The sequence below is a fragment of the Ostrinia nubilalis genome, chromosome 2 (assembly GCF_963855985.1).
Source record: "Ostrinia nubilalis chromosome 2, ilOstNubi1.1, whole genome shotgun sequence".
Classification (NCBI taxonomy): Eukaryota; Metazoa; Arthropoda; class Insecta; order Lepidoptera; family Crambidae; genus Ostrinia; species Ostrinia nubilalis.
In genome coordinates, this window is record NC_087089.1 from 18700498 (window position 1) to 18844676 (window position 144179).

General features: G+C 40.3%; 4 protein-coding genes across 10 annotated transcripts; 2 read left to right on the top strand and 2 right to left on the bottom strand.

The window, feature by feature from the left end:
• Window positions 1-21033: 21033 nt before the first annotated feature.
• Window positions 21034-31096, bottom strand: LOC135085559 (transcription factor GATA-6-like). Of its 4 annotated transcripts, none has more exons than XM_063980342.1 (8): window positions 30750-31096; window positions 26386-27588; window positions 26125-26317; window positions 24950-25128; window positions 24448-24591; window positions 23857-23968; window positions 23665-23791; window positions 21034-21970 (listed from the first exon to the last, which is right to left on the bottom strand). In XM_063980342.1, exons 2-8 carry the CDS (start codon window positions 27580-27582, stop codon window positions 21925-21927), a joined length of 1998 nt encoding a protein of 665 aa, XP_063836412.1. In that variant the 5' UTR covers window positions 27583-27588; window positions 30750-31096; the 3' UTR covers window positions 21034-21924. The 4 variants fall into 4 exon arrangements, with proteins under 4 accessions (XP_063836412.1, XP_063836418.1, XP_063836407.1 ...); XM_063980348.1 differs by having other exon boundaries at window positions 24448-24579; window positions 30750-31095; XM_063980337.1 differs by having other exon boundaries at window positions 24448-24594; window positions 30750-31095.
• A 10187-nt stretch (window positions 31097-41283) lies between these two features.
• Window positions 41284-90731, bottom strand: LOC135085590 (transcription factor BCFI-like). Of its 4 annotated transcripts, none has more exons than XM_063980380.1 (9): window positions 90627-90731; window positions 66288-66639; window positions 51938-52056; window positions 51434-51660; window positions 51060-51123; window positions 44947-45161; window positions 43899-44063; window positions 43294-43396; window positions 41284-43146 (listed from the first exon to the last, which is right to left on the bottom strand). In XM_063980380.1, exons 1-9 carry the CDS (start codon window positions 90667-90669, stop codon window positions 42983-42985), a joined length of 1452 nt encoding a protein of 483 aa, XP_063836450.1. In that variant the 5' UTR covers window positions 90670-90731; the 3' UTR covers window positions 41284-42982. The 4 variants fall into 4 exon arrangements, with proteins under 4 accessions (XP_063836450.1, XP_063836457.1, XP_063836444.1 ...); XM_063980387.1 differs by lacking the exons at window positions 44947-45161; window positions 90627-90731 and adding exons at window positions 44678-44838; window positions 69789-69928; XM_063980374.1 differs by lacking the exon at window positions 90627-90731 and adding an exon at window positions 69789-69928 and having other exon boundaries at window positions 44995-45161.
• A 5636-nt stretch (window positions 90732-96367) lies between these two features.
• LOC135085640 (thialysine N-epsilon-acetyltransferase-like) lies at window positions 96368-105764 on the top strand. The gene is made up of 4 exons (XM_063980414.1): window positions 96368-96609; window positions 103790-103841; window positions 104253-104458; window positions 104959-105764. Exons 1-4 carry the CDS (start codon window positions 96508-96510, stop codon window positions 105127-105129), a joined length of 531 nt encoding a protein of 176 aa, XP_063836484.1. The 5' UTR covers window positions 96368-96507; the 3' UTR covers window positions 105130-105764.
• An 11152-nt stretch (window positions 105765-116916) lies between these two features.
• LOC135085741 (retinal guanylyl cyclase 1) lies at window positions 116917-124618 on the top strand. Its single transcript, XM_063980543.1, has 12 exons — window positions 116917-116983; window positions 117065-118368; window positions 119685-119805; window positions 120769-121062; window positions 121168-121350; window positions 121825-121996; window positions 122083-122223; window positions 122481-122938; window positions 123228-123405; window positions 123933-124063; window positions 124191-124284; window positions 124483-124618. The coding sequence occupies exons 2-12, from the start codon at window positions 117526-117528 to the stop codon at window positions 124616-124618; spliced, it is 2751 nt and encodes a 916-aa protein (XP_063836613.1). The 5' UTR covers window positions 116917-116983; window positions 117065-117525.
• The last annotated feature ends 19561 nt before the right edge of the window (window positions 124619-144179 follow it).

Below are 144179 nucleotides of genomic sequence, written 5' to 3' on the forward strand. Positions count from 1 at the left end.
GTGCCATCACTATCATCGGCTGCATCGAAAGTTCCGGCGCTAAGTGCGAAGTGCTCCAACCCTCGCGCCCACCTGACAAATGCCCGATGACGACACCAGGGGCGCGGGGCGCGGGGGGCGGACACACAAACAAACATCACGACCATGACCACGCATATTTGCGAAGGGGCGTAATAGATACGTTGTAGAGGATAGGGATAATTGAAATGTTATATGGGTTATTAGATGGCACCCTCCCTAAAAGGGCTCGTTAACGTTGTGGTTTTTTATATCGTATCGTTTACTCGTATTAAGTATTGTACGATGATTTATAATTCCTGGTTGTTTACTCGTAAATGCAAAAAATGACAAATTTCTGACCTGTCTCTAATAATCACTTCATCAGCTTTTTGTACAAGTTTTCCGGTAATTGTGTAATTAACTCACGCCACTTACCTACTCAAAATATACGGTAGATTACTAACTAAGCGAGTATAAAATTGTCCGTGTTATTTAAACATACCCAGTTTTAGCTTATTCGTTTCACATTTGACCCGTAAACAACGTAAACACTCGGACAAAGACGTAAAGCACGCGGCGCCTCCCGCAGGTACAGATCCGCACAAAAACGGCGCAGTTCCGGTGCGGCGCTGATCCTCGGCCGCTATAGGCCTAATACATGTAGATTGAGATTTGCGTTCCTTAACTTAAGGAACGGTTAATACAACTGTCGGGTTCCTTGGTTAATTGAATCAATCTCCTTTTTGGCACACTGTGGAATAATGATCGAATTATCAGACAGTTGAAAAATAAACATAACGAAGAGATTGTGTGTTAGCCTGGATACGTTTAAGTACATACGTAATTAAAACGCTTATTATGCTAATTGCGTACCTCGCTGCCTCATTTTACAGGCACTGAACATATGTCTGACGGGCGTGTATTTATTGCATCCGCTGCAATGTTGTATTTTGAAAAAGTTAATTAAAAACTGACGAAACATTTTTACAGGTTGATAAAGTTAAGTGATTTTGGAAAATTAGTTGTGGTAGGCAATTATTATAGTACGTTCGTTTCAGCCAAATGACGTTCACTGCTGAACAAAGACTTCCCTTAATAATTTCCACAACGAGGGTACGTTATAAATTGCATTGTACCGCTGCAGCTGCCGAAGCACATCATTAGCTGACTCGACAGCAGCTACTACTATTTCAAGCCAACGTTGAAGAAGGACAGTTTAAAACTGATCTACTTCATTGGTTCAAATATCTCTTTTTTATACGGGTAGTACCATATTGTGCAAAAACCTAACGGTCAGTTCCGGCACGCGGCCAGCCGATCGGCTCCTCGATAGCCTAATAGCTGTCGATAGAGGTCGGGCCGTCCATCACCGTGATGCACACTTTTTTGCGCGCCCTTCTAATGTGGGGGTGTTTTTGTTGGCCCAAATTAGCGCCAGTAAGTTTTAAGAAATAAATAGCAGCATAATTTACTTAAGATGAATTTGGACTACAATATTAGCAGGTAACTACCTAATATAATTGGTTTTGTTGTTCTAAATTTCATTTATTATGTTGCCAATACTTACAAATTTATGGAGAAATAACAGTTATTTACACTACAGGGATTGCAGCGATTGGTTGTTAGTTTTGCTATTAACTCCGCCACAAGCTCTAACGGCTTAAGCTAATAGCCGGGGCTCTATCAAACAACCACCATAATACTAACTCTTGCGCATTGATAGTCGTGGAACCTATAACGCTTTTGCAAATACACAGTTAATGTTAACTTAAAACGTCACTTTGTAAGTATGAATAAACATATAAAATACTTTATAATATCACAGTACTTATAGATTAGCGTTTACGATATACATATTTTAAGACTTACAGCACGAATACATTGCTTTGATGAAGGCATTAAATACGCTTTGGCTCAACAATGGCAAGTACATATAAATTGGGTACTTACTTACATTAAATCTGTTTTAGGTGCTATTCATTCTTTGCAATGAACTAACTACCTCCGATGTAGATAAAATCTGCTAGTGAGATTTCTAATCTACTAAAGTTTGTACAACCCAAATATTTTATAATTATACATTCTGAACGTTATTCTTGAATCTGTTAGATAATGCTCTTTCTAAGTGACGTAATCCCAATAACACTGCGCAAAAATAGCAGATTACCATCAGCAGATACGTAGTAAACGATAATAAATAAATACTGTTAAACCCCCAAAGACCCGGCGCGGAATGCAGCTCGCGACGGCCCGGCGCCGCGGCTGTACCTGACCAGTCACATGCTTTCTGCATTCGTCAACATCTAATTTTTATGACTAGTTAAATAATGCTTTGAAGGAACTAGAAAGAATTAAGAAAAAAGTGAAGTAACGAATTTAAACGTACGTTGTTATATCTTGGCCCTACTGACAATTATTCGGAGATCGGTTCCACCATCTGAACATTACAGGGTAGCAATATTTTCTAGCAAAATACTAAACTTTGAAAATAATCAACATCATTTGACTATTCATTGCCATTTTCTGTAATAAAAGAAATTGGCCTGTCCTCAATACATTACTTGCAGAGAAGAAAAACTTCCACTTTTTGTTTTATTTTATATCATTCGTTATTTCATACTTTTTTTATCTTAATTCACTCATTATGATTTTATCAAAATTGGTTTTGTATTTTTCTTTGACAGTCAAAATAGAGCTGGATAAATATGTTATCCAAGTAAACAAAATTGGCGAGTTTTGGTCAACAACGTTCAACAGTCCAAAGAAATAAGTTTTCTAATAATTGAAGTGGCAAAAACGTAATATCAGTGTCGCCATAATGTGGTTCCACGTCATGCAATTTATTATATTCTAGTAGTGTAGTACTAAGTGTATTCCGAAGGGCGGGCGCCGCCCTACGCGTTGCGGGCGCACTTTTTGCGTCGTGTTACGGTGCACTTAACTTTTTGCTCGCATGATCGAGTGATTTACGCGCTCGGCTGCCTGCCGCGTGAAACGTTTTAACCGTTTTGCTCATCGCATACTTACTTTAGTTTTTTTATTGCTCTGCAGTTTATTTCTTTTTTATTGCCGTAAATTTTCGTACAAGTCCAAGTATTCAATGTTTAATATTTTGGTTTCGGTGGGTCATTTTTATAAAAAAGAAAATAATTTTTATTTCGTTTTATGTTTGAAAACTATTTTATAATGAAAAATAATAATAATATATGATTATTTATTTATTTAAGCAACATTATTTTTAGTTATAAAAGGGCTTATCCTATGTTAGGAATTCAACGCATTTGTTTTAAATTTACATTTTTGCACAACTCTTGCGGAGGTAGTGCAGCAGTAATTAATATAACGTCGAATATAATTGTAATTAGTATAACGAATGGAAGTCGTTTTTCATGCAAGACAAGGCAGGAATTTGACCGCAATCGCTGGTGTTAAGTGAGATGCAGTCTATTCTAGATGAGTTTCTGGATTTTTTGTTTATTTATTTAAACTTTAATGCCATAATTTGAGCATAAGGCTATCTATCTTATCTTACTATTTCTTAGCTTGAAATAAAAATAGAATCGGTATTATGATAAAATCCCTTAAGAATAACTTTAAGATGTGATACCGTAAAGATCTAAGAACCTACCTACCTACTATAAACGCACTAAAATAAAAATAATGAAATACTATAATTAAACACGTATTAAAATATTCAGTTTATTGTTAAATAATTACTTGAGGATGGATAGGAGCTTTCGATATTAGAAATAGGCTGTACCTGCTGCCTATGCTATTGCAGTAAGAAGTGCATGCTCATAAATAGTTTGCTAACGCTAATCACTTACTTTCGTGGTAGGCTGCGATCCACTTCGAGAAATAGGGTGACAGGCTATCTCCGCCAAATAGTATCACTATGTCACAGTGCACGTGCCACTGATCCTTATCAGATAGTGTTATCGAATGATCGCGATATGCGTTATCGTGACGCGTGCGGCCGGTGCGGAGCGCGCGGAGGCACTGCGGCGGGCGGCGGCGGGCGGCCGGGCCGCGGCGCCCCGCCCCTGCAGCCATTGGCCGGCGAGGGCGGGGCCTCGCGCCGGGCCTGGGAAACCGCTCTGGCGCAGGAAAACCGCTTTCCCGCGAGAGCGAGAGAGCGGGCGGCGAATGTGGGCGGCTTATCGCGCGCTCCTTCGCTTAGATTTATTGAGGGTTAGTTTTCGGCCCTAATGGAATTAGCCGCGTTTTTGTTTATGGGCACGCGGGCGCAATCAATCGCCGCGACCGCGCATCGGGCCTCTCTAATTAATTGGTAGTAGACGAATTATTTTAAATCAATCTAGACGTTAATTGACACGGCTCGTAAATAACTGGCTTAAGCTAGGTACTTCTCATTCTCATTTGCCCGCTCCCACAAGCTATCCTGTCAGTAATATAACAGTAGTTGATCCGAGTATGAAAGAGTAATTTATAACTCGTCAAAATTTTGTGAGAGCGCTTAAGCGCTTATAATCATTTTTCATAATAATTATAAAAATATTAATAAAGTAAAAACATACCGTATCAGCATCAACTCAAACTATGTGAATTGTCATGTCGATCTATATCTTGTACCGTCTAAGCTTGCGTCGATATCTACACGTAATAATGCAATACTCTATTAAGTAGGTAGGTATAATAAAGAGGAAAAAGATTGTTTGTATTGAATAGGCTCCGAAACAATTGTTATGTACCAATTTGAAAAATTCATTCATCCTGAATCCATTTCGAAGTAACTTTAACGAAAGTTTTTCAAAATTTTGATGTATAGTAAATGTCAAGGAAATCACATTTCATGTACGATCAAATTTATAAAAGAAAATAAATTAAAAATAAATTGCATTAAATTGCAATAATTAGTTAAAGTTCATCAAAAATGTAGAGTTTTTGTTTCCTTGAATTTTCAAAAGTGCATTTCTTTCTGGGCCACCATGTACTATGACCCACTTTCTCAAGATTATTCTGAAAACCCCACGATAGGATTGTACGAGTATGATTCAACCGGGTCAACGCCATAGCTTTCCCACGCGCCATATCGGTTTGAACTTATTTCAATAAGTGCTTGCTAACTTGCCATTAATCTATGAAGAAATATGTTTCGTTTCAAGAAGCCGCCTTATCAGCGCTCTCCACAATGAGTGATATGAGGAACAAAGGGCACAAAGCCGTGTGTAGCCGCCAAAGTACAAAGGGATGACTTGCCCCGAGCGACAGATTAGCAACCGTGCGACCTGTTCGGATATAATGTGCATTGTGTGTTGAGGTTAACAGGATATATTACCGTGTTATTGTTTGTGGATATGTGTAAGGGGATTTTGTATTTTTTCTATGGTACAGGAGTTGAAAAAATCCTAGGACTTATTCTCACGGCCCTTGACTGATATTTGCAAACAAAACCTTTTTTAGAGGCTAAAGTATATTTTTATGAGTGGTAATAAATTTCAACTTGCAGAAAATTTTAATTGCCAACCCACTGTCACATGATTTTGGTCGTTTAAATAAATAACGTATTTGAATCGAAGACTTAGGTATTTGTGCATTGGCTTGTATGAATTTCCTAAAATAAAGCACCTTCTTACCTACATTGGTACCCACTATGGATACATCAAAAACATCTACTAATATTCAGTCAACATTTATCCTACGTGGTCGCTTACTATGGGCCTCATAAGAAGGCTCAAGGTCACCCAAAGAGCGATGGAGCGTGCTATGCTCGGAGTTTCCCTGCGTGATCGAATCAGAAATGAGGAGATCCGTAGGAGAACCAGAGTGACTGACATAGCCCGCAGAATCGCTAAAATCAAGTGGCAGTGGGCGGGGCACATAGCCCGAAGAGCTGATGGCCGCTGGGGCAGGAAAGTCCTTGAGGGGCGACCACGAGCTGGAAGACGTAGCGTGGGCAGGCCTCCCACTAGGTGGACCGACGATCTGGTGAAGGTCGCGGGAAGTACCTGGATGCAAGCGGCGCAGGACCGGTCTTTGTGGAAATCCTTGGGGGAGGCCTTTGTCCAGCAGTGGACGTCTTTCGGCTGAAACGAACGAACGAACGAACGATTTATCCTACAAAAGAGATGCTTGCGTATTATTTATAACATGTATTCTGATGAAACACTTAGAAGTGTATTTAAGGATAAAGGATACTTAACGCTAACGAATATCTATATCTGGGGGCACGGCAGTGCCCCCACCAAGTCGAGCAAAAAAGCGGCACGGCCGTACCATCCTTTTCTCGAAGCAATTCAGGCCATTTTCGACCGCCTGTAACTTCGTTGTGGATAAAACTAGAAGGCTGAATTTTCATTAGCTATGCAGGCATTGTAAAGACACGGTATATATAAAATTTCATTCAATTTGAACCAGTAGTTTAAGAATTATAACGGGTCAAAGTTACTTAATTTTATCACTCACTGACTCACTGACTCACTGACTCACAGACTCACCGATCATCAAAACTCTAAGGCACTTCTAGCAGACCTAGAAGCTTCAAATTTGGAATATAAGTAGTGTTTGGTGTATGAATCAAGGAAAAACTAAAATATTTGGGGGCACGGTAGTGCAACCGCCAAGTCGAATAAAATTTCTCAATTTCGGTCCAGTTTTCTAGATACATAACTGCTGTCTACAAAATACAAAAAGAAATGATATTTGGGGGCACGGTAGTGCAACCGCCAAGTCGAGTAAAATTTTTCAATTTCGGTCCAGTTTTCTAGATACATAACTGCTGTCTACAAAATACAAAAAGAAATGAGATCCCATCAAAAACAATACTTGTCAAAAAAACCAAGTCTCGCAACTCAGTTGTTCTACGGTAAAAAGTTGTGAGATCCATGTAATACCAAGTCCAGGCCAGGAAATCTTTAACGTTTTACATAAATATATTGACTTGGCCATCGCATGAAAACACGTGTAAATTAAACTATTTAGTGCGATGGCCAAGTCAATAATTTATGTAAAACGTTAAAGATTTCCTGGCCTGGACTTGGTATTACATGGATCTCACAACTTTTTACCGTAGAACAACTGAGTTGCGAGACTTGGTTTTTTTGACAAGTATTGTTTTTGATGGGATTCTAGAAATTACAGTTTTCATAAAACAGAATACCGAGTGGTTTCAATGTAAATCTTCCATTCGTTCTAACTTACGTAGTAAATATATAAATGATATTTGTATTCCTTCAGTTAATAGTTATATTTTCTCTAAAATTGTGCTATATACAGGTACTAAAATATTTAACCATCTACCTTCACATATTAAAGCATTGAAGCAACCTAAATTTAAATCTGAGCTTAAAAAATGGTTAACAATTAATGTTTTTTATAGTCTAAATGAATATTTTGGTACCAAAAATAATTAAACTCTAACTTTATTACTGTATTTTAACTATTGCATGCCCGATATGGGTAACACTGTTGTAACTATTTTTTTGCATTGTGACCAGCACAAATTGTACACAGTTTTGGCAATAAAGATTATTCTATTCTATTCTATTCTATTCATCATTTTTACTTTTTAAGACAAAAAACTGATAAAAAGATAGTGACAATTTAAAAAAAATACAAAAAATGTCCTGGATTTCTCTTCAAAAGACTAACACTGAAAAGGTTAAAATTTGAATTATTTATTACTATGTAGTCCCTTTTCTAGGCACTTTTAAACGTCTCAAATAAAGCATGAGCTGCCACCATTTCGGGATAATATATCTATTGGTGATGTACAGTGATGACTATGGCTCGGAAACGTGGCCTCTCACTATAGGCCTTATATAAAGCTCAATGTTGCACAGCGTGCTATGAAGAGGGCTATGCTCGGTGTTTCTTTACGAGATCGAATCAGAAATGAGGAGATCCGTAAACTACCTAAAGGCGCTGACATAGCCCGACGGATTAGCAAGCTGAAGTGGCAGTGGGCAGGGCACATAGTACGCAGAACTGACGGCCGATGGGGATGCAAGGTTCTGGAATGGAGGCCGCGTACCGGAAAACGCAGCGTGGGACGTCCACTTACAAGTTGGACCGACGACATCATAAAGGGAGCTGGGAAGCGCTGGACACAGGCCGCTACCAATCGATCAACATGAAAAGCATTGGGGGAGGCCTATGTTCAGCAGTGGACGTCCTATAGCTGAAATGATGATGCTGATGATACCTATTGGTGCTGAGAAGTGACGCGTCTTTGTGTCTTGGAGGCATTTTAAATTGACTTATGAATTTTATTACAACCTATGTTTCCTGAAACATAATCTTCACCTACCTTCGTAATTTTTAACCACAATATATTAAATTATCTGCTGCGTTAAAAGTAGTAAATGTCTCTTTCCGACTGTTTCCGCCAGCGAGTCATTCGGAAGTCGCGTCTACACGGCTGCTGCTCATGTCCCTCCACAAACGCGCCGCAATCCGTCGGCCAGCACATCTAAGAGATAAGATAGCGCCAGATCGCGCTGATAACGCGAATGCGATGTAAACCGAGTGAAGTTGAACATTATAATTTGTCCAAATACTAAATTAGAAATCTCATTTTGTTTATTTATTTGCGTATAATAGAAACCAATACACTATTCAAATAAGTAACAATCAAAGTTTAGAATAATATTTAAATATACACAATTTAACACAATATAGAATACTACATACTCGTAAATCAGTTATTTTTTTATTGTCTTTTACTTGTAGACTAAGAGCCTACGTTATTTTATAAAAAAGCTGAAAGTTTTTCAGCGCATGCTTCCAACATTAGGAAAGAACGTTGGTGCATAATGGTATGGTCATCGTGGCTTTGGCAGCTACCCTAAAATTACTACTGGCAAGGGGTTCGTTTGGTCTAAACTCTCTAGCTGATGAGAAAACAACTTCTAATTATTGCCCTAACTATAACTATTGTATTTAGACAGTAATTCTACTTACTAATTCATACCCCGACCTAACTTATATAGATATTATTTATAGAAACCAACAAAGATACATAGAGTTACAATAATATGCGACTGATGGTAGCCAATAACAATTCAAATTGTCGGTCGAGAAAAAGAAGTATAGTGTGTAGGGTCCTATCTTACTTTTTAAGTTGGACATTTGGAATGATTTGGTACTAATGTTACGTGTTAGCCAAATGTAATGTTGACAGCTGTTCCTATATTAACAAAATATTAAAACTGACTCCAAAATTGCATTGTATAATTTGTTGGCGCTTTGGATTCTTTGTAAGCCTTCAAGCAGCTTTCTAAACGAATAAATATATAAAAAACCTGCACTAAAAAGTAGAAAAATAATTACGTTTTTTATTTAGTAGGACTATACGATGATTTATATTCTCCAAGTCGATGTGTACTCAGAGGTGTACTCTATAAAAAATAAACTTTAAAAATCAGTCCACAATTGACGGAGTAATCGGTGAACAAGAACCGTATACATAGCAAAAAAATACACAGTCGAACATAAAAGCTCAAACTTTTTTGAAGACGGTTAAAAAGAATAAAAGTTTACCATCGAGTTGAATTTTATATTGCTGAATGGTTTAGTTAGGTAAAGAAGTATTTTTAAATGTAACCTAGATTTATTGGGTAGACATTGTCAGGTTTGATGCAAGCCTTACAGGGGCTTACGGGACTATTAGTAATTTGTGCAATACAAATTGCTAATAATCTTTAAAAAAATATGGTAATTAATGAATAAAAATTACTTAGTTAAGAATCTCCATCAAAGCATAGCGCGTACATAAACAATAATATTATTCTCGTTTATTGTTACAAGGCGACACGTGTAATTCATGTATAGGTGTATAGGTAATTAATGTATACTCATATGTAAAAGTACAAAGTTGAGTCTGATACCTACCTAAGGAGAAGCACAGAGACATCCCCGTGTCCCGTATGAGCGTATAAAATATCAAATGCATACTAGCTTTTGCCAGTGGCTTCGCCCGCGTGAAGCCTCATAACTTTAATCGCGCGTCCCAGTTTCAAAAACCGGGTTAAAACGAGATATTATTAAATGCACATCAAATGACTTATCGCACATCAATTTATTTGCATCAATTTAAATAACTTTTACATCAAACTATCCTATGTCCTTTCCCGGTACTCAAACTATCTTTATGCTACTTTTCATCAAAATCGGTTCAGTGGTTTAGGCGTGAAAGCGTGATAGACAGAGTTACGTTCGCATTAATAATATTAGTAGGGATTCAATATCTTATTGTCATTCGTTTATTTGTCTACTAAAGTCGCTGACATAGCCCGACGGATTAGCAAGCTGAAGTGGCAATGGGCAGGGCACATAGTGCGCAGAACTGACGGCCGATGGGGCAGCAAGGTTCTGGAATGGAGGCCGCGTACCGGAAGGCGCAGCGTGGGACGTCCACCTACAAGGTGGACCGACGACATCGTGAGGGTGGCAGGGAGGCGCTGGATGCAGGCCGCTACCAATCGATCAACGTGGAAAGCATTAGGGGAGGCCTATGTTCAGCAGTGGACGTCCTATGGCTGACATGATGATTCGTTTATTTAACTTCGAACTTAGTTTACAATATTTTCTACACAGCCATTTTTATAATACAATTTACAAATTATTAAAAAAAAAAGACATTATAAAAAATAAATATAAACTAGACTGTCCGTCGATAGTGGGGCAGGGCCTAAGCTACCGGTGGTTAGGGTCACAGGCTGAGGAACCTCCTGACAATGCGTGCCGTGCAGAGGATCACCGCCTTTTGTATCTGACCCTTGAGCCAACCGTCCAGTGAGAGCTTCTTTAGATGTTGGTTATTACACATGCTCAAGCAGTTAAACTTTTTATCTTCAAGAATGATCTCATGATCTGCCGATCGGTACATCAATACCTGCCTGAGAGCTCAACATAATCTGGCTGATTATTATTTTTATGATACCTAAGTAGTTGATAAACTTGTATTCAATAATAAAAGCTCGTGCATGCTGCAAATTAACTTTAAAATTTATCAAATTAATCAGTTTTTAAACTATTTATTACTACTAACATTTTAAAAGATTTAATTATCCTTGCTTGACATAAATAAACTCGTACATGCATATTAAATGTAATACTTTACATAAATTGTAGTTTATCGGTAGATTACTAAATATACATACATGTATGTATAATCATATAATCGTCTCTCATACTCACTGCATTGACAATGTAATAGGAGACGCTTTCTGCTTCAATAGATAGAAACGTTGGGATAGTTGCCTCAATAATACATTAACTATTGAGAACCAAGATTCGATGGTAGGTATACACGGTGTTACAGTGCATCTTGTTATATTTACCGGAGACTCTTTCTATTTTTAAATATCTAATGTTTTTAAAATTCTTTGTGACACTTTTGTAAAAAGCTGACGCCCACTGAACGTGCGAGACAAAATTGGTTTAAATTATTCCAAGTTGTACTGCTAAACCAAATTTAACTTAACACCGGTGCTAGGCTATGGTCTCTGGACTCTAGCCTAGCTACGGTGTTAGCCATCTGGTTTTTCTTCATACTTTTTCGACACGCTAGTTTTGTGTTACATTGCTTTAGTTTACGTGATCTAGAATGTAGTTTTGTTTATAGTTAAGCATTTCATTTCTGTAGCTAACATTCAGTGTGCTTTCTTTATTATCTAAATTAATAGTTATTGTTCGCTAATTTTATCTCTGTGAATATGACAAGGATGCAAAGTAATACCGTGTATAATCTTGCATGGTTATAATATTAGGTAAGTACTTTAGTGTTTCTTTATTTTATCTAAAGTTTTATGTGAGTTGCTGTTTGTACCGACTTTTGCATATTTTGTGTTGTTCTTCTTACTTCACCCAAATTAAACCCGCGTGCATCTCTATTCTTGATCCCTGAGCTTTCATTTGTCACCTAAAAGTGACTTAATGTTTTTATGAAATAATATGGTGGGACTTTCCAATATTAACCCATTAGCCTCGGCCACAACACGAGTCGACAACTGGCAACAATGCCTTATAAATCGTATTCCCGATAAGGGCGAATTGGTCGTGGATTCGGCCGCTTTGAGCTATCCTATTATTCGTGGTGATAAAAAAGGAATAAAGAGTCGGCTAAACGCAGGAATGTTGTAGAGTTCGTTTTAGGCGGCGCCGGCGCCGGCCGCATTAGCCCGCCGCGCCCGACAGCGGTTACACATTAGCCCCTCGCGGCCGCGCGCGCGCCGCCTCACGCCGCAACCGACCCTGATGCTGCAAACGAATTTAAACTTTTAACTTTCAAAATAAAGATAGTTTCCCTTTGAATCGAAATGTCACAGACGCTTTAAAATTATGACACTATATGTAAGGTGTCCGATGCAATCGGTCGTATCTCCAATATCGTTCACGGAGTACTCTACTCATGCGGGCACAGTCTAGAGACGACTGTCATGAAGCGGGGCGCGTGCACAAGTCAGATGCAGGTCCAGCGCGTTTCCCGCCCACTTATCGATCGGACAATTTAACCGATACGTGTATACATGTAATATATCAAGCCCTGGCGGGCGGCGAGGCGGCCTAATGAGCAGATTGCGCCCGTCGGCCGCGCGCGACGCCGCGTCACTCGGCGCGGAGTTACGAGTCTGTGACAAGCTTATCGCTCCTCTAATGGCTGCCTGGAATTTGGCATAGGATTATGGCCAATTAACTAAGCTCTAACTCAATGAGACAGCCGTAAGGACAAATGTCGTTATCATTCAATGAATAAGTTTCTATCTTAGTTAATTAACAATTTTCTTTAATCAAAACTTCTTTCGAATCCTATTCGTAAACAGGAGATCTGTAGGTAGTCTGTCTGTATATCTTGTATTGCATCATCCGATTAAAGAATAATTATACCGTATGATTGTAACTTCTTAGTCAAGAAACAAGTATAAAGATATTTTTGTTGGGAACGATCCTCCTTCCACCTATATACTCTTTCGGCCTGTAGATTTGTATTTTATTTTATATGGTATACCAACAACATTACATACAAAGTAATTACATGAAAATCTAAATTTGTAAAAAACAAATTATCTGTGTCATAGCATTCGTTTTATACATTTCGTAATACGATATTGGAATTCCACAAAATTCCTAAGAACTGTATACATTTCCTAGGATAAGTATGTGCGTATTAAATAATCTCTGAATCAATATTTTATAAATTTCCTAAATAGCTTAGGATTTGTATACATTTCCTAGGAGTTGTATACAATTCTTAGAATTCATACATTTCCTGTAACATCTACACTAAAAAAGAGTTTCTTTAGCGAGTACTGTTCAGATGCACCATGATGTATCATGAGTAAAGTCTTTTTAAAAGGGTTTCAATGATTACCTATACCTCCTACTAATTTAGTCAGTAGTGTGAATTTATATTAAAAAATGTAACATGTATATTTCAACGTTAAAAATGTTTATTTTATGTTTATCTCACAATAAAGTTGTAAGAAAATTGAATGAAGAATTCATTTTCGCACAAAAACTTGTAATTGTATTAAGAACCAGCGGCCGCCCGCGACTTCGTACGCGTGTGGATCCTGTTTTACCCCCTTCATCTATCTTACGCGGTTTAGATTTTTTCATACAAATGTTTTTTCCCGCTAACTCCCGTTCCCGTGGGAATTTTGCAATATCCTGTTGTAAATAAGCTTTAAGTTTACTAAGGTACCTGCATGCCAAATTTCAAGCGTCTAACTTAAGCAGTTTAGATTTTTCATACAAAAGGATTTTCCCGCTAATTCCCGTTCCCGTAGGAATTTCGAGAATTCCTTGTTGTAACTAAGCTTTAAGTTTATTAAGGTACCTACATGCCAAATTTCAAGCGTCTAACTTAAGCGGTTTAGATTTTTCATACAAAAGGATTTTCCCGCTTTAGTAGTAGTTTTTTTTTCTATAAGGAACATACAGACGGACAGACAGACAGACAGACAAAAATTTTACTGATTGCATTTTTGGCATCAGTATCGATCACTAATGACCCCCTGATAGTTATTTTGAAAATATATTTCATGTACCGAATTGATCTCTCTACAGATTTATTATAAGTAGGTATAGATAACAAAACCAAATTTTATAAAATACTTTGTGTAGATTGAGACTACATGTTTTTTTGAGATATCCGTAAAAATATTAATTTATTTAAAACATAAACGGCCGATAAATTTATGACGCAGTGTTTAATACTTAGACGAAAATGTTATTTCTAGTAAATCAAAAAGAAAATAATAATAGATTAGTTATTCAATTTATATAATTTTAAACTCATTAGCTGTGCTCGCAACTTCGTACGCGTGAAAATTGTTTTCGATCATGAGTCCTCACTTTTATATCTAAACTAGCTTTACGCCCCCGCGGCTTCGCCCGCGTGGAATTTTGTCTGTCACAGAAAAACAATATCGCGCGCGTATTTGCTCACCGTTTAGACCTACCCTGGACTACGACAAACATTTTAAAACCAATATCAGCTCAATCGGCCCAGCCGTTCTCGAGTTTTAATCAGACTAACTAACATCAATTCATTTTTATTTATACAGATAGATTATCGCATTGCAGCTCAATTTTCTTAACTTAAAAAAACCTGAAAAAGATGAATAAAATCAGTAAAGTTTCGTAATCACTCATTTGTATATTGGAATTTCCCTAACCGAACTCCTTCTAACCTTTCACATTTTCTCCTTTTACCCTAAAAACACGGTCAAGCACTATACGGCTATTTATGCATTGGCACTAGGGGTTGCAAGTCCCGGTACTAAGGAGTGTTACTGAATTCCCGGTACCAGGTCTAAGCCAGTACCGGGAAAACCGGGAAATTCGGGAAATTCGGTACCCACGTGAATGGTTATTATTTATTAAAACAAATTACCTAATTTGTACGTAATTTTAATAAAAATGTAAATAGGTTAACAAAAATATTAAACTTTTTCTGTTCAGTTCAATTGGTTTGTTACCTTAATAATAAATCAGTCCAAACAGTTACACAACACGACAAAACTAGAAAATGCCTATTAAAAATCATAACCGCCATATTCATAAAAAGCAACAATTGTTTAATCAACCTATTTTAGTTAAAATATGTTTTCTCACTTTCTATCAATGTCAAATACTGGCAGCGACAAGAGTTAGAGTAGGCGCGTTGGTTGTGCCCGATTTTAATTTGTATGAAGAATCGGCCAAATCGAATCGGCGTAGTGTGCGCACTCCCATACATGCCCATACTGATTAACTGCCCGACTAAACTATCGGCCAACGAAAAATCAACGGTGTGCGCCTACTCTTAGGGACAAAACATAAATTAACTAAATTAGGTTTATAAAAAAACACGCTGTTAAAAGAAATAATAAGTAGTATCTAAGTACAATCAGATAAAACAATCAGTCTTAAAAGGATAGTACCTAATGAATTAGGAACATTATTAATATTTTTTCATTATTGTTGATAGTGTGTAACGTAAAAAGATGATGGCATCTAGTCAAAAAATTGTTATTAAAAATAAATTATTGAAGTCCCGAAAGAACCGAAAGTCCCGGGAATTGCATCGTCAGTACCGGAACTAGATAAAGGATTAGATTACCGGGAATTCCCGGGAAAAATGAGTACCGGGATTTCCCGGGAGCAAACCCTAATTGGCACATTGCATTGTACATGACTTAAAAGTTAACATTTAAGGTACTATAAATACTTACAAGAAATTACATTAGGTACCTTACATTTTGTTTACTTATGTACCTATAAAAACCAGAGATAAAGTGTTATGTTTGTTATAATTACTACTGATTTCAATATGTCTATTTATCATATTATCTATCTATACGATACTAGTCTTATAAATGCGGAAGTAAAATTGACTGTCTGTCTGTTAACTATTTAAGATTAAACTATTAAAATAGAATAGTTTATATCCCCATTTTTGCTAGTGCGCGATAAAATTAATGTGATGAATCGAAATTTACGCGGTTCAACCCTTGGGCAAAAGCTAGTAATAATCAATAAATATTTAGCCATTAAAACATCTCAAGAGCGTAGAGCTAGTACAAGCTATAACCACCATGCTATATTCCTTATCTCTGCCCTTAATGATAATGACCTGCAGCATAGCACAGGAATTTGGCGTAAGCATCCAACCAATTAAACAATGCCTGAATGAGGTAATTTTAATATTCATCATCATCATCATCATATCAGCCATAGGACGTCCACTTCTGAACAACCTCCCCTAATGCTTTCCACCTTGATCGATTGGTAGCGGCGGATTTTAATATTATTTTCCGTCAAACATAGACTTTGTTTGTACCACATGAAGCAATAAAGATATTATGATTACGATAATTTTCTGGGAAACTGCATATTTACGAAACATAATTGTATAGTTAAGTTAGTTACAATATACGAGTATGGTCCTGTAAATTAGAAAAAATGTGATATGAAAATGTAAAATACTGATTGATTGGGCCTTGGCCTTGTAATGGTGGCCTTGGCACAGAGTCATACTGCAACTGTAAATTAATACTGTGTCAATAAAGTTTATGTATTAATCTACAATTTGGTTTCAAGTCTTAAAATCCAAAATCCAGGCTCTACCTACACGTCGGTCTAGCCTAGCTAGTAGGTATACATAGAATATAGATTATTTCTGTTTTGAAGATGCGGCGATTCTTTTGACAGGGTTGTAATTGAGGGCCCTAATATCAAAAGATTGGTTGAAATCAAATTCAAATCTTACAACAATACAGAAAAAAAGAATTGCATGTAAACAAAACAATTTTTAACATGAGCCCTGGGAAATCTGTGGTCTCGAATCGAGCAAGAGTGAGCCCACGAAGTGGGAGTTGGTCCAAGGATACAAGTGCGTTAATACCAGTCTTTTATTTTATTGTAATAGAATAAAAATTATTGACATTGAATCGAGTTTATACAATCTGTTCGGGAACCCACAGACTTTAAGGGCGTTTTCTATAAAATATACAGGGTGTTAATAAAAAAATATGTTGCCACACTGTGTCTATTCGAGAGTTTTTTAAGTCCATTATTTTATAATGTTTTACTCCAATCACTATACTAAAAATAAAAACATTGAAATGACTACCACTCCGATCCGAGAGGGTTGAGATTTTACCACAAATGTATTATTTCGATCAAATTAAATGTAATCTTAAAGTTTGTCGGATCGGGTCCCTAACAGATTGTATACATAAATCTAATGCACTGCCATCACGTGTCTAGATGTAGCGCACAACAGTCTTAAAAACGTGCGTATTTAGACAAATTAATATGAGTAGCGCCATCTTGCGTTCCGTTACAAACGTACGTACCTACTCTGGATAAAGATGACCTCATTTAGTACGCTTTTGCTGGTACCTGCACTTCGAGTGGCGCTAGTATACATTATTATCGTACCAGCGCCCTCTATAGCACAAACATTTAAGTTCGTCGAATTATGTAAAGAGGGCGCGCGTGTAGAGTCGGAGTCGTAAATCAATAAAACTGTCGAGCTGTGCAACTGCACATCTCGACAAATCAACTGATTAGTCGAAACAAATCTTTAAACCCGCCAGCTGGTTATTAATAAATTAAGCTAAATTACCTATTAAATTGGTTGTATAAAGTAATCATCCTACTATATTAATATTATAAATGCGAAAGTTTGTGTGTCTGAATGTTTGTTACTCTTTCACGTAAAGACTACTGAACGGATTTCGATGAAACTTTACAGTATTATTGTGTTCAACCCAGAATAACATTATAGGCTATAATAATTTATGACGATCTGTGACAAACTAAAGGATGATGGGCACAAATGTATGGAAAGTGGTACCCGCTCCAATAGTCATAACCAATATATATTTTAAAAGGCCTTTAGATGTAGGAAAATGTCTGCTATGGGGCCAGTTCTAATTCACGTTTTGAAAGCAGTAATTCCACTAAGTATTATAATAAAAGTATAACACAATCATCCATGTATACGAGTATGTATTATGACTACAATCTATTAATATAACTAAAAGAAGCATTGAAAAGGAAAGGATTATACCTACGATGAACTACCCAAGCTATTATCCCTTTATTCGCTTTCATCATCATCATCATGATCATTTTAGCCATAGGACGTCCAGTTGAACATAGGCCTCCCCCAATGATTTCCACAATGGCCGGTTGGTGGCGGCCTGCATCCAGCGCCTTCCCGCTACCTTTATGAGGTCGTCGGTCCATCTTGTGGGTGGACTTATTGGGTCTTGTGGGTTTATTCGCTTTAGCAACCCATAATAAAACCCTTAAGAAGTAATAAAACTTTAACTCCTTTATTAATAAAAGTTACACCCTAGTTGAACTCTGGCTTAAATTGTCATTTGGTATGGAAATGTCATTTTAATCCAAGGTTCTTCCTAGGTGTAACTTTTTATTAATTAGGGGGTAGTAGTTCTTCAAATAAAAATATTTATTTCACAATTATCCCCATCAATAATTATAGAGTTAAGGAAGGATGCTGGAGCAGTAAACCCTTCCTGCCTCGCATAACCTAAGTACCATACGATGGACACGTATGATACTTCTTCTTCTTCTTCCTCGTTCCCTCACTGATGAGGATCGCGACCACAGATAGTGTTCCTCCACAGACTGCGGTCATAAGCTGGGTGGACTGCACGATGCAAACTCCCGCCCACCATCTTCCTCACCGCGTCCGACCATCTCGTCGGTGCCCTGGCCCGAGCGCGTCTGCCTTCCATACTGTATGATACTTAGGTTACACAAAAAGTATGTTTATCTTCGAACGCAACCAGATCTGAGGCTGGTGGCCATAGTAAATGTTGTTCGTCTTGGTAAGACCTTTCAGATGACACTACAAACAGAACTATTGGAGCCGGGTACCATTCTGCAAAAAAGTATGTTTATCTTCGTACACAACCAGATCTGAGGCTGGCGGTCATAGTAAAAGTTGTTCATCTTGGTAAGACCTTTCAAACGACACTAGACACATATCTATTGGAGCCGGGTACCATTTTGCCCATTGTCTTTTCACGCGGGTGAAGCCGCGGGCAATAAAGTCAATTTCAGTAATAAGTTTTAATTGATTTTGGGAAAATAAAATTCATTAATTTTAACAGAAAAATTAAAACCGACTCCAAAAAACGTGCACTCATCATCATCATCATCATCATTTCAGTCATAGGACGTCCACTGCTGAACATAGGCCTCCCCTAATGCTTTCCACGTTGATCGATTGGTAGCGGCCTGCGTCCAGCGCCTCCCTGCTACCTTTACGTGCACTAAAAAGTAGAAAATAATTACATTTTTTATTTATTAGGACAAATGTATACCATGATTGATATTCTCGGAGTCGGTGCCAGTCTGCCCAGTGCCAAGCTCAAGAAATGTTCTAAATTTACCGGCACCGACTCCAAAAATATCAATCATGGTATACATTTGTCCTAATAAATTGTGGTTACCGTGTCAATAACATTTGTAATAAATTGCATTGTAAAGTTCAATGTCCAAATTGACACACGCACGGACACGTGACACCGAACTGTAATGTTTTAGTTAGGTATTATGAATAAATGAGTTGGAACTAGAATCTTGTGTTGATCACTTGGTTTCCCTGCCCTACGTAACACTTAACTACACACACGCACGAAGTACCCACAAAATAAATAATGTAATTTCTTTCTAATTTTTAGTGCAGGGTTTTTGGAGTCGGATTAAATTTTTTTGTTAAAATTAATTTATTTCATGCTTTTTAGTTGATTAGTCCTTGTTATTGTCACTGAAGATGGACAGTACCTAACAAAATGTTTAATGAGATTGAGACTATAGTTTTTCATTTAAGTGTAAATAATCTTCCCTACAAAATACAGGCTACCTACTTTAAATATCGGCAACTAAAAAGTATCATCTAACTCCTAACTTACGAAATTTGACCTTTCATCATCCGTTCACCTGAAAAACCTGAAATAATACAACTGTATGTACATACATACGTACCTAAAATATTTAAATAATTATTCTCCAACTCCTAACCGTTAAGGAGTTGTACCTTCCATCATCACCTCATCAACATTAGATTATGACTACCAGACGCATTATACTTGAATAACTTTAGAATAAATATGAAAAACGTAATACGTGCCTATGAGGTTTGCCCTCGATTTCCCTAGGATCCCATAATCAGATCCTGACTTGGTGGTAAATACATACAGCCGAAAATATAACGTCCTCCTTTTTTGAAGTCGGTTCAAAAGGAATTTTATTTTTTAGGCCTTTTCTGAAAGTGCCGGTCAACGAAAAAAATGGTACAGCTGTAGTACTCCTCACTCGGAGCAATAGCTAATATGGGGTCAAAATCTTAGTAATACTCTAAGGCAAGTCATACACGTTTGAAGATTTGATATTACGTAGTTGGCTAAACAGTTCGTTCACTGTATTAATACATAATCTACAAAAATGGCTTCTGTGGGTACGTTTGTGTCACAGCACAGTTATAATAATTAAGTCACGTGACACAAACTTTATGTTCTTCTTTTCCCAACGGGTCCATGAAATTGTAAAATATATTTTTAAATTTTCGCATATGAATTCCAATGGGACCACGAGTATTATCCAAAGTATTTTTTATAGGTATTATTCATCCATAAATCCAGCTTTTACTGTTGATTTTACCAAATGTTTTCATGGAACAGCGAAATGCTTTTTTAATTTTAATATCGTGGACCCGTTCAGAAATTTTAAGGTACATTTTTTCATTTTTTTAAAACAATAGAGCTAACACTTTTTTTTAGAGGGCCTATCTCATCAAGGGACAAAGGAGACATCAGTACCTCTAGTAGGAAAAACTTTCGAGTTCGTTTCGTTGCGTATTCAAAGTGTCATCGAAAAATTTTGTATGAAAAATTAAACAGCGCCCCCTAGGGCGGCTATAATATAGGGGGCGCTGTTTAATTTTTCATACAAAATTTTTCGATGACACTTTGAATACGCAACGAAACCAACTCGAAAGTTTTTCCTACTAGAGGTACAGGAGAAAGTAGAAAAAAACAACTGTGATAAAAATAGTAATTTTCTTTACTCCACATTACATCAGTGACTCTGTCAAATTATAAATAATACAGACCTATAGCAAACACTCGGAACTCTTTACATTTACACGCAGTTATGTCAACTCTTAAACAAGTAAATAGTAATTAATAAATTCGTTGCTAAATAACAGTTAAACTCGTCTGTAGGAAACGTAATGCGTTCTAGAAAAAGTTAATTAAATTATTTTAGACGGGTTAGAAGAATGTTTAAATTTTTTATCGGCACAAATGTGTTTTCATAATACCTCATTATTTATCCATACGTTGCTCCATGTACAATTAAAATACGTATTTCCCTTTCAATACAAAGTGTTGAAAGTAACTCCTTATTGCAGAGACGACAACATAAACTCTATATACGTATGTTGGATTTATTCATTTCTTTAACCTAACTCTGCGCAAACGCACAACTTTATAAAATAAGCGGTAATTCGAACGCTGTTACACTATTTGAGAATTAACTTAAGTAAACTATGCGTCAGTTGACGTTCAACAGTGAACACAACAGATAAAATTACTGTACAAAATTATTAGACTCGTATGTATTTTATATTTGGCTCAAAGCTGCTTTTGTTCTATTTTCTTAATTTACACAACAATTCACAATATTTACAAAGGCAGGCCCACACCCACATCTCTAGCATCGTCTTGCTGCAAAGTATCTATAACTAATGCTCATTGTCATAATTTACTTCTGGTGCGATACTTACTCGTACATATTCGTATCTTTTGACAAAATCTGCTCTTGATAATTTTCAATTGTATTTTCTCATTACGTGCTCATAGAATGCAAGAGAGTTGGGTCCACCTTGAATGTGAGAGTGGATTACAAACTAGTATGTACAGGATGCGCGGGCGGTCACGGCGGGCGGTAGTGCGGCGCGCCGCGCTCTAGCGCTGGTACCCTGCGGAACACATCAACACCAATGCTTTAGGAAACTGATATACTTCATAAAACCTATTGACATTATTTATCCATTTACATTAAACAAGCAATAAACTTATCGAATTGATTACACTCTCAATATACTATAGAGTGAAAAAATACGAAATACTTTTTGAATCAAACGAAATCGTTGATGTAACATATACTATTTAACACAATTGGAAATTAAGTTACATAATACACAATATTGAACATGTGATGTATTATATAATTTGTTTCTGGAGACATTTGACTCGACATTTTTAATGTCTAGCTATCGAACGCTTCACGGGGAACGCCGCGGATCTACGTCTTTTTCTCACCGGGGCAAAATATTATTGATGTGCGAGTCTGAGATGTGAAAAATCCAACTGGGCGTTTTCGTTTTGGCGTACCTAGTGAAAGCTGCGGGATGCCACTAGTAAATACGGACAGCACAGGACCGGTCGCTGTGGAAATTTATAATTGACGTCTTAGTCCAGCAGAGGACGTCTTTTGATTGAAAAGTATGGCAATCATTGAATAGATTCCAGTGTATTGACAGCCCTTGTAATGTTTACTGGCGTTTGAAAATATTGTATTAAAATCGCGCTTCTGGATTGCCCAACTAAATTCTTAATAATTCTATTTTGTATGTTGACTTAACGTTGCATTTTGTTTAAATAAAAACTTATGAGCTTAGCAGTAACTGAAGCAGTAGTAAAAAAGAATTGCCTATGACGAATGATTTTATTTTTATACATAAAATTGATGAAATCCACGGATATTGCGTGTCGGCGTCGGCACATGTCACAAGACTGATAAGATCCTAATCAGTTGCGAAATCGGTTCAGCTGTCTCGATCCGATCTAGTAGGTATTTCAATGGAAAAATACAAGGCAATGCCAATAAAAACAAAAAGAAAAATATATCGTAAACTATGAACAATTATGGCAATATCATAATTATCGTGGTGAACCTATTGAAATAAAACGCCAAGAATTAAAAATATAATCTTGTTCCAATGACAGAAATAAAATATGATTAGATAAGTAAGTACTACGCCTTGTTGGCAAATTAAATGTATTTTCTTTATAATGTAGGTAAGTATGAGTATTGGTACCTATTACAAAAATTTTAGCTTACTAATTTAATTATAAGCATGAAGCTAGCATAACATTATGATATTTCTGAAACTACGGTGCTCGAGACAGATTACAGTTTACTAACCAACACCAGCGTTCGGGTCTACTAAGTAGGTGAGCGCAGAGCACACATTGTAAAAATAGCTGAAAGTGAAACAACAGCCGAGTGTAAGCGCAACGCAAACCTTGAGATAACGAGCATAAGACACGCGCAAATACACTGCGACGCGTAAGACTGGCACATGAACGTTCGAGCACAGGTTCAGTAACACACAACCAAAACCAGACTAGTTCTAGTCGCAAGCCGATATGCAGTACCTTTGAGTGCGAGAGCAGAAGAGAGTTGAAGACAGGCGTCAGTTGTGCAAAGACGTGGTGCACGAAGCCCAATGTTATTTCAGTGCTTGGTGTTTTTAAAACAAGACGGTTAGTGCTGCTGTTTTCAAGATTGAACTCGAATCAGTGTGTTTTGATCAAAAACGAATACCGATCTTGAAACACAGGCATAAATTTCAGCGAACGGCAAGCACGTCTCGGAGTATGTACTCACATATCGGCTTGGTGGCGCGCAGAGGGCAGCAGCAGCAGCGCGCCCGCGGCCGCCGCGCCCGCGCCCGCGCCGCCCGCCTCCACCGCCGCGTACAGCGGAGGCAGCACCTTGTGCGGGGGTGCCTCCACTGCGACACACAAAGCATGAGCCGGGCACAGGACTAGAGCTACACGCACACGGGCCAGCACGTACCGGAGAGCGCGCCGCCGGGCCGCGCCACGCCGCCGTGCCCGCCGCCCATGCTCTTGGGCTTGCGCTTGCGCGTCTGGATGCCGTCCTTCTTCATGCTCAGCGGCCGGTTCACCTGCGGACACACACTCCTTAGCCGCGACTGGCAGACGGGGGAACTCCTCGTAATCTGCCGCCACGCGCTCCTATCATCCTTTAAACAAGCGTATCTACCCACGAGGAGATAATTGATAAAAGATTATTTATCTCATTATGAATATTCGTGGTCGCGCGATGATAATTCTCTATCAGTCGGTAGCCCCGCGTTTTATCTCGCGAGATTAGATGAGACCCTGTGTTTTGATTTTTTATACAGGTCTAATATTTGCCGAGGAGTTCCCTGATAACTGGTGCACCGGCGATTAGATACCTGCGGGCTGGCTCATCTAATCAGCATAACTCTGTAATCGATGCACAATCGCGCGATACTCCTAGCGCGATATGCTTCTATCTGATGTTTATAAATATACGGGTACGGAAGCTTTAAAACATCATTTTAAGTATCTATTGCTTGTTGGGGTGACAGAGGCACGGAAGCATGCATGGTGTGCTTACGTTGTGCAGCTTGTAGTAGAGGCCGCAGGCGTTGCAGACGGGCTCGCCGTTGTTGTTGCGGCGCCACAGCGTGGTGTTGGAGGTGCGGCAGTTGGCGCACGTGACGCCCACGCGCCGGTTGCCGTTCGTCGGCTGCCAAACATACTGCTGATTAGGGAGCACTCATGCATCATCACTTCTTCCGTCAATTACTTCGGGATTTTAATCAAGTTATGTAGAAAATCATGACTTTAAGTTAAAGAAAATAGGGATTTGTTTATAAGGAATAATTTCAATTTCATACTTAATTCCACTACTAAGTATGAGTTTTTTGACGATAAAATCCGATCACGTTATTTAATGATCCCAGATTTAACTATCCCGTGAGCTTAATATAATTATGCAAGTGTAGGTAACAAAAACCAGTTGATCAGTCAACCGATCGCTCTCCGAGTCCGATTCTTGATATCCGATCAATTTGTGGTTTGACCGATCAGTGCATAGGAAGGCTGTGCATAGTTACCAGCGCCTGCTGCGGCTTGGCCTTCTGCCCCTTGAGCGGCGGGCGGTTGACGCCGTTGATGCGCGTGTAGAGCCCGCAGGCGTTGCACAGGTAGTGGCCGGTGCCGTCGCGCCGCCACAGCGGCGTCGTGGCCGCGGCGCAGTTCACGCACTCCTTCACCTCGCCCATGCCGGCCATCGCTGCCAACACAACTTGTTTTAGGGTTTTACTTCGACGGCCAATACAACATGTTCGAATTTAATGCGAATGTTGTTGACTACGAGATTTTATTAGGGTTAGCCTACGCGCAGACCACCAACTTTTAGTTGGCCGGTAGTTGGACCCGATTTTTATTTGTCATCATCATCATCATCATGTCAGCCATAGGACGTCCACTGCTGAACATAGGCCTCCCCTAATGCTTTCCACATTGATCGATTGGTAGCGGCCTGCATCCAGCGCTTCCCTGCTACCTTCACGATGTCGTCGGTCCACCTTGTAGGTGGACGTCCCACGCTGCGCCTTCCGGTACGCGGCCTCCATTCCAGAACCTTGCTGCCCCATCGGCCGTCAGTTCTGCGCACTATGTGCCCTGCCCATTGCCACTTCAGCTTGCTAATCCGTCGGGCTATGTCAGCGACTTTAGTTCGTTTACGGATGAATTGTATGAAGATGATTTGTATGAAAATCAAATCGGTGTAATGTGCGCACTTCCATACATGTCCATACTGATTAACAGCCCGACCCAACTATCGGCCGACGAAAAATCTATGGTCTCCGCCTAGGCTTAAGCCCTTGGTCGAGGGTGAAGACAATATGCGTGTTGCGCATATAAGTTAACAATAATAGACCACATCAACTGAACTTTTATTGTTACCGGAGCTTCTAGCTAATTTCTCTCTCCAATATAAATACATTGTGTCTTTTTTAAACTTCCTAATTATTACTCAATTTAATTATTGCACCACAATTTCGTATTAGTACCTATACTTTGATGTGATTCATCATAATCAAGAATAGTAATGAAATGAACGGACAAAATAAAGTACCTAGTTGAATTTAATTGAATGTAATATTTATTACAAACCGTATAGTTACATTTATTAATATGCACATACATACAAAGTCTAACTACTTTAGTTGTATTATTTACGACCAGATATTTTGTAAAGTTTGCTTAAAAAGCCGATACTCACCGGGGTCGAACCCGTCGTCGATGGGCAGCAGGTTGTGCGCGGGCCAGGCCTGCGCCGGCGCCGGGTAGCTCTCCACCAGCAGCCCGCTCTCGTAGCCCGACACCGGCACGTACTCCACGCCGCCGCCCTGCCCCAGGTAGTGCTCGCCGCCCACCTTGTACTGCACCGTGTTGCCGTGCGTGTACAGCGTCACCTGAAGCGATACTCATTAGCCGCGGACTTGACGAGCGACGCCCTCTTTGTTTCGTCGTTCCACCTTACCTGCTGAGAATTGGGACTCGGGGGAGCTTCGTATACGGTCTGCGACTGCGGCACGACGGAGCCGTACACGACGTGCGCGCCCCGCGCGGTCAGCGAGGAGGACGACAGCGTGGGGTCGCTGCGGTACATGAGCTGGCCCGGCGGGGACTCGTCGCCGCGCGCCGCGCTCGGGCCCGGCGCGCCGCCGTACAGCGTGAGCAGCTCCTTGCCGCCGCCCGCGTAGGCGCCGTAGCCCGCGCCGCCGTACTGCGGGCTCTGACCGGCGTACGCGTAGCCGCCGTGCACCGACGTCACCGGCTGCAGGCTCGCGTACGTCGTGGGCCGCGGCTCGCCCTCTGCCCTCGTCTCGTACTTCACTTGCTGGTACGCCACTCCCACGGACTGTTGGTTGCTGAGCGACGTCGTCTGAATCATCTCCAAAGCGGTGGACGCAGCCGCCTGATCGCTCAATACGGCCGCGTACTGCCGCCCGTCTGCGGAGCCGTTGGCCCCCTCGCCACTCGTTGCGTAAACTTGCATTTGTTCTGTTTTATCTTTATGCGCTAAAAAGGCTTCATGCCCGTGCTCCTCCGCTTCACCTTCCTGAGCAACGATGACGTGGTGAGGCGCCCCGTAGCGCAGCGCCAGCCCGCGTCCGTAGGGGGGCCGCTGCGGGGCGCGAGCGTATTGCGGCTGCAGGCGCTTGTCCGCCGACGCTGGAGATGGTAGCGTTCTATAAGGCTCTTGCTTGAACGCTAGATATCGAGCCGTTTCAGCTTCCGCTAACCGTAACCTTTCCTCGTCGTAGTGTTGTTGTGGGGCTTCACGTCCGTCTGTTTCTTCTAACTTGGGCGCGTAATGCTGGAGTTGGTGCTGCTCGTGTTCCATTTGGGACGTTTCTGGCGGCTCATCTTTGACCCCGTCGTCGTTGCCGAGCTCCCCGGTCTCGGTGGTGATGTGCCCGGCGGCAGTGATGGTGCGCACTGCGCGTCGCGAGGTGATCACGGACTGCGAGTGTGGGTGTGGAGACGGGTCTCGGCTGGCGGCGTTGGAGTGCATTTCGACTGCCGGTTGCTCGCTCGCGCCGTTGGAGGCATCCACAGCTTGTTCCTGTTCTATTCTTTCCTCATTTTTGACTAGTTGTAACGCTTCCTGCGTCGGTTCCTCCTCTCTTTGCTCTTCACTGACTACGCGTCCCATCGACGTTACTGTCTCCATATTTACCTGCAAATAAAGATGCAGTTATTTTTTATCGACATTTTTAAAAAGTCTACTATAGCTGTTGATACCAGCAAGTTTTTTCACCTGCGGTGACGACAAATAAACTAAGGCGAAGGCTTCACGCGGCCGGAAGAGAGCTGGGCCGCGGAAGTACAAATAGGGAGAGCGGCGCCGGCGCCGGCTTCGACCCTCGCTCTAGTGTCATTGACACCGTCAGGAGGCTGATACTTGGCTTTAACTTTTAGTCGTAGTTAGGTTGTTTTATAGATATTTATTCCATCGATAATTGTTTTCTTAAAAATGAAATCTTCGACTCAAACTTCTTAACTCATAAACCAGCATAATAAATTGCTTCAATTATTTATATTCTGTATAAAATAAAATCATTACCTATCCGTAAAGTAATTCAGTTAACTATCAAGAAAACAGATGCCTCCATTGCCTTCGTTTTGGGTGTTCCGTGTACGACGTTACGAGTTGGCAAACATGTCCTTTAAATATTCATTCCTCCACCGTAATACTGTCAGTTTATAAAAATAAGCTACAATTTAGTATTCGTCTATTTTTGACCTTAGTTTGAGGTGGTAAGGTGTATTTTAGGCGTGCCTTGTGGTTTCCGCTGCAGCGTTTATGGCGCGCTGTTTGCTCGTTGATAACATCACTGCTGATAAGAGTTTCATCATATTAATAACCCCGATGAGCGGGACTCGGTGGGAAAAGTGACGATTAAGGGAACAACAGAACATATTTCGTATCAGCATAAATCTTAACTTACAACCTGCAATGTGCTGCAAACGCATAAATTATGTCAATTTTACGTATTCGTATTAGCTTCACAACACAAAATGTAGAATTTTTGAAAACTTTTTGGTCGGGTCAATGAAAACCAGGTGCTGTTGATCGAATAAAATTTTACACGAGTAGTATATCGTAGACCCGCTATTCGAACTTATTGTAGTTTGGTTTTGATATAGTATTTGTTTTTGCCTTGAAAACTCTTACAATTGGTACGAGTATATCAATATCATGTACCTAAGAGTAATTGTTCAAATTCACGAATAATAAATCTAAATCTATCTATTCATAAATGAATTATTTTCTTTAAATATACAACACTTATGAACCACGAGGATCATTTGCGCAAGCGCAAATCGTCATTTTCGTGCCCTTACCAGTGCTACTGTTCGCTACTACGGGCGCTAAACTTAAAGCTCGGGTCTTGCTACGAACGAGCGTTACGAAGCACAGTTGCTATTGTGATTATACTTACTTTCCGTTACTACATGGCGTTATTCCTCATTTAAATAAATGAATTGGCGATGATGACACTTGTTAAATCATAACTTATTTAGTATGAATAATGCTGTTCTATCCATATCCGATATCCTTACGGCTAAGGTGACTAGTAATCGCAATAAATAACTTCTTAAAGTATAATTACGTGGATTATTTATTAGTTAGTTTACTAGTAGGCTTTTAAAAATCACTTTTACACGTCCCAGTATAATCCTACCACTGCTTCTGAACAATAAATGGGCCCGTGTGTTGAGAAGAAGCGCAAGAAACTCAGTCACTATTGTCAGCCTCTTTTTTAAGGGTTTATAAAGACAAGTCTTTAAAATACAATAGTTAAAAATTTTGATTCGAGCTAGGCAAATATTCCAAACATTTTATTTTATGTAATACCGCTTCGTCACTCTATCTAAATATACTATAACTAAAAGGTGACTGACTGACTGACATAGTGATCTATCAACGCACAGCCCAAACCACTGGACGGATCGGGCTGAAATTTGGCTTGCAGGTAGATGTTATGATGTAGGCATCCGCTAAGAAAGGATTTTACGAAACTCCACCCCTAAGTGTGTAAAACGGGATCCATGCGTACGAAGTCGCGGGCGGCCGCTAGTAATAATTATAAGCCTAGGCGCAGACCACCGATTTTTAGTTGGCCGATAGTTGGCCCTGATTCTTATTTGTATAAAGAATCAGCCGATACCAAATCGGTGTAAAGTGTGCACTTTCATACATCTTGATAACAGTCCGACTCAACTATCGGCCAACAAAAAATCTGTGATCTGGGCCTATATAGGCTAAATCTTTTGTCTGCGACTTCGATCGCATGAATTGAATTTCGGCTGTCGCGCGCGCTTATATCCGTTTTAAGAATCGAAATAGAAACTTTTGTATATTTTTGCCTGTCTCAAACTATCTCTATTAAAATGTCATAAACATCAGATCATTAGTTTAGGCATGTTACTATTAGTAAGTTTGTTTGGAAGTATGGATACTATTGGTGTGTAATAGTACATTGTACTTATAAAAGCTTACGGTCCTGGCTGTTCTTTTTAAGTATGGTCAAGCCGGGACAGACCGAGACAACTTTTTATGTACTTGGAATGTATTTGGAATAGCCAAATAAATAGTCCTTTAAAAACTAAGTATAAATTATGAAAAAAAGATAGGTATTCGATACTTAAAGATATTGGTTGCTATACGCTTAATTGTCTATATTAATTATAATATTAAAGAGTAGGAAATAGTTGATTTAATTTATTGCAATATTTTAATAAGGATTTAAACTTACTACCTATAGTTTTAAAGCGAAATTGCGTCCTAATTCCTGCCTTATTGAATTGAAAATTTTCCTTACAAATTTTTACAAATGATACAAAAGAATTATCAATTCGTTTTGATCACTTTAAACTGATTGATAAGAACATCAGAAAAAAACACAAATAAAGTATTTAACTTCTGATATTTGATTGAACGATACATGCATAATATTTGATAAGTAATATGCCTTGATGTCATTTTATTTTATATTTTTAGTTAAAGAAAGACTTATCGTGGACAATTTCTTTGAAGTTTTCTTAAATTCGATTTCAGTACTAAGCCTTGAAGGATTATTTCCACAAATACTGTCTACATAATTTAAAATATATTATACTCGTACGTACCTAGTTTTTAGAAACTTGCTGTTATTAATAAACGAGATTGTTAGAATTTAGTTGTAATTACTTGTAGAGTCATATTATTTTCAGTACCTAATAATTCTATAAAGTAAATTCGGCCAACATGATTTTAAATACTAATAAATCAATGTACCGTTACTTTTGTTATTTCATAATAGAAGTCTTACAACGTATAAGTGCAGTGCTCACCTTCTCTACGCGTACCACTCGATGGCAATCACTCTATCTTTGGCGTTCTTTGGCACAATCACAGCATCGCGGGAAAAACGATCACTCCGCGTACGCGGCGGTTCTGCGCGGCATCGCGAGTGGGCGCGCACGCCGCCTCCGCCCCGCGGCGCGCTCCGCTTCACACCTTTGCGCCCCACACATGCGCACGCCAGCGTGTACAGCTCATACACAGACACTGACCACGCATGTGTGCACCCGTCCGCATCTGCGATTGGACAGGCTTCAGTTTTCAGTTTTCCCTGTCCGCACTGAGAGCTATTTTAAACGTAACAATTTTTCTTTACAGCATTCAATTGTTTAAACACATTATATTTCACGTACTATAACAGCTCCTATCGATAAAATTAAATCAATATAAACAATAATTGCCTACTTATGTATAAATTGTTGATCTAGGTAGGTACTTTAGTTTGCGTCTACGTGTAGGTCTAAGCATATTATGAACAAAGCTACACCTGATATCATTTTATATCGGCATTCTTTCCTTATAAACCTCGCGAACGATACCAAACCTACGTAACTAAGCATAAATATTCAAAATTTAATTCGTGTCCGGCAAGGCACTCGCGCAAGGCTAATAGATGACAATGCTTTGATGCTTACATACTCTACACATTATTTATGACGTGAAAAGAAGGTGCCTAGTCATTCTCTTTCTGAATTACAATTGCAAGCTACTTCTTTGTTTTTATCATCTCATAAGTTTCGTTTTAAAAGGCCCCTATTTGTAATATTGTTTGCACATCAACCACTGACTCTTGACCTCCTTCCCTTTTCTCAGTATCATGAAAAGTTATGTGGTTTTAATTAATATTATGTGGCATTAACAAACGTATGGAAGCTGGAAACATTGAATTTTCGGATAGATCCAGTTTATTCTGTAACCACACCGTTATTAATACCGTTTGATAGAGTTCATGAAGCACTTTTAGGATCAGTAAATAGTTTCTCGATATCTTGTATAGTTTAAAAATAATCGAGTGAGATCACTTATAGAATCTACATGAAAATAGTGGTAGTATGCGGTGGTTTCAATGCTTTGTGCCCGCTTTATTACACTATTTATTTATACTGTTCAAAATTATCGACTTTTCATTACTTTATGTTTATCGTCACACGAAAATGCAAAGAGATGGCTAGAAACTTCTCCATCTCTGCACGTATGCGCGTGGAGTCCGTAGTTCGTACGTAACAAATTGAGGTTTAGGCAGTCTGTAATCCGAATAAGAACATGCATTTATCGCCAACGTGTCAAGAATAGAAAACAATATAAAGGACTTTTGTGTAATCCCTTTTTATCCCTGAATTTATGCTCCGGCCGTAGGTACTTAGTAGCCATTATTTTTACGATACGTATCTGACAATAAAAGCACGATAAGGCCGCCTGGTAATGCGCTCAGCCCTTATCTAATCAATTAAACCGACTTGAGACATCGATCATCGGTCTAATTACACTCGATAAGTAAACCGTGTTCCTTACCTACCGTGCTTGCTCCCCATTACTAGGATAGAAACTCAATCATATCTCAGTGGACCTTACAAAATAATCATAATCATAGTAGGGTATCGCTCTCAAATTGCACGCAATCCCTGGAAAACTTTGTAATTAGCCTGATCATCATTTTCCATCAGGTGAGACGGCCTAGGCCAAGAGGTTCCACAATGGTGGATAAAAAAACGTTTGTACGGAACCCTCAGCGCGCGAGTCCGACTCGTAGTTTGCCGGTTTCAGTTTCAGTTGAAATCACAATTATTAAAATTCATAAGTCGATATGATAATTTTCCATCCTAGACAGCATCTCACCTAAACATCAGGTGCGATTGCGATCAAATACCTGCCTTGTTCTGAATAAAAAAAAATCCATCTGCATAGAATTTTTTTTTAAATTCTGAAAAATTACAAAATACTGACTAAAGTTATCGATAACTTGTGTTTTAATGATTATGTAAGCCTAGGCGCAGACCACCGGTTTTATTGTCAGCCGATAGTTTAGTCGGGCAGTTAATTAGTATGGGCATGTATAGAAGTGCGTAGGTACATTACACCGATTGATTCTTCATACAAATTAGGATCGGCCTCAACTATCGGCCGACTAAAAATCGGTGGTCTGCGTCTAGGCTAAAACTTGTTTAAAAAAATAATAAGGCAACGTGAAAGTGAAAATGTCTTTATTACGATTGGTCAAATATCTAAAGAAAAATAGCCTGGAGCCTTTACATGTCTCATAATCTTTTTGCGCTTCGAGACCAACATTTGGCTCCGTGCCCACCCCAGAATGGTCTATCGCCCACCCCAGGCGATACGACGACAACGATAATACTCACACGCAGCTATGAGACTATAAAATACATGATATTTGGGCATTAATTAGATGTTTCCTCATCTGCTAGACAGTTTCGATAATTTCAACCCCTTGCTCAGCAAGCATTTTAGGGTTATTACCAGAACCACTATGACTCAAACTTCATGATGGTTCAACACAGGGCTGGGAGCATGCGCTGACAAACTTTCAGCTTTTATAAAATAACGAAGGTCTGAAGTTCACGGGCTCTTAGTCCATTACGGATTTAGCTTTTCCGTTACTTTTCAGTGGCGTAAACTGTCAACCTTCATTGATAATATGATATTCATCTATGAAACTAGAATACCTAGCCCATTTATCCGAGGAAGGTATTAGGCTATAATTATAACATCACCCTAAAGCCAATAGGGGCGGATCAGTAAAGAAAAATGTTGCAAAGAGGGAAATATTATTCAAATAAATTATTTTCATGCGTACGAAGTCGCGGCGGACACAGCTAGTGAAATAATAAAACTGATTCCAAAAAAGTGCACAAAATCGTAGAAGAACAATTCCAAATTTCCTTATTACATATTACTGCCTCTTTAGACGTGTAGCCTATGGGTCTGCTTTACCCACCTAGTGCAGTTGGTACAACAATGCGTTCAGGGTGCTAATTGGACTGCCGCGGTTCTGCAGCTCGTCGACTACGTTTGCGAAAGCGCACGCACGTTCACCGACGGCTTCCACGCAATAATTCGGAAGCGGAGCGCATCGCTCCGACTTTCACTCAGGAAAATGGCCTGTCCATACATACCGCCGGGGGGCGGCAGGTTATGTGGAGCTCGAACCAACTAAAAACCTGGGGTGTTCCTTCTGCCGCATAGTGAGCGCATCGCTCCTAGAGCGTCTCATCGGCAGTACAAATGGTATCCTGATGGCATTGGCTGACAGGTGGGACTCGCCGCTGCTGGGGCGCTGGCTTAGCACGCCACCAGTGCTATGTAAGCAGCTCCCGATTTTATTTGTGACATATTGCTTCTACTATAGGTACTTTACTAACATAGGCTAAGTGAATATTTATTTATTAAAGACGCAAAACAGATTACAATTAAGATTTCACAAATTATATCAAATTAAAAATATTGTTACTAACACGACTAATATTAGGACAAAACGTATTCATTCATTCATGCAATTTAGTCTTACTAATATTATAAATGCGAAAGTTTGGATGTCTGGATGTTTGTTACTCTTTCACGCAAAAACTGCTGAACGGATTTTGATGAAACTTTACAGTATTATTGTTTATAACCCAGAATAACATAGGCTACAATTTATGACATTCTGTGACAGACTAAATTTCACGCGGGTGAAGCCGCGGGCAAAAGCTAGTGCTAAATAAAACATAAATACCAAAGTGATTTTGACTATACGACACTTTGGTTCAGTTGCACCACTTTATTTTAACTGTGACTATAACCATAACCGATGTTTTTTATATGGAGTTACAGACTTTTGAAGTTTCTTACAGTTTAAGTATGATGGTGCAGTGCAACCCAGCCTATATTGAGTCTTTTACTCGTGCGAACCCTCAAACTAATTTTACTCGTGCGAACCCGCGTGCTAAAGCTAATCGTAAATGTTCGGATTATACTTAAGCGAGTATAATTTGTAATGAAAATTTCTATATATCTAATGATATGAAATTCTAAATAAGATTATGCAGGCTTGTATGTATGTGTTAGAAGATCGAGTCGTTTGACGTTTGTTGTCCTTCGGATATTTGCACTTGCAAATAAGTACCTACTACGGCCAGTTCCGCTAAGACGTGACGTGTAGTGCTGACACACGTCAAGTGTAGTTAGGCTGAATCACCCACGCTTTGCTGGCATTCGCCGCGGCTAAGGCGCCGCGCCACTATCTAAACCGACATGGATGACCATAGATTTTTCGTTTTTCAAATTGGATAAACATTAAGCCTGTAATCATCTAGAATATGAACTTTTCAACTTTGATTTCACATAACAAGTAAATCTCTATTGAACTTATTACAAATACGAGTATGTAGCGTATGTAGGCTCTCAGTTGGTCCGAGGCCTGCTTAACGCTCCCTCCGTTGCATGGACACCGGCCATGTCCTCACCAAACTGGATACTCACATTGCACTCGAGATACTGTACAAAAATGTTTAGTATAGTTTCTCCAAAAAAAATTTTACTAGTAATTTTATTAACATACATATCTTTGTCTAATAATATGTATGTAAATTCCAATCGCCTGATCTGGCAATCATTGAAGGCCTATTTGCAGCAGGAGATGTCCTTCCTATGGCGATGATGAAAAAAAATAAATACGCTTTAATAGATCTTGTTTTTGCTTTGAACAGCAGAGTATAATATAAAGCAACAGTACATGTATAACATACATCAGTTACAAACTCAAATGTAAGTACCTATTTTAGGGAACTGTTTATATGTACATATTATAGTTTTAATTTTGCACTGAGTGTGCTTATAACCAAGCAAACATTCTTAGATGAGCTCAGTGCCTTATGTGTTATTTACTGTCATTTAATATCTGAAGCTAAGACCAAGTTCAATATCGGACTATAAAGTACACCTCGTACTGTAAATACCCTGTATGCTTACCTACATTGTGACTTCATCTTGCCCTATTAGATTAAGTCATGTACTATTCATAAATGAAAAGTGAGTATACGAACAACTCTGAATTCATACTGTGTCTACCTTATAATCGCTTTGTAACTTTAACAAAACAAAAGGTATTTTAAATTTTTAATAAGGCATCATGAAGTTTGGGTCATCGTAGCTTTGGCAGCTAACCTAAAAAAATGTCTAACAAGGAGTTGGAACTGTCAAAACTATCTGGTTGATGTGTAAACAAGTTCTAGTCATTGCCCAGGTCATGTCAGATGGCCCTCCAGCCTTTCATACATTTTCTCGGTGGGTGACATGCAATGTCCAAATCACATATTGATGCTATTTGGCTTATCCGTTGAAGGAGACGATCTTGCAGATATTATGGTAGATAAATAATATATTTTTTGAGACGTGAGGGGGTGCGGAGGGCAGGGGAGAGGTGGTTGCAAACAGCGCTTGTCTTATCAGCGCACTTGACGCGATAAATATTTCAGCCGTCGATATCTCGCCATGTACCACTTATAAATACATGATTCATTGTTTATTCTCTATATTTCGATCGGTTGTTTGTTTCAGAAAAGGCATCACATACGATCAAATTCTTAGAAATATGACAAAAGTAAAACCCTGCCCCTCCCTCATTACGGTCCATTTTCTAGAACAAGTTTAAATATAAATATAGTTACTCCATATTCATACAATTGATTTTTTAATGAAATTGTAATTTCAGGTGCGGTTACACTAATACTACGCTCGTTTTAAAATGTAAAAAAAGTTAATATTATAAACAAGATTTTAGGTTTTTTTTTATTTGTTTCGCTCTTGGCAGAGCGGTCGTGGTCACGTTGAGGCGTTGTTCACATCAGTTGTAGAGAAGGATACTTTCCGCACGATATCCCGCCATCTTTCTCTGTTGGCAGACTGTCTGATGCAGTCACATACGCCGTCTCCCACTGCCGATTACACTTAGTCATTCCAAGCTTTACTTAAATCCTCTAAAATTAACTTGACAACTAAAACAAGACCCAACTCGTTTCATTCATCATCATTTCGTCATCGTTGTTACATCAGGTCAATCGGTTAACCCAAATATATGTACATAACATTTCAAGCTTAATAAAATCTTGTAGGTAATCTCTTATTTAGATTGATTGTTTGACAGTTCAAACCCAATCTGGCTATGGAAGAGTGTCAGATTCTGGCATAAGTGATATTCACATAATATGATCTACATTTATCAACCCTCAAATTGTCAAATTATTTCATCAAAATATTTTTTTATATCGGTTCATATTTTGATGATGAAACGATTTCTTTTGGAAGAAAATCGTTTTCTTTATGGAAACGAAAGAATGAGGATATAATTTATGTTGTAATCAGGCTTTAAATACAGGATGATTTTGTTATCAGTATCCAAATTTTTTTAAAAAGCTTTTTAAAACAATTTAAAAATACAACTTTATCTTAATTTATTCTTAATCTCGGTATTTTTCACGATAAAAATATTGAAAATGTAATTCGCGGGTGCCCATATCTTAATTTTTAAAGGTTCTTAGGGCTTATTTTTGCGTACCATTATGTCTATTAAGCTTTGTAGTAAACTATGTGTATGTATTTTTCTATGAACGAAGCAAATTATTCACGTGAGCCAATTTTGAAACCGCGAGTAGCGGATCAAAATAATTAAATATGAAGAAAAAAAATGTTTTTTTATGTAAATCAAGTTACTGATTCTGCGTCGCTCCTAAAAATTTGGATACTGATAACAAAATCACCCTATATAAATCCGTAATCATTAGATGACCATAGTTAAATAACAATGTATTACTTTTTTTCTTACAAAGCAAACTAAATCTAGATATTAAGATAGCTTATACATCACGTTCAGTATCGTAGGTACCAATAAAGTGCCCTGTCATTTTTATCTTGAGATGACAGGTGTCGATAACGAAATTCCCATTGCTTCTCCGATCCTGCCTCTTGTAATCTAACCAAAGGTGACCTACTGGCTGATCAAACACTTACCGAAGACGGCATTTTGATATAATGGGACCGACGAGTTAACGTACCGATCTGAATCAACTAGCCCTCTGCGCTCATCTATTGTCTGATGAAGCTGAAAAAGCTGCTCACGGCTTTCAGCATTTCCCATCAGAAAGAAACTAGGTTAATTTAGTCTTAAAAAGCGAAAATATCCTGAGAGAGAACCGTGACAAAGTGTAGTTATTATTTTAATCTCTTCTTCTTCTGCCTCGCCTTATGCCGTTACGCGGAGGTCGGTTTTTCCAATCATGCGCCGCCATTTGATTTTATCTTGAACGTCTCGTTCGTGGAGTCTCAATACCTTTTGGATATCCGTTACCCGGAAGACTTTACCTCTTCCCCTCTTTTTATGTGGCGATGGAAAGCCACCTTTTAATCACGTGATCGTCTGGTCTTCTCATAACGTGTCCATACCAGCGTAGTCTAGCTTTATGGGTTATGGGGGTTATCTGGGTTATGTAGTTATTCTTTTAAGTTTTGCAAAATTAATATAAAGAAAATAAAATCGGTGTTCACATTCATATCATCTGATTTCCACACTGAACGTATTTAAGTAATTGAAATAGGTACTTTAAGGTGATTCAAATTGATAACATCTTTTATCAGCAGCCAATATTTTACGTGTGATAATTTTTATTTGATTTAAAATTATTCCATTTAAAATATTAAAGAAAGCAATTTGTCGATATAGTTCTGATAATATTTTATTCAGTTACTTAGTGAATTGTATGGCTATAAATCACATAGCATCACTAGCGCCTGATCGTCGTAAGCCTTCTCAGTTTCCCGTGGCTTCGTTATATTGTAAGCCTTCTCAGTTTCCCGTGGCTTCGTTATATTATAATATCAGAGGTTAGTTTACGTGGTCACAAAAATATTTGCAGCTTGACATAAAGTTACCCATTACATATTAAACTACCCTTTACCTAAACTACTTCGCGTATACGCATGGCGGAATGAAAAAATTATTACATAATTATGTCTACTAAAATATGAGAAAAAAAAGTCTACTAAAATATGAGAAAATAATTCCCTCCCAATCCCAACATATAAAACCCATAAATAGAAGATAGAGTAACCTGAAAATGGTCAAGAACCGACTTTGTCAGGCGACAGTGCTTGTTGTGTCAGCCCAAAAGGCGGATTACACCTATTGCTCAATGTGGCGCGTCGTGGCCCACTTGTGCGGAATGCGTGGCCGTTGCGACATCGCTGCGTGCTTGATGCTCCTAGGAACTGTGGCTTTTGGGAATGATTTGGGAATTCCTGAAACTGAAAATCACTAATCGGTCTTTGCGACTTCCTGAATATAATTTGTTATCTCTAATAAAATAAAATAAAACACCATCATGAAAACACCACTATTGGTACGTATACTAGTAGGTATATGTACCTATAGAGGTGTTTTCATGATTATGGTCCAATTGATTTTTCTACTCCTGTGTTTCGTGTTTCCTGATTGATGAACTTTGACCTTACAAAAGACTTCAACGCGCTATTCCGTAAGTTAATTTATTTCATAATCTACATAAAGCTAAAATGTTTGTTCTTAATCAGGACAAATACGAGACATATACGAGTCAAGACTCATCAAGCGTTTATATTATTGAGTGCAATGACCTCATAGATATAGCACTCGTGTATCGCGGTTTCCTTCAGATATGCAAATCTTTATCTCGTTTATCTTAACTAGGCGTTAATATGAGACCGGTTATCTTAACATTTTGATACCTAATCGTATCTAACAGATACAGTATCTCGCGGAACAGCTGTCACTATCTACTGCACATGCAGTTGCACTAACAGTGTGGTTCTGAAAGTAGGAGGTTCAGATCGATAGGTTAGTCATATTCCAGGTAATCTAATCAGTGTAATTGTTCCATGAGTATGTTCGTGCCGGCCGGGTAATAATATCGAGGCATGTTCCCCACGCAGGCCGGGCCGCTGCGGGGTGTGTTCGCGGCGATAACGGGCGCAAACACGGCGAGCGCTGCGCAAATATTGGTAGGGAGCGTCGTCCCGCCCGCGCCCCGCCCGGGACGCGGGACCGCCGTATCGGGGCCGCAACTATCGCGATACCATCCCCGATACCAGCTAATTATCAGATAGAAGGCCTACAGATTTGATTACGAGAGCGGTATCTGCGCGACAGCTCATTACAGTCGATGCGGCGCCCGCGCACCCACGCCCGAGATGAATGCGCCCAGTCACCTAGATCTTTGTTTTCCGACCGATTATTTTGCTTTCATTTGTTTTTGCTTCGAGTACCTTCGGCACTCCTGTGAAGTGTGTGTTGTGTAGTGAAGCAGTGGCCGCGTCACATAATCCTCGCTCCGAATCTGATACGAAACTTCGACGGATTATTGATGGGCGCCGCTCGACCTCATCGCGATCTTATCAGTTGTTTTTTGTCGAATATTTTCCGTGGAAAGCTAATAAAGCGCGGCGGGGGGCGCGGGCACGTGACGCGCGCGATAAGACGCCATATTGTTTCAGCGCCCCCTCCTGCCCGCGCCCGCCCCGCGCTCGAGTGTTTTCGATCACGTAGCTGTCTAATGTCACATCGTTCTTCAATAGCATTGAGTTGAGTTGCCCTCAACAACTATGATATAGTATGCCTCTAACGCCGATGAGCCATCATAATTATTATACTATACTACTGATATCTCTACTGTGTTCATACATATAGTCATTTTCTTGCTTACTAACTATACATAAAATATAAGTCTCAACAGTAATAGGTCAGTAAAACATTATCGAATTACATTTACGGTTTACCTGCACTTCGATAGGTATATTACCATACCACCACTGTAACATTCTTTCATTGTCAAATTTAGTATTGAGTATTCTAGTTGGTCATAAAGTTGTAAGAAAACAATTCACTAATAAATAATGATACAGTCCCGAAATATGGCCCTGTAAGGGCATTGCAATATTATAGGTAGTACCTAATTATTAATTAAGTAGTTATAGGTAACTATCAACTGCGTATTATAAGTGATCGATCGATGCTTGATAAAAACTCCAGAATCCACCTTTAAAATAATGTACCTAATAAGTATTATACTTTTTAGTGCACTAGATATTAAAACTAATTTTTAATATCGGAGTTCTGCATACAACATACAAAAACATACAGTCGAATTGATAACCTCTTCCTTTTTGAATTTAGTTAAAAGAGTCGTACGTATTTGTTGTCCATATCTCTACTATGGTAGGTAATGCTTATATTAAAAAGAGGAAAGCTTGTATTTTTGGTATGTTTGTATTAAATAGCCGCCGAAATTACTGAACCGATTTGAAAAATTCACCATTGGTGAAATTCACCACTATTTTTTCTGATTAACAAATATTGTTTTTATTTACAATTTTCTCTATCTATGTAAAATGTTTTTTTTTTACATAGTTACCTATCTGTAGTATAGGACCAGGATTTGAGGAGAAAGTACTAATAATATCTGCAAAAAATATTTAGATCTAGTTTAAGTAAAAAAAAACAGCTTTTTTAATTATAATTATTATCAATTTATTCAAAGTATACTCTTTAATATTTACAAAGAACTGTAAATTATGACTAACGCCAACGAGTCATTAGCGATAACACATAAATAAAATATAACATCACATAGTGTGTCTATGTTCACTAATATATTTGGCGAAACGCGCGCCCTCTCGCGCCGCCTGCTCCCGGGCTCCGGGAGGTGCGATATACTACAATAAACATTTAAACATGTAATTTATTAACAATTGAGATTTAATTCGGGTTCCTTGGATCAGAGATCGTTCAGATCTGCTTAGGTCATTCAACAGCGATAAGAACAGATCCTGGATCTGAAATTAACATCGTTAATCACTTGATACGCATACATGAATGATGTTATCGGTTTACTGATTTAATTAAATCAGTGAAAGTTCTTTACACGTTGATAGTTTATTACATCCTCAAATATACGAGTACGATACATGCTAGAACATTTTGCAACATATTCGCTGTTGACGCTTCCGATTTCAACACCAAAGACATTGCACTTGTATAGAAAATGTAATATACGAGTAATTTCGTCAATACAGAATCCACTTATTTATCTTAATCATAGGTTTGTGTTTTAACCGTGGAGAGAGAAAGTTGCCGACAGTTGATTTGCTATCTCCGAATACAATTGCGTACCTACATGGTTGCAACATAAAATGGTTATAGATGACACTGAGTTGTTGTGACGGATAGAATCCGTATGTAGCTCGAAGGAATTGTCAATCCTACCGCAACATATTTTTGGATGATAATAAGTTGTTTATATTATGTTAGGTCTAGCGGCAGGCTTCATCCATAGGTAAAAGTACATTTTATAAATTATCTTAACTAGTGTCGTCCTGTACCAAAGTAACTGCAACAACGCAACGTTGTAAAAGTATCTTAAGGAGAAACTTTTCTAAATAACTAACATGTCATCAATGAAAAGAGTGCTAAGTAGACAAGATTTTTGTTGTATGAAGTGACTGCCATCTTTTCATCGTGTATATAAAAGATTGAGCATGTATTGGCCTTGAGCTGGGTAGCCAACTGTAGTGATACACTGTCTGGCACATCCCTCACTCGCTGGGAGGATTGTGGTCTTTGTGAGCAATATCTTATACAACTACTCTACAGCTACTTATTTATTTTCAAATTCGTGGAATGCCTTTTCAAGTCATGGAGTTTAATAAAATCTACAATATATAACGACTCATACTACACATATTTTATAAAATAATTGTCAGCACATAATAACAATATAATATCAATTAAATTCAACGTCGATACGCCTCATACATCAACACGTACAGTACACATGCTAACGTCTCTATCTATGTAAATATTTACTTAGGAATGCAACTCGCTAGGAATGGTACAGGTTAGGTACAGTCTTATAGTTTTTATACAAAGATTATTTGGTAACACGTTAAATAATACACACGCGCGGGCGATCGGACGCGAGGTGCGTCGTGTCCAACAAAACTATACACGGGCGCGGGTGCGGCACGTGCGGCGGCGCCGTCCGCGATATTTGGTCAACTAGCGACTCCGCCGGCGGCGGTCCTACGCTACGCATTAATCTAACTTAAACGACTGAGATTCTACATTATTATTCGTCGACTCGGCGAGCCCACGGGCTTCGCGGGCTCCGCGGGGGTTATTATGACGTGAGTGCGGGCGGGCGGCTCAGCTGCCCATGGACACGACGCTGGGGCGGTCGTCGGGCGCGCGGCGGTAGTCGTCCAGCGCGTGCGCCGGCGGCGGCTCCTCCAGCTTGAAGGCGTGCTGCACGTAGTAGCTCACGGGCAGCGGCGAGCGCGCGCCCCCGCCCAGCGCCGGCGCCGGCTCCACTGCGGACAACGGGCCACGGTCACACATGCGACGCACACTGCCTAACCGAGCAGACACCTCTGCTTAGTTAAGGAGCTTGCGTCAAAATACTCAAAAATACCATTAGTCTGAACTTATTTGTCGAAATCCTCTACAAAGATACTTACGTATACTCTCCAACTTCACGCCACTTGACAGCGTTCGCTGTACTGCGGTCTTAATATTTCGTTCATTTTTATTAATTCCGTTCTTTGGTTTCCGTTTTCTCGTCTGTAATGAAAAATAAATCATTATATTATTAAAAGATTCTAAATTAATAATTCTAAAAGACTCTATTTTAGTTGAAATGGAACCCGAAAGTTTAAAATCTTATAATCTCTCTCTCTCTCTCAAGTATAAATCGTTATTGAAGTCCTAAACTGTCATTTTGGTACAAAACAAGTTTTTTAAAGCTGGCGTCTTACGCCCGTTTCCCATATTCAATCCTTGTCCAAATCCGGATTTCAACTGTCAAAGAATATGTTTTCGATCAAATATCCATATTTTTGATGCGGTTACACTTTAATATTGTTTAAATAGTCTTATAAACAATATGAAAATGTAAAAAACATCAAAATCCGTAGATATTTTGACCTTTGAAATTTGACAGTTGACGGACGGATTTGGATTAGGATTGAATATAGAAATCCAGTATTAGTTGTCATTGTTGATTTCTGGGTGGCATAAAATCAATAGTGCCAGTAGCACGCCGCGGCCGTCCGCGACGCCTCACCTGTATGGCGTCCTTCTTCATGGCCAGCGGGCGGTTGACGCTGTGCAGCTTGTAGTAGAGCCCGCAGGCGTTGCAGACGGTCTCGCCGTGCGCGTTGCGGCGCCACAGCGACGTCGTGGTCGTGTGGCAGTTGGTGCACGTCGTGCCCGGCCGCTTCGTGCCCGTCTGTGCCGGGAACACACGTTAGCTACGTCGTAGTGGCAACAGTATAGCGCGATACCACAAAATAAAGTCTTGATAAATTATTTCCGGAAGTTGAAATAAAACTTTTGAAATTTACAAATTAAAAACATGCATTATTTTCTGCTTGTAAAAATTTCATAAAAGTATTTATAAGTATTTTCACGTTTCTAATGAACAGTTTTGGAAAATTACAATTATTAATACTTATGTCTGTACTTTGTACTGACTCGAATTAAAATTAAATTCAGAATCATCATTAGTTTATTATTAGGAGTATAGTTCTGAAAAAAAATACTCTATAATAATGATGAATCTGACATTCAGAATCCTAAAACCAATGATGCATGCGGTTAATGTATACGAGTAGAACAGGGTTAGCACAGGAGAAGCGATGAGTGTTAGTGCGCGGGTGCAGGATCGGGCCGGGAGGGACGGAGGGTAAAGGGAGGGCGGCGAGTCTACTCCGTAAAATGTTTGGAATCTTTCTTTGGCTCTATCAGTTTCTCTCTCAATCCAGGAAAGTTAGAGAGACGGATAAATAAAGTGAAGTCAAAATCAAATTTGGGAGTAGAGCCTCAACGCGGGGCCCGACGTACCCCTTTCTTCTGTTTGTAGTCGGAGGGAGTGGAGGCGGCGTGCGGCGCACAGAGCGGCGCGGGCGCCGGCAGCGCGAGCGGGTGCGCGTACGGCGACCCGAGCCCGTTAATCAGGGAGCCCTTGTAGTAATCCGCGCCCGGCGGGGCCCCCTCCGCGGCCACTGCAAACACAAGTCACTGAGATCGGGAAGTGGGCGGCGGGAGACGGACGCTCGGCGGGCGCGGATTGCTCAAGGACGTGCGTTAGTCGAGCGGAGTGAGTTGCGTACGTCGTGGGCGGGCGCGGCGAGCGCGTGCGCGGCGGTGCGGTGACGTACCAGCCGCCGCGGCTGCTTGAGCGGGCGGTTCATGCCGTTCATCTTGTTGTAGAGCCCGCACGCGTTGCATAGGTAGTGGCCGGTGCAGTCGCGGCGCCACAGCGGCGTGTGCACCGTGCCACAGTTCACGCACTCGCGGCCCTCCGTGAAAAACTCCGCCATATCGACTGTGCGCAACAACCGCTAGTTAGCTTCTCCACGGCCGAGCGTCCGCTCATACAGTACAATCAATATCATCAACAAAATATCTTAAAGCTAAAATACTGCATTGGACTATGAATATAAGTAATACTTATTTGAACTTGATCAGAAATTTGACATTTGAACCTTTTTATCATTATCATGTAAATTAGACTAGCTAATTGGCCATATTGTTCAAATGTGAAATCACTGATTTTTTTTTATGTGACAGGAGGCAAACTGATGCCAAAAGTTTTAAATTGACATACAAAAGGGACTGCTACATAAACTGGCAATGACCCAAATACTAATAAATGGGACCAAAGTACGAGTATCATATTCATTCACTCTTTGTTCGACCAACTGTGATGTGCTTATACTTTTACGCGTATTGTTGTTCTGCCTCGGTCGTCGTGGCCGAGGGCACGGTCCGGTTAAGGAAGTGTAATGTAAACAGCGCGAAGAGAAGATTCATTGTCTGAGCAACCTTGGCAATGACTGATTCATGCGCGTGCTGAGCGCGCGGGACGGGCGCGCACGTGACGCGCGCGCCGCGAGGGCACGTCGCGGGGACCACGCATGAACCACACTTCGCATCATCCGCGTTTATGGACCAACTTTCACTAACGTTATATTCATGTGAAGATTAACATCGTATAATAAAATGTGTCCGGGCATGTAGTGATCAAACTTTAAGGGCGTGATCTATGGACAATTTTATCGATGAAAATATTTCAAATTTGGGGCTTGACCCATTTCTCAAAAAATTAAAAGGCTTTAAGTTTTTAATTTTAGAATTCACCTAATCTTTCAAAAATAAGTGATTGCGTGGGCACCTTAACACTAATGAGCAAATATTTTATGTCATGCGATAGCTGATAAAATTATCTATTTGTAAAGTAGAAAACAGACACAAGTTTTATACATTTTAAGGGAGTAAGAATGGATTTAAGTAGAAAAAAACATGACTTTTTCACTTCTTTTTCATTTATTTTCCAATAAAAGAAAAACCAGATCGTTAAAGTATGTTTTATTTGCATTGTATTATTAGTATTTGATCTATTCTACAAAACGAATGTAAATTTATTAGTCTACGTCTATTAGTTTCGACGTAATTGGTGAACAAATATACCCCTTCCCAGCCGATTCCATAACGCGGATTCCATAACCTCCTGAAAGAATCGCCCAACTAGTAGGAGTAAGTTGGGCGATTCTTTCAGGAGTGCACTTTCGCATGTAAATCCTTGTAATTTTGCGAGAAATGGGTCAAGCCCCAAATTTGAAGTATTTTCATCGATAAAATTGTCCATTTGATCACTACATGCCCGGACACACTGTATAAGGAAAGTTAATCATTGCATTCAATAAATAATAAAAACTTGATCTATTGTTATTACTAATAACAACAAATAACTTATTATTAATTCTTTTTAAGAGATGATTAACGGTGCACAGTTCTCGAGAATCCCCTTAATCTACTTAGCAAGTTAATATTAAACTTTGATAACATTAGGTATTTACATTTACTGTGTAGGCATGTTAACACTGTAAGTTACTGTCCAAAAATTAATTACCTAGGTACATTGTAGTTTCCAAAAAAGACGTAACCAAAACTAAAGCAGACGCTGTAGTACAAAATTGCAAAATCAGCATGTCCGGTGTTTACAAACACTACATTTGTTCATCGTAATTCGCCGACCTTCGTGACGCGGGCGCGGGTCGTGACCGCGGCTGTAACCCGAGCGGCGATTGTTCGTGCCTCAACGGCCGCGCGGACCGTTACTGCACACTTCCTCTTCTCACAGTTACTACTAGTCCTTCAGTGGGGCTTATTGTTTCCATTTCATCTCCAATAGCTTTAATGTTGCGTCGTGATGAGGTTAATCCTTAAGTGGCATTTCCTCTCACAGCGCACTTTAAGTACAATTTTATGTATTTACATCAGTTTTTATTGTATTTGTACAAAGTACCTACAGTTTATTGCAAGCACAGATATTAAGATCATCATCATAATTTCCGCCAATGCTTTTCATGTTGATCGATTGGTAGCGGCCTGCGTCCAGCGCTTCTCTGCTACCTTTATGATGTCTTCGGTCCACCTTGTGGGTGGATGTCCCACGCTGCGTTTTCCGGTACGCGGCTTCCATTCCAGAACCTTGCTGCCCAATCGGCCATCTGTTCTGCGTACTATGTGCCATGCCCATTGCCACTTCAGCTTGCTAATCCATGGACCAGTCACGGGCTCATACAGTATCCTAGTCGGTATAATACATAATATTATGTAGAATGAATTCTGCTCTTGCAATTGGGATGATGACTGGGTAATGAAATCGAAATTCTAGTTCGTCCGCCAGACAGACAATAAAAAAATATTGAACACGTATTTTTTCATAATAGAATAATTACAGTATTATATTGAGTTGAAATTCACGTGACGTCACTTTTGAGTAAAAAATCTACTCAAAAGTGTCTGACGGACAAATAATTGAAATTTTTGTAAATAAATTATTACAAAAACTTTTCATACGTGATGTAAGATATAAACTTGTAAAATTTTAGTTTGGTATATATTCATTTGAGCAATCGTTACTAGAGTGTATAACCAATGTGTGTTACCAGTGATAACTTATGGCTCGGAAACGTGGCCTCTCACTATAGGCCTTATACAGAAGCTCAAAGTTGCACAGCGTGCTATGGAGAGGGCTATGCTTGGTGTTTCTTTGCGAGATCGAATCAGAAATGAGGAGATCCGTAAACGAACCAAAGTCTCTGACATAGCCCGACGTATTAGCAAGCTGAAGTGGCAATGGGCAGGGCACATAGTACGCAGAACTGACGGCCGATGGGGCAGAAAGGTTCTGGAATGGAGGCCGCGTACCGGAAAACGCAGCGTGGGACGTCCACCTACAAGGTGGACCGACGACATCGTAAAGGTAGCAGGGAAGCGCTGGACGCAGGCCGCTACCAATCGATCAACATGGAAAGCATTGGGGGAGGCCTATGTTCAGCAGTGGACGTCCTGTGGCTGAAATGATGATGATGATGAATCGTTACTAAAGAATGAAGATAGTTCTGTGGCAGTTTCTGTACGCCACAATGAAAACTCCCACAGTCCAGTGGATTCAAGCATTATTCCGTGCTAATAATTATGTAAATATATTTCAATTTGGGTGGCAAACATTTATACCTCCCTTGGGGCGGATAGTGATAAAATTTTCCTGAAACCAACCATGCCCATGGTCATGTTACAGGTCGCGCGGATGTCACATGTCACTCATGGTATTGTCGCTCGTAGGTTGTGGGCGCGTAATGGAGAAGGCCATCTGTGCCGGCACATGCCTCGTCAATTATACTACGTCTGTGCCGATAACATTATTACGAAGTGCTCTGTGATTTAAAATCTTTTTTTCTGGAATCGTGATCCCGCTTTGGCCAATTTTATCTTTATCGCTTGAAATAGCGGCCATGTGTTAACTATTTGAAACTGATTTTTCGTTACTGTCGCGACTCGCGACATTTTTATAAACTGAATTTATAGTGAAATTTGATATGAGTAAGACACTTGTTTGGTTTTCAATTTCGGTTTATCGGTAATTTTAACTAGAAACCCATTAAATAATTTAAGCTTTCATGTATGGTCTATGACGTAATTTAGAAAACACGGATAATGGCGTCAGGGTGTTGATAACGACGTCGCATTAGTGTCGCGGCCGCGGCGCGGGCAAACATGCGGCGCGAGGCAAGCGCAGGGCTGATCGCGGCTCGAAGAACACAACCCTTCAGGTCGATAGATACTAACTTCATCAATCTATACGAATAATTATTTCTACAAAGTAGGCTTTTCTTCTTTTTCATAATTTTTGAATTTGTCGCTGAGATTGATTCCCAACATGCTCCTTTCCATTGCCCTTTGTGTACTAGCTAGTTTTTCTCTTGGTTGTCTGTTAGTTTCCAGTAAATAATATGTAAATAGATACATATTTATTTCAAAATAATATTTTTTAAATAATTAATTGATTCATTTTCAATATACCCGAAGGTTGTGGAAGACACGAGATCTGTGTTTTTACAAGCTTTATTTAGGTCCCAGATCTTTACTGTAATTTTAAGTACAGCTTGTTTTAATTGGCCAGCCCTGAGGCGGCCGGCGCAAGCGCAGCGTGTTTGAGCGGCACGTGCGCGCCGACGGCCGACACTTTTTGTGGCCGTGCAAACACGCCTTATGGTGCGCCCCGCAAACATTAGTGTAGACAAAAACATTCATGCGACTAAGTTTCGTGAAATCTAGAGCGTCTTGCTCTAGTAATTTAAGACAAGTGTAAAATTTAAACATCCATAAAGATCTTTAAAATAATCCTTGAAACGGTTGTCGGTAAAATGTCAATCATAAACTTATATTGACACTTGAGAGTCTTGAATATACACTAGTGTTTAGTGCCGAAACTAACATTTAAGTGTCTTTTAAAAATTATATCTGAACAAAATTTACAGTGGTTCAAAGAAAGGCAATTAATTATTTAATAGCTTTTAAAGCCGAAATAAAATCAGTTATTGCCGCTTTCGAAGATAGACGAAGGTTCAAGTGGATGTGAAAACCGAAAAAAACCGTTACAAAAACGTGTTCATTGTTCCAAGAGGGAACCGTGAATGTTACCCGGACTCCATTATCGATGTTTTTCAAAAATAGCTTATCGCAATAAAAATATATCTGTGAAGTTATTTAGAGATGGTTATTAGTTTTGACAGCGCGAGGCTATCGGCGTGACCCGCGCCACGCCGCCCCTGTCCGTAAAAAATCTCGTATTGACAAAAACTAAGCTGTTGCTATCGGTCGTGTTTACCGTCCGGACGCTATTGTTGTAAGAACGACTAATTATGACGGCGAGCTTGCGGGCTGCTGCTCGCCTCTTGTAATTTCAATAGCTCTTACAAGAACATTTTATGAGGTTATATTTACTTATTTAGTAAGGCCGAAAAGTAGATCTATGTTTCATTATTAAGGCCCGATTCGACCAAACTTTTATCTGATAATAACTTATGGTATAACTGGCACATTGACAGTTTCAGTTGAATAACTGACGATTTATTCTGAGATTAAAATTACTCTTGTTAATAATTACTCTCATCCACCCTAAATATAAATAGTAACTGTACAACTGTCATGTTAAGCAGCGTGTTACCAAGGAGTCATTGAATATTTCATAATGAAGTAATGATACATTTAGTTTTCGTATGTACTATGCATGTATGTATTTATCTATTGTAAATGTCAAGTGTACATTAACAAAAACAATAAATTAGTAATGATTTATTTACTGTCCATTAGAGTGTTGTTTAAATATTATTCACTATAATTTACCACCAAAATGGTAACGTGAGCCGATGATTCACTTGGAAAGTGGACTTGGTCTGGCGAATCACTCGTCGGCGAACAAAGAGCGGCCCTAATGCGCGTGAACGCAGGGACGGAATGCGCGTACAAAATGACCAACGGAAAATTTTGAAAGGTTTCTTTCTGTATTATCGGGCATTTAAATTCTTTAATAGGAATGTGAAAACCAGTCATTCAATATTTAAGTGATAGCGAATTCAATGTTTGATCATATTGTATTGGCGTAGATTCTAATAACTGTTTATTTCAAAATAACTGTGAAACAAATGTTACAAACATGTGAGTCATAATATTTTTAATTAAAGTATTCTCTAAGTGAATGGTATCCACATTCCTACCTTTTTCTGAATGTGAATAGAGACACACAGTTACGTATTTGTATACTACTCCTACACCTAAACTCCTATACTTTAAACACTTTGAAATATCAATCTATAATATTTAAAACAAGTCAATGGTGCTATCATATTTGTCATGATGTAGAGGTACTTACTGGCTGACAGACTGGCGGCGGCCGAGAGCTGCGGCCGGCGGCTGCCGTCCAGGCCCCACACGTCCTGGAAACAGCGGCACGAGCCTTCGTCAGCAAAGCGCACACATTTCAAACTATTTAACCTACTTCAAAACTAAGACGCAAGAAGAGATCAAGACTAAGTTTGTTTTTATTCACTTCAATATCTGGCTCTACCCAATATTAAAAAGAAAAAAATCTTCTTTAATATGAACATAATTATGAAGATACCATAATGTACACTCATGAAGTCATGAGTCATCAGATCAAAACGCTATAATAACGCAGCCAGAAACAATAATAGAATATCAATTCCCGGATCACGACAAAAAGAACAACCCATGTGAGTTACCGACCTGGTGCGTGTAAGCATTGGCGGTGAGGCCGGGGTTGCCGTACACGGTGGAGGCGCGCGAGGTGGCGCAGGCGAAGGCGCCGCCGAAGCGCGCGCTGAAGGCCGGCAGCGCGCCGCCCGCCGCCTCGCCGCCGCCCGCCTCGCCCGCGTACTCCTCGCCCAGCACCACGCCGCCGCCGCCGCCGCCGCCGCCGCCGCTCGACCCGCCGTACGTGGGAGAACCGCCGGCTGGAAACACTTTGGGTTTAGCTGTGCTGTATACCATTTGTAATTGATCAAGAATAAAGAAAATTTAAGACGTCTTCGACGTATTGGGAATTGAATATCGACGTAGATAGTCTGTTGAACGATAATGAATGCAGCCTGTTGATGATACAAGATAACCTGTAGCACGATGTACCTTACGACACTAGTATCGTGGCAAATCATTTGTATTCTTTTGAATGATATCCATGGCTGGATTCAGTGGTTGAGTTTATTTATGGCAGTGGAACGGGTGCGGTACCTGTGCTGGGGCTCCAGATCTGCTGCTGCACGGCGAGCTCGGCGGGCGCGCCGAAGTAGGGCGCGGGGCTGGGGTACGCGCAGCGCGAGTACACCGCGCCGCCGCCGCCGCCGCCGCCTCTGCGCCAGGAAGGACCGATTAGAACCGCGTGATATTCAGAAACACCCAGTTTGACAGATATGGCCATGACAATACTTTTCCTTTCTCCATTTCAAAGCGAAATATAATGTTCTGTCAACCTTTACCCATGCCCATGTGATATGCAATAAAATGATTTGAATTTGAATTAGGGCTGATTTTTCAATCGTCAGATATCTTTTATCTGAAGAATAAACTTGTCATTGTGACATATCTTCCATACTGAACTTCTATAAGTCAATGTGCCAAACTTATTCTTCAGTTAAAAGTTATCCGACGATTGAAAAAACAGACCTTAGTCATACTTTTATTATGAAATAATTTTAAGATGACTTGATAACTGATCTTGAAAGGAATCAGGAATTGAGGAATATATTGGTCAGTTAATGGAGTCTGGTCCGATAGAACCTAAGTATGTACTTTAATTTTAAAGTTTAGATTTATTTTTGATTTGGAAATTAAATACTGAAAATAATTTCATAACGGCAATACGCGAGTTGTAACAGCTGCGACCGATACGTGCCGAGCTCACGCGCAGCAGCGCTTATCTCGCTTACGACATCCATTGAGTAATGAGAATTCTTCATTTACGTGACATTTGCGCGGCGAACAGTTACGAGACTTATCGGAACTCATTGGGCAAGTTTAGCCGCCTTGCGAATGAACATGTCGTGGCACTCCGGACTGCCCTCATAAGTTATTAACCAGGACCTAACCATGATGCAACCCAAGGTAGTCCTAAAGTACTACAGATAGTCGTGCGTTAGTGAATTGTGATCCATCCTGCATCCACTGGGGTAGTTTGATTAGTCGTCTGTTGTAACTGGTGGCCAAGATTATACATAGAACGCCATCTAGCTAAACGTCTCCCTCAAAACTTTTCAGGACGGCAATTACAGCTTTGAATTCCGCCAGTTTAGTATGTATATTATTAAAATGATACATAATAATACACCACAATAAAATGGATTGGGCCCGGTTTCACCAAAGCGTAGAAGAGATATGTTTTTAAAAAAACTAATCAGAATTCCGAACTGAAGTTAAGCGGCGAGATGATGTGATCTGATCGACCTATCAAACACATCCCCTCTCCTCTCCGCTTTGGTGGAAACTGGGCCTTAGGCACATCGCGGACGACTTTGTTGAAATTAAATAGGTTTTCTCCGCAAAAGTACGTAAAAGAATTGTAGCGAAAGGAAGTTTGAACCCTAAATGCGGTGACATGGATGACGTGTGTTTGCTCAGGGTTCATCGACAGCGCCTAGGCATTACATTATTTGGAGCGCTGCGTGTTGTTAAGTGGAGTGCGAGTTGAGGCTAATGGCTCGGAACGTCTCGGAAGTAGGTGCGTTATCGGCGCGGGCGCACCCCTCCCGCCCCGCCCCGCGCCCCGCCGGCGCCCTCGACCCGCTTACATTCATTACGGCGACACTACTCCGCTACCGTTGCGCGTTGTGCTGATGGCACGACGAATTTGGAAAACTCGTCCGGAAGAGATAACGACTGTTACGAACGCATTAGACCCCATTATGGAGCTCTCACTCGTGGAGCGCTGTGCAAATGTATCGGGATAATGCGACGATAAGCCCCAAAGAAAATGCAAATCGTGGTGCTTACAATAACACTGTCCAAAGTCACCTAGTGTCCTTTTAGGTATTATTCTATTAAATGATTAGATGCTAATAAAAGCATCTTTACTTATCCCAAACAAAGTCAATGAATTCAAGCTTTCGACCACACCATTTAAATATGTCTATGCAAAGGTATTTCAATTGAAAACTAGTTAGCTGGCCAATACAACTGAAATGGATTGCTAAAGTTAGAAAACAACCTACACTTACAATCCATGTCCCGTTAGAACAACAATCAATAAGAGCAGGCGAACAGCCCGCATCGGCAGTACACGGAAACCAAGTTACGGTTCGTGCGCGTGAGTTACAGGCGCGGGCCGCCGCACGTGCGCCGCCGACACGGCCCGCGCGTTGCAACATCACGCCGGGAATTTACAAATGTCAATTTCACTCGACCAGAAACCCGGACATTCAACGATTCTCAAGAATTTTGGATATACTGAACCTTGTCAACCAGAATAAAGACAAAGATTGGCGATTATTGTGATTGCGAAAGAATATTGTGTATCAATGCCATGGAATTGACCTGTTGATATCATTTGAAGAATAAGCCGATGTTCAGCACTTTCAGTGTTTCTGTCACAAATTAACGTGGACAGAATAAATTAAAATTTTTTAAAAGAAAATTCATAAAATTCATTTATTTTTGCAAATAGGCTTTAAAAAAGCGCTTTTACACGTCCCAATATTAACCCTACCACTGCTTCGGGACAATAAATGGGCCAGTGCTGAGAAGAAGCAGCGCAAGAAACTCAGTCACTATTGTCAGCCTCCTTTTCAAGGTTTTACAGTCTTTAAAATATACAAATTATAGTCATAAGTATTAATGCGAGCTAGGTAGTTAAACATTCCAAACATTTTTATCCTTTATATAATCATCAACTTTATAGTAGCCCTTTTTCATTAAGGTGCTTTTGATATGTGCTTTAAATTTATGAATGGGCAATTCTACAACAGTTTGTGGTAATTTATTGAAAAGTTTAATACATTTCCCCATAAATGAATTACCAATCTTGTGCAGTCTGAAATTTGGAACGGCAAGTTTATTTTTGTTTCTTGTATTGAACTTGTGTAAATCACTCTTTCTAGTAAATTGCTCTATATTTTTGCGAACATATAAAAGGTTTTCATAAATGAACTGTGAAGCTACTGTCAGTATATTAATCTCCTTAAAGAATTCTCTCAAGGAAAATCGGGGTCCAAGGTTATAAATGGCCCGCACTGCTCTCTTCTGCAGAACGAACACAGTTTCAATGTCCGCAGCTGAGCCCCACAACAATATGCCGTATGACATTATACTATGAAAATAGCTAAAATAAACTAGCCTTGCCGTTTCAATGTCAGTTAATTGCCTTATCTTTCTCACTGCAAAAGCAGCTGAACTGAGCCTTGCTGACAAGGTTTCAATATGAGGACCCCACTGAAGTTTAGAGTCTAAAGTGATTCCCAAGAATGTTGTGGAACTTATGCTATTTAATGGTTCATTCTTCACCATCAATTGTGTGGGAACCTGCCTCACATTAGGTAAGGTAAATTTAATGCACTTAGTTTTGTTTGCATTTAACAATAAGTTGTTAACAGTAAACCAATGCAAAACCTGTGAGAGTGTGTCATTTATATCATCAAGGTTTACTTTACCTCTATCAACTTTGAAAATGAGAGATGTGTCATCAGCAAATAACACAATATCACATAGATCTTTTACAAAGTAGGGAAGGTCATTAATATAAATAAGAAATAGCAAAGGTCCCAATATCGATCCCTGCGGCACACCCATGGTAAGAGGTGCTCCAGAAGACTCAGTTCCATTAATACAAACTTTTTGCTTTCTGCCTGTGAGATACGAGTTCAACAGATCAAGTGCCTCATCCGAAACACCATAACAGAATAAAAACTTACTCAAAGTGAAGGCACAGACATCATACTTTTGATATCCCAGATGGTAAAGATTGAAGGATTAGTTATTTTTTATTACTATGTCTTACAGCGCGCACCGCACGTGTTGCGGACAGTTGTCCGACACCCTGTCCGACGGGTGACCGGCACTATGCAGACGCCACGCGCCACTAGGGAGTTAGGGACATAACAATAAGTTTAGAATTATAATTTGCAGCAGTTTATCTTTCTGTCTACCTACCACAATAGGACAGTAGGTACTTAGGTATTTCACTACTGTGAAAATATACAAGATAAAGCCATATTAAAATATAAGTACACATACTCGTAATTCGTGGGCTTACTGCAACTTCAAAATAAAAACAAAAGAAAGATTTCGAATAATAAAAGGTTTTAAACAAAAATTACCCGGTATAATATATAAAGCTAATAGACGGCGGTTATTTGCGCATCATCGACCCACACCGGAACGCAGAGCCTATACAAATAACTCACTCGAGACACTTAAGCCGTCACTCAACACGACAAAAAATAAAGAGGACAAATTTGGAAACGATCCGAGGGCTCTTAAAACGTGTAAAATGGCGCGTTAGAGCCGAGCCTGCGCAAACACGCCGGCAACACCAGCCCAGCGCCGGCGCGCCGCGCTACAGTCTGCTCCCACACCTCAGTGATACTGATACGATACGAATTACGATACGACATACAAGAAATGTAATCCGTACACTTTTACATCGTGCACGGTAACAAGCTGCATTCAACTTTGATGAAACTTTACAGTCTCATTTTTTATTGACGCGGTGAAGCCTATAAGCCTATAAAAATATATAATACTAGCGGCCGCCCGCGACTTCGTACGCGTGGATCCCGTTTTACCCCCTTAGGGGTGGAGTTTCGTAAAATCCTTTCTTAGCAGATGCCTACGTCATAACATCTACCTGCATGCCAAATTTCAGCCCGATCCGTCCACTGTGGTTTGGGCTGTGCGTTGGTTGATAGATCACTATGTCAGTCAGTCACCTTTGACCTTTGAGTTATACTCGTATATATTTAGATTAAAAATCATTGTATGGAAATAACAACACAAAAGTTTCTTGTAATGCCTGGGAACTTTTAAAAAAATTACTTGGGAATTAGGTATAATAATAATAATAAATACACTTTATTGCACACCAAAGATAAGAACAGAAAGAAAAGGAACACACAAGGTACAACTAGGCGGTCTTATCGCTATGAAGCGATCTCTTCCAGACAACCTATGGTGAGGACAGTTACTTAAAAAAAAAATATGAAGGGGAAGGCGGTGTCGACACTAAAAAAATAAATGTAAACAAAAGGCATAAAATTTAAACCAAAATAATACATACAAATAATACAGAAAAATATATTAATATATACATAATTATATAAAATATAATATATACCTACATACACATACAATTTTTGATACGAACCAAAGATAGAACTAGATAGGTATATGTGTATGTATGTAACCTATTCGCGAACAGTGCAAACAAGCAATTCTTTCATCATGGGACTGATCATTTTCCTAAATTATGTAATTCTAAGAAACACGCTGTATAGGGATGTGTGCGTTACACGGAGCGCCGTGTTATCTCCCGCGACACTGCCGACGACGCCCGGCCCGCGAGCTACATCGGGATGCATTTATTATTATGATATAGTTTTATGATGCCGATGCCGATATCGGATATTATTTATTATTTATTTAAAACAAGCGGGACAAATGTCTAAACTTTAGATAAAAAAATATTAAGGCCGAGTTGAACCACCTAACTTTAACGATAACTATGACAATAACCGGGGCTTTTTGTATGGAGTTCGACAGATTTTTGACGTTTGTCAAAGTTAAAGTAAGATGGTGCAATCCAGCCTTAGATTGGAAACCATAGTTTGGTGACACCGGTTAAAATCAATGTGCTGCTGAATATGCAAACAGTTGAATAAACATTTACTCGTAAATGTTTTACTAAAAATATAAAATGACGCTATAAATGTAGAAAACAATTGCTTCAAATGAAGGTTCATTAGCGTAGCATAAACAACTACTGGCCACAACAATATTATTAATAATGTTATTAGCCGTTTTTTTAGGAGCACTCTCGGTTCGCCGGTCGTTGTTCAGAATTTTCCTTATTTTAATTACTTACAATAAATAAACTATACTGTGTTAAGGAAAATAAATGTACCCAACATGCTCTAGTATGTACTGATATGTAAAAAACAAGAAATATAAAATCGTTCGAAATATAGTAGTAATCGAACTGAATATTATTGTTATTGGTCAACGTCTGTTAACAGAATAACCTAATATAATATTAGAGTTTTAAAACAAAATATAATAAAATTCCAAGGTCACCAGCAAGAGATTTTTAGTATGTCACTCATTCGATTTTCGTTTTAAGTTAATGATTGCGCAACAATTACATCACAATCATAATGACATAAACGTATTTCGGTAAACGGTTTTTACAATTACGTATAACTAGACCAAACTGCCAACATCAGATCAAAAAAAGATAAGGTAGGGCAAAAAAAGAATGAGACATGTATAGACTCCTTAAGAGCATTTGACGATTTGCAAGAACTAGTTTAATTAGTCTAAACAAATAAAGATAATTTTGATTTTGATTTTGAAAGACAACCTTAAACTGCTGCTGCTGTTCCTGCTATTGATATATTGAATATGCAAAGAGTTGAATTTGGAATTACATTTTGTTTTAAAACTCTAAGGCTGAAGCAAATTCAGTGCTTCCTTCCTTTAACTATACAGGTAGTTAAAATTTTGCTACAAAGTCACTTAAGAATAAGAATTTTTTTCTATTCCTGTTTAAAAACTTCCATGGTGACTCTATTAGTTTTTGTACGTAACTTGTACCTGGATGCAAGCGGCGCAGGACCGGTCTTTGTGGAAATCCTTGGGGGAGGCCTTTGTCCAGCAGTGGACGTCTTTCGGCTGAAACGAACGAACGAACGAACGTAACTTGTAATAAGATACAGTGGAATTGAATCGAGCATGTACGACGTCAGTAGGTCTCCTTAATGCTAACTCGACTCTTCACACGCTGTCACATTACACCCGCTACTACAGTAGTCATTTGTTTACAAAAAGTCTTTGATAAATATTTTACTTTACTCAGTAATTCAACAACAGCACAACAGGCTTTGTTGCTGGCAACCATACAGTCCAACAATATAATTTGGCACGTAAATAAAGTTCATAGAGCCGACTCTACATTTTGTTTATTACGTAAGATTAGTGTAGTTACGTACTTTTATTGGTTTAGTACTAGCAGTAGTAGTAGTTTTGCTTATCCACAGACAGGTGAATACCAAAATATTTCATCTAAAGTTTCTAACAAAACCGGCAAACAAGATGCTTGTTAAGTTTGTAAACTTTCAAAAATGCTATTCCCAAGTATAAACAAAGGATCGAGTTTTTACACTCTTCCGGAGTGGGTTGAAAAAACCTGGCCATGTATTTGCACAAGGGATTGTTTGAGGGTTTTCTGAGTTTGCACAACGTCTTAGCGTAGAACTAGCGCGGATCGTGGAGTTATTGTACTTATTGTTCGGGCGCTGCTCGTTAGTGGGTTAAGTGTCGCCGGCCGCCGCGCAGGAAGTAGGCATCGCCATTACTCATTCGCAGAAACCGCACACATGCCATGCAAACGAGAGCGAAATAACATGGAAAGAGATTACAATGATTAACAAGTTCTTTAAAATGTTTGTTTGCTAGGTGCTGTTCCCATATTTTCAACTTTAGTAAAATTTTGGACCTGGTATTTGGTTGGTCTTGCTTTTCAACCGACTTCAAAAAAGGAGGAGGTTCTCAATTCGACCCGTATGTTTTTTTTTTTTCTATGTTTGTTACGCGATAACTTCGCCAATTATGAACCGATTTGAACAAATCTTTTTTCGGCGTATAGGTAATACCTCAAGGGTGGTCCCATTTAAATTTAATAATAGAAAAAACAACCCCCAAGGGTGGAAAATTGGGGATGAACTTTTTTATACGCAATATCTCTGCCGATTATAAATCAATTTGAACGATTATTTTTTTGTTGAATAGGTATTATCAAAAGGGTGGTTTCATGCGAATTTGAAGAAAATATTTCACCCCCAAGGGTGGAAAATTGGGGATGAACTTTTTTATACGCAATATTTTTAATTTTTAGTTTTTTTTTGAGTTCACGCATTTGAAGTCGGTTTTATTTTTTCAAAAAGTTAATTATGTTATGTTTTTTCACAGTTATATGTGTTTAGCATAGTAAGTAGATTGCGGCCTAAATTCATAAATTAGGATTTTTCTGGGCGAATAAACTACTTACATTAAAAGTAGAACTCAGGTTGAGATTCATTCACTGTTCACAAATTAGTTATAGTATTACAACAATAGAGCATGAACTATTGATGTAGGTACAAAAAGCGTTAAACTGTTAGGTGTATACTTTGCGCAAACAACGACCACTACAAACACTTAAAACTACTTAACTGCCCATGTAGTTAAAAAAATTAATTACGGGGTTAATGTTACTAATTAAAAAAATATACTGAATATTGAGATGGTCAAATGCAAGCAATAAGTAGTAATATTTATGAACGAACGTTGCATGCTCATGGTTGCTGACTCGCGAAATTTCAGCTTATGTAACGCGAATGTTGTTGACCGTGAGACGCTGCGTCAGCAAGAGCTGCGCGCGGACCATTCACGCGAGGCTGCGTGACGTCACGGCGACGACACCGGACACTGATAGGTTGTAATAATGACACTGCAGAAAGATTCATCTGACATTGCTTTGTAGAAACAGCTATACATACAACGAGCAACCTACCTAAACAGGTTGGAAACGATAAGTGATCACACGATTGGTATCATAACTCATGTCTGACTACAGTGACTACTCATGAGTGAGTACTATCAAAGTCAAAGTCAAAGTCAAAGTCAAAGTCAAAATTTCTTTATTTGTTTAGACTAATAAATAGTTCTTACAAATCGTCATAAAATATGCTCTTAAGGAGCCTCTACATGTCTCATAATCTTTTTACCCTACCAGCGCTTCGAGACCAACATTTGGCAAGTGCTGAGAAGAAGCGCCGCAACAAACTCAGTCACCACTGTCTGCCGGTTAATATAAATAAATAGAAATAGTAGTAGTAGGTACATTCGATTCAGGAGCAGTTCACTGAATTTACCATGCATTCTTGTATGGTGTTTCATAAGAATGGGTAGGTATACAAGATTGCGTGGTATATTAAACAAGGTAGTGACGTGCTAATAATATCTAGACTTACATATTAAGGTACTAGTAGAAATGACTCGCATACATAAATTTGAATAACTTGGATTGACCAGTCCCCGAAAGCAGCGCCTGTTCACAGACATGACGAGTGAACCAGCCATCGCTTCACTCGACCATATTAGAGGGAATGTAACGACCCGCCTCACTACGCCACCACCCCAGAGACATTTTAGTGAGAATGACAATGCCAAGTTATCTCTTTAAAAAAAAACTAATAATAAAGCTAAGTAACAGTCCAGATTGAGAAGCATGACACTATAACATTTGAGAAATTATTATTAGTTTATACAATATTACTTTTCATTTTAATTCTTTTTAGTGCGAGCATGAGAGGACCATAATCCTACTCCCAGGATGACTTATCATTAAGAAAATCTCGAGTTGTATAATAGGCTTTTTTAAGCATGTGATCTTTAACTATACCTTTAAATTTATTATACGGTAGCTCTTTATATTTATCAGGGACTTTGTTATAAAAATGGATACCTTGTCCCATAAAAGTGGCAAACACTTTATTAAGTCTAAAAGCGGGTATAGCCAATTTATTTTTATTTCTAGTGTTAATTTGGTGAATATCACTTTTCTTTTTGAATTCGTTAATATTTTGTTGAATAAATAGAATACAGTTTAAGATGTATTGTGAAGCGGCCGTGAGAATGCCAATTTCTTTAAACAATTCTCTAAGGGACGCTCTTGCTTTCATTTTATACAAGTATCTTATCGCACGTTTTTGCAAAATAAATATTGTTTCAAAATCAGCAGCTTTGCCCCATAGCATGATTCCATATGACATTAGGCTATGAAAGTAGCTAAAGTAGACTAAGCGAGCTGTTGAAACATCGGTTAATGACCGTATCCTTTTTATTGCAAAAGCCGCTGAGCTGAGCTTTCCCGCCAGAGTTTCTATATGGGGGCCCCACTGGAGTTTTGAATCCAGGGTGATTCCCAGAAATACAGTAGAGTCTACCAGATCGATTGCATTATTATTAAGTTCTATTTGGGTACTAACTGTTTTTACGTTAGGCAAAGAGAATTTTATACATTTTGTTTTCTTTGCATTGAGTTGTAAATTATTTGTAGTGAACCAACTTAAAACTCTTGTTAGTGCATTATTTACATCGTCAAAGTTATTTTTACTTCTATCAATATTAAAAATCAAAGATGTGTCATCAGCAAATAACACGATTTCGCAAGAGTCCTTAACAAAATATGGTAGATCATTAATGTATATAAGAAACAAGAATGGACCCCTGCGGAACTCCCATTTTCACAGGTGACCCAGAAGACAAAACACCATTTATGTCAACTTTTTGAACTCTAAAGTTTAAATAGGATTGTATTAAATCCAAAGCCGAGTCCTTCACCCCATAATAGTGCAGTTTGCGAATTAGCGTTTGATGTTCTACGCAGTCAAAAGCTTTTGAGAGATCACAGAAGACCCCTAGTGCATTTTGAGAATTCTCCCAAGCCTCGAAGATATGTTTAAGTAGTGCAACCCCGGCATCGGTGGTGGAACGACCCTTGGTAAAACCATATTGTTCACTATGAAATAGTTTATTAGAGCCAAAGTGAATCATAAGTTGCTCCTGTATGATTTTTTCAAAAATCTTGCTTAGAGCGGGCAAGATAGAAATGGGTCTATAATTGCCAGGGTCGGTTTTGCTACCAGACTTAAATAATGGCATTAGTCTACTATGTTTCATGAGGTCGGGGAAGATGCCCTTCTCTATGCAATTATTGAATATTATCGCTAACTGTGGGGAAATTATATCAATAATGTGTTTGACTATCTTGACAGAGATGCCCCAGATATCAGTTGTACTCTTTACATTTAAAAGATTAAAAGTTTTAGTGATATCTAATGGAGTAATATGTTTAAAAGAGAAGTGCGAGTCACAGGGTGTCACGTGGGTTTTCAATATTTCTTCAGCCTCGGAGGGAGATGACTTTAAGTTGGCAGTTGTTGCTGAAGCTATATTACCAAAAAAATTGTCAAAAACTTCCGCTACATCTTTATCTGCAGATATCAAATTATCGTGAACTTTGAGAGAAAAGTCATTATCTCTTGGTTTTAGTTTACCAGTCTCTCGGTTGATAACATTCCAAGTTTCTTTTATGTTATCAACTATCATCTTGGAATCGGTGGCCCAACAAGTGGTCCTAGGGTGGAACCGATAGGTGAACCAACCTTTTTTTGATATATTGTCTATGTTTTTATACTTTTTTAAAATTCTTTTTGATGCCTTTTTTTTAAGTTTGAAGTTTATGTTTTTGATACCCGTCTGGGCATTTTATGCAAAAAAATAAACCTGTAACTAAACCAAGGTATTTCGATATTTTTGCCCGCCCGAGCGGCTGTCCACCACAGTGGGCACTAGACCATTCTGGGACCCCCCTTTAAACTTGTGTTTAAACGCTCCGCTCCTCATGTTTATATGTATAAGTAGGTACTTACAGACGCTCGTCAGTTTACCGTCTTGCGTGAGATCATCTTTATTTTTCTATCAACACTAATTATAATAACTACGATGATATATCAGAGATGTTGACAATTAAAATTGTAAAAATAAATCGAACTTGTATAAACAAGGGGCTGTTATTATAACAAATAGTCGAGTGAGAGCTATGTACCTACGAGCGGCAATATAATTAAATGTAACGTTATTATAAATGTAACGCTCGACGGCCGCACAGACGCAGGTCACGCAGGCACCGCGCCTTAGCGCGTTTTCCAACTGTGTTACACAGTATTAATTCTGTGGTTACACTGCCAGTTCGTATGTTCATGCTGTTAACACACTTATATCAAGGGGACACAGAATAAACCGGCATGAAATGGTCGTCTTCAGTGTCAACTCCGGCGCATGGTTGGAGCTGCCGCAATGGAGCATGCACACATGCGCGCGCTGATAACATTCGAGGACACGCGCACACATTCGCCGAAAACACCGCCCTATTTACCCGACAGCTGAATTTATTCAAATACTCGATATGTTGTTGAAGCAATTCTAGTCTGTGATGACGTTTTATGCAAGTTAATGTTGCACAAGAAGTGAAGCTTTGTGTGTGCTAGTGCTATCACACTATTTAAATCAAATCTGCCACAGTTTTCTAATAAAATATTTCATAGCCACTGGCTTTTTGTTTGGACTGGGTGTTTTCTATGGATAATAAACAATACATGTATTTACATTAAAAAGTATTTAAGTAGGTATGTTTATATCCGTTATCTAGTACCCATAGAAGCTTTGCTAGAAAGCTTTGACGGTTTACTGTATTGGGTCTATAATTTATTTTAATTTTATTTTATTTTATTTATTACGGTATACCAACAACATTACATACAAAGTAATTACATGAAAATCTTACATATAGAAGTTTAGTGATGTAAATGTACCTTATTTATGTGTCAAATAAAGGTTTATCTTTCTTTCTTTGTTTAGTTTAGGACTAGAGACGCAGTATTTTTGATTTATTGTGAATAATATAAATCCTTTCAATTTCATAATAAAATTCAGGTCGGAGGCATCAAATTATTTATTCTAATAATATTTTCAGTTAAATAAAAATAAATTACAAGCTATTTATGAAACCCTTTTTTAAGACTCGATATGTTTTGAGAAAAAAAATTTAAGACAATTTGGCCATTTTAATGTTTTCCAATTTTGTAATATCCAGTGTTATTCTCACAGTTTAATACAAATCTAATGACACCTCAAGCTGAAATTTCATCGAGCCCTCCAGGTCGCAAAACATAACCCTCCTTCTGGCACAGATGGGTAAAAAACAACGTAGGTTTATGTTGGTTTTTCATAGGGAAACGCGGGCTTTAAAAAGTATTTCTGTGACAGACCAAAAGCTTGTGTATAATAAGCAGGCTTGCCTATTTATTAGTTAAATTAGTTACCGTTTTTTACTAATTGCTTAGGAATTCAGAGGCGACGTGGTTGCGGTCGGCCGCAGCTAGCGGACCGCGGTCGCTGTCGGTTGCGTTATTAGCGCCCTAATCGCCATCATTGAGATAACGACTGTTAAAGAGTTAGCTCTACGCGCAGTCTGCGACACGCGATAACAATCGATCTGTGTCGACTTTTAACGCCACCATATTTCTTATAAAGGAATACTTTTGTCAGAGTTGCTTATCATGATCCTAATATGAGGTGAGTCACTATTTTTCTCCGAATTGTGAATAATTGAACATTGTACTAAAATAACCTTAAACATTATTGAGTTTCATTTACTGTATCGATGTAATAAGTAGCCGGTATCAGTTATGTTACCGGATTGAAAAAATACACTGGAGTGTAGGTCTATTTTATTTAACCAATGAGTAAACTGGTTAATTGTACCAAAATTGACATCTTGTCCAATGTCTGGTCCTGGTCCGTACCAGGTCTATGTGCGATTTTATCCAGTTCAATCTAGATAGAGCCTAACTACTGGTCAAAGCCAGAACCGGTCCGCAAGAGAGTAAGTAACCCTTTGTTGTGGGCGCGCGTCATCTAATGCGCCGGCTCGTTAGTGCGTCGCGCTCGGTGCCACCAACACAACTACTTTTGAACGTCAAGGAAACCTATGTTTCTACCTTTCTTTAGTTTCTGTATTACCTATGTGGCCCCAAATGAACAAATGTTTCAGGAAGAAATGTTATAAATAAACATTAATTATATTGGTACGAAATTGCTACGAAATTTCGTAGCATTCGTAGTTACATTGCGTATTATTTTCCTTCAAATTGTTATAGTATATGAGCCACCCATGACTTAAATGTGATCCAGTGCATCTCTTATCTTGATCATAGCTTTTTTCTTTACTCCATGAATTCCATGGTAGAAGAACTATCCAAACACATTACTAAATAATTATCTGTTAATTAATGTCGTAATTATGAAGGCTAATGTTCTCATTAGAATACAACAACAGAAAATAAAAGATCTATTTTGGCACGTGTCACTATTATGCGGTGTAGTGAAGTAGTAGTACCTACTTTTTCTTTTTCCTACCTGTAAGGCTAACCTTGAGTCAATGCCAAATTGCCAACCGACTAAATACCCATTTTATAGGTATAGAAATATCTATCAACGTCAAAACTTTTTTTGAAAAAAGATGTTGTGCTAGGAGCGAATAACTAAGTTCTTTTTAATTTTTTTAACGTTAAATCGATTTAGAGAAAAATAAAATAGGTAGGTATTACATTTTTTTTTTCAATCTAAACATGTCAATTAGGTGCAAATGTTACAAGGTGATATACAAAACCTGACTGACAAGACGACACTTTTTCCTTTGGTGTTTTCAATGCAAAATTATTCAGTAATTTTAATGAAGCTATCGAGGCTAAAAATATAAGACAGTGCAACTCACCCGTCGATGTGGTGGTGATGGTCGTGCGAGTAGGGCGGCGGCGGCGGCGCGGCGTAGGCGTCGTAGGGCCCGCGGTAGTCGTCGCGGCGCTCGGGCGACGGGCTGGGCCCGGGGCTGCGGCCGCGCAGGTAGGCGCCGTCCGTGGAGCCGGCGCCGCTCGGCGGCTTGAACAGCGCCTCCTCGAGGTGCGCGTAGGCGTGCATGTCGCGCGCGTTTGCCGCCGGCCGCAGCTCCTGGTAGCTGCGCGAGTGGGACGGCGACGGCGCGCCGGCGTGGGCGTAGCCGAACGGCGGCAGGGGGGGCGGGCTCTCCGCGTCGCCGCCGCCCTCCGCGCCGCACTCCGCCTCGCTCTCTGCGCACACGCACACAACACAATGATAACACGCGCGCAGCGGGAGCGCCGATTGGCGCGCTTCCCTATCCGACCATCATTCTTGTCTTATTGTCCAGAGATCGGGCAATAAGACAAGAATGATGATCGCGGGCGACTCGCCATGCGACTGCGTGATTGGTAAAGCCTACCCTAATTATAAAAAACATTTTATTCGAGTTCCTTAAGGTACAACTATTTTTTCAGGAAGCACAACTATATGAACTACGTTTAAGGTCCACAAAAGACAGGACAACCTATGTAGAAGTTTGGGGACTACTAGCCCTACTAGGTAGTAAGACATTAATTAATGTAATTTCCTGTCATATTGTCAATCTACGAGTATATTAGGGGATATGTGTGTATAGCCAATTAAATTTTATTTTACTGATCAGGTTTAAGAAAAGAATTTGTCTACTGTTGTTGTCACTCACTTTTATTTCAGACAAAAGCTGAATACGTAGTACGTATACGTAGTAAAAATACCATTTTTTTTATTACTTTACTGAAAATTCATTTGTGCCAATGGTTCAAATCTAAATACTTACCTACTTTACAAATTACAATAAAACATAAAACTAATCGTGTTTAAAGAGCTTCCTCAATTATGGAGTCAATGAAATTCTTAATTATCTTTAATAACCTACTTAATTATATTTATTTAGCTATTAGCTAAAATTTAAACAAATCCATCGCTCCAAATCAACATAAATAATAATCATTTAAATCATTTTTTTTATTTGCAGTAGATATTGTATTTCAAAAATCTTTTCACAATTATTATATTTAACTTATATTATTATTACCTATCAATTCTATTTTATGTAGATTTAAGTTTTAATTTATCCAAAGGCAATGTTACAATGTTGTTATAAATAACGCCTTCAAGGAAAATAATATCCAGGAAATATTATAACATAAAATACTTATTATTAGGTCTTATACCTAACAATACGTGTTCACAACAAAGGAGCTAGGTTGATAAACATGTAATCAGAAATCCCCCTGCACCGAATAAAAGTAGGTAGAAGATACCTACCTAAATGTATCAGCAAATAATTAGAATACCTACCTATTTTGATTTCTGCGCGATATATTAATTTATTGACATACCTACCTATCTAGATTTACCAACAATATTTAGGTAAATAACAATATTGATGACTAATTTACCATTTATAAAAAACTATTATAAAAAGACCAATCGGAATTGATGAACATTATGGTAGCCAAGTAATAAATGATTTATTTATTTCTTACACAAAATACAGGATAAAATAAATTTAAAGAAAACACATTAATGACTGTGTGAGACCGGAGCCTGAGGTAGGTAAATGAATACCTGTGTTACAGGTCACCGGGCCCAAGTTAATTTATACAGGTTGGAATTTTGTAATGCCACCTGAAGGAATAGTACTCATAATACTGTAGATAGAAAATTTTAATCAAAGAATACATTCCTTTATTTTTTGAAAATAAAGAGAACTGCATTTGAAGATTTTACTATTTTTTTTTTCAAATAATTAAAATAATTTAAGATTTCATGGTTTTCCTTTTATAATTGGGAAAGCCAACCCCGCGTAACGGGATAAAGCGAGGCAGAAGAAGAAGGAGTACAGTCATCGTCAAATTCGTGACACCCAAAGTAGTTAATAAGTTGATAACACAACCTTATTACAATTATTGTAACAAAGACGTGTTATAAACTTATGACTACTTTGGGTGTCACGAACTATTGCTGACTGTACCTGCTCACTCATCTACACTATATAATATATAATAATATTATAAAGAATAAAACTTTGTTTGTTTGTTTGTTTGGTTGTAATGAATAGGCTCAAAAACTACTGGACCGTTTTTAAAAATTCTTTCACCATTCGAAAGCTACATTATCCATGAGTAACATAGGCTAAATTTTATTTTGGAATAAAATAGGGTTCCGTAAAATATGTAGATAATGTAGTCCACGCGCGCGAAGCCGCGGGCGGAAAGCTAGTCACTAATAATTATGAAACTACAGGTTTGCCTTTCAAAACAGTATTTTTATTTAGTTAGGAATACCGTCTTCAAAACGAATGACAATTTAGCATGTTAGGTGTTATATCGTTGGCAATGTTTCAGTTTTCAAAACGGGAACAAATTAATAGTATTTGGAGGTTATTTTTATTTGGTGAAGGGTCAATTTGTAGTTAACTTATCGCCCGCCGACACGAAACCGTATGCTTGGAGTTTATTCCAACTTAATTGCTTCCAGCCAGAGTAGCCTCAACTTCAGTAAATACATACAATAATCAAATTTTATGGCAGGTAATTCTTATTAAAGAGGCTAACAAAGGTTTTTTTATGCAAAACAAGGCACCTGGTGTTAAGTGAGATGCAGTCTAGGATTGTACATATCTTCCCTGTAAGTGCCTATTCACTCTCGCTTTAAAAAAAGACCCGGATTATAGTGTTCAGGAAAGACAGCGGCAGGCATGAGTGACAGAGTTTCTTTCGCCACTTTTTCTCATTGGCTGGTGCTTAATTATTGTATTTTATGAAGTTGAGGCTCAACTCCCGAAATGGTGGTAGGGAAAGATATAATTAGGACGTGAATACAAACATACATACGTGAACATAAGCACCACATAAGTAGATACTAAGAAGCAACAATAGCCAAACGTAAAGGTATCAGATTGGTTGACTTATGATGATCCTAGAAACGAGTTCGATGCCCGCTCAACTATTGTGGTGAACCCACTCGTAACACAACCATATTTAGCTTACCATGGGTTAACGGAAAATTGCTAATATTAAAAAAAGGAGGAATTTAAAAGGCAGCTTGACTTATTTATTCATATAGTATTATAAATATTAGCGCTACTGACTTTCTACTTGACTGTGACTATTTGTTTACATGTCTTTAATAAGTTGGGTAGTTGATGATAATTATTGTTAAAATAGTAAATTTATAGATTTTACGAGTGTGTAGGTATTCATAAAACACAGAATAGAGTCAATATGAAGAACACGAACTTATTTAAGTTGACACAATATGCATTACAACAAACATCTCTTGCTGCAGCTGCAAGTTATCCTTTGCATTAATATCGGGACGTTAGGACGATTAGTTGACCAATATAGTAACTTACGCTTGAGGCACATGCTGTGGACCTCGGAGATGAAGGCTTCCAGCTCGAAGGACTCCGGCTTGTGCCACGCATTGGGCCACGCCTCGTGCAACATCGTGTATCACTATTTACTCACTGCACTGCGCGACGTGTGCGCGCGCTGCTCGTCGTGCGTAGACTGGATGCGCGCGCAGCGAGCGGCCGCGCGCGCGCCGCCATCCCCTCCGCCCGCCCACGTCCCAAAGCTCCATTGTCCTTTTTCTTCTTTAGGAAAGGAAGGGCCCATTCACGATTGGGGGACTATGTACATACCCACCATAAAGCACAGAAGCCCAGCTGCACGCGATTGCGCAAGCTCCAGCCTCTTCCTTTGTGGCTCCTGTTATATACCCCTTACAAATATTTCAACAACAATAATGTGCTGCTAGGGAATTAACTCAGCTTTGACTGTAGTATAATCAGAAACGTGATTACTGACATAAAACGACTCATCATGAAGCACGTAGGTATAAAAGCAATTTCATATGACTAGTTAAGAAATGCCCTGATTAAATCATTTACATTAATTTAAAAGTTACTCGCCTTGAGACGTTTAGAATTTTGGTATTGAACAGAATGATATTGTCTATGTTTCGTCCTCGTAACATAACTAGCTGTCCTGTTTGTTACTAAAAATTGGTACCTAACATATTAATCAAAAGTTTTTTTACACGGGAACTCGAAGCAAATTACCGCGACAACGACTACTGCGTGTAATCAAACCGCATAAAAATCTCACGTTGATAAGCTTACGCTACGGCGTTATCAGGCAGATTGCAGGAGTCGCTAATGGTTAGAAGTGTGAAGCGATAGGGAGGTGTCGCAGACTGTGTGTCTGCCAGCTGATCGCGTATCGCGCGCGATAAGCCCTATCACCACGTGCGCGCGCCACACCGCGCGGCACAGCATCTCACAGTTAGACCAACTATGAGACTACGGCACGAACTACAATACGCCTGTAAACTAGACTAAACCATCTAAAAGTTGAAAAACGTTAAACGTTTTTCTAGCTTAACTCATCGAGAACATTACCTAGCTAACTCATCTCAAATAACTTGTCTACAGTTTTGGGGCATTACATTAACCTACAGCATTGAGTAGATACTAACAAAAAGTTTACTTTGATACTGTGTTATTATAAACGCAAAAGAAGTTCAGAGCAGTAAAAAACACAGAAGTCTACATAAGGCTTATGTAGACTTCTTATGTCATAAGCAGGTACGCTTTCCGCGACCTTCACCGGATCTCCCCACAAGTGGCTCTAAAGTCTGACCAGTTTGTGTTGCCAGCTATGACACACAGAACGGAGACGTGGCCTCTTAGGTACTAATAGGTCTCATAAGAAGACTCAAAGTCATCTTTGTCTTGATAGCAGTCCCTCGTACACACTATGCAACCAACTGCAGTTGTATTCAGTAATGGTGTCATTGTCACTAAGGTATTAGGTAGGTTAATTTGTATAATAAGAAAGAAAGATTTAAACTTCATTATCACCCTTCTAACTCAAATTCATTGTGACATTTTGAAATACGTCGTAAAGTTTTTGTCAATGACAAAAAGTATCATGGAGTAATAAATTCCGTTGATTTTAGGAGATGTCGACACGTGCATGGATTGGTACATTGTTTCCGTGAACTGTTTTCTAGTTACGTTCATAAAAATGTCCTCGGGAATCGAATCACAAATCAGTGAGGGTCGCGACGCGCTGTCTCCCGGGAACCTATAAATCGTATCGTATTAGTTGTAAATGCTGTGAAATGAAGTTGCGCGATTGGGACGTGTTTTTCTTTCATTCCGGGTATTCTGCAGCCGGCCGTGCGCGCCCGGCGCCCTGCGGCGCGCCCGACCATGTATCCTTGTCAATTGATTTACTGTCCTCTGCCACGGGCAACCTCAACATTTTGACATGTTGTCACATTCATTTTGTAGCTTGTTTGTTTTTGCTAAACTATTGTAACGAGTTGCTAATCTCTTCTTAATACGTAACAACAACCACAACAATTCAGTTGATAAAACAGATTTGTCTTTTTCAGTGATGTTCTACGATTCTGTAGATGAATAATATGCTTTAGTCAAAAAAATGGCTCGAGTTATATTTTCACAATTGATATAATCAACCGCGTTTAATATTAAATCACAAACACATTTTTAAACTTTCTCGTAATTTCAACCGCCTCTGTGGTCTAGTGGTAAGACCACCTGATTCAGACGCAGAGGTCCCGGGTTCGATTCCTAGTGGGGGCAGATTTTTCTGTTTGGTTTGGTTGGTGGTAGGGCTTGTTCTAAGTCCGCCTGACTAGCTTCCACCATCTTACCCGTGATCTTACCTAAGTCTGTCGCCATAACAACAATGTTAACAGGCCAAGAGCTTCCTCATTATGGATATAAAAAAAAAAACAATTTATTTATTTATTTAAGGACAGCTAACAAGACATACACAATTAACAGGAAAAAAAAACATTGAAAACAATTCAAATTTTATTTATGACTAGCGGCCGCCCTCGACTTCGTACGCGTGGATCCCGTTTTACCCCCTTAGGGGTGGAGTTTCTTATCTTTTCTTAAAGGTTTTAAACCTTTGTTTGTCACCTGTCATCCGCTTTGCAATGGAGGGAAGTCGAACCTTAATTTCGAACTCCTCCTATGTTCTTCTGATTAATTTCGTTGCGGGACAAACTTGACCTTCATTGGTTGGGTTTTTATGGCGGTCAAGCTGTAGATCCTGGCTACACAGGAGTTGCACTGGTGGAAACGAGAGGTGGGAATAGTCCCGTTTAGGGGTGGAGTTTCATAAAATCCGTTCTTAGTGAGCACCTACGTTCTGAAAGGGGGTTCTATGCAAAGTTTGAGACTCCTAGCACTTATAGACATATGTGCTAGAAGTCTCAAACTTTGTAGTTTCTGAGATTTTGTGATGAGTGATTGAGTCAGTCAGTCAGTCAGTCAATAATCAGTGACCTTTCGCTTTTATAGATGTCGCAGTCAGATTGTATAATCCGCCGTTTTACATTACAGCTAGGCATTTTGCATTACAGCTCTGTTTTGTAATACGGCGGCTTAACGTTTAGCTGGATTGAATACGGCTGAATGAAAATCCGCCGGAATGTATTCGGTGCCAAACGTTCTTCAATACGGCTAGCTGTAATGTAAAACAGCGTGTCATTACCCGCCGCTTTGACAGTTTTTAGTTCCTATTTCAATACCGTGGCGCTGCCTGACATAACAACAACAATGGCGTCGGATACAGAAATTGTATTGCTAAATTGCGTAGTTATTTGTGAATTTAACAGAGAAAACGTGATAAATAATATGTCTGTCGACAGTGACTTTAAGAATAATTATAATGTGCAATTAAATAATTCAATGTAGAACAGTAAAAAAACCGTGGACAAGGGAACGAGTTTTAGAGGTTATAACCCACATCAAAACAGCTAAAGTGGCTATGAATTCTGGTATTCGGCGGAATCCTACACAATATTATTAGTGTAAAAATATGACATTATGGCTGTGGCCGGTGAAGATAATTTTATCTTAAAGAAAAATAACCCAGAAAAAATGACTAAAACTTTATTTTTTTGAGTTATCTGTCCCCTGTGATCATTTTTAATGTCTAAAAAAGACTAAAGCCGAATATCTTATTTATTTTTAAAATGTTTAGAAAAGTTTAATTGTTTTGAGTTCCTTTTTTTAGATGGCTTATCATCCTATCCCTTGTCATTTATAAATAAGTAAAAAAAAATACTGAAGCCAAATATCATTTAGTATACAGTAACGAAGATAATAATTCTTAAAATCTGTCTTATTAAAATTTATTTTCACTAAACATTGGTTTATTTTGTAAGTATGGTGGTCACCCTACAATCTAAATAGTAGTACGATGCGGCTAAACGTGGGCCGCCGTATTGAAGAACGTATCGCAATGACAATCCGCCTAAACGTTGAGCCGCCGTATTACAAAACAGAGCTGTAATGTAAAATGCCTAGTGGTAATGTAAAACGGCGGATTATACAATCCGACTGCGACATAGATATCACAATGATGATTAGTAAATATATAAGGTAATGCCATATGGCCTTTACTTTTAACGGATTAGCTAAAAGTTGGATTTCTAGTTCTTTTGTCTCGATGGGTCACTGTACACAGTGCATTGTGAGCGCTAATGACCAGTTCAGGGAAGGTGCGGGTCTCGTGGGACCGCGGGCCACCCTTAACCTTTCTTTTGTGTTTCAAACGCATTTCTTAATTACCCTGCGAGATACTTTGTTGTCTCATAATTTATATTAACATAAAATTCCAGTCATTTTGTGAAGCATAAACAACTCAAATTGCTTCATAACACCACGTGAGTGGAAAGTTTACTTTAATTTTCTCGACTGTGTTAGAAGGAAGGTTATGTTTTTTGAGTGTATACACATGCATGTATGATTTTAGAATGTCACCGATGTCATTTTTCTGTCAGTTGTCAGGATTATTTCACTGTTTTGAACATTAATCAATCACTGAACTAGTCACCACGATTCTTTCTTTTCTCATAAACATCCACGATTTCATTCACGTCAAATTTGAAAAAATCTCAAGAGCTCGAATTTTTGTGCTAAATCTCTGTCAAAAACAAATTGAATATTTTGATATTTGAAGTGTTTAAGTTTCTCTTAAATACCACGAGGAAGGTCACACATCGCTTTAGCTCATACATGGACTGTGCACATCGTGTCTGCAATCTGCAAGCACCTTCAATAGATAAACTCAAAACTCATAAAACTCCTTTTATTTTTGCAAGGAGGCTTTTAAAAAGTACTTTTACTGAGATAAGCGTGACTAATCACCGCGGAATCCTCACATAGACCATATTTACGCGCAGACCGTCTTTTGTCCCCTCTTGGCCTCTCGGCCTCGCTCCAACCCAAAATAAAGCCTTCCATTACGACTATTCCCATCGCATTGCATGTGGGAACATTTTCATCACTATTATTACCATAATACATCATTATTGGCCACAGGGACTGAGGGATCTATTGCAGTGTCTGGTCTTCAAACTGTTTTTATGTAAGACTAGCTTTTTCCCACGGCTTCGCCCGCGTGAAATTTAGCTTGTGGTATAAACAATAATATTTTAAAGTTTCATCAAAATCTGTTCAGTAGTTTTTGCGTGAAACAGTAACAAACATACATCCACACAAACTTTCGGATTTATAATATTAGAAGGATTTATTTCATTTTATTTATTTAGGACAAGAAAGACACAAGTAGGTACAAGCAAAGGGAGTTACATACATAAATTTTGTTTTACGAGTAGAACTAAGTAGGTTAAAGGATTAAGATAAACTTACATTAAAGGAGACATTATTGAATTGTTAATAACTTGCTACCACAAACTGTAAATATACCTAAGACGAATTTTTTTTAAACAATTTTTGTAATAAGAAAACTATGTTTTTTTGTCGATAATTAATGATGTAGTTTCACTCCCTTTTCCCTCCCGGGGTTGCACTTTAAATCCATTTTTGAAGAATGTTAGTAATTGTTGTAAACTGATTCATTAGATTTGTAGCTATGTTTTTAAATTCTGTTAATCTATAAACCGTGACTGTTCCTAAACTAAATAAATAAATATATTTCATTTAGTTTCGTTTCAGAGTAAATTACTAAGATTGTGATTGTTCAATTAATATATTATTTCATATAAAAGACATCAACGCACTTTAACTCTTTCAAAATAAGTAAATCCTTTCGATTCTTTGACTTGTAAAGTTTAGAAGTTACTAATTTAGAGTGATTGTTATCGATGAACTATTTTTCATGGCATATTAAACTCGTTGAAGTAGATTGCACGTAGTTTAAATACCAGCCTTGAATGTAATAGGTAAATCCTATGGATGGGATTATGTAATAAACTTGTAGAATATACAGTAGTACAAATAAATGGTAAAGTAACAATGGTATTTGTGATCGGCCGTGGCGGCCGCACGTGCGCGCATTCGCTCCGCGCGTCGCCCGCGCCCAGACAACAGCGCTCAAACAGTACTAGAGAACTTAGTTCCTATCTACTTTCTTGTGGTTCATCGAATGCTTACTGCGCTAGTTTAATGTAGTAGGTAACTTGTACACATTAATCTGTGGTATGACATAAAAAAAATATAACTTTAACGAAATACTTAGGTAATCTAAGCACATGCAGCACATGCTTATTAAAGGTTCGTAACTAACAAGCAACATAATATCGACTTTCGATATTTTAATCATTCGATATTTTGAACGTTCGATAGAACTTTCGATCATTTGTAAATTTGATATTTTAATCGTTCGATGTTTTGACTTTTCGATCAATTGTCACCCATTTAATATGGCGGAGATAACCCGGTATAACGAGATACTTATTCACTTAGTTATAAGTTATTGAATGAATTATAGGTATGTAATAGGTATGTAGGTACATAATTTACTATAAAAAAATACCTTTTTATTGTATCGCGACCATTGACATGTCAACTGCCATGTCATTCTAACAATATTTAAATTCCCACAAGATTCAAAAGTATTATTTTGTTCCTATTTCGTGATTGGTAAATTATATTATTGGTTATCATGTCCCGTTTTTAGGTGAGCTGTCGCGATGTCGTCACGATTTTTTTTTCTGTATCAATTAGTATCGCGATGCAGTTGATCGATAACGGGGGCCATTCCGCTGCTAACGACGTTGGGCATTAGCACTGGACCTCACGTCGCATCGCAGTGCGAGAGTCGGACAACATACCTACCATATTAACTGTTTGTTTCCAAATATTTCTGTCTAATCCTTTCATAGGAAACTTAACATACTTTCCAAGACAAGAATGTGGCTTTTATCGTAATCCCATTGAGTGGAGCTGCGCATTGTGCAAATTGTTCTCTACCTGCCACGGACGAGTCATCAACGGAGCCCTCGCTACTGTATTGGGCAGTGTTTTAGGTCAGTCATTAGCAGTTTACGTGAAAAAAGTGATGATGTCACTTTTTATGAATTTCTATACAAAGAACAGGAATTCGTTTAACATTTACAGTAAAAATACTAATAATATTTCTAATATTACTTATTTTCATAAATTAAATTAGGCATCTTTTAAAAACCAATATTCCCCAGTACCTATTTGATTTAGACTTCAGCAGAGTAACTGTAATATTTAAATAAGTAGAAAATAATATTCTTTCATAAAAGACTGTCATCATAACGTCTTTCTATAGATCCATAAGGAAGAACCTATTGACCCATAAAAATGGTCCTCATCCTTTGGAAATTGTGCTTGTCCAGTCCAGATTCAAAATAAGACATTTGTTATGTCTCGGGGCAGAGCAGCCCTCGGGCGCACGTTGACTCACGCACGATAAGGGCGCTTCCGTCAGGTGTTGGCGGGACAATTACACATGCATAGACTCTTTTAACATTGAGCAATTGTATCTATACAAAATACCGTACTATTTTGCATGGTTTTATCTAGGATTTAAATTAACTAACAAATATTAATATTTCTTTTAAAGTCTTTTAAATATGTCATAGGCCGATCGTTACATTGGCTACATAGTGACGTGCCCGGGCATATCGTGATGCCGACACTTCATGATTTGGCGGCAATATCGCGATGTACCCAGCATTAAGTCGGACGGATCGAGGAGAACAAACTTATTTGTCGATATTCTCAACTAAACACCTGGGTGGATCATGAAGATCGCTAATCACTAAGATATAAATAAATATCTACCTCTTATATAAATATGAAGTACTCGTTACACTGTATTTGTAACTTAAACAAACCTTTTGACTCTATTACCCGCGTCATCAAATTATAAATTGGTATTCCCAACTTTGTTATTTTAGATTAGACATAAATGTATGTAATGTTTATTTTTTTATTAGAGTAGGTACTCACTGCAGTGTGTGTTACCACGTACTAACCAGTAAAGCCTAAAGTATGCACTGTTTCTGTTTATGAGAACAATAGTCCAAAATATGAGTCACGGCCAGAAGGAAGTATGGAAATAAATAATGGACCGCCTAATGACTACTGCGTTGCGCCACAAAACCTCAAGTAGGTATTTTGCCATAATATGAATAAAACATAATACATAAACCAAAATATTTATAGGCATTGGTTCAAATATTTTATACAGATTTAGCAACATTAAAATCAGCTTTTGATTGATAAGTAGGTACTCGTAGTATTCAAGGTATTATAAAATACCTCTAGACCTACTGGAATTGTAAAGCATTAACAGGTTATGTAAGGAGAAATTCAGAGATCGTTTCAAAGCTTTTTGTAATTTATCGTGTTGGGAACGGCTCGAAAAATGGGTTTACAGTAAAATGCTAAGCACTTCCCTATTACTAACTTTTTGATCGAATTCAGTGCACTAGGTCTATGTTCAACAGTAGACGTCCTGTGGCTGATCGAAATCTATAGAGCTGAAAGTTACAACCAGGCTATAAGTACCCTGATTAAATATTTATTTGAAAAATGATGTAATGCTCGTCTCGTCTTATACGTACGCAAAAATCCTGGCACGAATTTTTACAAGTAATATCACAGAAATTCACAGAATACATAATAGTAGCAATATGCTGATTGACTGATTTTAAATGCCATTCCTTAATATGTTTTTAATTAATCAGTGTCAAAACAAAAACAAACCCTTTTCCACTATTGTTATTATTAATAATTAGGAATAACGGTTCGGAATTATAATGAGGCAATCAACGACAATTAGTTAAACCAATTTACAACAATAATTACCGACACAATAACAAATAGTCTCGGTATATATTTTAAAACAGAAAGTTAATCGTTAGCTGATATTTACATAAATAAATAGATAATAGGTATGTTTGAATTTCAAAGAATAAAGAAAGAAATCTTCTATTTTTTTCCGTATCTATTTTCCCATATTGTTTAGCTCGCGAAAATGGCATTTTGAAAGGCTATTTATTTACTTAAAACAAATTACTTTTTTCACATGAGCACACGGAAAACAATAAAATAGAGGAAAAAAATAATAGACAAATCAGAAGCTTAACGAATAGATATATTAATAGAAAATGCTATAAACAATTGAGTATTGATCCACAGATATTTTATTAATATACTAGCTTTCCGCCCCGTGGCTTCGCCCGCGTGGAATTTTTCGGTTTTTTATAATTATAACCTATGACACTCAGCAATAATGTGGCTTTCTATTGATGAAAGAATTTTTAAAATCGGTTCAGTAGATCCCGAGATTATCTACCCCTTACAATTTAACAAATATACAAACACACAAACTTTACCTCTTTATAATATTAGTATAGATGTAGATATATTGTCCGCCTCCTTCATTGGTCTTATGTACAGACGACGGCACGTCAACGTAAACACTGTGGCGTCTTATTTCGTGATAGATGCGATTTTGCAACAAAAATGTATAGCCTGATGTGCTGTTCACTGTACATATTGGACCAGTGCAGGAGAATATTATGCTTTTTTTTTTGCAACGGGAAGATAAACCTTCAGGTGTTTACAAGGAAGGTGCTACTTGCTTACTTTTGAATATTAATATTAGTGTTAAATCCCGAATTCCCGACTTTTAGTGTTCGCCAACTAAAAAATAATATTATAAGAGATGGCAACCACAGCCCTCGGCCACAGCTCTTGCGGGGTGCGGGCGGGGAGTGTCAGAAGGACGTCCAATAAATACAGATATAATAATATTTTTCAAGAGCCGGGGCCGGAGGTCGCGGGCCCGCGTTATCAGCCGCGCGCCCGCCCGCGCCCCGCAGCCCTCGCACACACAGACACGAGAAAGAAATTAATTATTCTACGTCAGCGTCAGCCATAGCAGACTAGCAGTACACTGAACACGTTACAAATCTTTTTAAATACAGTTCACTTGTCCCACGGTTTTTGACAACACGAGACATTTTCCATTTGTACACACAGATACTTATAAATTAAAAGAAAAAGAATAGCGTCTTTTTGTAATAGAAATAATCAATTTGATTAAAAATCTTGAGTTTGTTTACATAGAAGGTAATTTAGTTTGATTGTAAACTGAGGTTAAAACGTAAACTGCTGAACAGGGGCCGCATGATAAGTCCTCGCGTGCTCTTATCCGCTGCTATCGCCGTCCATTAAACATACATGATAGGTATGATAATTGCATTCTTATTTGATCCCCCAGTAGCGCTATTAATGGAACGCTAAACTGGAAGATGTTTAGATGGAAAATAATAAACATTTTCAGTTTCAGCTTTAAAAATATTAGAGCCGATTATTCAAACTCATTTAACAGAACCTCTGCAGTAAATATAAATATCGTATCACATTATAAATGGTTTTCATGTGAACATAAAATAAACATAGTCTTTATCTTGATATAGGACTTCCCAATGGCCGCGGTCGCGGGCGGTCCCGGCCTGTCACAGAAATACCATGTTGTTGCATTTTTCCTGTTTAACTAAAGTAGGTCATAATTGGAATATGTAATTAAAATAAAACACTTTCTAAGTGTTCACGTTCACGTTGAAATATTTTTTTCTTTCAAGCCGCAGTTTTATGATCCGTAGTTAAAAAAACCAATTGTCAAATTTTGTTACCAATGTTTACACTACTCAAAGTAGGAATAAATTATACAAGAAAATATAAATTTTGAAGGAGAGCAACTGTGCAACTTTAAAACAAACTCTATCTCCTAAACTATGCAAAATTGTAGAACATACGAGTACATGGATGATTTAGATGGCTGGAAATGTATACTCCGACAAACGTTACTTCGACATTACGTTACTCCGACACTACTGGCATATACCTTTGTCTGACTAGTATAGTGTCGAAGTAAAGTCATGTCGATATTCAGTAGTGTCGGAGTAACATAATGTCGAAGTGACGTTTGTCGGAGTTTATTTAGGTAGCCTATTTAGATACACCCTGGTGTAAGGAATCTATATTTTAGATTTGGACGTCACTTTTCTGGCCACCCTGAATACTTATGTAGATTTTCTTTTATAATATGAATGCTGCTGTAGTACTTGCAGCATACCTATATTAGTTTCTTCTCACTTGAGAGATACATGTATTCCTGTACTGAAACTGTAAGTACAGCGGCGCGGGCGCAGAGAGCGCGGGTGGACCGCGTGTCGCAATCCAGCGTTACAATCGATAACAGCGGCGCGTCACGCTCGCTGCGAGCTCTCCGCCCACTCCACAAGCGCATGCAGTACTCTTCCTGAGTCCGCCATAGTTTTAACCGACTTCAAAAAGGAGGAGGTCAAAACTCATAATCGGTCAATCCCAAATACATTATCACCAACAAAAGAACTAAGTAGTCATTGACGCCTCCAGCTGCATTTGTGAACAATTAAGTTGTTTAGTTTCTATCTTTTCAGTTCGTTTTCAGCAGTCGGGTTTTTTTTTTCAGTAATATTTATTAAGCGATGAATTTGAATTTATGATCTTGACTTGAACTAGCCAAACTACTGACTTGAAAACTAGAACGTGCCTGATCTAATATCCTGATACCTAATCGTTTTGCTAGTGTGATCTTGAACCTGGCTGGGCTTGATTAAATTCCAATTCTTTATTAGTATGTATGTAGGCTCTATTCAGGGCACTCGTGAATTTGAATTCGTACATATTACGTCCTAGATATAGCTTGCCCTACCACCACTTCGGGGCATGCCCTACCACCACTTCGGGGCATAATGTCAACTGGTGCTGAGAAAAAGTGACGGGAGAAACTTATTTAACATTAGATCAACAATTTATCATTTAACCGCCTCTGTGGTCTAATGGTAAGACCACCTGCTTTGGCAGATTTTTCTGTTCGGTTTGGTTGGTGTTAGGGCTTGTTCTAAGTCCGCCTGGCTAGCTACTACCATCTTACCTAAGTCTGTCGCCATAACAACAATGTTTACAGCATTATTGTGTTCCGGCAGTTAGAGGTAAGATAGCCAGTTCCTCCGTGGTTGAGGATTCCGGGTGAAGCTCGCTTCCAGCTTCGGCCTGATCGTCACTTACCATCAGGTGAGATACAGGCCAAGGGCTTCCTCGTTGTGGATAAAAAAGGCTCCAACAAGGTTCTAGTTACATCCCGTCTATTCGCCATTAGGACTCCAGCTAGATTCTGTCAATATTCCTGCGGTTATAAACGGGACCCTACCCGAGTTCTCTTAACATTGCATTGCCAGTCTGAATTAAGATCCATTGTGTCGTCGTAAATCTACTCAGTCGACCATGGTAATAGTAGTAGTAGTAGTGGCGTGAACTGGCGTTTGAGGCGGGTCGCTACATTCCCTATGCTATACTAGCTGATTGAAGCAATTGCTGGTTCACACGTCATGTCTGTTAACAGGCGCTGCCTTTGTGGACTCGTCAATTCATGATATCCCTATCTTACTTTTGTATCAAATAAGCTAGACATTAGAACGGCACTAAAATATACTGTATAATGTATAATTGAAACTGCCACGCGGTAATGTGGTAGATGAGAGTTATAAGTATCCCAATCCCATCCCAACTATCCCAACTAATATTATAAATGCGAAAGTAACTCTGTCTGTCTGTCTGTCTGTTACGCTTTCCCGCTTAAACCTCGCAACCGATTTTGATGAAATTTGGCATAGAGATAGTTTGAGTCCCGGGAATGAACATAGGATAGTTTTTATCCCGGTTTTTGAAACAGGGACGCGCGCGATAAAGTTTTTCTGTGACAGACAAAATTCCACGCGGGCGAAGCCGCGGGCGGAAAGCTAGTTGTAGTATAAGTGGTGACAAGGCCACTTTCCATCAGGGAAAGCGCGTGGTGTAAGCATGTAATAGTAACTTTCTTCCGTTGTAACACCCTTTCTTTTTTTTCTATTTCTAAACCGACAGACAGTGATTTTATTACTCTATATTATACAAATAAATATATTTTTGATTTTAATGGTTTTAGTGGTGACAAGGGTGTTATGAGGTGGTGGGACTAAACAGTCATTTATTGTAAGTACCTACCTAATCGTTCGTTCGTTCGTTTCAGCCAAATGACTTCCACTGCTGAACAAAGGCCTCCCCTAAGGTTTTCCACAATGAGCTGTCCTGCGCTGCCCGCATCCAGGCTCTTCCCGCGACTTTACCAGATCGTCGGTACACCTAGTAGGAGTCATGCTATGTTACTAGCCCATGCTACGTCTTCCAGCCCGTGGTCGCCACTCGAGAACTTTTCTGCCCCAACGGCCGTCGTCTCTACGAGCTATGTGCCCCGCCCACTGCCACTTGATTTTAGCAATTCTGCGAGCTATGTCGGTCACTTTGGTTCTCCTGCGGATCTCCTCGTTTCTGATTCGATCACGCAGGGAAACTCCGATAGCCCGCTCCATCGCCCTTTGGGTGACCTTGAGCCTTCTTATGGGGCCTATAGTAAGCGACCACGTTTCAGATCCATATACCATCACTGGCAACACACACTGGTCAAAGACTTTTGTCTTGAGACACTGCGGCATTTCGGACTCACGAGTATATCGCCAAGCTTCCCGAACGCTGCCCATCCGAGTTGGATTCGATGGCCTCAGTAAAGCTTCTCAACAAGTGGATCTCAGAATGAACATGGACAAGACAAAAATCATGTCTAATGTCCGTGTTGACACGAGGAGTGGTCCTCTGAAGGTTGGAGACTCTACACACTCGAAGTTGTTGACAATTATGTATACCTGGGACAAACAGTCCAGTTAGGTAGGTCCAACTTCGAGAAAGAGGTCAAATTAATGTACCCAATCAAAAAATATTTTTAACCTCCGAAGCAAAAAGAGAGGGGTGTTATACCACAGTCCATTTCGTCTTTATTAGTATAGAGTTCAGGCTTGTCTTCACTAAACCCATCGGCAGGCACGACGGGCCCTTTATAATTGAGTAGCAAATGTTAATGTCAAGTAATATTGTGAAATGGTTGTGATGCTCCATTCTGGTGGCGGCGGGGCGCGCGGGCGGGGGCGGGGGGCCGGGGTCAGCGCGGGCGCCGCTTATCGCGAGCCCGCGCCCGCGCCCCGCCCGCTCCTCTCGCTCGCAATAAAATGTGTAGCACATACGACTTGGGTATTTCAGCTTCGGATCTCAGCTAGAGCGCAAAGATGTTATTTCAAATTGTTTTAGACAATGTAGCAAATGAAATTCACCGTCAAGTTCAAGTCTGCATTTATAATCCCATAAATAATTCATTTAATACGATATAAATATTCATGTCCTGTTTCGATTAAATGCTACCAATACTCTTTCAATATTCCAGATAACATTTAGGATAGACTGTTGTTTTTTTCGAACCAGATATGTTATAATTGATGTACCTACTTAGATAATGGCACAATAAATCACTGTTTGTTACTCTTTCACGCAAAAACTACTGAACGGATTTTGATGAAACTTTACAGTATTATTGTTTATAACTGTGACAAACTAAATTACGCTGTAAAAGCCGCGGGGAAAAGCTAGTATTAATTATAAAATATAATATTGAAGGACCATTGATAGAGATTCAACAAGAATCCCATTTTAAGATTTGTAACATGCATCCTTGAAGATATTTTCACTGAACGTACACTATCCTACTAACTGATGTTACTTATTATTATTTATTACTTTACTAATATTATAAACGCGAAAGTTTATATGGATGCCTGGACGTTAGTTAGGAGGATGTCATGATGTATTTTCTTACTCTTTCACGCAAAAACTACTGAACGGATTTTGTTGAAACTTTACAGTGTTTTTGTTTTCTTAACAGAACCCAGATTAACATATAGGCTATAATTTATGACACTGAATATCACGCGGATGAAGCCTCTGGCAAAAGCTAGTGTTAAATAAGAATAAACACTAAGCAAAAAGTGACATATGACATGCTCGACGCAATGGAATTCTATTGACAGACTGTTTTCCCTCATTAATGTGTTTAACACTCGTTTGGGTTGGTTGGTGACATGGCGTTGTATTGAGTTATCGCCGGATACGCCCCCGCGCATCTCGCGGTCTGCGTTGCATATACCTAATATCGACCATACACGCAGACTACACAACAAAATCGATGTGGATCACAAGTACTCATGTATTTATTTCAGTTTTCTGTGTTACTGGGAAATCTAATGCATCATTAATATAGCTAATAGGTATACCATTTCAATTTGATGATGATTTATCATTTACTTACTTAAATTATAACTAACACCGGTATTCTCAAAAGAGTGCTGATCCCTTACAACACGCGCTGAACATGGGTGTCTCAAGTGATTGAGACAAGGTATCACATCACTTCCCAGATTTAGCAGGTTCTAGCGTCGCGTACTATAGTGCCTCGGTCGATGACGGTTCTAGCTCGCGACCGGGTCGCAGGTGCTGAAAGCGGGTCAGCGGGCGGCGGTCAACACTCGCTAACAATAACAAGGAAGCGGCTCCCGCCGCCCGCGCCCGCGGCCGCGCGCCAGGCGGCCAGGGCGCGCGGCTGCCTACTGCCGCGAGCTGACTTCGAGCGATTTCGCTTTATCTAATCGCCGGATGATAAAGCCTTTCGACTCCCGCTCGCTAGTATCTCGCGCGCTGGCTGCAGCCGGCGCCCGCGACGCCGCTGCGCCGCTGGCAGCGCCTCCAGCGGCCGCGCCCGCGGGAACCCGAGGCTCCGTCCGCCGTGGACTCGAACCGTTGCGGGATATAAAAACGGAGTGCGAATGTACAGCGATAAGAACCGTTGCCTGAAACTTGTCCAATGTATGAACCACCCTGCGTGCCGTAATCGGCCCTCTGCGACGACCCGAAAGTCGCTTTTTGCTAACGACACCGACGCGATTATGCCCTCTTTACCCGTGCCGCGAGCCATGCTCGCACGCAGGCCGTTAAAACCTATATGCTCCTAATAAACCTAGACTTCGAATCTAACAAAGATCCGCTCTCCAATGCTCATTAACATTGTTTTCCAGCCAAATACCTACTCGAGCGCGATATTTATAATAACACTTCATTCGAGTGGTCATAGGTTAATGCTTTTGTTTGACCCAAAGTAGCGAGACCAGATAACGGACGGTGAAAATAATTTAATAACTTCTTCTCTTCGACATAAGATTTATCAATAGTTATTGTAACATTGTCTTTGCAAGATGTTTTTAAAATTAAAGCATCTACGAGTATGCTTATAAAAAAGTATGTCTATACATTCTTATTATTTTTTACTATACCATTGTATAGTTACACTGCTCTGGTACTTAGCACTCAAGGGCAAAACTGTAAGGTTTTTACAAGTACATACTTTTCTATATATTTTTCTTTACTTTTTCCTTAGAATTTGTAGATTTTGGTACCATTTGAAGTCTATACAAATAAAGAAATTTAATACTTATAAGTACACCGTCTCGGCACTGTCGCGTAGGGTGGACAATAGTGGACATAGTATCATAATATCATAACTTCTTTAGGAAAAATAAGAAAAAAATCTATCTCAATTTTTTTTCTTTCTTTTCCTAAGGTGCTCGAAAACTTACTTAGTTAGTTAAAAATATCTTCATTGTTTTTTCTTATGTTTCCTAAAGTAGTCATGAACTATTACTTATTTTGTGTCATGAGTCATGACATGACCATGTCCACCCTACGGCGCCGGCTTATCGCTGAATTTTGGGACAGTGTATACCTATATTATATGGGCTAAATATGTAAAATTACTATTTGGTTTTTCCTGGGGGCGATTTCTTAGGTATATCGTTGTATAAGATTTATGATGACGTCAATTAGGTTTATTAAGATCATAATAAATATATTTTAATCATTCTGTTTACTCTTTCGTGACCAAAAAGTTACAGTAGGAATTGAATTTTATTTATATTTCAAAATGTGTACACGATGTAGATTATCGAAAATAAGACCGGGATGTAAAAAAAAAGAAGAATCGTGTCGCGCCCAGTTTTACTGGCCTAAGATAAGTAGCATTAGTAGATAACTTATTTTCATAATATTATGTTAAATCCAAATCAACGAATCATATTCGAACTCCTTGTAAAATCAAATAGGTACATAGTACACCATCGAATTTTATAGTGAAATATTTACTTTGGGTTTTTTGAGCATTCTTTTTTAAGCAGTTATGATTAGAACTCTACAGTATAAAAGTAACTTAAATCAGATACCTATAAGTATTCTGTTCGATGACCAATATTGAAATGAACCAATTAACGTACCTATTATTTAACTATTTATCCAATGATATACTGATTTCAGTTGCATTTATGACCTTGATCTGTTGACAATAATGGTGAATAGTTAAAATATTATGCATAATACAGGGTGGAAACGATATGTGATCTCACTCGATTATTTCATAGATAGATATCCAAAAACTGGTTACTGATCCTGAAAGTCCTACACGAGCTCTATCCAATGGTACTAATTAATAGGTTACAAAATAAACTGGATCTATCCGAAAATTCAATGTTTCCAGCTTCCATGCTTTAGTAAAACCACATAATATCAAAAACTATACAAGATATCCAAAAACTGGTTACTGATCCTGAAAGTGCTTCACGACCACGAGCTTTTTCAAACGGTATCAGTAATAGGTTACAGAATTAACTGGATCTATCCGAAAATTCAATGTTTTCAGCCTGTATCTATGCAATTTATGTATTTCAGTATTTGTAAGCTGTTTGTTTTCTGAATAAATAAAAATAAAATACAATTTTAATGACAAAAATGCCCCCATTTGTAGGCCTACCCCTCTCCTATTGGAATGTAATTTTTTTAACCTTTAACTGGTGACCTGAAGTGAACAGTGCGTATTTGGTGAGGTGACGTTTAAGAGACGTCAAAGAAAAACTAATGTACAAAAAAATTGGCTAACGTAAAATAAATTTGAGGCCAAGAATTTCGTAACTTATATAGTTGTCCAAATAATATAAAAAAATGGTTTAAAAAAACATTAGTTTTTGGTACAAAATCAGTCTTTATTTGAGCAAGGTACTTTTCATTAAAAAAAAGCTAGTCACCTAAAATGGGCATACTAGCCCCCAGAAATACACTTTGGGACCTTCCTAATCATCATTTTTAGATAGTTTAGATACTAATCAACAAAACTCAGCAGGTAAAGCTATCCTAAGATAAGAAATTAAAAAAACTACAATCATCAAACATCACTTACTAGAAACGTTCACGTCTACAGACATCACAATTTTGCTTGCAGCAATTTAGGCACATAGGTTTATCATAATAAGTTCTAGTGAACCTAGTACATTTTATTACATGGCTAAGACAAATGGCACATGTTCTTTTAACCCCAGAATGGTTTTGGGACGAGGCAGAAGTCGGTCTAGGTGGTAATTCATCAACACCAACTGAACGCAGCTCGCGGGGTAGTCGTTATAAGGCACGAGTTTCAATTGAGGTATAACTAAAGAGCTATCCAATGATAATAAGAAGCTGCCCCTAGTTACCTTGTTAGTATTGTCGCAATCACTGTTTAAGACGTAAGAATTTATTCCTGAAAAATATCGACTGAGCTAAGTTATAGAATATGATTATACATAGGCCAGTAAGGATGTTGAATAGTTGAAACAATTTGTTCCACCTCATCCATCAACCCCTCCTATTTCGTCAGGACACTGTTATTCAATGGTGGAGGTGTTGATTTCATCTCCAGATTGCTCAGCTTTGGTAACATGCAGACTTTCTAAAACGAAGTCAGGATCGCCTATATCGTCGTCAAAACTACTACACTCGTCGTCGCTCTCTGTTAGAAGCTCCTGTATTATACCTCGCTGACTAAGAACCCTTCTTCTTTTGGCAGACCTCGTTTATTTATCGTGAGACATTCTATAAAAGATAATAACAATACATTACCACCGCTGTGACGTTCCTCAAACACTATGAAGCTGTGTAAACTAACTGTGAGGTGACGAACAACAGACGTATAGGTAAAATACACATTAGCACTGACCTGACGTCTGTGAGACGGCGAAAGCTCCACACAGGCAACACAGGAGACCCTGAGCTGGTGCGCCCCCTACTGAGCGAAAGTGTATGGCAAACGCGGAAGGTACCAAAACGCACGGGGAGAAGCGACAAAAAGGCGGGGAGATAAATAAAAAAAACGAAACGCGGTGTCTGAGAGACGGGCAGGTCACCAGTTAAAGGTTAAATTTATTTTTTATGTGACTACAAAAAACATTATTTTTTTCTTATGTGCCCGTCAAAACTAAACTTTTTGACAAAAATTTAAATTCATTATTTTTTTTTTAAGTTTTTGGTCATTACTTTTCTTTTGTGTTTTTTATGACACATGTTATTGGCTTACAAATGCAATTTTTTATTTATCTGTAAGACGGCCACATAAGAAATATAAACAATTTTTATGTAGTCACATAAAAAAATAATTTTAAAAATTAAGCCCCCCCCCCCCCCCATTCCAAGAGGGGGGTGGGCCCACACATTGGGGCATTTTTGTCGATAAAATTGACAACAAAACATCGCCTTAAATTATCGCTAGCCCTATCCCAAACACACTGTATAATATAGTAATGTTTGACATAACATTTTCGTTTAGTAGGTTTTAAAAGTCGGCCATTTGGTGTAGTGGTTCAGAACGGACTACTATGCCGAGAGGTCCCGGGTTCGATTCCCTTCCTTTTAATTTCTGTGACGGGGCTGGGTGTTTTATATGTATGCAGGGCGGAAACGATAAGTGATCTCATTCGATTATTTACCGTATTCGAGTACCGTTTGAAAGCGCTTGTGAAGCACTTTTAGAATCAGTAATCACTAATCAGTTTTTCGATATCTTGTATAGTTTAGAAATAATCGAGTGAGATCACTTAACGTTTCCACCCTGTATATTTACAAAAAAAAAGTATTAAAGTATGTTTATATCCGTTGTCTAGTACCCATAGTACAAGCTTTGCTTAGTTTGGGAATAGAGGCGCAGTGTAAAATGTCCAAGGAATTAAAAAAACAAAAAATATCTTTTTTAATTCGTAACATATGGTTAGGTTTTTACCAGTTTTTACAATGTTTTTCAAATCACACAGTTTACACACCTTTTCGGAATGATAATGCTTCATGCTTTTATTAAAACAGTTCTAAAACACAATGATTCCATATTGCTGATATAGGTTTTCAAAAGCAGTCACAGTTAACATAGATACTATACACTGAGCCGATGAATGGTTGATGCATGCTTCTAATGAGCTGATATCTTCCCCGCCACCACGTGTCCAGCCGAGATTAAAATGAAAATATTAGTTTGTTTATAGCGCGAATAGCACGTAGTGTATGAACCAGCTAGTACATAATTCAAATACTTTGCTTGATTGATTAAGTTTTTTTTTAATTAGAAGTGATTTTTGGTATGGCATGCCTAGATATTAGATAAGTAACAATTTTTAATTAATTTACACCAAATATAAGATACTTGAGTAATCTAGATTAAATTATTATTATCAGTAATAGTGTTTCAAACAACCAAAATAGGTTTGTTAAAATTGTAGTTCATAAGTTTAACAATACTTTTAAGTATGTTTTGGTCGATAACAGGGAGGATTGATTACATAATTTATTTGTACTTATTAGATAAATTAAGTAAATAGGTACATCAATCTCTTGGTACATTTTGTTGTTCAATTAGGAACAGTCGTTAGATTGTATTCGTTACAAATTAGTAGTAAAAGTAAAGTAATACATTTTAGGAAAATTAACAAGTCTCATAGGTGTTCATTTATAGCGGCAATATATTTAAGTGATATTAGGTAATAAAAAAGTTAAATGTAATCGTGAGTATCAAACATAACCTAATAAAGTAACAACAAAACATGGACTCACCGAAGTGGTATTCACTCTTTGGGGTAGCCATGGTGACCTCCATGGTGTGTTCGCGGCGCAGCTCAGGCGCGGGCGCGGCGCGATCAGTGCGGCCGTGCGCGGGGGTCCGGCAGCATCACTGCGGCGGCGCGCGCGCACCGCCTGCCGCCCCCCACCCCGCGCTGACGCAACACCGCGCCGCGCCTGACCCGGACCCGCCGGCACCCGCCAGCACCTCCACGACACTCGGTGCCTAAACCATCTACCCGGTGAAGTGTGAACCCTTGGACCCGATGTAAAATGCAAGGTTTGCAGGGAAAGGACACTACGCTACCGCACCGTCACGTTAAACGCGCTTTGTCGTCTTCAGGCTGTAGCTGAAAATCAGTGGTTTTCTACTCGTACAAGTACACCAATAACCTTTGCCGTCTTGTGTAAGTTGCTGCGACACATTTACTGTATAAGTGTGTTGAACTTAAATGTAACAATACTTTTTTCTTACTAGGTACTTTTAAGTCATTAATCATTATTTTAATTAATTAATTAGTAATAACTAGCGGCCGCCCGCGACTTCGTACGCGTGGATCCTGTTTTACCCCCTTTTCCCGAATTTTCTTTGCTATAAACCTCACGTAGCCCGAGACCTTTCCAACGAATGCAAAACCGTGGAAATCGGTTCGTGCGTTCTGGAGTTATAGCGTCAGGGAGGAAAACCCGACTTATTTTTATATAGTAGATTATATCGATGCTTACTTTTGGTACTACCTGATTATTATGTGTTCCTGTTATGGAAATAATTTGTCGTGGAAAACTATAAGTGTTATCTCTGGAAAAATCTGTGTTATAACCTATTAAGTATAGTTATATCCAACCAAAGACATAAATGTAAAAAAGGAGAGCCAAGTTCAATACAAACATTATGCTTGGCTGTGGGCTTCGCCGCACAAAGAATGGAGATCTAAATGAGTGCCAAGTTCTGATGATGATCCATTGGACTGATTTCGGCCATGGCGACCACTCCGACTCCTAGTTGTCTTGGCGGCGCTGGTGTGCCCGAAGATGGCTTACGTAGCCTATTTTCGCAGCAAACCCCCTCCAATTCGACTAGCTACTAACAAAGTCGATTAGCCTAGGCGTAGTAGTAGGGCCACCTATTATCGGGATGAATTCGCGTTTGATAGAGTCATGTTCAATTAATCACAACTCCTAGATTAGTTGCTTTAAAGCTAAGGTATTAATATCAGTTTTTAGGTTTTTTACGTTTCAAGTGGTTTTAAGAGATCTAAATGGGAGCTTTTGGTAAACTTGATGTCGATTTTATACTTATAGGTCCTGTACATCGGTAGATTTTGCAAAATAAATTAATCCACCCGGACTCAGAAAGTAAAAAAAATTAAATAGCTGTAATTTTTTAATAGTAGGGATAAAATGTTTTATTCCAGTGGATTTGTCGATAAAAGGACATCATCCATTTTGGTCCAAAATCAAAAGTGCCGGCCAAAAAATAAAAATGCTGTATTCTGATAGAACACGTCCGCCTTAGCATTTGTTACTATGGCACCAAAGCTGTAGCACCACTGTGCATCGTAGTATTTGAGTTCTAAAAGTCTGTCTTTTTAACATTTACGATTGAACTATTTACTAAAACAAATGAAGTATCGTGCCGAAACATGGCGTTTTTAATATATTTTGGTTAACACGATGTACTTATTGTCGTTCACATACACTGCATAAACAAAAAAATGCACCATGGGTACCTACAAACAATAAAAAGGAATGTTAAAACTAGACGCGGCTTATCACTTCTAGGAATTAAACCAATAGCCTTACTCTACCGCTAAACAATGGGCACACCGCCGCACCGCACCACAACACCCCTTTTTTACGGGTAAAAATGCGTTGAATCGCATACCTACCCTGCGGGGACAGGGTCAGAAGAACGAGGCATACCCACTAAAAAGACCCCGGTACTCCGTCGCTCGCCTTAAGTGGCAGGAAACTGTGGGGTTCCGGACAAAGCCTTCTCTACCACAGCCCCTCCCGGCCCTACAAACCCTCAGGACGGGGGGCGACAGGAGCAGCTAGGAGCACACAGCTGTTCTCGTCCGACAGTGGTGGTGACCTGTGCAATGCAGGTGGGGGCGCCACCGGCCCGCTGGCCATCACCGAGGAGAGAAAACTGGAGGCGATCATATTGTCGCCTCCTTTGACCCCTCCGCCGTCGCCGGAGCGAGGGCGCATCTGGATCATCCTCACGCTCTGGCTCGGCGGCCTCTTTCTGAGACATCACCACAACAACCCTTTTTTACGTGCGTACCCCCACGCCACGCTTTGGCCGTAGCCTCACTTACATGGTCGCCCTCAACAGGGCAACTCCCTCCGAAATGGGCGAGCTCCGCACGCACTTCGGGCCACAGTGTTAGGAGGCAGATGCCCCCGCGTCCACATCAGTGAGGCTCGCCGTCGTGTCGGCTCACTGCACCAGCATCGGCTTTTGTGGCTGAAGGCAATCTTTTGCCCCAATCATGTGCTCCACGGCCTTGCCAGCTGCTTCACATAATAAGCAGCGGAGAACTTGGACCAAGCACACTTTGGCCTTATGGCCCTCTTCACTGCAGCGGAAACAGAGTCCATTGCGGTCAATGCCAGCGGCGCACTTGAAGGCCGTGTGGCCAGCCAGTGCCCTAACAGGCAACACACCTTAATGGTCTCGGCTTCAACACTGTTACATGACAGGACGAGGAGTTTAGTGGCCGACTGACTTGGGTTGAACCGGAGACCGACCACACACCCTTCCCTCAACCCTTCACCGCTGGTCTCGCGCTCCACCCGCGTGTGTCGGTCACTGTCGGTTTATTTCTTTAGTACCGAGAGCGAAGTTGCCGTGTGTGTTCTCTCAGAATACAGCACATTTTTTTTTGGCCTGCACTTATTGATTTTGCACCAAAAATATATGAAAAGTGGATGACTTTGATCTCAAATACTACGACGCACAGTGGTGCTACAGCTTTGGTGACATAGTAACAAATGCTAAGGCGGACGTATTCTGTCAGAATACAGCACTTTTTTTGTTATTGGCCGACACTTTTGATTTTGTACAAAAAATGTATGAATCGTCGATGACTTTTAGATCTCAAATACTCGACGCACAGTGGTCCTACAGCTTTGGTGCCATAGTAACAAATGCTAAGGCAGACGTATTCTGTCAGCATACAGCACCTTTTTTTTTATTGGCCGACACTTTTGATTTTGAACAAAAAATGTATGAATCGTCGATGATTTTTAGATCTCAAATACTCGACGCACAGTGGTGCTACAACTTTGGTGCCATAATAACAAATGCTAAGGCAGACGTATTCTGTCAGCATACAGCACTTTTTTTTGTTGGCCGGCACTTTTGATTTTGAACAAAAAATGTATGAATAGTCGATGATTTTTAGATCTCAAATACTCGACGCACAGTGGTGCTACAGCTTTGGTGCCATAGTAACAAATGCTAAGGCAGACGTATTCTGTCAACATACAGCACTTTTTTTTTGTTGGCTGGCACTTTAGGTTTTGAACAAAAAATGTATGAATCGTCGATGATTTTTAGATCTCAAATACTCGACGCACAGTGGTGCTACAGCTTTGGTGCCATAGTAACAAATGCTAAGGCAGACGTATTCTGTCAGCATACAGCACTTTTTTTTGTTGGCCGGCACTTTTGATTTTGGACCAAAAATATATGAAACGTGGATGATGTCCTTTATTGATCATATTACTGCGCCCTAACGGGTCGAACAAGGGTGACCGGACACACTGTATAGGTTAGGTGTGTTGAATAACTTTACAAAATAATGACTTATGTAATGAAAACTGACCAGAGGTACTACATGTGATATATCATTGAAAAGAAGAGAAGTTAGAGATGTTTTTAAAATCATTGGCAATCCATTACCACCTTTAATTTTTTTAAATCGAATTCTAAGTTGATTTTTTTATCGTGGTTTGTACTTTTGTTAAACTTTGGCAGCTCGTAATTAGCTATCCAAGCCATCATGACATCTCCCATTAGATTAAAGTAGAAGATGTCACACTGTCGTCGCAAGAGGCCAATATACATGTGCAGGAAGATACTACTTGAACACAAGCCAAGTAATAAGTAACAAGACATGTAAATTCAACCCTGCAGTTCCACTTCTGGCGAGATGTCAGGCTTTCAGGAGCGAACAATGAGCTGAAAAAAATACCCATCATAAGGTGTCGCAGAATCAGATAATTGTTTAGTTAGGATTTGGGGAAATCGCGAATGTTTTTACTGATAACCATCGTAAATGTTATTATTATCTTATATTTAACTGAGGAACTAAAGAAATGTAATCAAATCCAGGACAAAAAAACACTGGTATCAAAAACATCTGTACACGGAAACGATCGATTGCAAAAATACTCATTAGAATGTTGTTATTCGCAGCAATAACCACGTAGCTCACAATGTCGCGGCGCGGGCACTGTTTCCCGCCGCGCCTTACGTGAGTGTATGCGTCGATGCGCCGCGATCGTGTGCGCGCGCACCCGCGGTCACGTGTGTGCCGCTGAAGTGGTAGTTGAATGAGTACTTCAACAAATCGATATCGCATCGCTAAGAAACTATCGGTATTTTTATATTATACATGATGTTTGGTAGAAAGTTAGACAAACTTTCCGAAAAAAAAATGAATCAGTTTTCAGATCAAATGGAAAAAATTGAATAAAAACAAAAATATCAATTTTATTAAAAAAAAGTAGCTCACTTAGGTTCAAATTACCGAACTTGTATTCTTAAAATGACCTTACCAATACACACACCCATGAAGTTTGTCTAACCTTCCACCACCACCAACACTGTATAATGAACTAGCGGCCGCCCGCGACTTCGTACGCGTGGACTCCGTTTTATTCCTTTAGGAATTGAATTGTAGTCTGAGATTTCATGATGAGTGTGTCGGTCAGTGACCTTTCGCTTTTATATACAGGATGTTTCCTGTTGGGTGTCAAGCCGAAGCCAGGTGATAGAGGACCATACCTATTAATTCAATATTTTTTTACGTCGGTAAATGCTTTGCGCATACCCACGATGGGGACGGCCAGATAATGTAGTTTTATGTTACTGAAAAAATCTCCACAGATATTTGATCTTGGATTTCATGTGAGATACTTCTACAGTAGTCATTTACCTATAGGTAGTAGGTTCAACACTATTCGTTGGTTGCCATAACCGTCCGGGTTTCCCCAGATTTGTCCTAGTTTAGTTAGAGGGTGTCCGGGGATGTGATTTAGTTTTATAGAAACCTGTTTACATAAACAATGATTTTAGATAATGATATTTAATAGACCTTGAATCTAGCAAGTATTACATATTATATCTCTCTACCTTTAGACGGAGCGACTCTACATCCTTTTCAGAACTAGTGGCGCCATCTTTATTTACAATGACGCACCGTCTAGTCGCTGCCAGCCATTGCGCGACCAAACTCTCTGGAGTTCGCTGTAGCTAGACGACTACAATGGTACGTGCTACTTCAGTAATACTCCAGGTAGCGTTGATGTATCTTTTATCTTTTAATAACCAGCATAGATAGTAAATGCTAGTATACATAATTATAAGAATATCTCTGCTGGTTATTAAAAGAGATTAAAATTACTTAAATCAATCAGCCTTCATTAAATTATTGTGATAGCGCCATCTGTTGTGATATGGTATCATTAAATTAAACTACCGATGTATTATTATGACAGGTAGAGAGAGACGCGTGCGCCGGCCTCACCGTGCTCTAGGTCATTCGCTTTGTTGTACTCGGTTTGTAAACGCGTTTCTGACTCGAGTCAGTCGTTTTGACAAGGTTTAGACAGTGATACATTGGTGATCCAAGAGTGCAGCATGTCGTCGACAGCGGGCGCGGGCGCGGCGGGCGCGGAGGGCGCGGTGACGGTGCGCGCGGCGCGCAGGGAGGACGTCCCGCACGTGCACCGAATGATTCATGTGTGTATTCGAAAAATTCGCTTTGGCGCGATTTTCAAACTGAACGAAGATTTGCTCTACATTAGTTTTAATAATTCTTCATACAAACTTTCGCATTTATACTCGTAAAATAATAGGGTTTAAAGTATGAAATTGTGCCGAGTTTTAAATCCCGACAAAAAAAAGAGACGGGTTTGAAATTTCATAAAAAATAGATTTATGGTTCTTTAAAATGTCGCAAAAATATTTTTATGTGAAAATTAACTGGGGAAATTCTCCATACTCCTACACAATGGCAATTGTATAAAAGGAATGAAACAGTTTAATTTATCATATCATATTATTATAATATTTAAAAAAAACCGGCCAAGTGCGAGTCGGGCTCGCACACCGAGGGTTCCGCCGTACAAACGTAGCGGTTTACAATTTATGACGTATTAAATCAAATTACTTACTTGATTCCGTTGCGAGTAGTGGCGAATTTCAAAATATGCGGTATGATTATTCTTTATTTATTTATTTTTCCTATATTTGCATTATAGGTAGGTACCTACCTCAGCGTTTTGAATTTTTGCGTTGATTTAGAATTTCTCACAGTTTAGAGGCAATTAGATTTAAGAAGTGTTTGATATGAATTTCAACTTTAATATCTCTACGCGTTCATGTGAAAAAGGGTAGGTAGTAAGTTTATAATTATTAAAAAAATATTTTATGTCATGTAAGCAAAAATAATATTTTAAATTTTATATAACTTCAAATTTAACATTTTCGCAATTTTTCCTTTATCTGTACTATATAACGTTGCTTCGTGCCGAATTTCAAGATTCTGAGTTCACAGGAAGTACCTTGTAGGTTTTGATTCCCTAGCGTGTGACGGAAATTCGTCTAAGGTGTCGGTATAAACTGCTGTATCTTTTGATCGCGTTAACTTAGAAGTTTGATTTTTTTACTTCTTAAAGGGACAATAGATCTAGGTATTTGGTATAAATTTCAATTTGATACCTTTATTCGTTCGTGAGAAATAAGGTAGTAAGTTTCATTTTATTAAAATATTTTTATTATATTATATAACTAAAAAAATGTAATTTTCGCAATTTTTCCTATATTTGCATTATATGACAATGCTTTATGCCAAATTTCAAGATTCTGAGTTTACGGGAAGTATCCTGTAGGTTTTGATTCCTTTGCGAGTGTCGAAAATTTGTTGAAAATATCGACATAATCGGCTGTATCTTTTGATTGGCTTGGCTTAGAAGTTTGATATTTTCACAGCTTAAAGGGACAATAGACCTGAGTATTTCATGTGAATTTCAGCTTGATACGTTCACGCGTTCTTGAGATAAAGGGTCTTGACAGACGGACGGACGGACAACAAAGTGATCCTATAAGGGTTCCGTTTTTTCCTTATGAGGTACGGAACCCTAAAAACACTTTAATTTTAGATAACTGTAATACTTATCTGAGATAAGTGTTTTTTTATTCATTTATGCTTCAAAAGGCCGGATTTTAATGTCCTTTTTACTTAATTTTTTTTTAAGATGCATAGATCCCTTAGTCGGATTCATAAGTGACACTGACAGTAAGACTGGCCCGCATAGTAAGCTCCCGAGCTGAGCCACGCCACACCATATAGGAGAGATTTTTTTTGCGGTGGTGGAACATATTCTGTAGCAACTACAGGTACATCAAAACTTGTATTTTAAATAAGTAAAAGTTTTAAATATGATCTCATTGCTAGTTAGGTAGGTATTTAATATTTTGTAGAGTTGTGCGTCTGAGTAGGCCAGGTTGGCGTGACGCCAATACAAATTCTCGCACATTGATTGATCATAAACAGCAATGCTATTCACACTTTTCTCATAAATATAGTCACCTACCGAATTAATAACCCCTTTCTTCTAAGTCTTAATTACTAAAGTTTACTGCCATCATAAACTTAGCGGAGCTTGCACTCACTCACACATGCAACATGGACTTGCAAGTTGCAACAAAGTTAGGTGCACACTCAACTACGAGTACCTATATCTATTCATACATTACTATGTCGATTAAAGATGACGCGACGTCAGAGACAAACAACATGTACGAGTAGAGTCAAAGAAGTTTGTTTAAAGATGCCAGTTCTTAGTTAACAAAAAAAAAACTTATTAAAATGTGCGAGTTGACTCGTACAGTATATGTTCTCAGCCTCATCCTCAGTTTACATTAGGTCTGAACTTAAGTCACTTAAACACTACACTACGTAGGTTAAATGTGTAAGAAGTGTAGTATGTATGGAGAGAAAGAAAGGAAAATGGCCTATTTATTGCCCTGCAGTGGGAGCTGGGACTGGGACGTAACTGGCTCGTAATAACAATAATGGTGTAAAATTATTTTCTTATGCCTGAATAGACCTCATGATCATACCATCAGCTTTAATCGAGGACAAACGCAGACTCGGATTTTTTTTAGTATAAAGAGTTACGTGCACATGGATACATTTACATTAGGTACTCGTATTTACTAAAACCTGTGCTAAAACAAACATTAACCGCGGGGTCGAGTCCCTTAGTAGCTGAATAATCATGACTTTTTACTTGAATAATTTTGAAGCTAAAGCCAGACAGAATGTACGTTAGTAATTGTAAGTGCTGTGAGGGTCCCTAAAGGGCGCGTAGTGTGCGGTGGGCGACACTCGGCCGCGGGGGCACGCGCGCCGTAACTCACAACTTGGCGCTAACGGCACAACTTCGCTGATGTTAAATCACTGGCTACTTAGACTTTCAAAATAGGAGTAAAACTTTTGCCTCACTCAATACGCTTCATTTAAAACAAACAATGTTACCTATAGGTACCTACATTACCTACGTGATAATTATTCATTTGTAAAGATAAAAATGAAATGTAGAGTAGGTACATTTAATTTCTTCATAAAATTAGTAATCATCATGCATGATGAATCTGGCTTATCAAAGTCGAGATTATACCTAATAATCTGTCTGGCATCGGCACTGGTTTTTATTTCCCTTTCGTTCGGAATAAAGATAATAAATGGACGACAAGTTGGCAGTTTTATCACATTTACATTTTGATGGCACTTAACATTTGACGTACTACGACCCTGAGCTTCTGCTTCGTCGGCATGCAGTCTTATGCCCGTTTTCACCATCAATCCCTAATTTTTAAGTGACCTCTATGGTAACACATAACAGGAATTTTGTTTTCATAGATGTCACTTAAAAATTAGGGATTGATGGTGAAAACGGGCATTATTGTCTCTTTTTATTACCAACTTTAGGTCGATCTTAGAATAGGTACTCTGCTATAATATGCATAATGATAAGGAATAATCATACCACAAAATACACAAATACCTAGATTGATCTATTTGTGTATTTTAATCAAAGAGTGAGTCATAGTCGCCAGCTTACCAGTCGCCATTCTTATTACGTGTTTTTGTGAGTTGTAAGAATTCAATATATTTTTCATAAAAATCAATGAACTGTATATTAATTTACTTAGTTAATATAGTATCGTGTTTGTGCGTGTCTGAATATAATTTTTATTATAAAATTATCCCAACTATCCCATCCCAACTATCCCAACTAATATTATAAATGCGAAAGTAACTCTGTCTGTCTGTCTTTTTTTTTTTTTTTTTTTATGTTAGCCAAGGCAGGTATTTGACCGCAATCGCACCTGGTGTTAAGTGAGATGCAGTCTAGGATGGTACATATCTGCCCTGTAAGTGCCTATTCACTCTCGCCTTGAAAACGCCCGGATTATAGTGTTCAGGAAATACAGCAGCAGGCAGCGAATTCCAGTCCCTAGCTGTTCGCATTATAAAGGAGTCGTCGAAACGCTTAGTGCGAGCTGGTGGAATGTCGACAATGTAGGGATGGTACGCTAGCCTGCGTCTGGTTCCCCGGTGATGGAAAGGGGCTGGTGGAATTAAGTTATATAATTCCTTCGCACATTCTCCGAAGTGTAGCCTGTAGAAAACCGTTAGAGAAGCAACTTTACGGCGGTGGTCAAGTTCCTGGAGCGACGCTTCAACAAGGGTCGGGCTGTCGATTAGTCTCCTGGCACGCCTTTCCACCGAATCCAAAGCAGCCAAATATTTCTTGGCAGAGCCGTCCCAGAGGTGGCAGCAGTATTCCATGCAAGGTCGGATCTGTGCTTTATATAACTGCAGCCTTTGCTTATTGGAGAAGTACTGCCTTGCCCTCGAGAGGATACCAAGTTTTTTGGCAGCAGTTTTCGCTATGGATTCGATGTACTCGCCAAAGTTCAACTTGCTGGACATTTCGATACCCAGAAGTTGGAGTCGCTCGGTGATTTTAACAGGCACACCTCGGAATGTTGGAGCCAGACGAAATGGACTTCGTTTGGCGGAGAACAGACACGCCTGTGTTTTGGACGCGTTAAATTGGACCAGATTGGCATCGCCCCAATCAGAGACATCCTGAAGGGCCAAATTTAAGCGTTCGATAAGGGACTTACGACAAGACTCGACCTCACTCCCGCTGGCTTTTGCGCTGGAAAGATATTTGGCTGTCACTGTTGTGTCATCTGCATACCCAAAGGTACCGGGTTTGAGCAGATCATTGATGTGCAGTAGAAACAGTGTTGCAGACAGCACCGATCCCTGAGGGACGCCAGCGTCAATAGGTTGCTGACTAGAAGTGTAGCCCTCAAGGACTACTCTTATTGATCGTCCCACAAGGAAATCGGAGATCCATTTGCATAAGCCAGCAGGGATTCCAAAAGATGGAAGCTTGTTTATTAGGCTGCCGTGCCAGACTCTGTCAAACGCCTTTGATACGTCCAGTGAAACGGCAAGGGCTTCTCCGTGTTTCTCAATGGCCTCGCTCCATAAGTGTGTGGCATACACGAGAAGATCGCCTGTAGAACGACCATACCGAAACCCATACTGACGGTCGCTAAGTAGGTCATTTTCTTCAAGGTATGACAGGAGTCGGCCATTGAGGACACGTTCCATTATCTTGCAGAGTATGGACGTAACAGAGATGGGTCTATAATTTGTTGGGTCAGCACGACTGCCCTTTTTAGGTACGGGCTGTACGTTTGCAAGCTTCCATGATCTAGGGACTAGTCCAGTCTCAAGTGAGAGTCGATACAGGCGTGTCAGAATAGGAGACAACTCCGGCGCACAGTTACGCAGGACTATTGCTGGAATTCCGTCGGGTCCACTGGCTTTATTTATGTCAAGAGAACGCAAGACATTTAAAACCTCTCTCTGCCGTATGCGGACCTCACGCATGGTGATAGAGGCAGGTGGTAATGAGGGTGGTATTTTGCCTGCAACGTCAAGACGCGAGTTGTCAGCGAACAGGGTGGCAAAAAGGTTCGCTTTTTCCTCAGCAGAGTGAGCCAGTGAGCCATCAGGTTTCAGCAGTGATGGCAGGCTGGGGCGACAGAAGTTGGATTGGATGGCCTTGGCAAGGGACCAAAACGCTTTGGACCCGGCTGGGTATGAAGCAAGTTTGGTGCCAATGCGTCCAATATGGTCGTAGCGAGCCCTGCGTAACGCTTTTTTGCAAGACTTGGAGGCTTGGTTATAGGCTTTCTTCAGGTTGCGAGTTTCTGGTGAGCCGCGCGTTCGAGCATCAGCCCATGCCAGAAAAGCTGACTGCTTACACGCTTCAGCAAGACGGCAATCAGCATTGAACCAGGGGCGAGCTTTGCTTCCTGAGGCGACGTCTGAGTAAGGAATGAAGAATTCCATACCCTGACGTATAACCTCTGTTATAGCATCGGCGCAACTCGTTGGGTCTCGAGAAGAAAAGCATACCGGCCTCCAAGGGAAAGATGCGAAAAACTGACGCATCTCGTCCCAATCTGCTGACTTGTATCGCCATACTCGTCTTACTCCACAAGGGCCACGATCGGATGGGGAGTATGTCGATACAGTTTTCACCAGGCAGTGGTCAGAAGTTCCAAGAGGAGCTGTAACCATGATGGAATATCTGTCTGGATCAGATGTCAGCAGAAGGTCAAGGCAATTGGCTGTGTGAGTGTCGACGTCCGGGACCCTGGTCGCACAGTCTATCAATTGGGAGAGATCCAATGTCAGAGCAAGTTTACGTGCCTCTCTCCCGGCATGGTCGGTCACCTGGTATGGAAAGAGCCATTCCTGGTGGTGTGCATTGAAGTCTCCCAAAATGACTAACTGCGCAGAAGGGTATCGGGCTAGTGCCTTATCAGCTGATTGGCTGAGGTAGTCGAACAGCCGGGTTGTCTCAAGGTCTCCGCTGTGCGAACGGTAAACACAGGCATAGAGTAATTTCTCCAGGCCCGTGTCGACTAAAGCCCAAATCACAGAGAATCCGGGAACCTCCAGGCATTTGAGACGTTTAATGCAAATGTCGTCACGAGCATAGACGCAAACTCCCGCCCGGGCTTGAAATTTATGTTCCAATGTGTACCCAGGGTAGAGCAAGTACGCCGCGTCAGCTGGACATTTGATCTGTGTCTCTGTGAGGAACAGCAGCTGCGGTTTTTCAGTCTCAAGGTGGTGGTGGACTGCAGAGACTGTCTGTCTGTCTGTCTGTTACGCTTTCCCGCTTAAACCTCGCAACCGATTTGATGAAATTTGGCATAGAGATAGTTTGAGTCCCGGGAAAGAACATAGGATAGTTTTTATCCCGGTTTTTGAAACAGGGACGCGCGCGATAAAGTTTTTCTGTGACAGACAAAATTCCATGCGGGCGAAGCCGCGGGCGGAAAGCTAGTTAGAAATAATTTTGCTAAATATTACAGTTACTATGCAGGACTAATCTGTGTTCTTTATGACTGTTAAAATACATATTTTATAAATAAGAACAACATCAAGTTTGTGAGTAGTTTTTCTCGGTAAAAAACTTTCTTTGATATTGACATCCTTTTCTAAGTGAGTCGCAAAAAATGTTTCCATTTTTTCATTTATTTGAAAAAGGGACAATCATATGGGATTTTTTTTTGACAGTAAAGACCATGCAGAGGTGGTAGGTGGGTATAGTTTAAAAGAAGAAGTTTTTAGTGATAACCTGACCCTATGCAACATGTCTAAGGCTGAGTTGCACCATCTAACTTTAACCGTAACTATGACGATAACCGGTGTATTTTGTATGGAGTTTGACAGATTATTGACGTTTTTTTAATTTAAGAATAGCTCATCAGACAACTTATTTCCTAAAAGCTAAAGTAATTTATATTTCAGGAACTGGCCGCTTATGAGGGTGTTCCCGACGGACCCAAGCTTAGTGTCGAAGGTACGTCTAAACACTCCCTAATGTCTGACATCAAAGGATCATGTAATAAATAAGCACCCTTAGGAGAAAGAACTAAAGGTCAACTGTTTACGTAAGTACCCGCTCCATGTAGAGACTTGTGAGCCGCTTATCTTTAGATTAACTTAAATCAACGATAAGGGTAAGGTCACGGTCGACCTACTTTTCTTAGGTTTTCCTTTAATATATTTGTCAATAGGTATGTCCCTGCCAGCTCTGGAATATTGATAATTATTCCAGCATACCCGACATGTAGGCGGATCGCGAACGGAACACAATAAAGACCCTATTGACTTATTTAACGTTCTTCATTAACTTCATTTCATTGGTTTGTTTGTGGTACAAAATAGTGGAGATTGTGAGTCAACTTTAAGTTTCCTGAACATCATACAGATTTGTTGGAGGACGGCTTCGACGCGCCGTCCCCGTGGTACTTCTTGCTGGTGGCGGAGCAGGGGGGCACGCTGGTGGGCTACGCGCTGTGCAACCGCGCCTACTCCTCGTGGACGCGCCGCGCCTTCTACGTCGAGGACATCTACGTGCCGCCCGAGCACCGCCACGCCGGCGTCGGGGCCAAGCTCTTCAAGGAGATCTGCAGGGTGGGTCGCACTCGTCACTGTGTCTGCTTCCCTGCGGCTGCGCCTGGCTGGGAGCAGCGCTATACCACGCTCACCGACTTCGGTGTCCCTCGAGCTCAACGCATGCCTGCCCAAGAAAAGACTTGTCAAGAGCGAAACGGTGAAACAGGCTGAAAATACTGACTGAGTTTCTTTCGCTGCTTCTTTTCAGCACTGTCCCATTTATTATCCCGAAGCAGTGGTAGGGTTAATACTGGGGCGTGTAAAAGTCCTACTTTTTAAAAGCCTAGTTGCAAAAATAGATTGGGGGTTGCATATTTAGTGACGTCTATACATAAATAACTCTTGTAGCGGAGTTTTGGGCTGACACTGTATAGGTTTGTTGTTGACACGACAAGAAGAAGATACATAAATAAAAATGACGTATCTGACTGAAAAGACTATACGATACCTGTAGGGCCTTCACGTGAAAGATTAACTGAATACCTTAGCACTAACTTAGCGGTGTTTGGTTTTTCCAGCTGGGCGTGCGCGAAGGCGTGCACCGCGTGGACTGGCACGTGCTGGAGAGCAACGCGCCGGCGCTGGCGTTCTACGCGCGGCTCGGCGCGCGCGACATGCGCGCCAGCGAGGGCCGCGCCGCGCTGCGCCTCGACCGCCACCGCATCGAATACGTCGCCGACAATTATTGACCCGCTTCCAGCCGCTGCCACCACATAAAGTAGCCTCTAAGACCAACTACCAGTCTAAATACTGTGTTGGTTAATAAAATATACGCATGAGACAAAAACCTCCAATATGTAATACAAGTACCTATTAACGGCATAACTGAGAATCATTCGGCTGTCGTCCTAAATCAGAAATATGTCAAGTACAACCTAATGTAATTGTTTAAGTATGATCAACATAGGAATTTTCATGTCTTCGATTGACAAGTCACAAGAGTCATAATAATTTAATTCTTAAAGGGAGAGAAAATCTAGTACGATTTTATTTTCCCTCTAACGGAAACTAAATTGGATTTATGTACAGTACTTAGTACCTACATGAATCCAATTTGGTTTCCGTATTGGTTGTCTGTGGTGGTACTCAGCAATTTTGACGTCTGATCAGAAAATCTTACACGGATAGTCGGCGTACTACGAGTATGTGTCCTTTCAGCGCAACCCTCCCGGCTAAACGCGCAAGACGTTCTACAAACGTCTTCAGGGGGCAACCTTTAGAAGAGAATAAAGTTTTAAAGTAACCTCTGTGTCTCGTGTCTATTGTGCTAATAAAAGGATGCCTCTATAGTCCAGACTCTAGAGAGCTCAAACTATTTTCTGTATAGGTATTCGCATTTCTTCACTTTGACTTATTTTTCTTTTTTAACCCATTAACGCCCGCCGTACAATAAATAGTACACAACTTTAAGTTACGATAAATCTAGTTTAGTGAGTATTTTTACCCTGGAAATAATTACAATCGGTAAACAAAGGTATATGCATTATATCCTGAGATAAAACAGACCATAATTTTACAATCTTAAGGGGGTATTTTGCGATTTCGTTTCAGTGATTTTTTCATGTCTTCTAGTGGGTACTTGATAATTTTTTATGCAAGGTTTAAGTTACACAAAATACCAAATAAGTTGTTTGTGTATTAGCTAACAACATATCCTAATAAAAAATACATGAAAAAGTTTATTTCATGGAAAGTTTTTCATGCTATAACTCCCAAAGTGATGCTGTACAAACTTTAGTACAATGGGCGCTTGACACGTTACGTAAAATAGTACAATAACGACATTATTATTAGAGTGTTTACTTATTTCTTCATAGTTTTTATATGTAATCATTGTTTTCTTTTTCCAATAACATGGCTCTTTATTTATGAGGTTACAGACAACAAAAAGAAACATTTTGTTTTCCCAATTACGACCTATTTGTCGACCTAAAGAGACTTAGTTACATAGTTTTTGGAACCACACGTGAAAACAGAACCAAAAGGTATCCTTTGATTACTTATAAAGATTTTCACAAAAAGCCTAGAGACAGATTCGACAAGGCAAACGTAATTTTATTAGCATTGATTGAAAGATAATAATGTGGGTACCATCGAAACAAATGTTGACGCTTTAGAACCATTGGGAAAGGTCATTATATGGGGTCTCTTGATAAAAAACAAGTAGAGTTACTTTATGAATAAAAATATTTCCTACTTTTTTCTTTTATATTTTACACTAGCTTTCCGCCCGCGGCTTCGCCCGCGTGGAATTTTGTCTGTCACAGAAAAGCTTTATCGCGCGCGTCCCTGTTTCAAAAACCGGGATAAAAACTATCCTATGTTCTTTCCCGGGACTCAAACTATCTCTATGCCAAATTTCATCAAAATCGGTTGCGAGGTTTAAGCGGGAAAGCGTAACAGACAGACAGACAGACAGAGTTACTTTCGCATTTATAATATTAGTTGGGATGGGATTAGTTGAGATTAGTTGGGATGATCTGACAACACTAGACTGCGAATACTACTCTTTTAGTTTATACAAAAAGCAAAATTGAACAGTTGCTTTCAATCTAGGATCAACAAAAATATTTTCCGCGTTAAACAGAAAATACAGGGTGTCCCGTGTCCCAAAAAGTAGTGCCAAGCCGAAGCCCAGAGGTAGAGCATCACTAGGGCTATCCAAATCACCCTCATGTATATTAAGAGATTTTTGATAGTTTTCGAGATATGATTGTTTTAAAGGACAATGTTCGTTCTCCATACATTGTTCGCCTAAGAACCAACAATTTTGACATATTACTACCCGAAAGCGAAATAATACGATTCTGTGTGTAAGAACAATGATTCCTGATGGACACTTGCCATAAAATTAATGATTAAGAATATTAAATCACAGCGATTTTATAATATGTCGTTTATGACAACATGGCGTCTAATGTATTGTGTGAATGTATGAACACCGATTCGCGAAAAATGTTTTGTATTGTCGTCACGCCGAGTCGCAGCCAAATAGTATAAAATAATAGAACAAGTTTTAGAAATACAACTCGGCATTCCACTTTTATAATATGCCCACATATTGCACGTAAATAAACAACATGAATCGTAGGTTGTTTCCACCCTTGTCATCTGACACATGAAATAAACTCCTATTGTATTATAGATATCGAAGCCGAATCGTATATAATAATAGAATGGGTTTTGGAGATCACTCGGGGTTCCACTTTTATAAAATACCTACATATTGCATAAAAATAACACGAATCATGAGTTTTCTTTTCACCATTTACATCTGACACGAGATAACAAACTCCTATCTCCATGACTACCGTCGTAGTCTATGCCAAAGACTACAATATTTTAAGCAAGAAGTTTCAAACCTTAGCGGCTACGGTAACCCCTGGGCCACATACATCATGATAACATTCGGTCGACACCGGAACGAAGTCTTGCGATTATGCAAAAAAGCATCGTATTCTAGTGCGGCTATATCACGTTCAACCGGGGTTTTAATTCGACTAAAGTCCTGACTAAAGACTGGAAGAAAATACGCCGCATTGTATGAGCACTTCGTGTTCGTTAAAGCGGCTTCAGATCTAGAGCCCACATAGTTTTCTTTCCAATAATATCCGCAAGTAGCGCTGCATGATCTTTACAACAAAAACGGCAATAGTTATTAAGGTGCCAAAATTATATGATTACTTTGGCACGGTATTATACACGTTCGAAGATTTGTCATTTTCATTCATTTCATCATCATCATCATCATTTCAGCCACAGGACGTCCACTACTGAACATAGGCCTCCCCCAATGACTTCCACATCGCACGGTTGGTAGCGGCCTGCATCCAGCGCCTTCCCGCTACCTTTATCAGGTCGTCGGTCCACCTTGTGGTGGGTTGACATTGCAGAATATGACTTTTGATAGGTTCATCATAGAATTCGGCGGGGATATCCTCACGGAGGAAGTTCGAAAAAGGGCGGAACAAGATCTTATAATAATGCAAGGCCGAAGCTGTAACGCGCGTGCTCCTACGTGTAATCCGGCGAGTATGCAATAAATAGTAATGTCTGGTAAATGGTGGTAATACGTATCGTTCGTTCGTTCGTTTCAGCTGAAAAGACGTCCACTGCTGGACAAAGGCCTCCCCCAAGGATTTCCACGAAGACCGATCCTGCACCGCTCGCATACAGGCACCTCCCGCGACCTTCACCAGATCGTCGGTCCACCTAGTGGGAGGCCTGCCCACGCTACATCTTTCGGCTCGTGGTCGCCACTCAAGAACTTTCCTGCCCCAGCGGCCATCAGCTCTACGAGCTATGTGCCCCGCCCCGTCTATGTCTATATGCGCTACGATTACAGGGTATCATTTTGCATAGTCGCAAGACTTCACTCCGCTGCTGTCAAATCAATGTCGCATAATGTTATCGCAATGTGTGTGCCCTTGGCCAAATCACAGAAGCCTATGCGAAGAAAGAGCACTTGAATGACAATGAAAATCAGGGTTACCATTTTATAAGATCTCCTCACTATTGAGGGTAACAAAGTAACATTAATAATCTAGCCATTAATTACATTTATTACCTATACGAGAAAGTAAAGCAACATGCGGTTTTATTTTAATTTGTAAAATATTTGTAACAGTTTGTTCCAAGTTTAGTTTTACAACAGTATTGCTGTTTCAGCTGTCACTGTGAAGCTTTGGGAAAATAAATAAATAGAAAAAATATTAACATAAATATTTATTTAAGTTTTTATGTTCATTATCATAATATGCCAATTTAAGTTACACTGTGTGACAGTCTTTGACACTAAACAAACTCTTCAGCTTAATAATACCTACCTACAGGGCGTTTTTATAGTTACTCTTGCTGATGAAACAAGAAGGGTTGATTCTACTACTGAAATACAACTACTTTTCTTACAGGACCAATATCAAATTCTCAAAAAAATTCAGATCCTCGTGATGGTGATAATTTCTATGGAGAGGTTTTTTTTTATATTCGGTCTCTTGGGATAAGTTATTCCATTTGAGCAGTAGAATTAATCCTTTTTATTTGATCACATATAAAAATAACACAAGTGTTTAGGAAAACTTCTTCTTTGGTATGGTATCACTACGGAGTTATAATGTCGGCAACTCTGTATCACTGACTTGTAACTTTCAAACAGTATGAATAATAAGGGCACCACATTGGTTTTCTTTCTGAAAAAAGGCTTTCACTTTTAGTACTAACCCTTTAGCACTATTTCATTGAAATAAAAATACAATAAACGCACAGAAGACTGAAATTGAGTCAACTGACGTGACATTTATAATTTGTTGACATTATGACAGTTTGACAAGACTGAAAAAGTTTTAATTGAAAAAGTAAAATGACAATTTATTAAAACGATTCACAAGGATATAATCGATTAAAAATATTTATAAAATGTTCTGATACTTGCCTGTAGCGATTATCCAATCCTGGTTTCTACTGAAAATCTACCTCGTGGCAAGATTTTAATAAAATAATAAAATCTTTATCTTCTCTTTCACAATCTATAAAAGTTCATTTGGTCTATTATTATACATGTGCTATGAATGAGAGATGGCAATACGTAGACGCGAGGTCCAAATGCTGCATGATTGGTGGATATCTGTCAATGTCATGTCAAAAATAACCAATCATGCAGCATTTGGACTTCACGTCTACGTATTGCCATCTGGCGGATTTTTCAATCGCGAAAACCCTCATTGGCATAGATTATATGAGAGACTGGCAACTATACTAGGTTGATATATGTTTCTCACACTTCAACTGGCATTGGATTCAACATCGGATTCTGACACTTTTACAGTTATGATACCATGAATATCAGTTTATGGTCCTAATTATTTTTATTTTATTTACGACCTTCGACCAGTTGGACACTTTAGATAGCTTCTTGCAATAGTGTCAATATCTTTTTAGCTTTTAACGCAAATCTAGTCTTCAAAGCAGTTTAATCGATTTATTTTATTTTCAAAATCGATATTTTATTGTCTATGATGGCCGCAGGAACATCACTATACATGGACTCCCAGCAATAAAGTACGGTAATGCCTCGTACAGATTTTATCGGCAAAAATTATGGAACTTGATAGGTTTTAGACCATGCCACGCACCAAAACGTCCGGAAGTTGTAATAGTATTATAGAATAAACGTTAAAAGACTTATTTATTTAATTTTTCAATGCTTAAGTGTCCATTAGAATGAAAGGGTGCTTAATGTATTAAAAAAATTAGAAAATAATTATGATGGGTTAATGTTATTGGGCGGTTTTTTAGGCGGTTTCTGACAATGTCCTTTCTGTGCTTAGGCACTTTTTTGGTCACCGTGGCGGGAATAGTCAAGTTACATGCCTGATTTTTTTTTATTATTATTAGATGAATACTAGGCCTAGCTGATTCAGAAGTATTTACATCCATAACACGAATGTAAACTAAAATCCTATATGTTGCCATGTTGTAAAAAAAACATATCTCGAAAACTATCAATAGTCACGATGATTTGGGTAGCCCTAGTGATGCTCTACCTCTGGGCTTCGGCTTGACACTACTTTTTGGGACACTCTGTATATTTCCTGTGTTCGGTAATCCCTCATTAACGGGACTATTCCCACCTCTCGTTCCCACCACTGCAACTCCTGTGTAGCCAGGATCTACATTCTACAGCTTGACCGCCACAAAAACCCAACCAATGAAGGTCAAGTTTGTCCCGGGGGAAAGTTAAACTGTCATTGGACCCGCAACGAAATTAATCAGAAGAACATAGGAGGAGTTCGAAATTAAGGTTCGACTTCCCTCCATTGCAAAGCGGATGACAGGTGACAAACAAAGGTTTAAAACCTTTAAGAAAAAGATTATGCACCACGGACAATAAATTAAATTAAGGGGGCCTATCTTATGAGCAATTAGCAACTACCTGCCAATAATATTTTTCACAAAATCGCTTAAAAGCACGGAAATTTTTCCTTGTCGCGACAAGATCGGTGTAATAAATTGCGGAAACAGATGTATGTTGTATTGAATTAAGCATTATATCACGTTCATGTTTCCAAAGATCACACTCCCACAAGATATGATGGGCAGACTGCTCATGACTGACATCATCAGTGGAACACTCGCAAAAAGGAGACGGAACTAGTTTGAATTCGTGAAGTTTATGTTTAAAGTTGCCATGTCCCGTGAGGAACTGCGACGAGCAATGGTCGATTTCTAACCATCGCCTAGTTAGACGTAAGAGACGTAAGACGTAATCCCTCATTAGAGAGAGGCTGAGCTTCGCAGAAAAGTTTTACACTAATCTGCCGTTATCTGCGGCGCGCCGAGACCGGCATCGCGGCAGCGCACACAGACTCGGCAAGGGCTCACACACACTAAGGCCCACACGGTTAATATTAATCGGTTTTCTCTGTTTTAGTACTAGGTTTATTTTCTATTCATTTTTTTATTTCAGATTTGTAGGTTACATTGTTGTTAACTTGATGTATTTTTTGAGACTAAGATGAAATACTAGTACCTACATCTACCCTCTGAGTTATTTACGTTTCCCGCTACGGGCGCTGTACAATCCGTCATACATTTAATGTCATTTTTGACGCGCTCACTAGTAAGCGCGTTTGCTGAAAACTCACACTAGGCCCCGTTAATGGCAAATAAACTATTTCCCTATTTCTCTGAAAAGTCTAATCACATGACATTGACATACCTACCTACGTAAAAGTTTATAAGTGTTAATATGTGAATTGCGACTTTATCATAAAAAACTTGATATCGGTTGTTTTATCGTAAATTCCTATAATTTTGTTCGTTTCGCACACAACACGTGTGTCGGCGGGCTTCGGCGGAGTGGCCGAGCGCGGCCGAGCCCGGCGGCGGCGGCGGGCGGCGCACATGCGCGGCGGCGGCCTGGCCCGGCGCGGCGGCACTGGGCCCGCGCCACTCGCGCCCGCCGCTCGCAGCCGCCGCGCCGTCCGCCCGCCGCGGCACCCGCGCCCTCGCCCGCGCCCTCGCCCGCGCCCTCGCCCGCGCCCTGCGCCCTGCCGCCAGGTGAGCCGCGCGGAGCCTGCGGCGCCCGCCTGCACGCGTCTCGTTCGCGACCAGCTCTCGCGGAGCCCATTCTTGGCGACGCTCTGTTTTGTTTATTTTCAACACATGCCTCCACGATGCACGAAGCTTCTACGTATCAAGCGCGAAAAGAAATTCAAACTTTATTTAGCACCATTTAAAACATTCTTCTTAGCTAGTATTCAATGTTTTGATTTTGAAATTCCGGGTGTCTGCTTTATTAATACATATTTTACTAAATTTTGTGATTTTTATCTCGTTCCAGTGATTTACAGCCTATATACATTATTACGTAGGGAGGTAGCTCTTGTTTCTAGAAAATGAGGTCACTTGTCTATCTCAGTAAGTATTCCATTTATTAAATGTGTCAGGGTCAACATTAGGGGTCAGTGCTGGATCCGACAGACGTGGATAGTTCGGCAACTTCGGAATACATAAAGTAGCTAGCTCAACAATTAAGATTCGGTCAAAACAGACATCAAGTCGATGAAATCCAGAACGTTCGAAATTAATACTGAGTTGAATACTGAGGCTACGAGTTCCTAGTTGCCAAGTTGCGAAAGAATTTAAATCCATCCAATTACTTACTAAATAGGTGATTTGAATTAATTTAAAGCATGTAGTTTGAATCAACAAGGTTGTTTTTAAACTAACGATTGCAACAATTCATTAACTTCTCGTCCCTAGATATAACGTCGTTTAACATGCTTTTTAACTACACATAATACGAATACTATTCACATAATACGAACCAATATTCCTACAAAATAATACAATCAAGCAAATTTTATTTGTTTAGGTAAATAATGATAATGCATTCCCATCAAAAACATTTTCATGTCAAATGTTGCGAAGACAAACCGTATGGCTCGCACTGTGAAAAGGTTATCAAACAAAAAAATATTATTGAAAAATAAAAAAAAAAACAACTGCGTAAAAGTTAACTAAAACGATAGTGTATGGTTGGTTTGTAGTGGCTGTGCCATGTTGGGAGACCGTATGAATGAGACACGGGTTGTAGTTAGTCTCTGCTTTAAGTCTGTTTATTAACGCGAACTGCGTGACTATTTATACGATAATAGATTAAAGGTAAATGACGTCACAGCATCAGCACTATACGTGATAAATGTGCTGACACTGTGAACGTGATCAAGATAAGATATGAAGAGATTTAGTATTGTGCATACCGGCACAGTACCCCCCCCTTTAAATAAGAAACAAAAAATAATGTGCTAATTACAATAACATACATAAATTATCTACGTTAATACAGGTTCAATGTTCAATCTCTACATACTTACATACAAGAAATAAAAATAATGTGCTAATTACATAATACAAATTACAATAACTATCTACGTTATAAAAATCATGTGGAGAAACATAGGGAAACGTTTATAAAAATGAGATTATAACAAAACATAACCACTGGCTTCTTCCTTAGCTGGCGTTTTCACAGTCGTGGGTTGCCCTCGCGCAAGCTCGGCGTTACGCGATGGGTGCGCTGTATTCACAGCGTTCATGCCTTGTGTCCTTGCACATTTCATAAGCGTTATCGGCTTCTGAAGACCAAAGGATAGGCGAATTATCACTCTTGAAATATTCATTATGAATACTTTGATACGCGGCTGCGTAATTTTCTCAATTCCTTAACTGTGTTTCACTTCATCGATTGCTTTCTATTTCTGCTCTGTTGGGCGATTCCTTGGCTCGTTATCGGATAACCTAAGAAATTATTCGCTCTGGAGGGATTCACATTTTTCTAAATGATTGAATTCCCAAATTAAGAGTCAGCGTTTTCTCACCGTAAGTGTTTATCTTTGAACCATTCGTGGTATATAACATATTGCTCATTTAGCATTGTTGATTATTATCACTGATATGTTGCTCCCGTAACGATTAAAAAAACCTTATACCACTTTTTCAGTCGGTAAAAATAAGGCGGTTAGACGGGTAGATAGCACAGAAGCCGTGCTGGCTGTGCGATTTTTAGTTTCCTTGGTTCGTTTGTTTCCAATCACATGATTTTTCACATTTTTCACATTTTTCTGCATACGTTGATACATATTATAATAACAAAATCTTCTTACTTGACTAGGCGACCTTGGCCTGTAACTGCTGCGTCGCAAATTTTCACGGTCATGGCACAATCATTATTTCAATTGCACATGTTATAGCTGTGTTAGCACATTTTCCATTGTTTGGTCTTGAATTTTGCTGATGTTGTAGTTGACTGTTGAACTGCTGAGACTTCATTATTTTTGCATTCTCTAATATTTTAATAGCGATTTGATTCTTTTGAAGTTCCAAGACTGATTCCAGCTGCCAGACGAGGTTGGTCCTTTCAGAAATCAGGAATACGGATGTGACAGGGGTACTGGCAGCGACTTCTCGTGGTGTTGTGTTGCACGACTTGCACGGAGTTGACATGATGACGATGATTGATGTTGAAGTGACGTCACGGATTTGCTCTGCTCAATCGGGGTAGCCAATTTGATTCCATGTCAGATGAAAGCTGGCGGAGGCTGATGCTGAAGATGGTGGTGATGGAGGTTACGTCTCACATCACGTTGGCTTGGTACTTGTTTATCTTCGTCGTTGTTTGTCGGCTTCGTCGGCTACGTCGGCTTCGGTTAATTTGTGCCAACTTCGTTTGGTTCTTCTTCTTCGTCGGGGTCACCAATTTGTGCCAACTTCGTCGGGATCATCTTCTTCGTCGGGGTCACCAATTTGTGCCATGTGAGGGAGACCGTATGAATGAGACACGGGTTGTTGTTAGTCTCTGCTTTAAGTCTGTTTATTAACGCGAACTGCGTGACTATTTATACGATATAGATTAAAGGTAAATGACGTCACAGCATCAGCACTATACGTGATAAATGTGCTGACACTGTGAACGTGATCAAGATAAGAAAGATATGAAGAGATTTAGTATTGTGCATACCGGCACAGTGGCCATACATTTATCTAAGGGTAAAGTTGAAGTTAGTTGAAGTAGAGTTGAAGAGCACGTCGAGAAGAAAAGATCTCCAAGTTGTAAAGTTTATATTGTAGTGAAATACTGACAGAATTATCGTGGCAAATCTTTTCTCGAGTAAGTAGTGTTACGTGGAATGGTTGTTGACGTACTGAGTTATAATAAAGAAAAATACTTAAAATAGTAACTAACGCGCGCCCAATAAGTAGGACGCAAACGTAAGCGTAAAAGTAAGTGCAATGTACGATGGCTTGCCCGTACAGAAACAAGACCACGTCAAAAGTGCCTCTATCGAACAAAAAAATTATTTTGAAAATCATAGAACTTTCTCCTTTTTTAAGTCTGTTAAAAATTGCATAGACTCAAATGATTTTAGGTCAAGCTATTTAGTACGACACTAAATAAGTTTATTTTCTGTATTTCCAATTATTCGGAATGAAAAGTGGTATTTAAACGATGTTTTTTTTTTTCTTATTATTATCTGTTTTTAAACACATTATAAAAACACTTTTTTATTTCAAACTTTGTCACATTATGGATGCAACAAATAATTGAGTATTGAAAAAAATATGTAGGTACACCGTACAATGTCAAAATTAAAATTAGGTATTAAAAAGGTCATAGTTAAGTACGTATTGACATCAGTTCGTACCTGCACCTGCTTAAACTTAAACAGATGAATGAACATTCCCTCATCGATCGAAGTATTCCTGTAACAGGCGGCAGAAACTGAGGACCGTTTGATCTCGAGCAATCGGCCGCGGCCGTAATCGGTGCGGCGGAGCGGACACGCGCGGCCTCGGCCTCATGGCGGACGTCACCTGAGCGGGCGCCATGCGCGCGCTGCCGCTGCTCGCAGCGCTCGCCGTCTGCTGCGCCCGCCCCGCCGCGTCCGCCGCGCCCGCCGCGCCGGCGCTGCTCGTGCTGCGCGCCGCGTGCGGGGCCGGCGACGCCGACGCCTTCTCCGAGGCGCGGCTCCTGCGGCACGCGCGAAAGACGGAGCGCGCGGGCGCCCTTCGCCGACCCTTTCGCTTGCTGAACCCCGTCGGTGAGAGCCCTCGAGAAACTCGTCCCTCGAGATCCTCCCTCACCCTGCTCGCACGCCAGCTCACCGTCCGTCGCTGTCCCAGAAACGTGCGGGCCGGCGTGGCGAGCGACGGTGACGCGCGACGCGTTGACGACGCTGAGCGGCGGAGCCCGGGTGGCGCTCGCGGGCTGGGCGGGCCACGCCGCGTGCGGCGCGCTGGACGCGGCCGCGCGCGCCCTGGGCCGCCCGCGCGCCGCCGCCTGCGCCGAGGGGCCCGCGCGCGCGGCGGCGGCGGCGCTGCTGTGCGCGCGGCTGCGCTGGACGCGCGCGCTGCTGCCGCCCGCGCCGCCCGCCTCCGAGTGCGCGGCCGCGCTCGCCGACCTGCGCCGCGAGCTCGCCGTCTCCGGCGTCGCCGTGCGCGCCGCGGCGCTCTCCGCGGATGAACTCGACCGGCGACCCCAAGGTGATCGTTTCCGCCGCCGTCGACGTCGAGAGACGTAGGTGCGGACAGGATGCGATTGACCGATTGCCCACGTTCTTTCAGTGGTCGTCGTGTGCACGTCGGCGCTCGCGCTGGCGCAGCTGGCGGCGCTGGCGGCGGCCCCGGAGGCGCGGCCGGCGCTGCTGCTGCTGCACGTGCCCGAGCCCGACGACTCCCCCGTCCGAGCCACCGATGACGCTTTATTGAAGAGCAATATCATATTAGATTTAAGGAAACCGCCTTACGAAAGAAAAATAAGAAATCTATCGTCCACCACAGCACTCCCGGAAAACGCAAATTTATCGTTATTCTATCCGGGGACGTATAAGAAAAGTTTTCCGTCGCCGCCGACCGCCGAGTTCGTAAACAACGCTACGCCACCCTATCGCAATAAGAGAATTCGTTACGGAGTCGAATCGGCGGGATCCCCGACCTCGAAGGCTGTTTTTCGAGCCAGGCGCGTCGTAAACACGATAAAAACAGACTATGATTCGTTGCGAAACAATTCTCCCGTTACGTATATAATGCGGGCCGCACGACAAACTATAACAGAAAACGAGTTCAAGGACAAACGATCCGCCGACACTGAAGACAGTCTCGAGCGAAGGACACCCCTTGTCGCCTCGATACCTTCGATTCCACTCGGCACTCTCGAAACCCTTGTGTTGAAACTGAATGAAACATTTCGAGATCGAACTTTAATACTCAGTTCGCAAGATCTCGAGTTCGAACCGTCTGCCGCTTCAATGATCGAGGAAGCCTACGATTCAATTCTGGATTCTCTAGAACAAGATTCAATCAATCAAACGAGTAACGGAGCCTTCTTCTTGTATGAAATAATGCCAAAAGCGGATGAAACGCACTGGCAAAAGATCGCAACCCTGACGACCGTGTCGCACGCGTCCCTCGGCGCGGCCGGCTGGGCGACGCGCGCGGCGCTGACCAACGCCAGCGGGCGCTTCGAGCGGTGGAGCTCGGAGCGGCCGGCCGAGGGCGGCGAGGCGTCGTCGGTGTCGGTGCCGGTGCTGATCGCGTGCATCTCGCTGGCGCTGGGCGCGGCCGGCGCGCTGGGGCTGGGCACGCGCTGCGCGGCCACGCGGCGGCGGCGGCGGCGGCGGCGCGGCGACGCCGTGCTGGCGGCGGCCGACTTCTGCTTCCCGGCGGACGAGCGGCGGCGCGTGGGCGAGGGCATGGAGACGATGCTGTCGTGCTGGCTGCAGCAGCTGCACGAGTTCGGCGGGCCCGAGCTGGAGCGCCCCGACCTGCTCAAGCAGCCCGCGCCCGCGCCCGCGCCCTCCGCGCCCTCCGCGCCCTCCTCCACCACGAGCATCAACCGCGTCGCGCTCGACCGCCGCACCCGCTACAAGGTCACTCTGATATGCATATTTTTATTACATATGGTGTATTTATAAAATGAAATAATATCTAATTATCCGTTAAGGTGAGTATAGATTAGAGCATTTCTATGTAATGTAACGTTCTTACGAATGGTACAATACAAGTTGTTAGGGTCCTAACGAATATTAGTGTAAAATAAAATAACGGACTGTACAAAAATAGGTGCTGTAATTCTCGCCAGCCTAATTACAAGCAATTATGAACTCTCATAATACCGAATGAATACCGCGTACTCACGCGGTATTCGTGCGACGACGGTGGTGTCCCAAGGCGAGTGTGTGAGCCGAGCGCAGCCGATGATGACGATGTCGGCCCGAGGTGACGTTAGTCATCGTACGCCGCCCGCACATCTCCTCCCGCGCGTTGTTGGCTTCCCAACACAAGTTAAAACTCAGTTTCTATTAACATTTTCAAGTAAGGGTTCAGGAACATTCCGGCGAATGCTCGGCGCTCTGACCGCCGTAATGCTCACAGCGGGTGTACATTTATCCGTAACACTTCGTTGTACCTTTATTTCACTATTTACTGAAATGTGCATCGCCGATGCTCGTCTAAAGGCTCGACGAAATGTTACACCAATACGGGTTACCTACGTGAGTGCGACAAACGTTACATCGAATTTTGTTTCTTCGAAAACCTTTCTGCGAAGTCACTATACTGCGATGCCTTGTTATATCGATGCCTTGTTACTGCGATGTTACGTTACATCGAAAAACTTTACTGCGAACGATTTTACTGCGAAGCCTTCTTTATTTGACTTAGCAGATAGATAAAAAAATGAAATTACATACATACATACATAGAACAAAAACGGGCGGTACAAAATTATAGATGAAATAAGATTATAAATACATTACATTTTATTTACTTATTACATATATTTAACAGTTACATCTTTGATTAAATAACATAAGAATAGAAACATAAATATAAATAAATTATAAAATATGACTGTAAAATCGTTCGCAGTAAAGTTTTTCGATGTAACGTAACATCGCAGTAACAAGGCATCGATATAACAAGGCGTCGCAGTATATTAACTTCGCAGAAAGGTTTTCGAAGAAACAAAATTCGATGTAACGTTTGTCGCACTCACGTAGGTAACCCCACCAATACGGCTCGTTGGTTTATTATATACAATAACTGCGAGCGCGCTCTACGTTTGGTTCGTGAAAAGGTGATACACGAGCGGCTCGTTATTCTGTTACAAGTAAATGCTCTAGTCTATACTCACCTTTAATAAATTGAAAAATACCATTTATGTAATTATCCACTTTGATTTCAGGGAGATGCAGTGCACATGAAATATCTACCGACGAATGCCCCCCTCGAACTGAAACGAAAAGCTACTGACGTGCTACTCGTCATGCAAAGCTTGCGACATGAAAATCTCAATCCATTCATAGGTGAATTTATTTTTAAGTCTAAATACGTAAAGCTACCCGAGTTAAATTGCAACATACCGTTTTGCCGTGGCAGTCTTTAATTAAGGCAGCACTTAGATTAAGTTCAAAAAACGTTATACAGATGACTAGCGGCACGCCCGCGACTTCGTACGCGTGGATCCCGTTTTACCCCCTTCATCTATCTTACGCGGTTTAGATTTTTTCATACAAATGTTTTTTCCCGCTAACTCCCGTTCACGTGGGATTTTTGCAATATCCTGTTGTAACTAAGCTTTAAGTTTACTAAGGTACCTGCATGCCAAATTTCAAGCGTCTAACTTAAGCGGTTTAGATTTTATATACAAAAGGATTTTCCCGCTATTTCCCGTTCCCGTGGGAATTTCGGGAATTCCTTTCTTAGTGCACCTCTACGGTACCTAAGCTACGTCCTTTCCAAATTTCAAGTGCCTACGTTTAGCCATTTAGGCTGTGCGTTGGTCTGTCAGTCAGTCAGTTTCTCATCCCAACTAATCCCAACTAATATTATAAATGCGAAAGTAACTCTGTCTGTCTGTCTGTCTGTCTGTCTGTCTGTCTGTCTGTCTGTCTGTCTGTCTGTTACGCTTTCCCGCTTAAACCTCGCAACCGATTTTGATGAAATTTGGCATAGAGATAGTTTGAGTCCCGGGAAAGAACATAGGATAGTTTTTATCCCGGTTTTTGAAACAGGGACGCGCGCGATAAAGTTTTTCTGTGACAGACAAAATTCCACGCGGGCGAAGCCGCGGGCGGAAAGCTAGTTTTATATATATTGATTTCAGTGTTTGTCTCGTTGGTTGTCCAACGAAATAAATAAACATTTTCATGCGATGCCAAGTAGAATGGAACACCAACTACTCAATTAATATAATGAGGTTCTCGATCTCCTGAGACATTTATCAACACACACACACAAGAATATCAATGAATCGTCACAATTCACAGGATGCCTGTGCGAGCTGCGGCCGGCGCTGGTGTTCGACCACTGCGGGCGCGGCTCGCTCGAGGACGTGCTGATGCTGGACGAGATCAAGCTGGACTGGACGTTCCGGCTGTCGCTGCTCACGGACCTGGTGAAGGGCATGCGCTACCTGCACGCGTCGCCGCTGCGCGCGCACGGCCGCCTCAGCTCGCGCAACTGCGTCGTGGACGCGCGCTGGGTGCTGCGCGTCTCCGACTACGGGCTGCCGGCGCTCGCGCGCGCGCAGGGCCTGCCGCTCGCCGCGCGCGCGCCCCGGGGTGATTTGACCATTTTGACTATACATAAACATCAATTACTCACTGTAGTGCAGCTACACGATTGCGTGTTCCATTGAGAGGTCGAGCACCACGGTCCCCCCGCAGAGCTGCTGTGGACGGCGCCGGAGCTGCTGCGCGAGGCGCGCGCGGCGGCGGGCGCGGGCGGCGCGGAGGGCGCGGGCGCGGGGCGCGGCTCGCCGGCCGGCGACGTGTTCTCCTTCGCCATCATCATGCAGGAGGTCATCGTGCGCGGCGAGCCCTACTGCATGCTCTCGCTCACGCCCGAAGGTGCGCGTTGACATTGTCGTCTGAATCGTTGAACGACTGCACGTTCAAATATCGCTTCGGTGATTTCCTCTCCCGGTTCTCGGCACAGTTTCATTTGATTGTGCGAATGAAAGCATTTTTCGACCGGCGTGCCCTTTAAAGGACGTAGCACACTTATCGACCCGGCGAAGGGATCGTAACGTAACCGTATCGACTCGAGTAATCTTTTGTATAAAACTCCATACTCCTCCATCCTAGACTGCATCCCACTTAACACCAGACGCGATCGTGGTTAAAAATATGCCTGCCCTGTGATGCATAAAAGAAACTCGCGGTTGACAGCTCGTGAAAAGTGACGATAGCTCGCGGAAGGCGATACGGTGTTGATCCCTTTGCGAGTTGATGAGTCTGCTGTGGCCTTCAACGTGCGCGCCGAGCCGAACGAGCCCCGGGGAGCGGGGAGCGGGGAGCTGACGAGAGGGACGCGCCTTGCAGAAATAATCGAGAAGCTGATGCGGCCGCCGCCGCTGATCCGGCCGTCCGTGTCCATGGGCGCGGCGCCGCCCGAGGCCGTGAGCGTCATGCGCCAGTGCTGGGCCGAGGCGCCGGAGCTGCGGCCCGACTTCGGCCGCCTGCACGACATCTTCCGCCACCTGCACAAGGGCAGGTACGCGCCGCGCAGGGGCCTTTTCTTTGTATGAGTAGGAATGATTTAATTATACCGGCTGATTGAGCTTTTCGATGCCCTTCCAGAAAAATAAACATCGTGGATTCGATGTTTGAAATGTTGGAAAAGTATAGCAATAATTTGGAAGACTTGATACGTGAACGAACGGAACAGTTAGATATGGAGAAGAAAAAAACAGAACAATTGTTGAATCGCATGCTGCCCAGGTAACTTTTTCACATGTTTGATATTTTTATCAGATTTTCACATCTCCAATGCTATACGCATTACCCATACAGTGCACCCTGTAGTACTCATTTTATCTTATATTATCCCATCCATACCCATCTACATTAGTAATTTAATATCCTTTAACATTTAATACACGAAATTGTTAACATCAAGATGATGTTAACAACTTGGTGTATGGGCGCTCGACGCGTGACGGCGCGTGGGTGACGGGTGTGCACTGTGCCCTGTGCAGGTCGGTGGCGGAGCGGCTGCTGCTGGGCTCGCGCGTGGAGCCCGAGGAGTTCGAGGACGTGTCCATCTACTTCAGCGACATCGTGGGCTTCACGGAGCTGGCGGCGCGCTCCACGCCCGTGCAGGTGGTGGACCTGCTCAACGACCTGTACACGGCCTTCGACGCCACCATCGAGCGCTACGCCGTGTACAAGGTGGAGACCATCGGCGACGCCTACATGGTGGTGGGCGGGCTGCCGGTGCGCGCGCGCGGGCACGCCGAGAGCGTGGCCACCATGGCGCTGCACCTGCTGCACGTGGCCGGCCGCTTCCGCGTGCGCCACCTGCCCGCCACGCCGCTGCGCCTGCGCGCCGGCCTGCACTCGGGGCCCGTGTGCGCCGCCGTCGTGGGGCTCACCATGCCGCGCTACTGCCTCTTCGGCGACACCGTCAACACCGCCTCGCGCATGGAGTCCACCGGTGACTGGCCGACCCGCCGAGACGATGTGCGATGTTGGCTTCGAGCCGCTTTGTGGTCCGGCATCGAATTTCCCGAATTGCACTGTCGAAATGGCCAAATGGCCACCTAATTTTCTAATGCGGAACGCAGATCCCTTTAACATTGCACATCGACGAGGGGATGCCTGAATTAGAAGTTTTATTTAACCGCTCGTTGCTCGTTTTGATTTTGCGATAAATATGAATAAAATAAAACTTGCATTCGAGGTCACGTAGGCACCGTGAGTTAACCATGTTGAACACGTCGCAGGCGCGGCGTGGCGCATCCAGGTGTCGGCGGCGACGGCGGAGCGGCTGGCGGCGGCGGGCGGCTACCGGCTGCGCTCGCGCGGGCTCACGCAGGTCAAGGGCAAGGGCGCCATGCACACCTACTGGCTGCTGGGCAAGGACGGCTTCGACAAGCCGCTGCCCGTGCCGCCGCCGCTCGAGTCAGTGCCGCCTTTTGCGTTTGTTTGTGTCTGATGTTCAATTCTAAGAGTCTCCGCTGAAACTCGCACGGATGAAGTGAAGTAAAGCTGATGGCCGCTGGGGCAGAAAAGTTCTCCAGTGGCGACCACGAGCCGGAAGACGTAGTGTGGGCAGGCCTCCCACTAGGTGGACCGACTATCTGGTGAAGGTCGCGGGAGGTGCCTGGATGCGGGCGGCGCAAGACCGATCTTTGTGGAAATTCTTGGGGCAGGCCTTTGTCCAGCAGTGGACGTCAAGCGGCTGAAACGATCGAACAACTCACCATATTTAAAACTTAGGGCTCTTTAAACGAGAGGTTTCGAGCAGGACGTCAGTCGTGCGTTTGTAAGACCTTCTAGCTTATTTGAAAGATCCCATAAAGCATGCCATTGAATAATCAGTTATGAGGTGTAAAGTAAACGTTCGCGTTACTGAATAGAGTAATAACTTTCAGGTCGTTTGAGTCGAGTTATCGTACAGTTTCAGTACATATCGTTTCGTGGAACAGGAACGGCGAGGAAGTGCTGTTCGAGACCGACGGCGAGAACGAGAGCAAGCCGTCGCCGCCGCCCGCGTCGCCGCGCGCGCCCGCCGTCGAGCGCCAGCGCTCCGACCCCTGCTCCACGCCCGACAAATTCGGTGAGGCCCACGAAGGCCGTGGATCCTTTCGTCCGTGTGCATTCAATTTAATGTGAGCTCGGCCGTCTCGTCCGTCCGCCGCTCGGGACGGCTCGTTATGGCCCGCTGAGACGTTTTCCCCTCGCAGCCTGGCAGCGGTCGGGCGCCGTGTCCGCCGACAGCAGCCCGCCGCGCGCGCGCGTCGTCGCCGCCGACCACAGCGCGCCGTACGCGCGCTACAAGTGAGTTCATTTTTTTAGACACGCTCGTCGGGCCCGGTGTCCGCCGAGGCGGAGCGGAGAAGTTTATCGATTGACCTGTCAGATTTGATCGTTTCCTTTTCTCCTCTCCGCTCCGCGCCGCCTCGACGGAAACCGGGCGACGGAAACTCAGTTTGATGTACTGAATGCTCACGCTGAGCGCTCGTGGTGTGCGGGCAGGTGCCTGGCGCCGGGCGCGCGCGTGCTGCGGCGGCAGTGGTCGCTGGAGCGCGACGCGCCCGAGCCGGCGGCCGACGAGCGCGCGCCCGCCAAGTACCGCACGCGGCCCGAGCCCGCGCCCGACGCGCCGCCCTAGCCGCGCGCGCGTCGCCGTTCGATCGACAATAATTTTCGTAGTGCGGCCACCCCGCAGCCGAGACCGGTCGGCTCCCGGGCGAAGTGGTTCTCCGGTTGCAATTTTTAGTCCCTTTCCGATCTACTTTTAACCCGTTAAACTTGTTAGAAAAATTAATTAGTTCTAAAGTTTCATTATTTGTATTTGTATTGCTGTTTTCCCAACAAAATAAAATAAAATCACATTTATTTTGCGGTAAAAATGACGTTGCAGTACGGACGTACCGAGTCATTTTATTATAATAATAGTACAAGTTTTACAAAACAATAAAACTTGTATTATTGAGCAGAGACGATGCACAGCATCTGGTGAGAGATGCGTCTACTTCCGGTGTAGTTTTTTACCATTTTATACCTTAAATGACGTCATTTCCGCAATTATTTAATAGGAATTGATTTGACTTACTTCCGTTTGCCGCCATTTTAGTCACCTGGGGGCGAGCTTGCTCGGAGTTCTTCATAGAGAGCTCACCAGGAGGCCTTCTTGGGATGCTGTGCATCGTCTCTGCTCAATAATACAAGTTTTATTGTTTTGTAAAACTTGTACTATTATTCGGCATGTGACGATGCACAGCATCTGGTGAGAGACTTGTTTATTAGCTCCTGGTGACTACTTACCAATGGCGCTATGTGATGAAAGTTTTCGAGTTTCTGTAACAGAACTAGATTAGAACATGATTAATTTCAGGGTATTAACATGTTTTGTTCTAAATGCCCAGCGAGAGCAGCACTGATATCACAAAGTAGAGGGGTTTATACTTTTGTATGTTTGAAATAAATAAACTGGAAAGCTACAGAACTGAATTCAGAAATTCTTTCCTCATTAAAATGCAGATTGAATGTGTATTGACATAATTTGCCCGCATGGCAGTGAGATTCATGCGAGTCATCAATATAAGTTTATATTACAGGCGTACGATGTGATTGAAGAGTATCCAACATGCTTTTGATCTGTTGATTGAAAGTTATTAATTAAATAATATGTTATTTGGCGTATCGGTCGTAGGGCAAGTGACCCGGTTGTGGCCACCGACCCCTTTGTGGCCATTTAGAACTTCAAATCGTTATAACTAAGGCAAAGACTAATATATTACTCTATGGTTTATGGGAATAAAAATATCTAATATTAGCAACACTGATAGCGTTAACAGCTTTGATGTGTCAAGCTTCACTTCAATCCAACAAGTCATTATTTTTTGAGAAGCTTTAATTGTTTTAAGTCTTAGCAAAAAGGCTAAGGCGAGCGGGTGAGTAAACAATCATTATTTTCTAAATCCTTCTTATTTTTTTAAATGTTTATGTTAATCCTTAATAAAGAATACACTGTCGAAGTGGTACTAATGATATTTTATCGCTATTTGTTTATTAAGGGGTTTATGAGAGGTGGCCACAAATGGAGCCAGAATGAATGAATTTTCCCATCTTTGGCCACATGAATGGCCAAAAGTGGTGCACGAAGAACCCCACTTTTGGCCATTTAGTTTTTATCGTGATTTTTTTTTAGCCATGTGGTGACGGCAGAGTAGAATACATTTGTCACCAACCCCTACTCTTCCCGCGGGTGTCGTAAGAGGCGACTTAGGGACTACACATCAAACAGAGAATGGGCAGCAGCGCTCTCTGAAAAACATCAATCTTTTAAACCGCGATCTCCAACCCGCCTGCCAAGCGTGGAGATTATGGCAAAACCCTCCACTATAGTGGAGGAGGCTCATAGTCCAGCAGTGGACTGTAAAGGGCTGTTGATGATGATGATGAACTTAAGCAGTTCAGATTTTTCATACAAAAGGATTTTCCCGCGAATTCCCGTCCCCGTGGGAATTTCGGGAATTCCCGTTCCCGTGGGAATTTCAGGAATTCCCGTTCCAATGGGAATTTCGGGAATTCCCGGTCCGGTGGGAAATTCGGGAATTCCTTGTTGTAACTAAGCTTTAAGTTTACTAAGGTACCTACATACCAAATTTCAAGCGTCTAACTTAAGCAGTTTAGATTTTTCATACAATAGGATTTTCCCGCTAATTCCCGTTTCCGTGGGAATTTCGGGAATTCCTTGTTGTAACTAAGCTTTAAGTTTACTAAGGTACCTACATGCCAAATTTCAAGCGTCTATCTTAAGCAGTTTAGATTTTTCATACAAAAGGATTTTCCCGCTAATTCCTGTTCCCGTGGGAATCCCTAAGTATACTATAACCTGCCCAGGAGTATGAAAAATAATTGTACCAAGTTTCGTTAAAATCCGTCGAGTAGTTTTTGTTTTTTTTTTATGAATTTTGATGGCCAGAACTGGCACATGACTGTGGCCAGAAATGGGGTAAAGCTGGCCAAAAATGGCACAAATTCCCATTTCTTTTTCTTTTCTACAGGATTATTTTTCCATTGAATCATTATGAAAAAAAATGTATCCTTAGGCTAGATCTAAATATATTTAATCACTTTTTACAAGAAATAAGTCCGTGATAACAAAAACTGTAAAATGATATAGCCTCAAAGTCTAAAAAATTCTTAAAATGGCCAAAACCGGGTCACCTGCCCTAGATCAGTTAATAAAAATGTCTGCCGTATAATATTGCTATTATTGTTCTGCCTACGCCAATTTCTCATCAAAGAATTTCATCTATGGCTAAATATCAACCCAAATTAAAGATGCCACAGCGAAGTCAACAATGCCAAGAGAGGTTTTAATGCCAACAACCACTGTTTTACTGTTTTACTGTTTTTTTTTTGGGATTTGATGTCATTTTTCCCAGTTGTTTGTATGATGCCGTAACGGTGCCGAACTTACTCGTAGGTCAAGGTTTATTAACTTAATCTTGAAATTATTCAGGTGAGACTATGTTTTGTCATGTCAGCAGCTGATGTAGATGGTAGGAGAAAAATATAGGTACATAAGCTAGTCTGCGAGAAGCCTCGTAAAGGTCACCTTTTAGATACCTACTGTTGGGTTTAAGGTCTTTATCAGGAAGTGAAATTGGTTAAGCTTTTATGCTTAGTAAGAAAATTAAAGTTATCTTTAATATAGTAATAGTTTAGATTAGTAATACCAGCCCCCTAGACAAGTAGCACTTTTTGATCGAATCGAAAATTGGATACGTTATAACTTCATACAGACAAAAGAAGGCTTTTCGACAGTCTTTCGACTGGTTTGCGATTTTAAAGTGAATTTTGTCTAGACCCACAGGGCATAAAGGTAGTAGAAGAGTAGATAAACGATTTAGTCTTGCAAATAAATCTTGCTGTCGAGCTTCAAGAGGTAAGTAGGTATATAGCTACGACTGTTTTCCTTAGGCCATTAGTTTAACCACCAAGGCCAGGTTATTTTATAAGATTTTAAAGTGGATTTTAGGAACGATACCTTATTACCCCCAACTCAACATACTAAAAAAAAAAAATTACATGTTACCTGATTCTGACGTGGAGGTCACTATGTGGTAAGAACATGGTGGAGATTTTGTATTTTCATGGGTCGGCCTCGAGCCCTGCTAAGAAAAGCCAGAAAGGCCACTTCGAGGTGCTAAGTAGCAAAGATTTAGCCTAGTTTACCACCATAGCCACAATGGCTGAAGTCGTTGCAAAGGGCTGGTGAATCTCTGTGGGGTCTCTGGATGTCCAGTTTCCCGAACTTTTGGAATATATTTACCTTTGGATCTGAACCCAGGAGATGCCACTAAGTAGGTTGTTTTCCCCGTAAATCGACCTAGATCGTCAGATAAATTTGATTGAATCGACCTGAGCAATTTTTACCCGACTGAACCGGAAGGAGGTGATGTTTTTCAAGTTGAAAAGTTAGAGAGTTCCAATAGAGGCTCTGAATGTGCCCCTTCCTCCCTTAGTTTCGAGTATAGACTATGGTTTGATTGTCCGATAGCAAAATTAGTGAACGCACATGAAATGAATGAAATAATGAGAACTCCCCTATCGCTGATTATGATTTCTGATATTTTGTAGACATCCAGAAGGTTGTTAAGAGATGCTGAGCTGGAGTCTTGTGTATTGGATCGGTTGTGTGGGGTCGAGTTGTGGTGAGCCCTCACTGGAGATCAAGCTTACCGTTATAGTCACTTGTTGAGTCGTATAGATTTCGTATTTACCGACAAAACCCTTAGAGATGACGACTTGTTGAACCTGAGTTCACGTAATTGACAAGGTTTAAAGTGTTCCAGAAGGTAAAATGTTACACACAAACCTTCCGTTCTAGTAGTTGCTGTCTCGTCTGGTTGGTCAAAGGTGACGAGGTTTAGTAAGTAGTTTGTGATTGTATCAATGTTTTTCGATATGCAGTAGAGAACGAGAGATTGATAATTTTAGGGTACCTTGACAAGACATGCGGAGAGGCCGGCGGTGTCTCTGTGATAGGTATCTACATCCAGATTTAGAATTTAGCATTCAACTACTTCAGATCGGATCAGTACTTACATAATTGTACCTACTGATTAGGACGTTTAATAGAATAGGTTGTTTGGTCTGTCCTTCTTGCGAAGGAATATTGTGGGGAGCAGGCTCATGCTGAGCGGTGCCTTATCTGGTAATTTCAGCACCTGTTTTAACAGGATTTCGGTTTATTTGGTCAGCGTTAGACAGTCAAGAGTGTTGAGACGCTGAATAAAGCACGTCGTTGCGGGGGCAAGCACCGGCTTGGAGGTGAATGGCAGACGCATCCCTGGAACCATTGCATTGTCAGGTAACAGGTTGACCTCCGCAGTCTGATGACGCCTGCCACTACCCAAGATACGCTCAAAGGCAGCCTCCATAGAATTTGCTGAGTGGAAAGTCACTTGACTTTGATATTCTTGTTTGGTCAGCGCTAGACAGTCAAGAGTGTTGAGACGCTGAATAAAGCACGGCGTTGCGTGGGCAAGCACCGGCGTGGAGGTGAATGGCAGAAGCATCCCTGGAACCATTGTCAGGTAACAGTTTGACCTCCGCAGTCTGATGCCACTGCCCAAGATACGCTCAAAGGCAGCCTCCATAGAATTTGCCGAGTGGAAAGTCACTTGACTTTGATATTCTTATTTGGTCAGCGCTAGACAGTCAAGAGTGTTGAGACGCTGAATAAAGCACGGCGTTGCGGGGGCAAGCACCGGCTTGGAGGTGAATGGCAGAAGCATCCCTGGAACCATTGTCAGGTAACAGGTTGAACTCCGCAGTCTGATGCCACTGCCCAAGATACGCTCAAAGGCAGCCTCCATAGAATTTGCTGAGTGGGTAGTCATTTGACTTTGTTGTTCTTATTACGCTGCCCTGCCCTTCATTTCTAATGAATTTTATAATTATTGATTTATTGATCGTCTTGGGACCTGAAGGGATTTATTTGGAATCCTTGGCTTTTTGTAAGAACTAATTTAATCAGTCTAAGCAAATAGAGATACGTTTTGATTTTGCTTGAAATGACCGGCTAGAGAACCAAGGTCGGATTAATTTTTAGATATCACCGGTACTAGCACAGGGTGAAAAATCCAGCACTGGGAGGGTGTTCCTCGCACAGTGCTTATTAGGAATTTTAGCCAGGATACGCTCGTGACATGTTCAAATTCAAATTCAAAAACGTTTATTGCGTGTCACATTACAATTTAAATGTTGTTGCGAAATAGAGGTATACATGTTCGATGCACTCAGCATTTGCAAAAAAAAACATTAGAATTTAATAATTCAAGCTGGAAGGTGGCTCAGTGTTGGGGGTGGCCGCCCAGTCTACTAATAGTTGTAGTTTAAAGTACTTTGTTGATGTCGTAAAGCATTTGTAGGTGCTTTATTTTATGAGCACAATGAGCCTTTTTAAAGGGGTAGGTATTTATTAAGAAACTCGTACCAGAAAGAGTTATCGTTCGATTGTGGTGATGCTAACAACGTATTTTAATTGGTAATGTTTACGATTGGGGCTGACGGGGCCGCCGTTAAAATTGTATAAGATGGTGGTGGGTAGGTTATTCAATCTATTTATACAATATAGAGATTTGCGAGAATGCTTGTTTGATCGAAAAGAGTGTTAAAACTATCAGAATCCTACGTACCTCGTTTCATCCGTTTTGAATCTCGCCGGGGTCAGAGTTTCTCCGGTATCCGGCGCTCTGGGTCCACCTGCTCGTCGTCCGGAAGACACTCGTCCCCTTTGGCACCAACCACCATCACGTACATGTCGTTCGCGGTCACACACGCGTGGTCAATTGCACTTTTTTTAATTTTAAACTTAGTATAAGAACGTTGAGAAATAAATTATTTCAGTAAAAATCTGAGCAGAGTTTCTGCTTACGATGTTGCTACTTCGGAAGTTAAAGACGCTATGAAGAACTCCGATCAAGCTCGCCCCCAGGTGACTAAAATGGCGGCAAACGGAAGTAAGTCAAATCAATTCCTATTAAATAATTGCGGAAATGACGTCATTTAAGGTATAAAATGGTAAAAAACTACACCGGAAGTAGACGCATCTCTCACCAGATGCTGTGCATCGTCACATGCCGAATAATATGAAAATTTTACATAGGGCTAGATGGTGTGCCCGCCTGGCATCTTTGATGATCATACTCATACGTCATCAAAGATTTGAAGCAATTAATTCCGTTGAATATTTCATTTTCAAGTCTTCAGACTAATGTTAATTCCCGCATTCCACGACCGAGCCGCCAATGCGATTTCCCCCCGTAACGTAGGTAATTAAATTAATACACTTTATTATTATACGGTTGGAGGTATTTAGTCATTAAAATACCTATGTGTACCTACACTTATATTTTGCTAATATCAACTTTTGTAGTACAAATCGGATAACTCATACACTTTAATATACAATGAAATAGAAAAGCGCGAGTCGATTTCGTCTACTCGAGTACTCACTATGCAATTATGAATATGGTAGTGTTTTGTAAATAAGTAGGTAAGTATAAAATTTTACTCATGATCATTTTACCTACGGTAGTTGTCTATTCGGTGCACGGCGCGAGCCTCGCGCGTTCGCCGAGCGCTTGCGAGCGGCAGCTGACGCGCGAGCATCTCGCTTCCTCTGATCTCCTTAGACGTTTCGCTCGTAGACATGAGTACTGTTGTGATCGACTAGAGTTAGCGACTATATTACTATTATAAAAGCACCTACGATTCCAAATGTGATTTATCTCGGGTGATTTGTGTATTTTTGAAATTTTTCATTATAAATAAATATCTTTTATTATAAATTGTGTTCTCATTTTGTAACAACACTTTTATGATGATCCTTTTACATAAGAATCGAAGCCTAGATTCTTGGGCAACGGAGATCATCTCGAAATAAAGATATGCCTACCATACCTATATTAAGCTAATTCTACTAAAATAACAGCTAATACTAGAAACGTAAAATTTTGGATGATGGATGGTTATTTGTTACTGTAACTCTTTTACACTAAAACTACTGAAACCGCGGGCAAAAGCTGGTACGTGTTGTAATTTTTAAGTGACTAGCTTTTGCACGCGGCGTCACCCGCTTTAATCTCGGTCTTTCACAAAATATCTTTATCTATTCATCTATCTTAATAAACTTAACGACCCGATAACCATAAACCCATGTTGATTTCCTCTTTAATGGGGTCGAATTATGACAACACGTCTTACTTATTTAGAGATAAGTACTTCTGTGAAGTTACACCCTTAGGAGGTAAATTTTGATTCAAGTAAATAGACCGATTTTGAATCTGCCGCCAAATCCGACCCGCGTAAACTCACGAGGCGAGCGCGCACGAATACAGACAGCAGCGCCGCGCGCCACGACGACGGCCAACAGAGAAAACTCTCGGTCTCTCGCGCTTGGAACAAAATAATTGTTACTTGGCTTGGAACGGCCGTCGCGTGTGCCACGGTTTCAATATTATGCTCCGATATTAATGTGAGTCTTGGTGAATAATTGGAAATATGTTGTGTGTGAGGCCTCCACCAAACTGTGTCTGGACTTGCTACACTCAAGTGAACTACCGGCGACATCGTAAATACAGTGCGGAGCCGTGACTGAACACCGGCCGGCGGGCCCAAGCATACTACCAACAGCACAATGGCGGCAGACCAGGTAGGTACTTGCTGCAGAACAAACTTATTTACATATTTGTCTTCTATAAACTATAAATCATAAGTATTTATTCCATTAATTAAAAACAATATAATATTGTGTCAGAAATAGGTACAATAATAATATTGAGCATGCAAAATACTCAAAACCTAAGGCTGATTTGCAATCTCAACTGTTGGGAAACAGAGTTTAGTCCTAATTTTTAACTTTTACCAATTTGTTCGCTTACACGTTTTGATATAATATGGCGGTTTATATTTTTAAATTAATATATATTGATAATGGTTACAGATAGGTGCGACTGCGAATACAGCGGCGTCCGCGACGGCACGCAGCTCCTTGGACACACCGCCGCGGCTTGTTGGGCTTACCCACATAAAAGTAAGTTTAAATATTTTTACGTACGTAAGAATTCTTATTTGGGGGTAGGACATACGGATCGCCTACGCGACGCACCAGTTAGCTCGTGACCACGGCTGGTGCATGTCAGGCACATAAAAAAGGCAGTCTGTGTACCATAAATAAAATTGAACCTAATCGTGTTTAATTTCCTAGACTGCATCCCACTTAACATTAGGTACGATTGTAGTCAAATATCTGCCATGTTATGCATAAAAAAAAATATTAACTATAAAAATTTCGCGTTTTAAATGTGATAAACTGTGTGCTGTGTATAATTAAATAGTATGTATAAGTACCAAATGCTTGAATTTTTCAATTTCAGGCTTGTCCAACCGACGCGTATCGTATCACCCGCCGCTGTCCCGGGCGAGCCGGTCCTGGTGCCTCCTGCGCAGCGCCGTGCTGTTTCACATCTATGACGGTACGAGTAAAAATACTTAGTTCTGTTTCTGAGTAAATATAAAAAAAAACCTTGCGTCTTCTGGTTCCGAGAAAGATGTAAAAAGAAAGTAAAAAATATATGAAATAACTTAACCTTTAATAATTATGTTTATTTATTTTTTATTATTTAAAAAGATTATTAACAATTTGTTTTGCACAAATTACTAATAGTCACGTTAGCCCCTCGTGTTAAGCTAAATAAGGTTGTGTTACGAGTGGGCTCACCACAATAGTCGAGCGCGGTGGGATTCGAACCCGCGTTCCTCGAATCTCGAGTGGGCCAGTCCGACCACTTCACCGTTGGGGGCCATCGTGGCTATTACATTTTTAATTATACATAAGCAGGTAGGGTAAAGACTGAATTTACTCAGCTCTGTAATTTTCAGTTCCAGATTGCTGCGAGCGGACCGTCGCTGCCTGGAGTGGTGGCTGCTGGTAGCTGGTGGCACGCGCACACCCGTCGCACTGATCCAGAAGTGACTCGCAAGGCGCCTTGTTCGAGGTAGTTTATTGTTGTTTTGTAACTTGGTAACATTTTAAAAGTAACTGCAACATAAAACAGTAAACTTATCACTCCTCTGAGTCAATGTTGAGCATTCGTGCACTGGCCTCATTCTGAGTACAGACTGGTATAGAGGATAGAAACTTATTCACTATTTTTTTTAATTTCATGGCCACTAAAATAAAAAAAATAATCGTGACCATGGCGCTTGCAACAGTGGCGAAATATTGGAAACTCAAAATTAAGGTACATGGTAACAATCCTGTCAACAATAATAATTCACTTATAATAGCTTCTTTTTAATAATCACAGATAATGTATTATGTTTTGGTTACCTTTTTTTTTAAATAAAATTGCATACAGGCCGCTACCAACTGGTGATTATAGAAATCATTGGAGGAGGCCTATGTTCAGCTGTGGACGTCCTATGACTGAAATGATGATGACGATGATGTAAACATTTGGAAGATTCATGAATATTATATTTAATTTTGCGAACATACAAGCAATAATCTTCATAATAATATTCGCAATGTGGTATAACGATTAATATAATTATGAACTCGAGTTTATAAATATGTAGTGTACATTAAAATTACTTAAATAAATACATAAATATCGTTTTATTAGTTACACCACAGAATAATAATAAGTACTACGTACAGAAGTTTTTCTTCGCGAAGGTATTCAAAAAAATGTATGCTCAATGTCATCAACAATATGGTGTAATTTAGCTTGTCTTAAGAGTCGAGCACCGTTTTGTTGACATACGTCAGTGATCGGTACTGTCTTGATGCCATAGGGCTGACTGCTACAAGAAGCTACTGTGTCGCCATCTAGCGCACCACACTTGCATTCACTGCTCTTCGCGGCAACGCGCAGCTACATGCGGCCGCCAGTTATATAGTGTAAGAGCTAGCACCTAAATATTTTATAACACACATAACTGTGACAATTTATTTCATGTGGGCGAAGCCAAAAAGCTAGTGAGAAATAAAAATTCAATTCAGGAGGTATTTCAAACCAAATTTAATTACATAAACAAACATTATACTAATTTCATTATGGGCCCTTAGTATGTGAAAACTGCAATTGACGATATTTCGCACTGTTTTCAATATTATGTATTACAGAACGTATGTGTGATGGGATGATATTTTCGAAAACACGATTAGAAAAAATTTTTCTCGAAATAAAACATTTACCTCTGGATTTTTTTATAAAAGTTTAATATGACCGTGTTTTACAATAAAATTCCTATAAAATCACAAATGTATCATGTTTGCCTCTTTGATTTCCTGGCTGTTTTAGATTTCAAAAACCTAAATATATTAATTTATTAACTTTCTGATAAAAATGTGAATGGCTCTTACGATGTCCCCCCCCTTAAATCAAAATGTCTTTATTTGGTCGATATGCCCATCATCACTACGTAATAATTATAAAAAAAAGTCGCTTTCCTGTCTGTCTGTCCCTATGTATGCTTAGATCTTTAAAACTATGCAACAGATTTTGATACGGTATTTAGGGTTCCGTAGCCAAATGGCAAAAACAGAACCCTTATAGATTCGTCATATAGTCTGTCTGAACATAGAACGTTCTTGTGCACTTTTTAAAATGAGTTAACCAAGTATATGGCTATTAGACTTGCACACGTCCGTCCGTTTTTTGTAGGATTAATATAATTAAGTAACATTTATTTTTTGCATTCGGCTCTTGGTCTAACCCAAACGAAACACAAACAACTAATGAACTAACAATGAACAAAGTTGATAAATTAGTAATATGTAAATAATGAATTTGTTTTACGAGCTGTCCCGGCGTACTTCGTACCGCAAATTAATATAAAGTTGTTTAAGTGATTTATAAAATCGCAATATTAATTTTTGAAAGTAGGGTCATTGTGCTGGTTTTCTATCTAACTTCGGTTTTCGTCCATTTCACTGAGCTGCCATAAACACATGCGTAAAATTTGAATACAAAGTATTGTATTCACAGAAGGCAGTAGCCATCCCGCGCTAGTTTTGTTGCAATCTATAATGCCTAAGCAACAGTTCTACCCAAATGAAAATGTAATTTAAAAAGTAGTGAGTTCCAAAAAATTACGTAAATGCGCGGCCATACACCGGTCACCGGTACATTGCAGAAATCATCGCGCTAGAAAAAAAACGTGCTGACAGGAAAAGTTTTTAGCACGTATGTCTAATTGATAGCATTATAAATGTTACGGTTAATGTGATAAATTGAAAATTATTAATAATAACCGGTTATTATGAATAATTACCGACAGTCGCGGTAAAAGTGATAAATTAATCACATTTAACAGTGATTATTTGATAATTCAACCTTAGTACTAACAAATTTCATAAAAGAGAACAACATTTTGTGTACGTGCTCGTGTACAGCCAAACTTTTGAACGTTTTGATATCATATATTAATATAATTTGGCATAATGAGTTTGGAATGTTTCTTGCATAATATTACTTTTCCATGATGCCTATAACATAATGTTTTGATTTAAAGTGAAAAATAAGTTAAGGTGCGGCGGGGGTGGCCCTTGGGCCACCCCTAAGCCGCCTATTTAGTTTTATACACACATAAATGACCTCATATTAATCACATTTACCAAATCATGCGGTGATTATTCATAATAACCGGCGATTATTCATAATTTTCACATTTATCACTTTGACCGTAACATAAACACAATTTTAAGTGTTTATTAAACTTCTTCATACAAAATTAAATCTTAGATGACTAAGGGTCATTTTTTTAAAGCATAGCTCAGGTCATATAGCAGGCAAATCAACTCGGAAAGGGATCAACAACGTATCGCCTTTTGTGGCATGGAGGTAATAGTGGAGAGGATTAATATAGATCTATACAAAAATTCGACAAATTAATGACAAACAGCTGTTTATCTCTTTCTAACTTACCCCTGGTGATGTATAAAAAAAAGAAATAGATAATGTTTGGTCAGTACTCATTCTGGCAACATTTTCATGTGACGTCACTAACTACCTGACTTGTGCCGAGTAGGTACCTACATACAAGATTTAAGAAAACAACATATTTATAGGCAATCAGCTGACAACTACACGCACACACACACACACACACAAATACCTGTCAGCTGAATGCCTATATTGCGGCCATGTTGTTTTTTTAAATCGTGTATGTATTTATAATGCGTGTAAATGTGTGCGTAATGTACCGAGTACGTTTATTTTAAAGTTACGCCAAGTCCATGAGACATTGATATACGTCAGTGTTTTGCGCGCTGTCATCGGCGAGGCAAGGCGTTTACGTTACGGTGCGGACTGCGGATTGTGTGTGCGTTGCAGTATGGACTTTAGTTGACTGCCTTTATGAGCACTCGAACGACATAAAATAATATGATACATTTATGTAAGGGTATTTTAAGATCACAAAGTTGGCAACTCCGATAGTTGGACGAAAACCAGCGCAAAGACCCTATCCTGTTTGACACCTATAATAATTGACAATAGCTGGCTCGGCGAACTTCGGCAAACTAATGTGTGACGTGAAGTGCCAAATCGCGGAAAATGTCGGAAGAAATACATGAATTTGCATGAATTATCATGAATAACAGTAACCACTTATTTACCTCTCAGTGTCTTCAGGCAACTTAAAAAAAGTACATTGTGTGTTTTTATTATTATTTAGGCAGTTAAATACTGCACAGTATTTTTTACACAGTATTTTTTTTATTTTTTCCATAATACAAGAGTACGCGTGCGTGTGTCAATGCTCGCTCGTATCTCGTATGTGACGCCTTGTCGAATCGCCTCCTGTAGGTGGGCTATCGTGCGTGTTTTGTTTTCGATGTGAACTCGCGGAGATGAACAGGCCTGGTTACACTCAAACTGCGATGGTGGCCCTGTGACGAACAGGGTAACGTGTTCTGAAAATAAAAATGTAAAAACAATATAAAATAGTATTGGCTTGACATATTTGTTTAATTACCTACCTAAGTACCCAGGTAGGCAGGTAAAGGCTGAATTTACTTAGCTCTTTATTACTGGGTTCCAGGTCGCTGCGGGCGGAGCGGAGCAGCGCGCCCGGCTGCCGGCTGCTGGCGGCACGCGCGCGCCTCGCAAGGCGTCCTGGACAAGGTAATTTGTGGAATATGTATTGATATTTTATGATAATATGGCCGTGAAGATAATTATCTCAGTCAACATAATTCAATTGGGTAGTTCCATGATGTAACAGCAATAAAACATGGTAAAATTTATCAAAATTAGTTTTATCTTAAATCAATAATTTCAATATTTTATAACTTAAACTGAGTTATAACGTTGGGAGAGAATTTCTGATAAGCGATTTATTTAACCCAGATACTCCTGAAACTTTTTATACTTGTCAATTTTTATAAATTTTTAGTATGTTTCTAAACAGAGGTCAAGTGTCCGCAGAAAAATATTAGAAAAAATCTTGGTCAACTGGAAAAGCCGGAAAATGGGTGGTGTTTTAACACCTGGTCGGAGAATGGACTACTACCACAACTACTACTATGAGAAAAAAACCATACTATGATTTTGTTAGGTTTAAGAGTTAAAAACGAGTTGTAAGTTATACTTATTTATTAAAAAAATACCAAAATCTTATTCAGAGGTATGGTATTATGGTAAGACATAAATCATAGCCTAGGATGCTTTAGTACGTGGCGCATTTTTTACACCAAATTGATTTTTTCTTGCAAATTTTACATGTCAGTTGCGTGTAGTACTCGTAAGTAAGGTAGTACATAGGGATGTAAGCTCCGTGGACCCTGGTTGTGGTGCCATTCTTCATAAATATTGTTTCGGAGTATGACTGCTTTGCCATGCATATTTTAGACATTTTGGCACAGAACTTTCACAGAAGGTATTTGCACTATATTGCATTGTTGTAATTGTGATTGCGGTAGGTACTTTCATGGCAGAAGAACTAACTGCATTGGAGGCGTCATTAGATTAATTTCGTTTTACTTTAAAAAAATCAGAGATCGGGATGTTATCATCTTTATCTGAAGACTTGTCGTACAATACTTTTGCCTAGGCTCTAAGTTGCGAACCTGGAAGTTCACGAAAAATAGCAATAGAAAATTTACACGCTATAAGTAGTAATGCAGAAGCAACGGATGAATATTCTGGTGAAGAAGACCATTTACCTTATAAAATCTTCCAGGTTATAGTTAGATAAACGAAACCAGGCTAACCTGGAAGATTTTGTAAGGTAACGTGGTCTTCTTCACCAGAATATTCATCCGTTGCTTCTGCATTGGCATTTTCTGGTGGTAAAATTGCTATGTGATTCGGTATCTGAGCATCGTCGTATTCGTCGTCAATGTTTTCAAATACGTCCACAATTTCGTGAAGTCTCAGCGGTCTTTTATATTGTGGCCTAAACTTTTTAATGAACATACAGGTTAGACGTCGATTATGCGACCAGGTGTTAAAACACCGATCGTAATTTTGTCATAAAAAGTCTCAAAAATGTAAAGCTTTTCAAAAACATATGTTTATAGTTTTGTAGCTAACAGTAGTACATAAAATAATAACTAGTATAATCTGAGGTATTACTAGCAAGTTTATGAAATATCTTACCATTTATAAGACGTTTTTGCACAAAACTAAATAACAGAATTCAAAATAATAAAAAACTAACAAAATAAAGCAAATATGCGATATCGAACATACTCAATTACAGCTTGATTCGTAATGAAGAGAAAATACAAGGAACAGTAAACAAATTCTCGATATTTTTATAATTTATCTGAGGATATTCCGAACTACTTTTCAGCGGTGTTATAACGCCTGGTAGGAGTAAGTGGGTTAAGTATCTCGGAGAGCAACAAATCGTTTTGATTTTTCTTATAATATTTAAGTAGATTAATAAATATTTTAAGTGAAGTGAACGAGCAACAAATGGGTTCGTTTATTAAAACAAAATTGGTTTATTCATAAATCTAACAAAAACTATAAACGATTTGTTACACAAATGCTTTGAAGTCGATACCCACACACGAACGAGAACCGCGCCATGCGCGTGCGGCGGCGGGGGGCGCGGGGGCGGGGGGCGCGGGGGTCAAAATCAACACACTAATTTTCGGGGAAGCTCGCGCGTGCTGCGCACGCGCTCGCGCGCGGTGAGGTTCTGCAACGAACCTAACCGGTTTCCAGAATGTCTTCAGCAACCTAACCTCGCTTTTTCCGGAATTTCCGGTTTTCCGGTTTTTGTAACCTAACCGGTTTTTGTTAGGTTTCATTAAGTTAGGTTCTGCAACGAACCTAACCGGTTTCCAGAATGTCTTCAGCAACCTAACCTCGCTTTTTCCGGAATTTCCGGTTTTCCGGTTTTTGTAACCTAACCGGTTTTTGTTAGGTTTCATTAAGTTAGGTTCTGCAACGAACCTAACCGGTTTCCAGAATGTCTTCAGCAACCTAACCTCGCTTTTTCCGGAATTTCCGGTTTTCCGGTTTTTGTAACCTAACCGGTTTTTGTTAGGTTTCATTAAGTTAGGTTCTGCAACGAACCTAACCGGTTTCCAGAATGTCTTCAGCAACCTAACCTCGCTTTTTCCGGAATTTCCGGTTTTCCGGTTTTTGTAACCTAACCGGTTTTTGTTAGGTTTCATTAAGTTAGGTTCTGCAACGAACCTAACCGGTTTCCAGAATGTCTTCAGCAACCTAACCTCGCTTTTTCCGGAATTTCCGGTTTTCCGGTTTTTGTAACCTAACCGGTTTTTGTTAGGTTTCATTAAGTTAGGTTCTGCAACGAACCTAACCGGTTTCCAGAATGTCTTCAGCAACCTAACCTCGCTTTTTTCCGGAATTTCCGGTTTTCCGGTTTTTGTAACCTAACCGGTTTTTGTTAGGTTTCATTAAGTTAGGTTCTGCAACGAACCTAACCGGTTTCCAGAATGTCTTCAGCAACCTAACCTCGCTTTTTCCGGAATTTCCGGTTTTCCGGTTTTTGTAACCTAACCGGTTTTTGTTAGGTTTCATTAAGTTAGGTTCTGCAACGAACCTAACCGGTTTCCAGAATGTCTTCAGCAACCTAACCTCGCTTTTTCCGGAATTTCCGGTTTTCCGGTTTTTGTAACCTAACCGGTTTTTGTTAGGTTTCATTAAGTTAGGTTCTGCAACGAACCTAACCGGTTTCCAGAATGTCTTCAGCAACCTAACCTCGCTTTTTCCGGAATTTCCGGTTTTCCGGTTTTTTGTAACCTAACCGGTTTTTGTTAGGTTTCATTAAGTTAGGTTCTGCAACGAACCTAACCGGTTTCCAGAATGTCTTCAGCAACCTAACCTCGCTTTTTCCGGAATTTCCGGTTTTCCGGTTTTTGTAACCTAACCGGTTTTTGTTAGGTTTCATTAAGTTAGGTTCTGCAACGAACCTAACCGGTTTCCAGAATGTCTTCAGCAACCTAACCTCGCTTTTTCCGGAATTTCCGGTTTTCCGGTTTTTGTAACCTAACCGGTTTTTGTTAGGTTTCATTAAGTTAGGTTCTGCAACGAACCTAACCGGTTTCCAGAATGTCTTCAGCAACCTAACCTCGCTTTTTCCGGAATTTCCGGTTTTCCGGTTTTTGTAACCTAACCGGTTTTTGTTAGGTTTCATTAAGTTAGGTTCTGCAACGAACCTAACCGGTTTCCAGAATGTCTTCAGCAACCTAACCTCGCTTTTTCCGGAATTTCCGGTTTTCCGGTTTTTGTAACCTAACCGGTTTTTGTTAGGTTTCATTAAGTTAGGTTCTGCAACGAACCTAACCGGTTTCCAGAATGTCTTCAGCAACCTAACCTCGCTTTTTCCGGAATTTCCGGTTTTCCGGTTTTTGTAACCTAACCGGTTTTTGTTAGGTTTCATTAAGTTAGGTTCTGCAACGAACCTAACCGGTTTCCAGAATGTCTTCAGCAACCTAACCTCGCTTTTTCCGGAATTTCCGGTTTTCCGGTTTTTGTAACCTAACCGGTTTTTGTTAGGTTTCATTAAGTTAGGTTCTGCAACGAACCTAACCGGTTTCCAGAATGTCTTCAGCAACCTAACCTCGCTTTTTCCGGAATTTCCGGTTTTCCGGTTTTTATAACCTAACCGGTTTTTGTTAGGTTTCATTAAGTTAGGTTCTGCAACGAACCTAACCGGTTTCCAGAATGTCTTCAGCAACCTAACCTCGCTTTTTCCGGAATTTCCGGTTTTCCGGTTTTTGTAACCTAACCGGTTTTTGTTAGGTTTCATTAAGTTAGGTTCTGCAACGAACCTAACCGGTTTCCAGTATGTCTTCAGCAACCTAACCTCGCTTTTTCCGGAATTTCCGGTTTTCCGGTTTTTGTAACCTAACCGGTTTTTGTTAGGTTTCATTAAGTTAGGTTCTGCAACGAACCTAACCGGTTTCCAGAATGTCTTCAGCAACCTAACCTCGCTTTTTCCGGAATTTCCGGTTTTCCGGTTTTTGTAACCTAACCGGTTTTTGTTAGGTTTCATTAAGTTAGGTTCTGCAACGAACCTAACCGGTTTCCAGAATGTCTTCAGCAACCTAACCTCGCTTTTTCCGGAATTTCCGGTTTTCCGGTTTTTGTAACCTAACCGGTTTTTGTTAGGTTTCATTAAGTTAGGTTCTGCAACGAACCTAACCGGTTTCCAGAATGTCTTCAGCAACCTAACCTCGCTTTTTCCGGAATTTCCGGTTTTCCGGTTTTTGTAACCTAACCGGTTTTTGTTAGGTTTCATTAAGTTAGGTTCTGCAACGAACCTAACCGGTTTCCAGAATGTCTTCAGCAACCTAACCTCGCTTTTTCCGGAATTTCCGGTTTTCCGGTTTTTGTAACCTAACCGGTTTTTGTTAGGTTTCATTAAGTTAGGTTCTGCAACGAACCTAACCGGTTTCCAGAATGTCTTCAGCAACCTAACCTCGCTTTTTCCGGAATTTCCGGTTTTCCGGTTTTTGTAACCTAACCGGTTTTTGTTAGGTTTCATTAAGTTAGGTTCTGCAACGAACCTAACCGGTTTCCAGAATGTCTTCAGCAACCTAACCTCGCTTTTTCCGGAATTTCCGGTTTTCCGGTTTTTGTAACCTAACCGGTTTTTGTTAGGTTTCATTAAGTTAGGTTCTGCAACGAACCTAACCGGTTTCCAGAATGTCTTCAGCAACCTAACCTCGCTTTTTCCGGAATTTCCGGTTTTCCGGTTTTTGTAACCTAACCGGTTTTTGTTAGGTTTCATTAAGTTAGGTTCTGCAACGAACCTAACCGGTTTCCAGAATGTCTTCAGCAACCTAACCTCGCTTTTTCCGGAATTTCCGGTTTTCCGGTTTTTGTAACCTAACCGGTTTTTGTTAGGTTTCATTAAGTTAGGTTCTGCAACGAACCTAACCGGTTTCCAGAATGTCTTCAGCAACCTAACCTCGCTTTTTCCGGAATTTCCGGTTTTCCGGTTTTTGTAACCTAACCGGTTTTTGTTAGGTTTCATTAAGTTAGGTTCTGCAACGAACCTAACCGGTTTCCAGAATGTCTTCAGCAACCTAACCTCGCTTTTTCCGGAATTTCCGGTTTTCCGGTTTTTGTAACCTAACCGGTTTTTGTTAGGTTTCATTAAGTTAGGTTCTGCAACGAACCTAACCGGTTTCCAGAATGTCTTCAGCAACCTAACCTCGCTTTTTCCGGAATTTCCGGTTTTCCGGTTTTTGTAACCTAACCGGTTTTTGTTAGGTTTCATTAAGTTAGGTTCTGCAACGAACCTAACCGGTTTCCAGAATGTCTTCAGCAACCTAACCTCGCTTTTTCCGGAATTTCCGGTTTTCCGGTTTTTGTAACCTAACCGGTTTTTGTTAGGTTTCATTAAGTTAGGTTCTGCAACGAACCTAACCGGTTTCCAGAATGTCTTCAGCAACCTAACCTCGCTTTTTCCGGAATTTCCGGTTTTCCGGTTTTTGTAACCTAACCGGTTTTTGTTAGGTTTCATTAAGTTAGGTTCTGCAACGAACCTAACCGGTTTCCAGAATGTCTTCAGCAACCTAACCTCGCTTTTTCCGGAATTTCCGGTTTTCCGGTTTTTGTAACCTAACCGGTTTTTGTTAGGTTTCATTAAGTTAGGTTCTGCAACGAACCTAACCGGTTTCCAGAATGTCTTCAGCAACCTAACCTCGC

What these genes read in the sequence shown, in the direction of transcription:
- LOC135085559 (XM_063980337.1), bottom strand. Translation starts at nt 27,582, where the DNA reads ATGGAGACAGTAACGTCGATGGGACGCGTAGTCAGTGAAGAGCAAAGA. An exon ending in GCCCGGCGGCGCGCTCTCCG is followed by an intron (nt 23,792 to 23,856) that starts GTACGTGCTGGC and finishes TGTGTGTCGCAG; the next exon opens with TGGAGGCACCCCCGCACAAG. An exon ending in GCGCGCCACCAAGCCGATAT is followed by an intron (nt 21,971 to 23,664) that starts GTGAGTACATAC and finishes TGTGTTCCGCAG; the next exon opens with GGTACCAGCGCTAGAGCGCG.
- LOC135085590 (XM_063980366.1), bottom strand. Translation starts at nt 69,882, where the DNA reads ATGTTGCACGAGGCGTGGCCCAATGCGTGGCACAAGCCGGAGTCCTTC. An exon ending in GATCTGGAGCCCCAGCACAG is followed by an intron (nt 51,661 to 51,937) that starts GTACCGCACCCG and finishes AAGTGTTTCCAG; the next exon opens with CCGGCGGTTCTCCCACGTAC. An exon ending in CCAATGCTTACACGCACCAG is followed by an intron (nt 51,124 to 51,433) that starts GTCGGTAACTCA and finishes CGCTGTTTCCAG; the next exon opens with GACGTGTGGGGCCTGGACGG.
- LOC135085741 (XM_063980543.1), top strand. Translation starts at nt 117,526, where the DNA reads ATGCGGGCCGCACGACAAACTATAACAGAAAACGAGTTCAAGGACAAA. An exon ending in CGCCACCTGCACAAGGGCAG is followed by an intron (nt 121,997 to 122,082) that starts GTACGCGCCGCG and finishes ATGCCCTTCCAG; the next exon opens with AAAAATAAACATCGTGGATT. An exon ending in TTGAATCGCATGCTGCCCAG is followed by an intron (nt 122,224 to 122,480) that starts GTAACTTTTTCA and finishes TGCCCTGTGCAG; the next exon opens with GTCGGTGGCGGAGCGGCTGC.
- LOC135085640 (XM_063980414.1), top strand. Translation starts at nt 96,508, where the DNA reads ATGTCGTCGACAGCGGGCGCGGGCGCGGCGGGCGCGGAGGGCGCGGTG. An exon ending in ACCCAAGCTTAGTGTCGAAG is followed by an intron (nt 103,842 to 104,252) that starts GTACGTCTAAAC and finishes AACATCATACAG; the next exon opens with ATTTGTTGGAGGACGGCTTC. An exon ending in TCTTCAAGGAGATCTGCAGG is followed by an intron (nt 104,459 to 104,958) that starts GTGGGTCGCACT and finishes TGGTTTTTCCAG; the next exon opens with CTGGGCGTGCGCGAAGGCGT.